Source organism: Coregonus lavaretus (genome assembly GCF_964263955.1).
Source record: "Coregonus lavaretus genome assembly, chromosome: 5".
NCBI lineage: Eukaryota > Metazoa > Chordata > Actinopteri > Salmoniformes > Salmonidae > Coregonus > Coregonus lavaretus.
This window is the reverse complement of record NC_139992.1, coordinates 62560703-62704881: the sequence shown is the minus strand read 5'-3', so window position 1 is coordinate 62704881 and position 144179 is coordinate 62560703. Positions and strand designations below refer to the sequence as shown.

The following is a 144179-nucleotide window of genomic DNA, read 5'->3' as shown; positions in this document are numbered from 1 at the left end:
AAGCTGCCAGTTGAGGACCTGTGAGGCATCTGTTTCTCAAACTAGTCCTCTTGCTCAGTTGTGCACCGGGGCCTCCCACTCCTCTTTCTATTCTGGTTAGAGCCAGTTTGCGCTGTTCTGTGAAGGGAGTAGTACACAGCGTTGTACGAGATCTTCAGTTTCTTGGCAATTTATCGCATGGAATAGCCTTCATTTCTCAGAACAAGAATAGACTGACGAGTTTCAGAAGAAAGTTATTTGTTTCTGGCCATTTTGAACCTGTAATCGAACCCACAATTGCTGATGTTCCAGATACTCAACTAGTCTCAAGAAGGACAGTTTTATTGCTTCTTTAATCAGCACAACAGTTTTCAGCTGTGCTAACATAATTGCAAAAGGGTTTTCTAATTATCAATTAGCCTTTTAAAATGATAAACTTGGATTAGTAAACACAACGTGCCATTGGAACACAGGACTGATGGTTGCTGATAATGGGCCTCTGTACGCCGTTTCCAACTACAATAGCCCTTTACAACATTAACAATGTCTACACTGTATTTCTGATCAATTAGATTTTAATGGACCAAAAAATTGCTTTTCTTTCAAAAACAAGGACATTTCTAAGTGACCCCAAACTTTTGAACGGTAGTGTATATGTAAATGAATTTGTGCAACGCATTATGTTATGCAGTTAGATTGTTTTTACCAAAGTCAAATTGATTGTATGATTGATTCACTAATGCATACATGGCTGTCTCTAAAAAATGTTGCAGTAAAAAATGTCTAATGTAATGATATAGAACTCAAAAGATGCCCAACAATGGAACAGAGCAGTTGCTGAGTTTCTGTCTGGATCAAGTGCCATTCTGTGACTTGACTGTGGCTAATATGCCTTCTTTTTTTGTCGTGGTATCGTTTTGGTATCTAGATTGTTTTGAGTATCATGATACTAAACCTGGTATCGAAGTCCAAATGTTGGTATTGTGACAACACTATGGGCTACCATTTGGAATTATAGTGTAGTGTACAATGCACTGCTAAAATACCTGGCTTGTATACAACAATATTCCACTCATTATCTGAATTTCATTGATAAACTAAGCTGATGAATTTCAAGCAGAGAGACAGGCGATACTGTATCAGTTGACAAGTCACGTCGAAAAGGTCATCTTGTACAATGTTGCATGGGGGAGAAATGGCATAGAACACAGTGCTACGTTTTTACAGTAGCGAACTGCTTTACAATACCCTATTCCTGATGATTTGTGTCACGCCCTGACATTGAGATCTCTAGTTGGGTTGGTCAGGGTGTGAAATCTAATGTATATATTTCTATGTTGGCCGGGTGTGGTTCCCAATCAGAGGCAGCTGTCGGTCGTTGTCTCTGATTGGGGTTCATACTTAGGCAGCCATGTTGCCTACCTTAGTTGTGGGATCTTGTTTCTGTTTGGCTTGTTTGATGTTTAGCCTCTTGAACTTCACGTTCTGTTGGATTTTGTTATTTTGTCGGTGTTTATTAAAATAAATGTACGCATACCACGCTGCACCTTGGTCCGATCCTTTATACAACGAACGTGACAATTTGTCCTACATATGTACTGTATAAGGTTAATGAAACTGTAAGACTGACATACAGTGCCTTCGGAAAATATTCAGACCTCTCAACATTTTCAACATTTAGTTACGTTACAGCCTTATTCTAAAATGGATTCAATAAATACAAATCTGCAGCAATCTACACACAATACCCCATAATGACAAAGAGAAAACAAGTTTTTAGAAATGTTTGCAAATGTATTACAAATAAAAAAACAGAAATACCTTATTTACAAAAGTATTCAGACCCTTTGCTATGAGACTCGAAATTGAGCTAAGGTGCATCCTGTTTCCATTGATCGTCCTTGAGATGTTTCTACAACTTGATTGGAGTCCACCTGTGGTCAATTCAATTGATTGGACATGATTTGGAAAGGCACACACCTGTATAAAAGGTCCCACAGTTGACAGTGCATGTCAGAGCAAAAACCAAGCCATGAGGTTGAAGGAATTGAGGTCCCCAGGAACGAGGCACATATTTGGGGAAGGGTACCAAAACATTTCTGTAGCATTGAAGGTCCCCAGGAACACAGTGGCCTCCATCATTATTAAATGGAAGTAGTTTGGAACCACCAAGACTTTTCCTAGAGTTGGCCGTCTGGCCAAACTGAGCAATCGGGGGAGAAGGGCCTTGGTCAGGGAGGTGACCAAGAACCCGATGGTCACTCTGACAGAGCTCTAGAGTTCCTCTGTGGAGATGGGAGAACCTTCCAGAAGGACAACCATCTCTGCAGCACTCCACCAATCAGGCCTTTATGGTAGAGTGACCAGACAGAAGACAGTCCTCAGTAAAAGGACCATGACAGCCCGCTTGGAGTTTGCCAAAAGGCACCTAAAGACTCTCAGACCATGAGAAACAAGATTCTCTGGTCTGATGAAACCAAGATTGAACTCTTTGGCCTGAATGCCAAGCGTCACGTCTGGAAGAAACCTGGCACCATCCCTACGGTGAAGCATGTTGGTGGCAGCATCATGCTGTGGGGATGTTTTTCAGCAGCAGGGACTGGGAGACTAGTCAGGATCGAGGCAAAGATGAACAGAGCAAAGTACAGAGAGATCCTTGATGAAAACCTACGCCAGAGCGCTCAGGTTCAACTTCCAACAGGACAACGACCCTAAGCACACAGCCAAGACAACGCAGGAGTGGCTTCGGGACAAGTCTCTGAATGTCCTTGAGTGGCCAAGCCAGAGCCTGGACTTGAACCCGATCTAACATCTCTGGAGAGACCTGAAAATAGCTGTGCAGCAATGCTCCCCATCCAACCAGACAGAGCTTGAGAGGATCTGCAGAGAAGAATGGGACCAACTCCCCAAATACAGGTGTGCCAAGCTTGTAGCGTCATACCCAAGAAGACTCGAGGCTGTAATCGCTGCCAAAGGTGCTTCAACAAAGTACTGAGTAAAGAGTCTGAATACTTATGTAAATGTGATATTTCAGTTTTTTTTTTTTTTATACATTTGCAAACATTTCTACAAACCAGTTTTTGCTTTGTCATTATGGGGTATTATGTGTAGATTGAGGATGAGGAAAAAACAAACAATTTATTCAATTCTACAATAAGGCTGTAACCTAAGAAAATTTGGAAAAAGTCAAGGGGTCTGAATACTTTCTGAAGGCACTGTATTTCTCAACATGCTCACAACCTGCCATTGGACACAAATTATGTATGTCAAGTTTTTGTCAAATACTGTATTGAAAAGGATATTTACCATCTACTATTCTATTTCTATTCTTTCTAACCAGCACAAAGAAAAAGGGGGGAAAAATGTGTATGTCTTGCTATTGGATTAAATAGTAGTTAAAATTACTAAATGGTGAGCCTATCATCTGATGTGTTGGTGACCCAAAAAAATGTGTCATGGTATTTCACAGAAAATTTTGATTTTGCATGAGTGACTCATTGGTGAAAGATGTGTGAAACCCCAATGAATGCAAAATCAAAGGTTCTGAACATAAGATAGGGGGCATTACAAGTGTTATCAGTTTAGAGTTTTGTACTTAAAAGTTTTGAAAATATACAACTTACATCTGAAAAACAGGTAGGCTCGTCATTGTTTTATGATTTTTCCCAGTTGTCTATCGCTAAGACATCCACACTTTCCCCCCATGGAAATATGCAGAGAACAAACTTGAAGCCCAAAAGTATAAACAATAGGGATAAAGATGTTTGGTGTAAAACATACTTTAGAAGACTCCTGAGATTCCCAGGAGGCCCCTAGGTAGTAGGCTACAGTGGCTTGCGAAAGTATTCACCCTCCTTGGCATTTTTCCTATTTTGTTGCATTACAACCTGGAATTAAAATTGATTTTTGGGGGGTTTGTATCATTTGATTTACACAACATGCCTACCACTTTGAAGATGCAAAATATGTTTTATTATGAAACAAACAAGAAATAAGACAAAAAAACTGAAAACTTCAGCGTGCATAACTATTCACCCCCCCAAAGTCAATACTTTGTAGAGCCACCTTTTGCAGCAATTACAGATGCAAGTCTCTTCGGGTATGTCTCTAAAAGCACATCTAGCCACTGGGATTTTTGCCCATTCATCAAGGCAAAACTGCTCCAGCTCCTTCAAGTTGGATGGGTTCCGCTGGTGTACAGCAATCTTTAAGTCATACCACAGATTCTCAATTGGATTGAGGTCTGGGCTTTGACTAGGCCATTCCAAGACATTTAAATGTTTCCCCTTAAACCACTCAAGTGTTGCTTTAGCAGTATGCTTAGGGTCATTGTCCTGCTGGAAGATGAACCTCTGTCCCAGTCTCAAATCTCTGGAAGACTGAAACAGGTTTCTCTCAAGAATTTCCCTGTATTTAGCGCCATCCATGATTCCTTCAATTCTGACCAGTTTCCCAGTCCCTGCCGATGAACAACATTCCCACAGCATGATGTGGCCACCACCATGATTCACTGTGGGGATGGTGTTCTCGGGGTGGATGAGAGGTGTTGGGTTAGCGCCAGACATAGCATTTTCCTTGATGTCCAAAAAGCTCAATTTTAGTCTCATCTGACCAGAGTACCTTCTTCCATATGTTTGGGGAGTCTCCCACATGCCTTTTGGCGAACACCACTCTTCCATAAAGCCCAGCTCTGTGGAGTGTATGGCTTAAAGTGGTCCTATGGACAGATACTCCAATCTTTGCAGCTCCTTCAGGGTTATCTTTGGTCTCTTTGTTGCCTCTCTGATTAATGCCCTCCTTGCCTGGTCCGTGAGTTTTGGTGGGTGGTCCTCTCTTGGCAGGTTTGTTGTGGTGCCATATTCTTTCAATTTTTTAATAATGGATTTAATGGTGCTCCGTGGGATGTTCAAAGTTTAGGATATTTTTTTATAACCCAACCCTGATCTGTACTTCTCCACAATTTTGTCCCTGACCTCTTTGGAGAGCTCCTTGGTCTTCATGGTGCCGCTTGCTTGGAGGTGCCCCTTGCTTAGTGGTGTTGCAGACTCTGGGGCCTTTCAGAACAGGTGTATATACAGTATATACTGAGATCATGTGACAGATCATGTGCAACTTAGATTGCACACAGGTGGACTTTATTTAATTAATTATGTGACTTCTGAAGGTAATTGGTTGCACCAGATCTTATTTAGGGGCTTCATAGCAAAGGGGGTGAATACATATGCACACACCACTTTTCCGTTATTTATTTTTTAGAATATATTGAAACAAGTTATTTTTTTCATTTCACTTCACCAATTTGGACTATTTTGTGTATGTCCATTACATGAAATCCAAATAAAAATCAATTTAAATTACAGGTTGTAATGCAACAAAATAGGAAAAATGCCAAGGGGGATGAATACTTTTGCAAGGCACTGTATATTGCCCCTCAACACGGGGGCCCCTCAGGGGACCGAGCACGCCCCCATTTTCTTCGAAGGGCTGTAGTGGAACAGGTTGAGAGCTTTAAGTTACTTGGTGTCCACATCACCAACAAACTATCATGGTCCAAACACACCAAGACAGTCGTGAAGAGGGCACGACAAAGCCTATTCCCCCTCAGGAGACTGAAAAGATTTGGCATGGGTCCTCAGATCCTCAAAAGGTTATACAGCTGCACCATCGAGAGCATCCTGACTGGTTGCATCACTGCCTGGTATGGCAACTGCTCGGCCTCCGACCGCAAGGCACTACAGAGGGTAGTGCGTACGGCCCAGTACATCACTGAGGCCAAGCTTCCTGCCATCCAGGACCTCTATACCAGGTGGTGTCCAGCCACCCTAGTCATAGACTGTTCTCTCTGCTACCACACGGCAAGCGGTATCGGAGCACCAAGTCTAGGTCCAAAAGGCTTCTTAACAGCTTCTACCCCCAAGCCATAAGACTCCTGAACAGCTAATCATGGCTACCCGGACTATTTGCATTGTCCCACCCCACCCCCACCCCCAACCCACCCCCTCTTTTACGCTGCTGTTACTCTGTTTATTATCTATGCATAGTCACTTTAACTCTACCCACATGTACATCTTACCTCAATTACCTCGACTAACCAGTGCCCCCGCACATATACTCTATACCGGTACCCCCTGTATATAGCCTCCCTACTGTTATTTAATTTTACTGCTGCTCATTAATTATTTTATATTTTTTACTTATCTATTTTTTACTTAACACTGCATTGTTGGTTAAGGGCTTGTAAGTAAGCATTTCACTGTAAGGTCTACACCTGTTGTATCCGGTGCATGTGGCAAATAAAATTTGATTTGATTTACTGGTGAGTAATTAAGTCAGGTAAGTTTGACCCTACACAAGAAGATTCATCTGAATGGAGCCTGCCTGAGTCGAACCCTTTCATATGCCACAAGAAATTGACATATCTTTGTGTGTGTGACCCCTTCCTCTTCCGGGTGCCCACCAAGGTCACTTAGCACAGACAAGCTGCGTATGTGTATGTGTGTCCATCAGGTTCAATGTGTTTGTGTGTTTTTGTCGGTATCCCCTTGGCAGGGTGGAGTCACGGAGAGCTGTGTGTGATTTTAGATCAAGCGCACACACAGCACACACACAGCTCTCCGTGACTCCACCCTGCCAAGGGGATACCGACAAAAACACACAAACACATTGAACCTGATGGACACACATACACATACGCAGCTTGTCTGTGCTAAGTGACCTTGGTGGGCACCCGGAAGAGGAAGGGAGGGGACACACAGCTGACAGTCTGACAGCTGGGCGCAACTATTGCCACAGTATCTCATCCAGCATACACATGCCACATATCACTTCTCATTACAGGCAGGGCAGAATAATACATCGCTAACATAGAATGACTGCACAAGTATCTGAGTGGATCGAAATGTGTACGTATAAGTGAGATATTCTATAATCCTTTATTCTAAAACTATCTAGGCTACTCATAAAAAAATGTATTGGCTTCTACTCTAATGTCAGACAGCTCATTTCCACACATTCCTATCACAATGTATGATGGTGCGCTCTTCATGGTTGTATTGACTGTCTTCGGCAGCAGCTCTGGATAGTTCTACTGTCTGAGTAACTGTAGCTAGTGTCTCTCCGCTTCTACCCATCTAAAGGACAACAAGGTATCAATTCACATTCCGGGCGAGTCTGACAGGAGGATGGGAAAACCCACAACCCTGGCGTTGCAAACGCCATGCTCTATCAATTGAGCTACATCCCTGCCGGCCATTCCCTCCCCTACCCTGGGCCAATTGTGCGCCGCCCATGAGTCTCCCGGTCGCGGCCGGCTGCGACAGAGCCTGGATTCGAACCAGGATCTCTAGTGGCACAGTTAGCACTGCGATGCAGTGCCTTAGACCACTGCGCCACTCAGGAGACATTTAATTTTTGTTATTTCACTTGCTGGTTGTGACAAACGTTTGCTGTTTCTATACTGGGCTCTGGGCTATATACTTATCATAGGCCTGTTTATTTTTGTGCATCTCTTAAACATTTAACCAATGATCTACATTCTTTTTGTTATTCATGGTCTTCCTACACATGAAAACATTGACAATCATGAATACTGGAGCAGCTTCAAAAGATACACATCTTACAACACAAATAGGCCCAACCCAGTGTAGCTTGATCTGTGCTAATTTCAAGACACATTAGTTCCTTTGACGATCCTCTCAGCCTCAAGCAATAACAAGGTCACGGTCAGGTGGAAAACGGTTCCAGAAACTGGTATGTCACACCCCCCTGAAGAGTGTTGGTAGCCATGTTTCTGTGGTCCCACTATGAAACCATATGACTCTGAGTGGCGTTGATTGAAGATGATCTCATACAGGCGTGTTCCAGTAGTCAGAGGTTTGGGTTGTCACAGTGCTAAGCCAATACAGCAGCCTGCCATGTTTACACCTATCCTCTGAGCCTCAGCCTAGACAGTCATGCAAACACTGTATGTGTTCTCAGGTACATGATGCGTTTTATTTGTTTTCTTATGGAGTCACATAAAACTGTGGATGGTAAGGATTATAATTAAACCACTGCTGCCTAAATCAAATGTATTTATAAAGCCCTTTTTACATCCGTAGATGTCACAAAGTGCTTATACATAAACCCAGCCTAAAACCCCAAACAGCAAGCAATGCAGATGTAGAAGCACAGTGGCTAGGAAAAACTCCCTAGAAAGGCAGGAATCTAGGAAAAAACCTAGTGAGTAACCAGGCTCTGAGGGGTTGCCAGTCCTCTTCTGGCTGTGCCGGGTGGAGATTATAGGAGTACATGGCCATTAAGGCCAGATCGTTCTTCAAGCTGTTCATAGATGACCAGCAGGGTCAAATAATAATCAGTGGTTGTAGAGGGCGCAACAGGTCAGCACCTCAGGAGTAAATGTCAGTTGGCTTTTCAAAGCCGAGCATTCAGAGGGAGAGAGGAAAACAGCAGGTCCGGGACAAGGTAGCGCATCTGGTGAACAGGGTTCAATAGCCACAGGCAAAACAGCAGAAACTGGATCAGCAGCACGACCTGGAGGACTGGTGGCCTACACTTCTCCAAAATGAGTCACAATAGTGAATGAAGGGAACTGTCACGCCCTGACTCTAGGACTCGTATTTGTTGAGTCAGGGTGTGTATTTTCTGTGTCGTGTTGTGCTATGTTGATTGTCTATGGTTAGATCTAGTATGTGTAGATCTATGTTGGCCTGTGTGGTTCCCAATCAGAGGCAGCTGTTGCTCGTTGTCTCTGATTGGGGACCATACTTAGGCAGCCTTTTGGCACCTGTTAGTTGTGGGATCTTGTTCCGTGTGAGGTAAGTTATTTGTCTACCTTGGACTTCACGTTTCGTTTGTTGTGTGTTCAGTACGTAAATAAATATGAATGCATATCACGCTGCGCCTTGGTCCTTCTCGTTCGTAAACGATCGTGACAGGAACAGCATGGAACTGGTTCTTTTTCTTTACAGCCATGTGGCACACAGGTCTAACCTTTAATCTAGATCGGGGTTGGATAACCGTGGGCCGCTCTTTTGAAGGCCCTCTGATTTAAAAAATGTGGATCCCATTAGCCGACGCCAATGATGACCGCTAGTTTTACTGGGGTCTGACACATAACGAAAAAGACATTACAGACAAAATACTTTACAATTGACATACATTTAAAAACATTAACATGTAGTGTGTGTGCATCTATCAGTTACATATACATGTCAGTACATGCACACAACAACTAGGTCACCTGGGGACACAACAAGTAGGTCACATGGGGGAGAGGCATTGTGCCATGAGGTGTTGCTTTATTTGTTTTTTTAAACCAGGTTTGATGTTCAAGATATGACAGATAGGAGTAGCTATAGAGTCAGCTACCATCCTCCGTAGCTTTCCATTTACATTAAGTTGTCAATGCCAGGAGGTTTGCCATTATTGATCGCTAACAATAATTTTTACACCTCTCCCACACTAACTTTACAAAATTCTAACTCGCAATGCTTTTCTTTCATTATTTGTTTTTTTATGCATGAATATGATGGCTCACTGTTCGTTGTTGGCATTTCCTGCCTAAGTTTGCCCACTTTGTCAATTAAGTAATCATTAAAGTAATTGGCAACATCAAATGGTTTGTGATGAATAAGCCATCTGATTTGATAAAAGTTGAATTTGTCTTTCTGGTGTTAACAAGCTATTGATTTCATTAACCTTATTTCTAAGACTACACACAGTGGGGAGAACAAGTATTTGATACACGGCCGATTTTGCAGGTTTTCCTACTTACAAAGCATGTAGAGGTCTGTAATTTTTATCATAGGTACACTTCAACTGTGAGAGACGGAATCTAAAATAAAAATTCAGAAAATCACATTGTATGATTTTTAAGTAATTAATTAGCATTTTATTGCATGACATAAGTATTTGATCACCTACCAACCAGTAAGAATTCCGGCTCTCCATAGACCTGTTAGTTTTTCTTTAAGAACCCTCCTGTTCTCCACTCATTACCTGTATTAACTGCACCTGTTTGAACTTGTTACCTGCATAAAAGACACCTGTCCACACACTCAATCAAACAGACTCCAACCTCTCCACAATGGCCAAGACCAGAGAGCTGTGTAAGGACATCAGGGATAAGATTGTAGACCTGCACAAGGCTGGGATGGGCTACAGGACAATACGCAAGCAGCTTGGTGAGAAGGCAACAACTGTTGGCGCAATTATTAGAAAATGGAAGAAGTTCAAGATGACGGTCAATCATCCTCGGTCTGGGGCTCCATGCAAGATCTCACCTCGTGGGGCATCAATGATCATGAGGAAGGTGAGGGATCAGCCCAGAACTACACGGCAGGACCTGGTCAATGACCTGAAGAGAGCTGGGACCACAGTCTCAAAGAAAACCATTAGTAACACACTACGCCATCATGGATTAAAATCCTACAGCGCACGCAAGGTCCCCCTGCTCAAGCCAGCGCATGTCCAGGCCCGTCTGAAGTTTGCCAATGACCATCTGGATGATCCAGAGGAGGAATGGGAGAAGGTGATGTGGTCTGATGAGACAAAAATAGAGCTTTTTGGTCTAAACTCCACTCGCCGTGTTTGGAGGAAGAAGAAGGATGAGTACAACCTCAAGAACACCATCCCAACCGTGAAGCATGGAGGTGGAAACATCATTCTTTGGGGATGCTTTTCTGCAAAGGGGACAGGACGACTGCACCGTATTGAGGGGAGGATGGATGGGGCCATGTATCGCGAGATCTTGGCCAACAACCTCCTTCCCTCAGTAAGAGCATTGAAGATGGGTCGTGGCTGTGTCTTCCAGCATGACAATGACCCGAAACACACAGTCAGGGCAACTAAGGAGTGGCTCCGTAAGAAGCATCTCAAGGTCCTGGAGTGGCCTAGCCAGTCTCCAGACCTGAACCCAATAGAACATCTTTGGAGGGAGCTGAAAGTCCGTATTGCCCAGCGACAGCCCCGAAACCTGAAGGATCTGGAGAAGGTCTGTATGGAGGAGTGGGCCAAAATCCCTGCTGCAATGTGTGCAAACCTGGTCAAGACCTACAGGAAACGTATGATCTCTGTAATTGCAAACAAAGGTTTCTGTACCAAATATTAAGTTCTGCTTTTCTGATGTATCAAATACTTATGTCATGCAATAAAATGCAAATTAATTACTTAAAAATCATACAATGTGATTTTCTGGATTTTTGTTCTAGATTCCGTCTCTCACAGTTGAAGTGTACCTATGATAAAAATGACAGACCTCTACATGCTTTGTAAGTAGGAAAACCTGCAAAATCGGCAGTGTATCAAATACTTGTTCTCCCCACTGTATATTAATATGGGCTATTTTCAGCCCTTTCCTGAGTAGCTTATCAGAGATAGACATAATATGGAAAAGAGCAAGCAAAGCAAGATAAAAAATAAATACATTCAGCAGTCCATTAATCAGTTTGTGTGTGTGTGTGCTGCGGTGTTGAAGCTACGAAAAGTGAACAATGAGCCTGTCATAGCGGATGTAAGCAATGTCCCCATGCGCTAAGGGAGCTTTCATGGCTGGGATAAGTTATTTCCTCTCCTGGCGCACAGCTTCAGCATAGTCCTCATTGAGGAAGATATACATTCCTCTCAAGTTCTTTGCTCTTTCCAGAACAGCTACCTTGTCCTTGAACCTCGGGAACTTGAGCACTATCGGCCTGGGCCTGTCACCTGGGCCGGGGGTGGGTTTTCCAGTCCTGTGGTCGCGCTCCACCTCAATCTTCCTGTGGTCCATCTTCAGTTTCTCCGAGATAATTTCCCTCACTTTGTCCTCAGACTCCGTCCAGGTCTCATGTGGAGATTCTTCAATTTTGTCCACAACCATGTTGTTCCGCCTTGATTGTCCCTCGTGATAATCTGATTTCTCTGTCATTGTTACCATGGATTCACAGACAGAACTGATGTCCTCTCTCAATTACTTACAGATTGCTGTCATCTTGCCGTTCTTCTGTTTAAACTCATCGAGCTGACCCTGGGAGATCTGCAAACTGTTCTTCAGGTCCTGGACCTCTCTGGTCAGGTCGTCCATATTAGTATATTTTTTATTAGTTGACTCCACCAGTATTTGGACAAAACACTTGAAGCTGTTTTCTTGTCGTTGTAACAACTGCTTGAACTCTTTTTGTTCATTTTAAAAGATCCTTCACCTGTGATAGAGAGACACCATTGTCCTCAACTGTACTCCCGCCGGCTTTGGTCTTTGTCATGGTAGCAACATAGGTTACGCTGTTACTCCTCACAATTCCAGACAGGGCAGGTCGCAGTGAAGATTGAAAAAAACAACAACAACAACAACAAACAGCAGGGATCTAGACAGCCACAAGTCCCGGGACAATCCGAGGTCCCAGCCAAACTGGCTAACTGCTTCGCGGGCTGCGTTCAAGCCCTCATGAAAACCCTGCTAGCTTGATTGGCAGCTACCTAGCTGCTATACCAAACAGCTACTCAGACCTGGCCTTGGTCGGCAGGATCACTGGACAGATGGTAGCGGTCCCAGCAACTGATGCCAACCACATCGCAAGATCCAAACTCAAAAGGTAGCTAGCTAGTATCCAAACGTTTTCAATAGACCTTTCCAAAACAACAAACCAAGCTCTCCCTCGTTCCGCGTTCAACAGGAAGTGACGAGAAGACAAGGTGGAATTTCCAAATTTGGTTGTGTATCAGTGTCACGCCCTGACATTGAGATCTCTAGTTGGGTTGGTCAGGGTGTGAAATCTAATTTATATATTTCTATGTTGGCCGGGTGTGGTTCCCAATCAGAGGCAGCTGTCAGTCGTTGTCTCTGATTGGGGATCATACTTAGGCAGCCATGTTGCCTACCTTAGTTGTGGTTGTGGGATCTTGTTTCTGTTTGGCTTGTTTGATGTTTAGCCTCTTGAACTTCACGTTCGGTTGGATTTTGTTATTTTGTCGGTGTTTATTAAAATAAACAACTATGTACGCATACCACGCTGCACCTTGGTCCGATCCTTTACACAACGAACGTGACAGAAGATCCCACCACAAACGGACCAAGCAGCGTGGCCAGGAAGAGCAGACATCCTGGACATGGGAGGATATTTTGGACGGTAAAGGATCATGGACGTGGGAAGAGATCCAGGCAGGTATGGATCGCCTTCCTTGGGAGCAGACGGAGGAAGCGAGGGAGAAAAAACGGCTACTCAAAAGGTCCCGATCACGAAGGAAGCCCGAGAGGCAGCCCCAATAACATATTTTTTGGGGGGCACATGGGGTGGTTGGCGACGCAGCAGGAGGCCCTGAAAGGGCTGACTGTGAAGGAGGAGAGAGCTGTTGTATTTTTTGACTTTATGTTTTTTACCCCATATGTAACTCTGTGTTGTTGTTTTTATCGCACTACTATGCTTTATCTTGGCCAGGTCGCAGTTGTAAATGAGAACTTGTTCTCAACTGGCTTACCTGGTTAAATAAAGGTGAAATAAAATAAAAAAATAAAAAAATAGAGGAGGCCACTCTGAAGATGGTGGCCCTCCAAGCAGCTAAAGACCCACAGGGAGAAGGAGTCAGTGCATGCACGGAGAGCAGAGCTGGCCAGGCAACAGGAGGAGCTGAGAGAGGAGTTAACCCTCCAGCAGCAGAGAGCTCGGTCCTTAGAGCAGAGGCTGGCGGAGCCAGGTTTAGCAGAGCCAACTCCCCGCACTCGCTTTGAGGAGCGTGTGACCGTGCAGGCACCAGGCTATGCGCCGGCTTTACGCACTGTGCCGCCATTGCGCCTTCACAGACCGGTACGGCCCGTGCCTGCTCCTCGCACCAAACCAGTGGTGCGTGTCTCCAGCCCGGTGGCCCCGTACCTGCTCCTCGCACCAAACCAGTGGTGCGTGTCTCCAGTCCGTACCTGCTCCTTGCACCAAACCAGTGGTGCGTGTCCCCAGCCTGGTACGACCTGTACCTGCTCCTCGCACCAAACCAGTGGTGCGTGTCCCCAGCCTGGTACGGCCCGTTCCAGCGCCACGCACCCGACCTCCAGCGAGGGTCCTCTGCTCCACCCCGGTGCCAGAGCAGTCCGCACCACCGTTGCCTAGTCCAGCTCCGGTCAGCTGGTCCAGTCCGGTGCCAGAGCAGTCTTCTCCACCAGTGCCTAGTCCAGCTCCGGTCAGCTGCTCCACTCCAGTGCCAGAGAAGTCCGCTCCACCGGTGCCTAGTCCAGCTCCGGTCAGCTGCTCCACTCCAGTGCCAGAGCAGTCCGCTCCACTGGAGTCCGTCATAGCCGGCCGCGACCGGGAGACCCATGGGGCGGCGCACAATTGGCCCAGCGTCGTCCAGGGTAGGGTAGGGAATGGCCGGCAGGGATGTAGCTCAGTTGGTAGAGCATGGCGTTTGCAATGCCAGGGTTGTGGGTTCGATTCCCACGGGAGGGCCAGTATGAAAAATAAAAAAATAATGTATGCACTCACTAACTGTAAGTCGCTCTGGATAAGAGCGTCTGCTAAATGACTAAAATGTAATGTAAATGAATGTATGAAAGAAAAAAAATTAAGAAAAAAAAATGTATGCACTCACTACCTAACTGTAAGTCGCTCTGGATACGAGCGTCTGCTAAATGACTAAAATGTAAATGAATGAGTAGGTGTGTCCAAACCTTTGACTGGTAGTGTAGGTTGTAATATGGCTTTTTTGGGTAGGGGGCTTGGCTTCCCCAGTGATTTTACCCACGCACCGCTACTGGCTACCTATCTGCCATCTTGTTGGGTTTTGCCAAACCGTGTTTGTGTTTAGAGGCCCTCCCCTCCTACCCATTTTTATTTCCCTTTTTTCCTTCAAGGGAGATTACTGAGACAAGCTGCCGTGACAGCATGACCTCCAGGACCACAATCCATCTCTACTTCTCTGGGCTCCCGAGTGGCGCAGCGGTCTAAGGCACTGCATCTCTGTGCTTGAGGCGTCACTACAGACCCCCTGGTTCGATTCCAGGCTGTATCACAACCGGCCGTGATTGGGAGTCCCATAGGGCGGCGCACAATTGGTCCGGGTTTGGCTGGTATAGGCCGTCATTGTAAATAAGAATTTGTTCTTAACTGACTTGCCTAGTTAAATAAAGGTTTTTTAAAAATGATGCTTATCATGGCCTCTCATGTCGCCATCAGGTGGTCAAAACACGCACCGCAGCAATAACTTGCAACGTCATCTATCTGTATGCTTGGAGGTCTGGGCAAAAAATGTTCTAACCAAAAATGATATATTTTTTGGATACTCACCCCTCCCATTGTTATCCCATCAATAAGGGCCACATATGGTTTCTGATATGTTCCTTAAATTATTAAATAAAATGTAAGTCAAAACAAGTGCTGTACAAAAAGTAACTGATAGCCAAAGGAGGGAAACCGGTGCTCCTAAGATACAAAAAATAACTGGTCTCATCAGAGAAAATTGATGTACAGTACGGTCTGTCCTTGTAAATTCATAATGAAAACCAAACATTATGCAATACACAGGCATACTGTTTGTTGTAAAACTCTCCCCTCTCTCACATAATCATGTAAGAGGCGTGATTGGGATACGTACCAATAATATTGTTCAGGATGTATTCTTCACGGAAGAAGTCCTTACCAAATGGACCTCCAACCTTCCCCGCTTCAGTCACAGCTAGGAGGAAATGACATCACAAAATGCACTCAGTAAAACACAGAGATAAGACACCCGTTTGAAAATGTAGATGACGACATATTTAGTACAAATCAAGATCCTGTGTGTGTTTGTGTACTCTCGACAGTCTGTTGTTCACCTCTAATGTCTCCACCAGCACAGAAGGCTTTCCCACCGGCTCCTTTGATAATCACAATATCAGTCTCCTTGTCCGTCTCCCATTTCAACGATGAAACATGCAATAGATTCCAAACAGTTTAGTACATTATGTGCATCAGTGTAAGTCAATGCTGACTGCCATCTAGGTTTACACATGATACACGACAAGCTATTACATTGTCCATTGGAATGCCAATGTAAAATGCCCATTTAACTCTCATTGCATTCAAGCTATAGAATAGTTGTTGCATATTGTACAATATATTTGTGTTTAAACATCCAAGCTTTTCCACGTTCCACGGCCATTAAAACAAGTTTTTCAACATGAGATTTTGAATGCAACCATAACTCACCCATTTCCCTACTGTGGCTAGAGGCCTTAACAGTAAGCGGTTTATCTAAAATGTTGCCACATTTAATTAAATACTCCTACAGATCGCTGCTGTTGTTTGCAGTAGGATAACTGATATGGTTGCCTGTCCTTGACCCCTAGTGACAGGTAGCCTAGATGGTGAGAGTTAATTAACACTGACTTTGAGCTAGGGGTTCATGAGTCGGAGCATGTTCATGTTGAGGGCGTTCAGGGCTTTGGGACGATTCAAGGTGATCACCTCAGCATTCCCCACTTTCTCCACCAGCACCTCGGCCGCGGCCTGACTTGACGTCTGCCCCCAAACACACACAGAGGCAATGTAAACACAAGCTGAACCATTTAGGTATAGCAATGGAGGTGTTTAGTAGTAGCAGTAGTGGAACACTGTAGGACGAGCTTCACTGGTTTGATTTGTTAGCTCCTGAACCAAAGGATGAGGATTTCTATCACTCTCCTACAACACATTTATACGATGTGGTGCATTTAATGTACAGTGAGGGAAAAAAGTATTTGATCCCCTGCTGATTTTGTACGTTTGCCCACTGACAAAGAAATTATCAGTCTATAATTTTAATGGTAGGTTTATTTGAACAGTGAGAGACAGAATAACAACAAAAGAATCCAGAAAAACGCATGTCAAAAATGTTATAAATTGATTTGCATTTTAATGAGGGAAATAAGTATTTGACCCCTCTGCAAAACATGACTTAGTACTTGGTGGCAAAACCTTTGTTGGCAATTTACATTGACATTTTAGTCATTTAGCAGACGCTCTTATCCAGAGCGACTTACAGTTAGTGTAATGCATACATGTTTTATTTTATTTTTTGTTTTTTTTCATACTGGGAAACGAACCCACATCCCTGCCGGCCAAACCCTCCCCTACCTTGGACGACGCTGGACCAATTGTGCGCCGCCCATGGGTCTCCCGGTCGCGGCCGGCTGCGACAGAGTTGGCCACCAGGTTTGCACACATCTCAGGAGGGATTTTGTCCCACTCCTCTTTGCAGATCTTCTCCAAGTCATTAAGGTTTCAAGGCTGACGTTTGGCAACTCGAACCTTCAGCTCCCTCCACAGGTTTTCTATGGGATTAAGGTCTGGAGACTGGCTAGGCCACTCCAGGACCTTAATGTGCTTCTTCTTGAGCCACTCCTTTGTTGCCTTGGCCGTGTGTTTTTGGTCATTGTCATACTGGAATATCCATCCACGACCCATTTCCAATGCCCTGGCCCCGTCCATCATCCCTTTGATGCGGTGAAGTTGTCCTGTCCCCTTAGCAGAAAAACACCCCCAAAGCATAATGTTTCCACCTCCATGTTTGACGGTGGGGATGGTGTTCTTGGGGTCATAGGCAGCATTCCTTCTCCTCCAAACACGGCGAGTTGAATTGATGCCAAAGAGCTCCATTTTGCAATGATCATGAGAACGGTGAGGAATCAGCCCAGAACTACACAATGGAGGATCTTGTCAACGATATCAAGGCAGCTGGGACCATAGTCACCAAGAAAACAATTGGTAACACACTACGCCGTGAAGGACTGAAATCCTGCAGCGCCTGCAAGGTCCCCCTGCTCAAGAAAGCACATATACATGCCCGTCTGAAGTTTGCCAATGAACATCTGAATGATTCAGAGGAGAACTGGGTGAAAGTGTTGTGGTCAGATGAGACCAAAATGGAGCTCTTTGGCATCAACTCAACTCGCCGTGTTTGGAGGAGGAGGAATGCTGCCTATGACCCCAAGAACACCATCCCCACCGTCAAACATGGAGGTGGAAACATTATGCTTTGGGGGTATTTTTCTGCTAAGGGGACAGGACAACTTCACCGCATCAAAGGGACGATGGACGGGGCCATGTACCGTCAAATCTTGGGTGAGAACCTCCTTCCCTCAGCCAGGGCATTGAAAATGGGTCGTGGGTGGGTATTCCAGCATGACAATGACCCAAAACACATGGCCAAGGCAACAAAGAAGTGGCTCAAGAAGAAGCACATTAAGGTCCTGGAGTGGCCTAGCCAGTCTCCAGACCTTAATCCCATAGAAAATCTGTGGAGGGAGCTGAAGGTTTGAGTTGCCAAACATCAGCCTCAAAACCTTAATGACTTGGAGAAGATCTGCAAAGAGGAGTGGAACAAAATCCCTCCTGAGATGTGTGCAAACCTGGTGGCCAACTACAAGAAACGTCTGACTTCTGTGATTGCCAACAAGGGTTTTGCCACCAAGTACTAAGTAATGTTTTGCAGAGGGGTCAAATACTTATTTTCCTCATGAAAATGCAAATCAATTTATAACATTTTTGACATGCGTTTTTCTGGATGTTTTTGTTGTAATTCTGTCTCTCACTGTTCAAATAAACCTACCATTAAAATTATAGACTGATCATGTCTTTGTCAGTGGGCAAATGTACAAAATCAGCAGGGGATCAAATACTTTTTTCCCTCACTGTATACACAAAGCAAATGTTTTACTTCATAACTATCAACTAGCTATATGTGAATTATAATAATGTAGCTAACCAGATAGTAACAGGCAGAAATGCCCTAAAACCAATCTTATCCAAGGTAGATGTAGTAGTAGCTAGCCAGTTAGCTCTATTGACTTACTATGGGCTTGTGACCTACAAAACACCATGCCAAAATTAACACATATTTATGTATTAACATATCATTATAAAATATTGTAGTCAGGCAACATATGAGATATGAATAGGCAACATTTCATTCCGAAGTCGGAGTGTATTTTCTCTCGCTTCAGCTCAAATAATGCCCACCATTGCTTTCAAGAATATTGCGTCGTTTTCTATGTGGTTGCGTCATATTTCTTTGCATACTTTCCGTTGAAGCTTGCATCTTCTTCAATGAGGTTTAACGGCGGTTGGCATCCAATAAATGTTGCATTATGCCACCTACTAGACTGGAGTATAACTCCCTTATACTTTGCTTGAAAAAATTTATAAAACAAATACCCTACCATCTAACACTACACTCACAAATAAACCAATAAAAAAAATACCATATTCCACTATTTAAATCTATTTAGTCCTACTTCAGGCCAACATCCTGAAAGGATGGGACACCACCACTTAACACACCCTGTAACACTTCTGACGTTAAGTCTCGCACACCCAAATCCCTCTCTGCAGCTGCCACCACAACCTCTATTTACTGCGATTTAAATTCCATCCCTGCACTACAGTTGATAACCATTGCTATAAATTCCAAAAATCCAATCTTACTGAAACATAGATCACTTGTTGGTTTATCCCTCTGTACTGGTACAGACCTACTACTCTCACCACTGCTCTCAGGACCCCTCCCCCTTGACCCATCTTCCTCTACTTTCTTCACTGCCTCAGGAAATGACAATTTCTGCACTACTCTAACCCTGGAAACCTTAACCTGCCTCTCTCGCATTTTTGATCCCCAGCCCCATGGGCACCCCTACAATTAACACATACCACTACTATCCCCATTGCTACACACTCCTTTGTCTCATGCCCTTCTGCACACTTCTCACACCTCCCTCCTACACACTGCTGCTACATGCCCATAAGCTTGACACCTGTAACAACGTAATGTATTCGGCACAAAAGCTCGTACAGGATAACTTATATATCCTAATATAATTTTGTCGGACAAAGACTCAACATCAAATCTCAATAGAACAGACAATGACTCTTCTATTTCACCACTCACGCCACCCTATCTGCATCGTACCAAACAACGAGCATCACAAACACTGGGAATCTTCCCCTTCAGTTGGTCAGTTTTCACATTTACCACTACCCCAGTAATCACTCCTTTCAATGGCACCCTTTTCTTGAGAGCAAAACAATTCACATCTATTGACCCCATTCTTTAATTCACCTTTATTTAACCAGGTAAGCCAGTTGAGAACAAGTTCTCATTTACAACTGCGACCTGGCCAAGATAAAGCAAAGCAGTGCGATAAAAACAACAACAACACAGAGTTACATATGGAATAAACAAAATGTACAGTCAATAACACAATAGAAAATCTATATACAGTGTGTGCAAATGTAGTAAGTTATGGAGGTAAGGCAATAAATAGGCCATAGTGCAAAATAATTACAATTTAGTATTAACACTGGAGTGATAGATGTGCAGAAGATGATGTGCAAATAGAGATACTGGGGTGTAAATGAGCAAAATAAATAGCAATGTAAATAACAATATGGGGATGAGGTAGTTGGGTGGGCTAATTACAGATGGGCTGTGTACAGGTGCAGTGATCGGTAAGCTGCTCTGACAACTGATGCTTAAAGTTAGTGAGGGAGATAAGTGTCTCCAGCATCAGAGATTTTTGCAGTTCGTTCCAGTCATTTGCAGCAGAGAACTGTTAGGAATGGCGGCCAAAGGAGGTGTTGGCTTTGGGGATGACCAGTGAGATATACCTGCTGGAACGCATACTACGGGTGGGTGTTGCTATGTTGATCAATGATCTAAGATAAGGCGGGGATTTGCCTAGAAGTGATTTATAGATGACCTGGAGCCAGTGGGTTTGGCGACGAATAATGTAGTGAGGGCCAGCCAACGAGAGCGTACAGGTCACAATGGTGTGTAGTATATGGGGCTTTGGTGACAAAACGGATGGCACTGTGATAGACTACATCCAATTTGCTGAGTAGAGTGTTGGAGGCTATTTTGTAAATGACATTGCCAAAGACAAGGATCGGTAGGATAGCCAGTTTTACGAGGGCATGTTTGGCAGCATGTGCTTTTATTTCAAGAGGAGGAGGTCGTCGGGTAAGCTTGGCGTCGGGTAAGCTTGGCTTTATACATAGCTTGGGCTTTGTCGAGTAAGGCTTAAACTATGTATTTAGATTGTAGTTAGGTATTGTAGGTAGTTATCGTGGGTTGTTGTATGTAATTATTGTAGGTTAGTATTGTATTCGGCTGTGCCCGGTGTAGCACGAAGCTAGCTAGCTAACCCACCACCGGGACTAGCTGGCGAGTAGCTATTAGCAACGGTATAGTTATTTCACGCCTGAGAGTGCCTGTAATTACGCCAGCTGGCTGCCTACAATAATTACATACAATAATTGCCTACCATTCAGCTGTTTCCTAACCTCATTGTCTGAACCGTTAACGTTAGGTAGCAAGTGGCTACTGTGCTTGAAATATTAGCTAGCTTGTTGCTACCTGGATAGCTACTAGTAAACAATAGCTGGAACGACCGTGTGAACAGACGCGAACTGGCTGAGTCAATTCAGTTGCTAGCTTTGCACTTGGCTAGCTAACAGTAGCTGCTAGGGGTAAGTCATAACCTACATTTGTTTTGTTTTTTACATATTGATAGCCCGAGTCGTTCAAGGAATTTGGGACATGGGTGACTAGTTAACGTTAGTTTGGCTCTCTCTGTGTGTTCGTGCCGTGAAAGGAGGGGTTCTTCTTTGTCTGAAAGCAATGGCTAGCTAGTTTGCTAACTATTCTAGCTAACTAACTGGCTGAATAAGTTGACGACGGACTTGCTCAAGCTGTCGGGACTAACCCACAACGTTAGACACGGACACGAACGATCTGCTTGCGTGTTGATACACTGGTGGTTTGTTGTGGCAGAGTATTGGCGCTAAACCGTGTTGCTGGAGTCCGGCATGCTAGCTGGCTGTGGCGTCATATGACTTGATGCCCGGACGATTTTCACGGAATAATACTGCACCTAGTGAGCTAGCTGAATAAACTGAGTTAGTCTATTGCTGGAAACATTGAACCGCTGTAGTTTACAACAATTATAGTTTCTGAGGTGGAAGTTGGGAGAGTTATATTTGGGAGTTGTGCTGAGGGAGGCTCCGCTCTCTCCTTTCCCAGATGTTTAGTTCATTTCATTCCGATCTCCTCTGCATTATTGTAGCCATTTGCTGCAGCCTGTCAACTATGCCTCTGCCTATCCCTGTTCTCTCCTCTCCGCACAGGCTACACAAACGCCTCACACCGCGTGGCTGCTGCCTCTCTAACCTGGTGGTCCCTGCACGCACCACCCACCTGGAGTTCCAGGTCTCAGGCAGCCTCTGGAACTGCCGTTCTGCTGCCAACAAGGCAGACTTCATCCCAGCCTATGCTACCCTCCAGTCCCTCGACTTCTTGGCGCTGACGGAAACATGGATTACCACTGAAAACACTGCTACTCCTACTGCTCTCTCCTCGTCTGACCATGTGTTCTCGCATACCCCGAGAGCATCTGGTCAGCGGGGTGGTGGCACAGGAATCCTCATCTCTCCCAAGTGGACATTCTCAATTTTTCCCCTAACCCATCTGTCTATCTCCTCATTTGAATTCCATGCTGTCACAGTCACTAGCCCATTTAAGCTTAATATCCTTGTCATCTATCGCCCTCCAGGTTCCCATGGAGAGTTCATCAATGAGCTTGGATGGCTCACCCCTCACAGTTCTGGGGGATTTCAACCTCCCTACGTCTACATTTGACTCATTTCTCTCTGCCTCCTTCTTTCCACTCCTCTCCTCTTTTGACCTCATCCTCTCACCGTCCCCCCCTACTCACAAGGCAGGCAATACGCTTGACCTCATCTTTACTAGATGCTGTTCTTCTACTAATCTCACTGCAACTCCCCTCCATGTCTCCGACCACTACTTTGTATCCTTTTCTCTCTCGCGCTCCTCCAACACTACTCACTCTGCCCCTACACAGATGGTAATGCGCCGTCGCAACCTTTGCTCTCTCTCTCCCGCTACTCTCTCCTCTTCCATCCTATCATCTCTTCCCTCTGCTCAATCCTTCTCCCTCCAATCTCCTGATTCTGCCTCCTCAACCCTCCTCTCCTCCCTTTCTGCATCCTTTGACTCTCTGTGTCCCCTATCCTCCCGGCCGGCTCGGTCCTCCCCTCCAGCTCCGTGGCTTGATGACTCATTGCGAGCTCACAGAACAGAGCTCCGGGCAGCTGAGCGGAAATGGAAGAAAACTAGACTCCCTGCGGACCTGGCATCTTTTCACTCCCTCCTCTCTACATTTTCTTCATCTGTTTCTGCTGCTAACGCCACTTTCTACCACGCTAAATTCCAAGCATCTGCCTCTAACCCTAGGAAGCTCTTTGCCACATTCTCCTCCCTGCTGAATCCCCCCCCCCCTCTCTGTGGATGACTACGTCAACCACTTTGAAAAGAAGGTTGACAACATCCGATCCTGGTTTGTTAAGTCAAATGACACTGCTGGTCCTGCTCACACTGCCCTACCCTATGCTTTGACTTCTTTCTCCCCTCTCTCTCCAGATAAAATCTTGCGACTTGTGACTGCAGGCCGCCCAACAACCTGCCCGCTTGACCCTATCCCCTCCTCTCTTCTCCAGACCATCTCCGGTGACCTTCTCCCCTACCTCACCTCGCTGATCAACTCATCCTTGACCGCTGGCTATGTCCCTTCCGTCTTCAAGAGAGCGAGAGTTGCACCCCTTCTCAAAAAACCAACACTCGATCCCTCTGATGTCAACAACTACAGACCAGTATCCCTTCTTTCTTTTCTCTCCAAAACTATTGAGCGTGCCGTCTTTAGCCAACTCTCTTGCTATCTCTCTCAGAATGACCTTCTTGATCCAAACCAGTCAGGTTTCAAGACTGGTCATTCAAGAGGACTCTGAGAGGGCGGGGCACGCGTAAACAAGATGGCGTATTGAATAGAAATCGGTACAAAACACCTCAAGATAAAAACATAATATTCAAAATCAGTAAGTTAGACTAAATATTAGCATTTCATATATTCGCAGTTAATATAATTCAATCTGGATAATAACAGAAATAAGATCATAAGGCTAGAGAAATATATCGACAAATATTACTACAACAAGCAACACCCAAACATGACTGAAGACAAGCGTGGAGAGCCGATCCCCAAAAGGAAACGCGATTCATCGACAGATACAGATGATATATGCTTTTCACCACTGGGTATGGTAAGTGTGGAAAGCGACCTGTTGAAGTCGATAAATGACAAATTGGGCATATTAGAATTGGTCAGTAAAGACGTAAAAGAGTTGAAAGCGAGTCTTCAAATGAGTGACGAAAAAGCTTTGGTAATGGAGAAAGAAACCAAAGAAATAAAAGTGACAGTCTCTAAAATGGAAACGGACGTTAGGGAATTAAAAAAGGAGAACAATCTTCTGAGAGAAGCCTTACTAGACATCCAAACTAGATTGATGAGGGAAAATCTAGTACTTACGGGTATTCAGGAAAAGGAGGGAGAAATAACAGAGAATATTATGAAGGACTTCCTGCATACAGCGTGTCACGGTCGTCTATGTCGTCCAAGTATGACCAAGGCGCAACGTGTCCAAGAAACATGACTTTATTTAGCAAAGTAACCAAACTCCAAAACAAAAGACGACTCAATGAAGTCCACGGTACACAGACCGAAAACGGAACAAAAACCCACAAAACCAAGGAGAAACCACACAGTATAAATATGGCTCCCAATCAGAGATAACGAGCCGACAGCTGACACTCGTTACCTCCGATTGGGAGTCATATGACTAATCAAGCACAAACACCAAACATAGAAATCAACAACCTAGACACCCCAACATAGAAATACACCCAAACAAATGAAAATGAACAACCCTGGCTCAAATATCAAAGTCCATGGAGCCAGAGTGTCACAGTACCCCCCCCTAAAGGTGCGAACTCCGGGCGCACCAACATAAGGACTAGGGGAGGGTCTGGGTGGGCGTCTGTCCACGGTGGCGGCTCTGGCCCCGGTCGTGATCCCCACCCCACCACAGTCACAACCTGCTTCAGTAGCCTCCTCCCAATGACCACCCTCCAACTAACCCCACCTGGACTAAAGGGCAACACCGGACTAAGGGGCAGCACCGGACTAAGGGGCAGCACCGGGATAAGGGGCAGCACCGGGATAAGGGGCAGCACCGGGCTAAGGGGCAGCACCGGACTAAGGGGCAGCACCGGGCTAAGGGACAGTACCTGACTAAGGGGCAGCACCGGACTGAGGGGCAGCTCCGGACTGAATGGCGGATCCTGGCTGGCTGGCTCTGGCGGATCCTGGCTGGCTGGCGGATCCGGGCTGGACGGCTCTGGCGGATCCTGGCTGGACGGCTCTGGCGGATCCTGGCTGGACGGCTCTGGCGGATCCTGGCTGGACGGCTCATGGCTGGCTGACGGATCTGGCTGCTCATGGCTGGCTGACGGATCTGGCTGCTCATGGCTGGCTGACGGATCTGGCTGTTCATGGCTGGCTGACGGATCTGGCTGCTCATGGCTGGCGGAAGGCTCTGGCTGATCCTGTCTGGCGGACGGCTCTGGCTGATCCTGTCTGGCGGAAGGCTCTGGCTGATCCTGTCTGGCGGAAGGCTCTGGCTGATCCTGTCTGGCGGAAGGCTCTGGCTGATCCTGTCTGGCGGAAGGCTCTGGCTGATCCTGTCTGGCGGAAGGCTCTGGCTGCTCCTGTCTGGCGGAGAGCTCTAGCGGCTCCGGTCTGGCGGACGGCTCTGAAGGCTCATGGCAGACGGGCGGCTTTGCAGAATCAGTACAGACGGGCAGTTCCTGCGGCGCTTGGCAGACGGACAGTTCAGACGGCGTTGGGCAGACGGGCAGTTCAGACGGCGTTGGGCAGACGGACAGTTCAGGCCCCGTTGGGCAGACGGGCAGTTCAGACGGCGTTGGGCAGACGGACAGTTCAGGCCCCGTTGGGCAGACGGCAGACTCTGGCTGTCTGAGGCGCATCGTAGGCCTGGTGCGTGGTGCCGGAACAGGAGGTACCGGGCTGAGGACACGCATCTCAGGGCTAGTGCGGGGAGAAGCAACAGGGCATGCTGGACCCTGGGGACGCACCGTAGGCCTGATGCGTGGTGCCGGAACTGGAGGTACCGGGCTGAGGACACGCATCTCAGGGCTAGTGCGGAGAGAAGCAACAGGGCATGCTGGACCCTGGGGACGCACCGTAGGCCTGATGCGTGGTGCCGGAACTGGAGGTACCGGGCTGAGGACACGCCTCTCAGGGCTAGTGCGGGGAGCAGGAACAGGGCATACTGGACCCTGGGGATGCACCGTAGGCCTGATGCGTGGTGCCGGAACTGGAGGTACCGGGCTGAGGACACGCATCTCAGGGCTAGTGCGGGAAGCAGGAACAGGACGCACAGGACTCGGGGAACACACAGGAGGCTTAGTGCGTGGTGTAGGCACAGGTGGTACTGGACTGGAGACAGGAGGTGGTGCCGGAAATACCGGACCGTGCAGGCGTACTGGCTCCCTTGAGCACTGAGCCTGACCAACCTTACCTGGTTGTATGCTCCCCGTCGCCTGACCAGTACAGGGAGGTGGAATAACCCGCACCGGGCTATGTAGGCGAACCGGGGACACCATGCGTAAGGCTGGTGCCATGTAAGCCGGCCCGAGGAGACGCACTGGTGACCGGATGCGTGGGGCCGGCCTCATGACATCTGGCTCAATGCTCAGTCTAGCCCGGCCGATACGTGGAGCCGGAATGTACCGAACCGGGCTATGCCTGCGTACAGGAGACACCATGCGCTCTACTGCGTAACACGGTGTCTGCCCGTACTCTCGCTCTCCACGGTCAGTCCAGGGAGTAGGCGCAGGTCTCCTACCTGACTTCGCCACACTCCCTTCTAGCCCCCCCCCAAGAAATTTTTGGGTAGTACTCTCGGGCTTCCAGCCTTGCCTCCGTGCTGCCTCCTCATATCGCCGCCTCTCGGCTTTAGCTGCCTCCCGCTCTTCACGAGGACGGCGATATTCTCCCGGTTGATCCCAAGGCCCCTCACCATCCAGAATCTCCTCCCATGTCCATGAATCCTTTATGGGAGTCCATAAATCCTGTGTAGGTAGGTCCTGTTGCCGCTTGACACGCTGCTTGGTCTTTTTGTGGTGGGTTTTTCTGTCACGATCGTCTGAAGAAGCGGACCAATACGCAGCGCGTGGAGTGAACATGATGACTTTATTTAATAAAGCAACCACAAAAACAACAAATGACGATAGTGAAGTCCTCTGTAACACTAACAGAAACATGGAACAAAAACCCACAAAACCAAGGAGAAACCACACAGTATAAATATGGCTCCCAATCAGAGATAACGAGCCGACAGCTGACACTCGTTACCTCCGATTGGGAGTCATATGACTAATCAAGCACAAACACCAAACATAGAAATCAACAACCTAGACACCCCAACATAGAAATACACCCAAACAAATGAAAATGAACAACCCTGGCTCAAATATCAAAGTCCATGGAGCCAGAGTGTCACACAGCGCTACAAATCCCACTCGAGGCTGTCGATAAAATCCAACTCGAACGTGTACATCGTTTCGGAAAAAGAGGACAGAAATATGAGCGCCCAATCGTTGCCAAATTTGCTTTTTTTAAGGACAAAGCTATGGTGAAAAGCCTGGGAAAAAGACTTGCTGGCACGAAAATAGGCATGAATGATCAGTTCCCGAAGGAGATTGTAGAAAGGCGCAAAGTTCTGTATCCAATCTTCAAGGAAAACAGATTAAAAGGGAAACGTGTTGCACTAGTGGTGGATAAATTATATATTGACAACCAAATGTTCAGAGACACAAAGACTACTCCATGGCTATTCTAAAAGTTGTAATAGAGGAGTCAAATATTGGAGCACCTGATACTAGCAATGATAGGGATTGTAATATTAAATAACATTTATAGTAAGTATAGTATTTTATAAATGGATAAAACAATATAACAAGCAGAATAATACATCTTTATATACAAATAATTAGAACATGGATTTTTTGGCGGGAGGTTGTTGTTTTGGCGGATGGTTGTTGTGGTTGGTCCTGTGTTCTCTCTGGCGTCCTTTCCCCCTTGCAGCAGATGTGGATGCGGGTGCGTTTGCACGCTCGGCCCATTTCTTCCGCAGTCAACCATGTGGTGTGCATTTTTGTGTTTGAAAAGGTGCGGCGTTAAGTGAGTGAGAGGGGAAATGGTTGCATATCCCAGAGCCGACCGGGGGTCTATGAACAGGGGTAGTGAGAGAGAGAGCTTTCAATTTTGTGTAGATGAGGGATATACATTTTTAAAAATAGTATACATCTAATCTAATTATTCATTGTCCTATCATGATGGAAAGATCCATAACCCTATAACCTGGACACCCACCTGAGCGACCCATACACCAAAGAGAAGTTCCCATCTATTTTATGGACCTGCTGTGAATATGCAGCCTAAACAGAGAAATAAATGCGGTCAGAGACCTACTTGAGCAGCACCGCCCCCTCAAGATTCTGAGCCTGCCTGGCAGGGTTGGTCCTACAAAGCCAGAGCCCCCTGATGGGAGAGCATAATATACAAGGAAATTCTCAAAGCTGCTAATGAGAACCTTGACGACCTTTTACCTAGCCGGTGGGGATTCCGGTGGGGTACGCCCACCCAGGTAGTGGCAGTGCTGGCAACACTGGCTGCAGTAACCCATGGGGAGGGGGTCACACTCGGACAATCAGAGAGGGGGTTTATCATTGTGGCCCAGGTGGCACAAAATAATCAAAGGTCTGACCGCATGGAGATGCTTGGGAAAATGGTTACAACAGGGGATCAGAGTGTTTGTGTCTCAGGTGAAGAGGGTGGATCTGATCTCCATCACCTAGGACTTGACATAGATTAAGTAGATTAATCAAATCTCACATTGTTATCAATTTCTGCTCAATCTGCATGCTTTCTCAATCAGCTTTAACTGTATGTGCACTCGTAGATCAAGTTATTTCTCGAGTTGGGCTCTGGGATATAACAGCCGTTGAGTATCGGATTTTATGGTGGATTGTGGAGGAGGGGGGTTGAGTGTGTTGGAGTATGTGAGTATGTGCGTGTGTGCTTGTCTGGCATCTGTTGTGGGGGGGGGGGGGGGGGTATGGGATGGACCGCGGGAATTATTTGCTAGGATAATAATTGCTTGTCAATGAATTAAATGTAATACAATGGCAATCCTGGTTATATGTTAGAATCCTATGCGTAAACTGCCGACATTATTACGCATATTAATTGATAATGATGGAAAATAGGATATGCATAATTAAAAAAATATTATATAGATATATATATATAGAGGTGAAAGCATTGGAAATGCTTTTGGCGGTTAACCTGCTTCTGTTTTGTGGGTGGCACTGTGTGCTGTTTTCGATGGATGGGTCCTGGCCTCTCGGGGCCTTAGGGATACGGAGGGACGTGGGTGGGATGCTGATCACTGGGATGACGGCTCAACTTGGGATGGGGAGGGGCTTTAGCGGGGGAATTAGTGGAGAACAATTGAAGGGTTACTCCGTAGCAATGCAAATATCACGGTACAGCTATATGGACACTCAATCATTACGCTATTTTTTATTGGTAAATTTACAAACATATATAATGATAAATAGACTTGAAACTTGTATCTCATTATGGTGTATGGTGAAATAAGTATAGCCAGTTATAATTGTAATGGCTTAGCTGATAATAACAAAAGAAGAACAATATTTACATGGCTCAAAGAGAAGGAATATAATATCTATTGTATACAGGAAACTCATTCAACAATTCGAGATGAAGTAGCGTGGAAAAAAGAATGGGGGGGGGAAATATACTTCTCCCATGGGCAAAGAAATTCAAAAGGGGTGATGATATTAATTAATAGTAATTTCGATCCGAATGTGCAAATTGTCCAAATAGATACGCAAGGTAGATGGATTATTTTAAATATGGTATTGGACCATAAACAGATATGGCTCATTAACCTTTACGGACCAAATAATGATGATCCACAATTCTTTGACAATATATATAATAAATTATCAAGCCTGCAAGCAACTCAAGACAATATTATTATGGTGGGGGATTATAATACTGTTTTAAATAGCTCAATGGACCGAAAAGGAAATCACACCACAAACAATCACCCACATGCTCTTAAGGAAATTGTGAATGTCATGGATACATTAGAACTAGTAGATATATGGAGGCTTAAATATGCTGATCTAGTGAGATATACATGGCGGAGACTGAATCAAGCTAGTCGTCTTGACTTCTTTCTTATCTCATTCTCGTTGGCACCAAAAGTAAAAAAAGTGTTGATAGGGGACAGAATGCGGTCGGACCATCATATAATAGATGGCGGAGACTGAATCAAGCTAGTCGTCTTGACTTCTTTCTTATCTCATTCTCGTTGGCACCAAAAGTAAAAAAAGTGTTGATAGGGGACAGAATGCGGTCGGACCATCATATAATAGGCATATACATTACTCTAACTGAATTTCCACGTGGGCGAGGTTATTGGAAATTTAATCAAAGCCTATTAGATGATAATTTATTTATAATTAGAACAAAGGAATTTATAACTGACTTTTTCCAACATAACATAGGTACAGCGAATCCCCTTATTGTATGGGACACCTTTAAATGTGCCTTTAGAGGCCATGCAATTCAGTACTCATCTCGAAAACAAAAGCAATTTAGGTCAAAAGAGTTTATACTAAGAAAGGAAATAGAAAGTCTAACAGAACAGATAGATGGCAATAAAAACTGTAACATAGAGGCTCAGAATAAATTAGAGGAAAAACAAAAAGAAATGGAAAAACTTATTCAAGAAAGATCAAGTGTAATATATTATAAAAATAAAGCAAACTGGATGGAATATGGGGAAAAATGCACAAAATTCTTTTTTAATCTTCAACATAGGAATGCTACCAAAAATAACTTAATGAAACTGGTTACAATTGACGGAGTCACCCATAATTCACCTAATGATATTTTGAAGGAAGAAACAAAGTATTTTAAGCATATGTTTTCTTTTCAGTCGCCTCCATCTCCTCTAACTGAAGCTAATTGTAGAGATTTTTTTTCTATTGATAATGTCAAATTAACAGCCACACAGAAAGACTCATGTGAAGGTGAAATTACAGAGGAGGAACTTCTGGATGCAATTAAAGACTTTAAGTCCGGGAAAACTCCAGGGTTGGATGGCATACCAATCGAGGTATACCAAACCTTTTTTGATATACTAAGAGGACCGTTATTAGCATGTTTTAACTACTCCTATGTAAATGGTAGATTATCTGACACTCAAGAAGAAGGTCTGATCTCATTATTACTGAAACAGGATACAAGTGGAAAATATAAAGATCCAGTCCATTTACAAAATTGGAGGCCACTTACACTTCAGTGTTGTGATGCAAAAATCCTAGCAAAATGTATAGCGCATAGAATTAAAAAGGTATTGTCGGATATTATTCATTCTAATCAGACAGGTTTTTTACATGGAAGATACATTGGAGATAATATAAGGCAAGTATTGGAAACAATAGAACACTATGAAAAATATGGGAAACCAGGCCTGCTATTCATAGCAGACTTCGAAAAGGCATTTGATAAAGTTCGACTGGAATTTATATATAAATGCCTGGAGCATTTCAATTTTGGAGAATCTCTTATAAAATGGGTCAAAATCATGTATAGTAACCCTAGGTGTAAAATAGTAAATAATGGCTATTTCTCAGAAAGTTTTAAACTGAGAAATAGTTTTAAACAGCTCACCTAGTCTCAACCTGCTTCCAAACAGCAGTACAGGGGAAGGGGGGGGGGGGGGGGGGGGGGGGGGGGTAATGCACCAAATGTAACTATTGAACGGCCATGCATGTCCCCATCTGTAGCCTATTGGCTGTCTTGACTGAGTCTGCTTCTGGCACCAATAACATCCCTTCTCCTTCCATAGCAGCTCCTTTATTGGTCACTAAGCAGAATGTGACAGTTTAGCACCAGCTCTATGTCTAACTATCTATACCTTTCAGTGCCAATACGACTGTGATGACAATTTGTAAGTCGCTCTGGATAAGAGCGTCTGCTAAATGACGAAAATGTAAATGTCAAGAGGAGTGAAACAAGGTTGTCCACTATCGGCATATCTATTTATTGTGGCCATCGAGATGTTAGCTATTAAAATCAGATCCAATAATAATATCAGAGGATTAGAAATACAGGGCTTAAAAACAAAGGTGTCATTGTACGCAGATGATTCATGTTTTCTTTTAGATCCACAACTAGAATCCCTCCACAGCCTCATAGAGGATCTAGATACATTTTCTAACCTCTCTGGATTAAAACCAAATTATGACAAATGTACTATATTACGTATTGGATCACTAAAAAATACAATTTTTACATTACCATGTAGTTTACCAATAAAATGGTCTGATGGTGATGTAGATATACTCGGAATACATATCCCAAAGGAAATAAATGATCTCACTTCAATAAATTTTAATAGAAAGTTAGCAAAAATAGATAAGATCTTACTACCATGGAAAGGAAAATACCTGTCAATTTGTGGAAAAATCACCCTGATTAACTCTTTAGTATTATCCCAGTTTACCTATTTGCTTATGGTCTTGCCTACGCCTAGCAAACAGTTTTTTAAATTATATGAGAAAAAAATATTCAATTTTATTTGGAACGGCAAGCCAGACAAAATTAAAAGAGCATATTTATATAATGAATATGAATTCGGAGGACAGAAATTATTAAATATTAAAGCATTAGACCTATCACTAAAATCTTCAGTCATCCAAAAGTTATACTTAAATCCGAACTGGTTCTCAAGCAAATTAGTAAGATTGTCTCACCCACTGTTCAAGAAAGGCCTTTTTCCCTTTATTCAGATTACAACCTCTCACTTTCAGTTATTTGAAAAGGAAATAATCTCCCAAATGTCACTATTTCTAAAACAAGCCATAGAAAGTTGGTTGCAATTTCAATTTAATCCTCCAGAAACGACAGAACAAATAATGCAACAAATATTGTGGTTAAATTCAAATATACTAATTGACAAAAAACCTTTATTTTTTGACAGAATGTTTAAAAAAGGTATAATCTTCGTAAATGATATCATCGGTAGGACTGGTGGAGTTATGTCGCACATGCAGCTAACAAAAACATATGGAAATGTCTGCTCTACCCAGAATTACAACCAAATAATTGCAGCCTTACCGCAAAAGTGGAAGAGGAAAGTTGAAGGGGGAGAAAGTAAGGAACTTGTCTGTCGGCCTTGCATTAAAGAACATAATTGGTTAAGGAAAACTGTGATAAATAAAAAAGTATATCAGTTTCACTTAAGGACCAAAGGATTGACAGCCGTCCCATATAGATTGCAAAATAGTTGGGAAGAGATCTTTGACGTACCGATCCCATGGCATAGTGTTTATGAACTGACACGCAAAACGACACCGGATTCAAAAATTAGAATCTTTCAATTTAAATTATTATATAAAATTCTTGCTACCAATAGAATGTTATTTATATGGGGGATACAATCTTCCCAGCTCTGCAGATTTTGCTGTGAAGAGATAGAATCATTAGATCATTTGTTTTGGTTCTGTCCATTTGTAGCTTGTTTTTGGACACAGGTCCAGGAATGGCTAAAGGATTGCAATATTTACCTGGAACTAACCTTGCAGATAGCATTACTGGGTGATCTGAAAAGTCATAGTCAATCAATCAATAATATAATAATACTTTTAGCAAAAATGTTTATTTTTAATTCACAATCTGTAGAAGCAATGAGAATAGAAAGGTTCAGAACTTTTGTAAAACATCACAGTACGGTTGAAATATATATGGCAAATAGAAATCCTATATGGATGGTGTTAAGAGATAGATGGGAGGTATTGAATAGAGTTGAAGGATGGGACTAATAACAAATAACAACAAATAATAACAAAGATAGCTAATAATGTAAGCATACTGTGTCCATAATAAGTATATAGGTTGTATGTTGGGAGCTTTTGGGAAAGAGCACAGTTAGAAAGATATGGCATTTAGAAGCAAACCGGATGGACATCATGAAAATGATCGGAGAGGTTGAGAGTAGAAGAAGTTCAGGAGCAAAAAAATAAATAATATATATATATATATATATATATATATATAGATATAGAATTACTGTAAAATTAACTCTGTCCATAAGGTGTAGATAGTAAGTATAGACCGGAAGTAGAGGCCTGGGCGTTGTTGTTCACTAATTTACTCCAAGTAGGGAAAGGATGGTGGGGTTGAAAAGTAATAAAGGGGAATATATATATAAAAAATAAAAATAAACATGGGGGATTGGAAGTGATGCAGACAATTACATTGATAGAAGATACAATCTATCTGCAATATTAAGCTGATCCATCCCCCCCCCAAAAAAAAAATAATAATAATAAAAAATAAAAATAAAAAATAATAAAAAAAAGACTGGTCATTCAACTGAGACTGCTCTTCTCTGTGTCACGGAGGCTCTCCTCACTTTGATACTGTGAACCATCAGATCCTCCTCTCCACCTTCTCCGAGCTGGGCATCTCCGGCGCGGCTCACTCTTGGATTGCATCCTACCTGACCGGTCGCTCCTACCAAGTTGCGTGGCCAGAAGCTGTCTCCGCACCACGTGCTCTCACCACTGGTGTCCCCCAGGGCTCACTTCTAGGCCCTCTCCTATTCTCGCTATACACCAAGTCACTTGGCTCTGTCATATCCTCACATGGCCTCTCCTATCATTGCTACGCTGACGACACACAACTAATCTTCTCCTTTCCCCCTTCTGATAACCAGGTGGCGAATCGCATCTCTGCATGTCTGGCAGACATATCAGTATGGATGACGGATCACCACCTCAAGCTGAACCTTGGCAAGACGGAGCTGCTCTTCCTCCCGGGGAAGGACTGCCTGTTCCATGATCTCGCCATCATGGTTGACAACTCCGTTGTGTCCTCCTCCCAGAGTGCGAAGAGCCTTGGCGTGACCCTGGACAACACCCTGTCGTTCTCCGCTAACATCAAGGCGGTGACCCGATCCTGTAGGTTCATGCTCTACAACATTCGGAGAGTACGACCCTGCCTTACACAGGAAGCGGCACAGGTCCTAATCCAGGCACTTGTCATCTCCCGTCTGGATTACTGCAACTCGCTGTTGGCTGGGCTCCCTGCCTGTGCCATTAAACCCCTACAACTCATCCAGAATGCCGCAGCCCGTCTGGTGTTCAACCTTCCCAAGTTCTCTCACGTCACCCCGCTCCTCCGCACACTCCACTGGCTTCCAGTTGAAGCTCGCATCTGTTACAAGACCATGGTGCTTGCCTATGGAGCTGTGAGGGGAACGGCACCTCCGTACCTTCAGGCTCTGATCAGTCCCTACACCCAAACGAGGGCATCCACCTCTGGCCTGCTGGCTCCTCTTCCACTGCGGAAGCATAGTTCCCGCTCAGCCCAGTCAAAACTGTTCGCTGCTCTGGCACCCCAATGGTGGAACAAGCTCCCTCACGACGCCAGGACAGCGGAGTCACTCACCACCTTCCGGAGACATTTGAAACCCCACCTCTTTAAGGAATACCTGGGATAGGATAAAGTAATCCTTCTACCCCTCCCTTACCCCAACCCCCCCCCCCCCCCAAAAAAAAAGACATTGTAAAGTGGTTATCCCACTGGCTATAAGGTGAACGCACCAATTTGTAAGTCGCTCTGGATAAGAGCGTCTGCTAAATGACGTAAATGTAAATGTAAAATGTAATGAGTGAAGGAGGCTTAGTTGCGAAATAGGAAGCCGATTCTAGATTTAACTTTGGATTGGAGATGCTTAATGTGAGTCTGGAAGGAGAGTTTACGGTCTAACCAGACACCTAGGTATTTGTAGTTGTCCACATATTCTAAGTCAGACCCGCCGAGAGTAGTGATTATAGTCGGGCGGGCGGGTGCAAGCAGCGTTCGATTGAAGAGCATGCATTTAGTTTTACTAGCGTTTAAGAGCAGTTGGAGGCTACGGAAGGAGTGTTGTATGGCATTGAAGCTCGTTTGGAGGTTTATTAACACAGTGTCTAATGAAGGGCCAGATGTATACAAAATGGTGTCGTCTGCGTAGAGGTGGATCTGAGAGTCAACAGCAGCAAGAGCGACATCATTGATATACACAGAGAATAGAGTCGGCCCGAGAATTTAACCTTGTGGCACCCCCATAGAGACTGCCAGAGGTCCAGACAACAGGCCCTCCGATTTGACACATTGAACTCTATCCGAGAAGTAGTCGGTGAAACAGGCGAGGCAGTCATTTGAGAAACCAAGGCTATTTAGTCTGCCAATAAGAATGCGGTGATTGACAGAGTCAAAAGCCTTGGCCAGGTCGATGAAGACGGCTGCACAGTACTGTCTTTTATCAATCACAGTTATTATATCATTTAGGACCTTGAGCGTGGCTGAGGTGCACCCATGACCAGCTCGGAAACCAGATTGCATAGCAGAGAAGGTATGGTGGGATTCGAAATGGTCGGTGATCAGTTTGTTAACTTGGCTTTCAAATACTTTCGAAAGGCAGGGTAGGATGGATATAGGTCTGTAACAGTTTGGATCTAGAGTGTCACCCCCTTTGAAGAGGGGGATGACCGCGGCAGCTTTCCAATCTCTGGGGATCTCAGGCGATACGAAAGAGAGGTTGAACAGGCTAGTAATATGGGTTGCGGGGGGGGGGGGGGGGGGGGGGGGGGGGGGGGCATGGGCAAGTTGCAGCGGAGGGTGCAGAGCTGGTGGCCGGGGTAGGGGTAGCCAGTTGGAAAGCATGGCCAGCCGTAGCAAAGTGCTTATTGAAATTCTCGATTATCGTCGATTTATCGGTGGTGACAGTGTTTCCTAGCCTCAGTGCAGTGGGTAGCTAGGAGGAGGTACTCTTTTTCTGCTCCCTCTGACCAGCAGAAACACAAACAATGATCACAAGACCCATTCTGGTTACCCTCACCGATTCCACAGCACCCAACTCTGTTTTCACCCACCCTGAAACCACAAATGGATCAGCCAAAAGGCAAGGGTCCACTTTTTCCAAAAACTTCACTGCTACTGTCACAGACTCATCTTTATCCTGACCCTCGGTGCAAGCATCAGGCTCAGAGAACATCACCACACCTAACACCTCCGATACTTCGCCCTCATTCACTTCCAGTTCTCCTCCTGTCTTCAACTCACTCTGCTTACACTTTCTACCATTCTTCTTTAACAAACCATCTCCCTTTTTCCCGCCATTTTTAACCGACTCAAGCTCACCCTCTTCCTCCCCCTCTCTCTTAGACCTCCTCTGCCTCTCTTTTTCCCTCCATTCCTCCTCCATATTCCAAATATAAGTCTCCTTATGATAATACTGCACTTCTCCTGACATACATCTTGTTCTTGCCTTGTCAAGGGACGCCATTTAACTGGCTGTCACAATCTCCGTACAATCAGCACGAACCCCTCAGGATGTAGCGCTCAACAGTCCATCCCACTAATAAAGCCAGAGATCGAAGCTTGCATCGATGCATGCTTCAAAATATGTCCAAACGCAGTACGCATTAGAGAAGTGCCCTCCGTGCTCCGTTTCGCATACTTTGATTTGGACTCGTACTCTGACCCTCCTGTGCTCCAATGTGCGTGCTCGGAGCACAGTAGTATGCATTTTGAGAAACACGCCATGTGTGTACATTATACGATCAAATAGTGAGAGAGAGCCTCAATCACATTTATTTATTCACTGTACACATGAATTGAGGCAAATTAGTTCCTGTTTCAGTCACGTCTTTGATCACATTCGCATGGGTCAAACAAAAACACACTAATGATTGGTTGACAATAGAGCCTCCCACAATGCAGGTGATGGCTGCTGGATGAAGTTGGTGAAGAGCAACTGCAGAAACTGACCTTTGATCACATGATTTCGTCAAGTTCATGTAGTCGACATGAATGCAACACACTTTGAAAGGCGGTGACCGACTTGATAAAAGTAATCCACTCGAACGCGTCCATTAACTACTGTAATCATGCATGGAATCTGGAGCGTTGAAGCACCAACACAACAATCTGCTGCAAACTCTTCTGACAGTGGACATCAGTGGCAGTCAGTGCCTTTAAGATGAGGGAGGACGATTTTTTTTCATGAGCATGGCCTTTATTTCTATTACAGCATATTGGATGACTGTCATTCATATTCCATTCACCCAGTTCAATGTAACAGCGATAGGTTTAGGCTACTACATGATACTCAAATTTTCCCTATACCCATCATGAGGTTGCTACAACCTAGCCTATGAATGACAGTTTACAACGTAGGTGCACACAGGTTGAGAGACACATTTGAGGTGACAGACAGTGACACATGGACATACAGTGACATTCAATACCGGCTTGCACACTCTTGCCTGCATCTAGCTGATATAGAGTGAAATCATTAGTCCAATAGTTGCAAACAATAGTTTTTATTGGACAAATTCAGGTATGTTTATCCCTGTTTTGTTCCGTTTGCTTACATTGTTGTCACCATATTAGCTAAAGTAACGTCATAGTCAGCATAGCTAATAGAACTAATGCATTAGTAAACCTGCTACAATCATGCTGTAACGTTACATGTCTTTGTGGTTATGATATTTATTTTTATTTTGACGTTATAAAATAAGCTTATACCGGGTTCCGACACCAATGCTTTCTGTTTCATAGTTGTAACAAAGGCCTTGTTTTTTTTATACATACATATATCCACATAGGCGGTCCCATGACAAAAAAACGTGCCCCCCTATGGAAATCAAATGCCCGTCCAACAGATTTGTTCTGGCGCCGGCCCTGTTCTGGAGGCAAACCTCCTAACAGTAATACTACTTCTATCTGAACATCAAATGATGTTTATTGCTGACCAGCAGATGTCACTAATGTGCATCGTGTTAAAAGCTCCAAAGTTTCTTTGGCACAATTTGGTGAAAGCCCCAAAGGCTTCAGAAAGCCTTGTTCTCCCATCACTACTTCAAACCTCTCTGCCAGAGGAAGAGGCTAAGCGAGAGGATTTACTCTGCCCAAAATCTGTCCACATTAAGCAGATCATTCATGATTAAGCAAGTGAGGAGTTTTTGTACAGAGGGCAATTAGTGTCGAATTTAGTCAAGATAAAAATGAATTGCTATTTTAATACGTGAGGCTTATTTGATCTAATATAAGTTTCGTAATGCTTAGGTTGTTAGGAGTGTACTGATATAAGTGTGATGCATGTGACATCCCGGCAACAGTTTATATTGGAGTTGTCTGCTGAAATTTGAGACGGCCTATGCATATTCATGAGGCTAGCATAGCATCTCTCTCTCCATTGAATACAGGTGGTTGACATCAACATCCCCATCAAATATTTTAAAAAGTATTCACATAATGAGATGTATCCACCAATCCAAAGACAGCCCACCGTTCTGCTCTGTGGACAACGAATCCCATTGTTAGGGCGGAGACACAAGCAAGCACCACTTTTGATTTTAGGTTCCTACAAATCAAAGTTTAGGAATTCCTGACTTTATGAGGAAACTAGGCAGGGTTACAATTATAGCGTGGCTCGGATAAACAAATACCCATGAACAAATCCGAATTTCCCCAGGCCCACAATAATTGAAATATCAAAAACATATACTGTGGGTTGTAGTTATGATCTACACCAGGGTTCTTCAATTCCGGTCCTGGAGGGCCGAAACACCTCTGTTTTTCATCCTCTCCTTCTAATCAGGGGCTAATTCAGACCTGGGACACCAGGTGAGTGCAATTAACTACCAGGTAGAAATAAAAAACAGAAGTGTTTCGGCCCTCCAGGACCGGAATTGAAGAACCCTGATCTACACAGTAATTGGACATTTATTTTTATAATTTTGGCATACACCAAGAAAAGAGACGTTTTCCTCTGTGTCCTTTAATTCTTCTACATAAAAGAAACCATCATGCATTTTTTAAATCAGACAATATTCACTATTTATTGACATCACTGTTATAGAAAATCAATCATATGAGCGGGAGAGAGATATGGTTTTGTAGCGTACATACATTAGGGATGGGGATTTGGGATTGGTTCTGGGGCTATACTAAAGCACTGGGGGAGAGAGAGGTCCAGGTCTCTTATGGCTGATAAGACGATAAGTCATGTCCCTCTGACTGCAGGCTCTAGTCGGAGTCACTGCTGCAGGAGCTGCTTGAACACTGGATGGAGGAGAAACAGAAAAGGCACACACTTAATTCAACAAAAGTTTGGGGTCACTTAGAAATGTCCTTGTTTTCGAAAGAATTGATCAGAAATACAGTGTAGACATTGTTAATGTTGTAAATGGCTATTGTAGCTGGAAACGGCTGATTTTTTATGGAATATCTACATAGGTGTACAGAGGCCCATTATCAGCAACCATCAGTCCTGTGTTGCAATGGCACGTTGGGTTTGCTAATCCAAGTTTATCATTTAAAAAGGCTAATTGATCATTAGAAAACCCTTTTGCAATTATTTCAGCACAGCTGAAAACTGTTGTGCTGATTAAAGAAGCAATAAAACTGGCCTTCTTGAGACTTTTGAACGGTAGTGTAAATTTTTTCAATTTAACAGAGATTTTACTACGTAGCACCTTCAATTAGTTTTAGACTAAAAATATGTATCTTACCCCATGACTCTGCTTCCCTTGCTTGTGACAACCACCATGCCAATGCCCATGCTTGTGCCTGTGCCTGCCTCCATGACCGTGCCCATGACCGTGCCCATGCTCATGCTCATGGCCGTGCCCATGACCATGCCCATGGCCGTGCCCTCCGCGACCGTGCCCTCCGTGTCCTCCATGACCGTGCCCTCCGTGTCCTCCACGAGGCCCATGACCGTGTCCATGATCATGGCCGTGAGGTCCGTGCCCATGCCCATGACCGTGCCCATGATCGTGCCCATGCCCATGACCTCCATGGGGACCCTGCACTGGATAGGATGGTGGCACAGGGTAGCAAGCAGAGGGGGGCTGGTAGGGAGGGCATACTGGGGGCTGGATGGTTCCAGCGGGGTACCCGCCAGGGTATCCCCCACCTGGCATTGGCGGTTCACACCCGCTTGGGTTCACATTGTAGCCAGAGGGATGCTGGTTTCCTAAACAAGGAGAGATTCATATAGAATATGAGCCAAATTACCTACACTATAAATTGTAAGAGTGGTACAGACAAAGGAAATGGGTTTGCAAACATTTACCTTGGTTGTGACCCCACATCTCGATGTTTCAGATCAAAACCCTGAAATTGAAAAAATACTTATGCATTATTATGATTATGTTTTGCTAAAATGGAACCTAGAGCTAGAGATTGATGAAGTCCTTATCAACATATCGCCACCTGTTTTGTGTCACAGGGCAGGGCTACATTCAGTCACAGGTCACATCTAACCAGTCTGACTGGTTGTGGAAAATTTGCAAACATGTTGAACAATAGTGTACTAGACAGATGGGGCTGCTGGCTGCACACTAAAACCAATGTTCCATTCCAGGGAAAGCAACAGTGGGGTGTTGGCCAACATATATATTTTTGAATCCTTTTGCAATGCTTTTTATTCATGTAGTTAACAGGTAAATACTGTCTGCACAGATACCTTTATAAACAGTTTTTCTCAGATACTTATAAAACATAATTGCTTTGACATTAATGTCAAGATACTGTATATAATATGGTATTTCAATGTAAGTTCTGATGGCATTCTTATAGATTTCCACTGGATGGAGCATTGAAAGCACTGAGGTAATCAGTAAGCACCAAAGTTACTGAATTCATTGATATTTTATGCAGGTACTAAGTATTTATCCCAGTATTTGCTGGAAAATTAAGCACTAACAAGGGTCAAATAAACAACTTTCTTGATGACTTAAGAATTAGCATTATTGCAGAAATCGCACTTTTCCAGATGGAATACAACATTTTAGCTTTGTTTTGTTTTTGGTCTTTTATTCCATCTGGAATATTACAGGAATAAACACTTAGTAAACATGTCCCTAAGTTGGTAAAAAATCACATTAAGAACAAAGAAAACAGGAAGCTAATTGTTCGCTATTTGTCTTTCTCCCCTATGATCTTACATATTTCCCTGCATTGGCAATGTTAAAGTCTCCCATAGTTCAAAGTACTGTAACACATCAATTAAAGAGCTAGCTTTATCAATCATGTTTTACATGTCTCTTTAAAAAAACATGGTTATTTTAAATTAAAGTGTCAAAATAAGGCATATTTAGAAATATTGTACTTACTGTGATGAAGTTCCAGTCAGGGTTCTCTCTGCATGGCTTCCAGAGAAATAACTCTTAATTATACTGTAGAGAGAGACACACCTTTACACCTCACTTCCTTCACCACTCCCCAAATCTCTCATCATAAACTAAACAGATATCTGTCCGTGTGTGTGTGTTTGTCGAGGGGGCGTGAGGGTGATGGCAATAGAGGGCCAGTCATTTTTATGTTTTTATGTAATTTGATGAATGTATAAAATAATTGGCCAATATTTATTTCATTTGACAAAGAATTCAGTTTCAGTTAAATAGTGCATATGGTCCATTGGGTTTTATAAAATGTATTATAATGTATTATTTATATGTACTGTATATGCGATATGTATACTGCAATTCAGCTTTTAGCTGCAATATTCTCTTCTCAGGTCTTAATAATTTTGAAAATGTATTTGATGGCAACCAAATATTTGATGAAGAACCAGAAACTACAACAGTTAGTTGAATTAGTCTAAATATATGATCATACGCGCATGGTTTGGAGGGCTCTTAGATATGAATCTTAATATAGCCTAGAATTAAATACATGAGGGAGATGGAATCACCTCAACATTAGAGTAGACCACTTTTGCGGCTTCAAAATGACTAACGAATACATTTTCATAATGAGTGAGACATAAGGTAATACAGTAACACTTGGCATCAAGTTCTTATGCATGTGTAGTAACTTTGTGATTATGACGACAGCAACATTATTGTTACTTACATAGGACTGTGGAAATTGCTTTATAATGGCATAATAATGGAGTTATTACATAAGTGGAACAAGGAACAGTCACTATTCCTCTTGTGTACAGTAGTTACAAAAACTCTTAGCTCATTGCTATGCAAATAAAATGCAAATAGCAAAGTATTATGTAATAACATGCTAATAAAATTTTGCTCAAAGTAATTACAGTTTTATTACACAGGCACAAGAATAGTTGATATCATTGATTAATTGGTTTGACTTGATAATGTACACCTGGGGAAATGGACATTCAAAGGAGAAAAAAACAAATGTTTTGTTGTCACATACACCGGATAGGTGCAGTGTGGCCCCCCTGGAGCAAATTAGGCTTACGGGCCTTGCTCAAGGGCACAGACAGATTTTTCACCTTGTCGGCTCGGGTATTTGAACCAGTGACCTTTCAGTTACTGGCCCAATGCAATAACCGCTAGGCCAGGATTTCCCAAACTAGGTCAAATAACCAACTCCTCATCAAGCTTTATTTGAATCGGCTGTGTAATGCTAGGGCAGGTCCGAGTTTTGGAAACCCTGAGCTAGGTTACCTGCTGCCCTAATGGACATTTACAGAATGGTCAGATATAAATGTATTGTGTTAATCAAATATGACTGTCAGATAGATTGGAATAGTATAGGAGATTGTGTGTGCTCTATTCATTATATTTATATCTTCAACATGCAGTTCCAAATACAGCACTGCCATTCCAATAGTTTCTGAAAAGTAGTCACTTCCTGAATTCTGTATTCAAATATATTTTTGTAAGTAGTCACTTTCTGAGATCTGTATTAAAATAGTTTTAAAAAGTTGTACTTTTTTGGGATCTGTATTCAAAGAGTTTAGTCACCTCCAAAGTAACAATTTGTTACCCCGAAAAAAGAGTTCCTTTGCACAAATCATATTTAAAACGAGTTATCCCAGGTCTGGTGGAGAAGGGGTTGAAGGAGGTGAGTACCAGCATTCTTATGAGTAGTCATGCTTCAGGAGCAAGACGAATATGATGTTGCATGGGGAGGTGAAAACAGAAATGTACCTATCAAGTACACCTTTCTTTGGAATGCCTATTGTGCAACACTTCTACTGTGTGTTATCATATGATCTCCCTTTACCATTGCTGTGATTGACAGTGCCAGAGAGGCCTTTTTGACCAGACAGCTACACCCTACCCTATCACACACATGGATGGACACGTGCGCACGCACACACAAAGTTGGAACTTACAAACACTCCCCAAAACCGCACCTTGAATTTCATGAGATACTTTGATTTGGCAATTTCGGTGAGCGAGAGCGTGTATGTGTGTGTGTATTGATGCAGGACGGGTCAAGGGCAACTGGTTGGTAGGTTTGACTCACACTGTTCTCCCACTCAAACATAATCAGCTGTTGCAAGAGAGAAATAGTCGAAGTGAAACCATACACAATTACTTTATTCTGCATTTCAAAATAAGATCTAATTACAAATCAATTACTCTAATACATTTTCAGAAACTAAGGTTGATATTAATAGGCAACATGGAAACCTTTTTATTTCAGCACAATTTACAGATTGATTTAAAGGCTCGATTTAATGTCATAATACGGGTGCCAAAATGACACCCCTATTTCTCACATAGCAGCTAAAAGGTTTGTTTCAAAGAGTTCAGTCCCACCTAAATGTAAGGCAAGAGGAATGTTAAAATAGCAGGCAAGGTAAGGTGATCCCAAGGTTGAGGTCTTTTCAGGACTCACTCAGTAGAAAAACTTGGAAAACTTTCATTCAATTCACTTTATGACCAGGGTTTGGTAGGTGACTTTAGAAATGCAATCCGTTACAGTTGCTAGTTACCTGTCCAAAATTGTAATCAGTAACGTAACTTTTGGATGACCCAAATGCAGTAACATAATCTGATTACTTAAAGTTACTTTTAGATTACTTTCCCCTTAAGAGGCATTAGAAGACAAAAATGAATATTACCAATTGAATTACATCTATTGCAGGATAAATCAATGTTAGAGTTTACAAAGTTCTAGCCATAAATGGATGCTGCATTTTACTTTATAGTTATGTAGGCTTCTTCTAACCCATTGCTTTCTACTTTAATATAGATAATAATACAAGTAGGCTACATCTTTACATTGAAAAGCAAAGTCTGTCAGATCATTCAAATTGATTTCATACCCCTTGGACAAAAACAGGACTTGGAAAAGTGCTATTTGCATGTGAAAAATGAATGTCAAATGCTGCATTTGCTATAGGCCTATTGTTTAAGTTTTTGTTGGTGACACTTTGATATCTCAATAATTTGCAGCTGTTTAGGTCCATCAAAAGTGTGTGAGTTTGAGCATGTGTCCGTTAGGCTTATGGACTTTTTTTTTTTTATCAGCACAAATTAGATTGAGCAATAAAAGCCCCCCTCATGGTGTTCTTAAATTAAACACTTTTTTGACAGTATGTGGAGGACAATACCACGGAGGAAGGGAGGAAATCCATCAAACTTTTATTCCATAGGCTGGGATCTGCACTATGCAGCTGTTGCAAGAGCACATTTTTCACTGGCTGTCCACTGGTCGCAAAAACAATAAATGATAGGCAACTTTAAACCTCTTCAATTCAACCATTATTGGGTTAAAATACACATTAATTTGTGAACAGCCATCCACAACAACCACAATCCGTAAGGCGCAAACATCTATTAAGAAAGCAGCAGTGTGATTCACATCAATGCGCTATGTAGATATCAATAATAGGCTACAACACTGCTGTCGTCCTTACCTCCAAGCGTTTATTCAAGTTGGATGTATAATCTTTGATGCCGACAGTCACACCATTGGAAGACATAGCTTGGACTGTAGCCTACAAAAGCTTATTCCTGCTCTTTTCCAGCGATCCATCAAACGCATTTGGTGGGTCATCATAGTGGTCTCTGACTTGTGGTCAGACTCTCTCAGGTGGAACAAACTTAAGCTCATTTGAATGCCATTAAGAAAAAGTAATCCTAGAAGTAATCATCTAGTTTTTCAAAAGTATCTGTAATCTGAATACAATATTTTAGCTGTTAACGGATTACAGGTAAAAACATTTTTATAATCAGTTACATTTAATGGATTACATGTAATCCGTTACTCCCCAACCCTGTTTACGACCGTTCTTTATGTAGAGATTAGAAAGGGCACTGTTCTCATCTCTGCTGACCCCTTGACCTTTAGGTGACCCCTGACCTCACAGCTTGACCTTCCCGGCCAGAGGGCTGGAGGGGTAGAGTTTTGAGAAACGTCCCAGCGTCCACACGGTGAAGACGTTCCTGTAGGAGGTGTAGCTGATGGCACAGCTCTTATTGAACACGCCCGAGATGTTTTCCTGAGGAGAGATAGGACAAAATACAGTTGTGGTCATCTATAAAGCTTCAGGGTATTCTTAACAATATGTATCTCTAATAAGAATACTCTACACTTCTTCTTGGGCTCCAAAAATACACAGTGACACAATCTGCAATACAGTACATGACAGGATGACAGACAGCCAGAGGGCCAGATTTTCAACAACAGATCATGCTAAACAATGTGACAACTTCATGCTTGAGCCTTGTATTTTTATTTTTTTATTTCACCTTTATTTAACCAGGTAACCCAGTTGAGAACAAGTTCTCATTTACAACTGCGACCTGGCCAAGATAAAGCAAAGCAGTGCGATAAAAACAACAACAACACAGAGTTACATATGGAATAAACAAAAACGTACAGTCAATAACACAATAGAAAATATAAAATGTATATACAGTGTGTGCAAATGTAGTAAGTTATGGAGGTAAGGCAATAAATAGGCCATAGTGCAAAATAATTACAATTTAGTATTAACATTGGAGTGATAGATGTGCAGAAGATGATACTGGGGTGCAAATGAGCAAAATAAATAACAATGTAAATAACAATATGGGGATGAGGTAGTTGGGTGGGCTAATTACAGATGGGCTGTGTACAGGTACAGTGATCGGTAAGCTGCTCTGACAACTGATGCTTAAAGTTAATAAGGGATATAAGCGTCTCCAGTTTCAGAGATTTTTGTAGTTCGTTCCAGTCATTTGTAGCAGAGAACTGGAAGGAATGGCGGCCAAAGGAGGTGTTGGCTTTGGGGATGACCAGTGAGATATATCTGCTGGAGCGCATATTACGGGTGGGTGTTGCTATGGTGACCAATGATCTAAGATAAGGCGGGGATTTGACTAGAAGTGATTTATAGATAACCTGGAGCCAGTGGGTTTGGCAACAAATATGTAGTGAGGGCCAGCCAATGAGAGCGTACAGATCACAATGGTGGGTAGTATATGGGGCTTTGGTGACAAAACGGATGGCACTGTGATAGACTACATCCAATTTGCTGAGTTGAGTGTTGGAAGCTATTTTGTAAATGACATCGCCGAAGTCAAGGATCGGTAGGATAGTCAGTTTTACGAGGGCATGTTTAGCAGCATGAGTGAAGGAGGCTTTGTTGCGAAACAGGAAGCCAATTCTAGATTTAACATTGGATTGGAGATGCTTAATGTGAGTCTGGAAGGAGAGTTTACGGTCTAACCAGACACCTAGGTATTTGTAGTTGTCCACATATTCTAAGTCAGACCCGCCGAGAGTAGTGATTCTAGTCGGGCAGGCGGGTGCAAGCAGTGTTCGATTGAAGAGCATGCATTTAGTTTTACTAGCGTTTAAGAGCAGTTGGAGGCCACAGAAGGAATGTTGTATGGCATTGAAGCTTGTTTGGAGGTCTAACTGTAAGTCGCTCTGGATAAGAGCGTCTGCTAAATGACTAAAATGTAAATGTAAATGTTGTTAACACAGTGTCCAATGAAGGGCCAGATGTAGACCGATGAAGACGGCTGCACAGTACTGTCTTTTATCAATCGCGGTTATTATATCGTTTAGGACCTTGGGCGTGGCTGAGGTGCACCCATGACCAGCTCGGAAACCAGATTGCATAGCGGAGAAGGTACGTGGGATTCGAAGTGGTCGGTGATCTGTTTGTTAACTTGGCCTTCAAATACTTTCGAAAGGCAGGGTAGGATGATTATAGGTCTGTAACAGTTTGGATCTAGAGTGTCACCCCCTTTGAAGAGGGGGATGACCGCGGCAGCTTTCCAATCTCTGGGGATCTCAGATGATACGAAAGAGAGGTTGAACAGGCTAGTAATAGGGGTTGCGACAATTTCGATGGCTAATTTTAGAAAGAAAGGGTCCAGATTGTCTAGCCCAGCTGATTTGTAGGGGTCCAGATTTTGCAGCTCTTTCAGGACATCAGCTATCTGAATTTGGGTGAAGGAGAAGCGGGGGGGGGGGGCATGGGCAAGTTGCAGCGGATGGTGCAGAGCTGGTGGCCGGGGTAGGGGTAGCCAGGTGGAAAGCATGGCCAGCCGTAGAAAAATACTTATTTAAATTCTCGATTATCGTAGATTTATCGGTGGTGACAGTGTTTCCTAGCCTCAGTGCAGTGGGTAGCTGGGAGGAGGTGCTTTTATTCTCCATGGACTTTACAGTGTCCCAAAACGTTTTGGAGTTAGTGCTACAGGATGCACATTTCTGTTTGAAAAAGCTAGCCTTTGCTTTCCTAACTGATTGTGTATGGAGCTAAGCACTGAGCACAGTGTGACAGGAGGCGGGGACTCACCTGTGGCCAGTCTCCATTGGGCAGCTGCTTGTCAATCAACAGCTGTATTCCTCTCTCAATCACATGTACATCTGGGTACCTGCCGCAGAGAACAGAAGAGATTGTGGGTCTACAACTTAAACATACTGAGGTTCATTGGTCCCACTTTATATCATATTGTGTTAAACCATGTAGTTACAAGGTAGTTACAAAGGTAGTTACAAGGTAGTCATATAGGTAGTTACAAGGTAGTTAAATAAGTAGTTACAAGGCAGTTACATATGTAAGTAGTTACTGATACCTGGCAGCCATGAGGCCCAGCAGGGCCCAGCAGGTGTTGTGGATCTGGGAGTTAGCACTCTGCACGTAGCGACGCTGCTCACAGGACTCAAAGTCCTCGCCCCAGCCCCCATCCTCCATCTGGTGGGCCACCAGGAAGTCACAGGCACTCTGCACCTCCTCACACACACCACTGCTGGAGAGAGACAGGGAGGGAGACAGAAAGAGACAAAGAGAGAGTGAGAGAGAGGGAAAGGGAGAGGGAGAGATGTATTTTTAAAGGTTTGAAAACGATTCCACAGACATTCGTGTTTCCTTTGAATGTGGGTGTGTGCATACACGTCTTCCTCCAGCACTAAGGATCCTTACCCATCATGGTAGGTGTGACCCATGCAGGCGAAGGCCTCCAAGCCGAACCAGACCCCATAGGTGAAGCACACTCCCCAGGATCTAGGCAACACACACCACAATAAGAAAGGACTAGGGTTGCAAAAGTGCGGTAACTTTCCCAAAATCCCCTGGTCTTACAGAAATCCTGGTTGAAGGATTCCCGGATGTCCTACTTATTCCCTCCTGATTCCGTGAAACTTCCAACTGGGATTTCTGGAAAACCAGGGAATTTTGGGAAAGTTACCAGAATTTTGCAACCCTAGAAAGGACACATAACTGAAGGGTCCATATGACACAAAAGCATTAACAACAACATGACATTCAAATCACAGGCAGAGTCCCTATATGACATTCAAATCACAGGCACTGGCATTCAAATCACATGGCATTCAAATCACAGGCACTGGCATTCAAATCACATGGCATTCAAATCACAGGCACTGGCATTCAAATCACATTGCATTCAAATCACATGGCATTCAAATCACAGGCACTGGCATTCAAATCACATGGCATTCAAATCACAGGCAGAGTCCCGACAGTCTTCAATAGCCTCCTTTTCTTGTATCCTTTCCTTTATGACCACTGATCCGGACTTGTTAGAAGGAATCAACATGGACGACACCTATCCATACAATCTCACCCATAAGTTGTCATATGTTATACATAATACGTTATAACCTTATTCTAAAATGTATTAAATAGTTTTTTCCCCTTATCAATCTACACACAATACCCCATAATGCCAAAGCAAAAACAGGTTATTAGAATTTTCTGCACATTTATAAAAAATTAAAAACGTAAATATTACATTTACATAAGTATTCAGACCCTTTACTCAGTACTTTGTTGACGCACCTTTGGCAGTGATTACAGCCTCGAGTCTTCTTGGGTATGACGCTACAAGCTTGGTACACCTGTATTTGGGGAGTTTCTCTTATTCCTCTCTGCAGATCCTCTCAAGCTCTGTCAGGTTGAATGGGGAGCATTGTTGCACAGCTATTTTCAGGTCTCTCCAGAGATGTTCGATCGGGTTCAAGTCCGGGCTCTGGCTGGGCCACTCAAGGACATTCAGAGACTTGTCCCGAAGCCACTCCTGCGTCGTCTTGGCTGTGTGATTAGTGTCGATGTCCTGTTGGAAAGTGAACCTTTGCCCTAGTCTGAGTTCCTGAGCACTCTGGAGCAGGTTTGTACTTTGCTCCGTTCATCTTTGCCTCAATCCTGACTAGTCTCCCAGTCCCTGTCGCTGAAAAACATCCCCACAGCGTGATGCTGCCACCACCATGCTTCACCGTAGGGATGGTGCCAGGTTTCCTCCAGACGTGATGCTTGGCATTCAGGCCAAAGAGTTCAATCTTGGTTTCATCAGACCAGATAATCTTGTTTCTCATAGGGCGGCAGGTAGCTTAGTGGGTAAGAGCATTGTGCCAGTAACCGAAAGGTCGCTGGTTCTAATCCCCGAGCCGACTAGGTGAAAAATCTGTCGATGTGCCCTTAAGCAAGGCACTTAACCCTAATTGCTCCTGTAAGTCGCTCTGGATAAGAGCGTCTGCTAAATGACTAAAATGTATAAAAAAATGTAAAAAAATGGTCTGAGAGTCCTTTAGGTGCCTTTTGGCAAACTCCAAGCGGGCTGTCATGTGCCTTTTACTGATGTGTGGCTTCCGTCTGGCCACTCTACATAAAGGCCTGATTCGTGGAGTGCTGCAGAGATGGTTGTCCTTCATGAAGGTTCTCCCATCTCCACAGAGGAACTCTAGAGCTTTGTTAGAGTGACCATCGGGTTCTTGGTCACCTCCCTGACCAAGGCCCTTCTCCCCCGATTGCTCAGTTTGGCTGGGCGGCCAGCTCTAGGAAGAGTCTTGGTGGTTCCAAACTTCTTCCATTTGAGAATGATGGAGGCCACGGTGTTCTTGGGGACCTTCAATGCTGCAGAAATGTTTTGGTACCATTCCCCAGATCTGTGCCTCGACACAATCCTGTCTCGGAGCTCTACGGACAATTCCTTCGACCTCATGGCTTGGTTTTTGCTCTGACATGCACTTTCAACTGTGGGACCTTATATAGACAGGTGTGTGCCTTTCCAAATCATGTCCAATCAATTTAATTTAACACAGGCGGACTCCAAACAAGTTGTAGAAACATCTCAAGGATGATCAATGGAAACAGGATTCACCGGAGCTCAATTTCGTGTCTCATAGCAAAGGGTCTGAATACTTATGTAAATAAGGTATTTCTGTTTTTTTATTTGTAATAAATTTGCTACAATTTCTAAAAACCTGTTTCCACTTTGTCATTATGGGGTATTGTGCGTAGATTGCTGAGGATTAAAAAAAATGTAATCCATTTTAGAATAAGGCTGTAACGTAACAAAATGTGGAAAAAGTCAAGTGGCCTGAATACTTTCCGAAGGCACTGTATAACTAGATGCCTACTGTTTTCCTTGGTCAGGAAAACTCCTGGAACTAATCATGAAGTAAAGGAGACGAGGAGAGGGTACTGACTGACACTCAGCCATGATATAAGTGAGACCGAACGCTACTTACCCTTCCCACGACCCATCAGGCCTCTGCACCCTCCGGCAGTACTCCAATCCTTCTCTCAGAGTGGACCTGAGTGAAAACAGTTGGAACAAGTTACAGTGAGGGAAAAAAGTATTTGATCCCCTGCTGATTTTGTACGTTTGCCCACTGACAAAGAAATGATCAGTCTATAATTTTAATGGTAGGTTTATTTGAACAGTGAGAGACAGAATAACAACAAAACAATCCAGAAAAACGCATGTCAAAATTTTTATAAATTGATTTGCATTTTAATGAGGGAAATAAGTATTTGACCCCTCTGCAAAACATGACTTAGTACTTGGTGGCAAAACCCTTGTTGGCAATCACAGAGGTCAGACGTTTCTTGTAGTTGGCCACCAGGTTTGCACACATCTCAGGAGGGATTTTGTCCCACTCCTCTTTGCAGATCTTCTCCAAGTCATAAAGGTTTCAAAGCTGACGTTTGGCAACTCGAACCTTCAGCTCCCTCCACAGGTTTTCTATGGGATTAAGGTCTGGAGACTGGCTAGGCCACTCCAGGACCTTAATGTGCTTCTTCTTGAGCCACTCCTTGTGTAGGTCTACAATCTTGTACCTGACATCCTTGGAGAGCTCTTTGGTCTTGGCCATGGTGGAGAGATTGGAATCTGATTGATTGATTGCTTCTGTGGACAGGTGTCTTTTATACAGGTAACAAACTGAGATTAGGAGCACTCCCTTTAAGAGTGTGCTCCTAATCTTTTTATTTTTTTTATTTTATTTCACCTTTATTTAACCAGGTAAGCCAGTTGAGAACAGGTTCTCATTTACAACTGCGACCTGGCCAAGATAAAGCAAAGTAGTGCAATAAAAACAACACAGAGTTACATATGGGGTAAAAAAAAAACATAAAGTCAGAAATACAACAGAAAATATATATACAGTGTGTGCAAATGTAGCAAGTTATGGAGGTAAGGCAATAAATAGGCTATAGTGCAGAATAATTACAATAGTATTAACACTGGAATGCTAGATGTGCAAGAGATTATGTGCAAATAGAGATACTAGAGATACTGGGGTGCAAAAGAGCAAAATAAATAACAATATAGGGATGAGGTAATCTCAGCTCGTTACCTGTATAAAAGACACCTGGGAGCCAGAAGTCTTTCTGATTGAGAGGGGGTCAAATACTTATTTCCCTCATTAAAATGCAAATCAATTTATAACATTTTTGACATTCGTTTTTCTGGATTTCTTTGTTGTTATTCTGTCTCTCACTGTTCAAATAAACCTACCATTAAAATTATAGACTGATCATTTCTTTGTCAGTGGGCAAACTTACAAAATCAGCAGGGGATCAAATACTTTTTTCCCTCACTGTATGCTTTTAGGCAATAGTTTGGAGAGGTTTAGGGTTCCAGGCTAGAGGTATAGCCTGTGTGTATGTACCTGATCTCCTCTGTCCGGTATTCAGGGTACATGTGCTGGAAGTGTCTCAGAGCCTGCATGACTGCTGAGGTGCACTCCACGTAGGTGTAGTCTATCATGATGTCACCTGAAAGAAAGAGAGAGAGAGAGAGAGAGGGGGGGGGAGAGAGAGGGGGAGGGGGGAGGAGAGAGAGAGGGGGAGGGGGAGGAGCGAGGGGGAGAGTGGGGAGAGAGGGGGAGAAGGAGGGGAGGGGGGGGGGGAATCAAACCCCCTGTATCTCAGTACAAAGCTTGTATTTATATCCTAAAAAAGTATTATATCCATAAATACAACCCAGGGGAGGGAGGGGGATGAGGGGAGAGAATCGGTGAGATAAAAGACTCACCAAACACCTCTGAGGGGTTGAGTAGCTCCAACAGTCTCCCTCCTCGCTTGGTCTCATAAGTGGCAAAACCGCCGTCACTGTTTCTCATGCTCAGCAACTGCAACACACAGTCAACCAGGGCAAGTGTCAGTATTGTATATTGCTTTTTTGTTGGATGATGGAATCAAACATGAACTGTGAGTCAGCATTATTATCAGCACCGTGAGATATCATCTTGAAAGAAGTTGAAAGTTGGGGAGATAGTAGAGAGGAAAATACATGAAAGATAGAGAATACACACTTGAAGGGCTGGGACTCTAGACCCCGACACATGATATATCAACTTGTGGTAAAAACTGTGATTGGTTGTACAGTAGATAGAAGTTAGTTGGTGTTGCCACTGACCACATTGACGGCGTCACACAGGCGCTCTGAGGGGACGTACTGACTGATGAAGGGACAGTGTTCCTGCAGAAGCATCACTGACTTTAGGCCCTCTGCCGTGCAGTCGGCCACGATCCAGCCACAGTCCCGCGTGCTGAAGGGGAACCCTCCCTGATACACACACAGACACAAACACAAACACACATTCATGTATGTAAGCGCAAGCGCGCATAGACACACGCATACAAATGCACGCACATGCACACAACCATGCACGACACACGGATGTGCAGGACAATCACACGCACGCACTCACTCACTCACACACACGACCATGCAGGACACACGCACATAGTCTTGCAGGACAAACACACACATACAGGACACACAGACACTTCCTCTGACTGGCAGTACTGGTTCACCTTGTTCATCTGTCTGTAGTATTTCTGATATTCGGGGGGGTTGTCAGGTATCTGATGAAAGGAGAAAACTGGTCAAACATCAGAAAGAATCCATAGAAATGCAACAGGTGTTGTATTAGTCCGTTCTCAAACCAAATGTTTTGAGAACGGAACCGAGGAATGTGTGGCCTCAAGGTGTTTGTCTGGCAGCGAGCTAATACACTAGACTCTCTCTGACCGGTGTGAGGAACTCTGACCGGTGTGAGGAACTCTGACCGGTGTGAGGAACTCTAAACCCATTTTCTGTGATGCTCTCACCTGTGTGATGGTGAGAAACTGGTGGGCGTGTTTAAGACACTCTTCTAACCTGGGGTTGTCCTGAGCCCCTGCCTGAATGACCCCAATTGAGAAAAAACACAAAAACATTAGAAATGTGAACAACAACACATCATCCTCTCAACTTTGACATCTTTACAGTTGAATGGACAGTAATGCAAGCAGAATGTAAAGCATGATGAACAAGTCAGATGGATTCTTTATAGTCTTTGTAGCGTAAAATGTTATATGAATATCTCACCTCTAGGAAGGCCTGAGCTGCGAAAGCCGTGTCCCATAGCTGTGATCCATTGGTCCCCTTTAGGAACACAACCAGACTGCATGTCAGAAAAACAGGTCAGACATTAAAAGTGCTTTTTAGTGCTTTTTTGTCTTCTTAATTTGGGTCAGGAAACCGGCCCATAATGGAAAAGATTAATGACATTATGCATATCATGACTAGCCAATACCCAACATACCTGCATTTTCATACCATCCAATCCCAACCTATGGCGAACCAGGAAATGGAAAACAAACATGTAAATAAACACGCTCACAACCTACTGCATTGTCACATACAACATTGACTCACTAACTGACTCACTAACTGACTGACCAGAGGTAGTCTGGGATCCTGGACACGTGCTCCTGGAAGGCAGCGGAGGAGGGTCCATCCACGAGCCAGCGCACCAGCATGTTGATCGTTTTGGAGATCTGAGGAGTGAAACAAGGTGTTAAATCACCAGCACTTAACACTTACACACAATTCTGGATCAACTTAAACCATAGTGTAAACTGCCACAACAGCATTAAAGATGGAATCTGCACTAGGGGAAACAGCGCCACTTATGTTATCCGCCACACGGCCATTGTTTTTGAAACTGCGTTCATTGTTTGCAGTAACTTCTTTATTGTTGTAATATTGCAAAACGATGTGGCAGTTTCACCATTAAGGATTCCAGCTTTAAGTGCAAGGATATATTATACAATACTAAAACACAAGTGCCATAAAAAAGTACTTAGATCAGTTTCTTACTGGGCCGATGCTGATGCACTTGGTGAAACGGTCGTCAGCCTGTATGTGGTCGTACAGCTCTTTGACCGCTCTTCCTCGTAGAGCGCTGCTGTGGTGGCCCTCATACACGTTCATGACCACTGAAGAACAACAGAGAATTCAAGGTTACAGTTATAATGTGGTCACAAATGACCACTCACAATAAACTATTAATACAGTATGTGCAGTGCTTACTGTAAGCCACGGTGAGCAATGTGCTGTGTGGTGTGTACATGTCACATGCCGCCACATTGTTCCTCTGAGCAGGCCAGTTGATGGTGGCATAGTCCTGGACATACAGCTCCTATAGAACAGAGAAGGATGTTACTAAGTCCATGCACTCTATTGCAGCTCCATCTTATTCTAGCTGATCTTGGGGCTGTGCCTACGCGGGCAACTTCTGCCTGGAGTGGAGCACTATGACAGAAACATGTCTCCCCCAGGTGGGGTGAAGTAACTACTGCACCTGTCTGAGGCTGAGCACCAGGGGGTCCTCCTTCGCAGCAAACCTGACAGCGTAGCAGTAGCTCATAGGGAGGTAGACCTGGCGACAGTGGCACCAGAGAGTGGATGGGTGAGCAGGGAACCAGGTAGGGAACAGCCTGAATGGAGCACAAACATGGACCAAAGAACGGGACAAGTTGAAAAATAGCTGAGGGAATCAATGTTCCAAATCAAGGTTAAAGTTCACAAGTAGTTAAGAGTGAGCTATCTATCCAATTTGAACTGTTATGCATAGGTGCTGTATAAAGGCGAATAAAATCTATGTACAATTCTGATCAAATTCTTATCAGGACATCAAGCATACCACATCTCCGGGAGGAGTGTGTTCATTCCTTCCCAGCTGTACACATTGAGGATGGCCAACCAGAATTTACCCCAGGAGGAGATGCCCACAGCGCCACCTGTACAACAGACAGACACATAGACATGATCTGACTCTACAATGGTAACACTTTCACCTCTTATTTTAGGTTAAAAGCATATAGTCACTTTTTATTTCAAGTTTAAAGCATATACAGGTGATGCTCTCCAACATTTCCTTTTATTTTTTTCTAACAGCATATTTATTTGGTTCTACCAACATACGAAACAAAGAGCTCAATTAATTGACCACATAAGTGTTTGAAAAAACAAAACAGTTAAATCAGACCTTTGCTGTGCAGGTTGTTCCTGGCCCGAACCATATCCGGGTCATCCGGTCCCACTCCCAGAATCCTCAGGGTGGTGTAGCTGAGGGCCGTGCCAAACACTGTGGACTTGTCTTCAATGTGTCTGACAAGAAATTACCAAAACACAACAATAAGAAACCTTTGACTGCGCTGATACTCACAAGCCTCATAAGCTGTGGTCGAAACATTGTTAATTAAACTACTGGAACATCTAAACAGTGTGAACGGGCATCCCTCTTATTTTCACACTGTATTTTGGGGTAGAAGTGAAGGGGAGCAGTGGTGAGAACACTCACAGGCCCCAGCCTCCGTCAGCCAGTTGGACAGAGCGCAGGTATCTCACCATCTCCTTCTTCCAGGCCTCAGGGAGAGGGATCTGGGTTATGTGACAGGTGATCAGGAGACCTGAGTATAGCACAGACAGACAGACAGACCACGGACGTCACCTCAGATGTTGTAAGTACAGATGTGAGTCTCATCGTTAACTTGAGTGTTTTTACTGTTTTCATAACCCATGTATTACATTATAACTACCATAAACAGTTGGCATAATGTACACGATAATGCACGCCATGTGCGACCCCGTCCACTGTTATTTCCCCACGGACATGACCACAATAAACCTCAATGACCGTGCTTGTTATGTGTACATACAGTGGGGAAAAAAAGTATTTAGTCAGCCACCAATTGTGCATGTTCTCCCACTTAAAAAGATGAGAGAGGCCTGTAATTTTCATCATAGGTACACGTCAACTATGACAGACAAAATGAGGAAAAAAAATCCAGAAAATCACATTGTAGGATTTTTTATGAATTTATTTGCAAATTATGGTGGAAAATAAGTATTTGGTCAATAACAAAAGTTTCTCAATACTTTGTTATATACCCTTTGTTGGCAATGACACAGGTCAAACGTTTTCTGTAAGTCTTCACAAGGTTTTCACACACTGTTGCTGGTATTTTGGCCCATTCCTCCATGCAGATCTCCTCTAGAGTAGTGATGTTTTGGGGCTGTCGCTGGGCAACACGGACTTTCAACTGGCTTAAGCAGGGGGAAATGTCTTGCACTGCAGGATTTGAGTCCCTAGCGGCGTAGTGTGTTACTGATTGTAGGCTTTGTTACTTTGGTCCCAGCTCTCTGCAGGTCATTCACTACGTCCCCCCGTGTGGTTCTGGGATATTTGCTCACCGTTCTTGTGATCATTTTGACCCCACGGGGTGAGATCTTGCGTGGAGCCCCAGATCGAGGGAGATTATCAGTGGTCTTGTATGTCTTCCATTTCCTAATAATTGCTCCCACAGTTGATTTCTTCAAACCAAGCTGCTTACCTATTGCAGATTCAGTCTTCCCAGCCTGGTGCAGGTCTACAATTTTGTTTCTGGTGCCCTTTGACAGCTCTTTGGTCTTGGCCATAGTGGAGTTTGGAGTGTGACTGTTTGAGGTTGTGGACAGGTGTCTTTTATACTGATAACAAGCTCAAACAGGTGCCATTAATACCGGTAACGAGTGGAGGACAGAGGAGCCTCTTAAAGAAGAAGTTACAGGTCTGTGAGAGCCAGAAATCTTGCTTGTTTGTAGGTAACCAAATACTTATTTTCCACCATAATTTGCAAATAAATTCATTAAAAATCCTACAATGTGATTTTCTGGATTTTTTTCTCTCAATTTGTCTGTCATAGTTGACGTGTACCTATGATGAAAATTACAGGCCTCTCTCATCTTTTTAAGTGGGAGAACTTGCACAATTGGTGGCTGACTAAATACTTTTTTTCCCCACTGTACATTATGTGTAAATATGTAAAGTTAATATTGGATGTCATTATGCAGACATTTAATTTTATGAAATGCATACTGTACGTCCATTGAAAGTGCATCTAATTGTGTGTACCTGGTAGCAGGAAGAGGGGTCCTCCGTAGTCTCCTGCCCAGTGGCCATCCTCTGCCTGGAGCTGGCTGTAGAATGCCATGCCCTTCAGGGCTGACTCCACCGCAGTGTGGGCCAAGGGAGAGCCAGGGATGAACTTACTCTGTAGAGGGGCATAGGTACTGTCAAAACAAAGCATGGGTCAAAGGTCACAACACTAATGACAAGAGCTTTATAGGAGAGATTTAGTTCCACCTTTTTTTTCTTGTGGGGCCCAACCATTCTATCATTGAATTGATACTTCAATGAGACATATGTTTATAAGAGGTTAGGATGAGAGAATATGCACTTATTCTTGCAAGGGTTTCAACCATTTGGTCTATGGCTTCAACTAATAATATATTATAATAATTTGGGGGGTGCTTATATTTTACTTGTGCTTGTATTTGACGTGCTGTTACATTTATTTTGATTTAACTAGGCAAGTCAATTAAGAACACATTCTTATTTACAATGACAGCCTACAAAGGGGAGATGTAGGCCGTCAACAAAATGTAATACAAGTGTGTAATGTAAATGTTTTTTTTGCATATCAACTACTCCTGAGACACCCACAGATAGTAGGGTCACAGCCAGGGTCACCATTTTACAGCACCCCTGGAGCAATTAGGGTTAAGTGCCTTGTTCAAGCACACAGCTACAGATTTTTCACCTTGTCGGCTCCAGTATTCGAACCAGCAACCTTGCGGTTACTGGCCTAACGCTCTAACCGTCATCCCTAATACTTATGCTTCAGATAGCCTAGGTCAGCCTGGTCTCATAGGATAGATGTAACATAGTAAATGTAAATCCGGGACACTGCAATTAGTATGATATGTTACGTTTCATATGGTTACATAAGAGATGTACACTCACTTTTCAACTATTTACTACTTTTTAGCTACTTTGCAACTACTTAGCATGTTAGCTAACCCTTCCCCTAACCTTAACCCTTTTTGCTAACCCTTCCCCTATCCTTAACCTTTTAACCTAACTCCTAAACTTAACCCTAACCTAGCTAACGTTAGCCACTTAGCCAGAATTTGTAACATACACTATATATACAAAAGTATGTGGACACCCCTTCAAATTAGTGGATTCGGCTCTTTCAGTCACACCCGTTGCTGACAGGTGTATAAAATCGAGCACACAGCCATGAAACCCCCATTGACAAACATTGGCAGTAGAATGGCCTTACTGAAGAGCTCAGTGACTTTCAATGTAGCACCGTCATAGGATGCCACCTTTCCAACAAGTCAGTTCGTCAAATTTCTGCCCTGCTAGAGCTGCCCCGGTCAACTGTAAGTGCTGTTATAGTGAAGTGGAAACGTCTAGGAGCAACAACGGCTCAGCCGCGAAGTGGTAGGCCACACAAGCTCACAGAACGGGACCGCCGAGTGCTGAAGCACGTAGCTTGTCCTTGGTTGCAACACTCACTACCGAGTACCAAACTTCCTCTGGAAGCAACGTCAGCACAATAACTGTTTGTCGGGAGCTTCATGAAATGGGTTTCCATGGCCAAGCAGCCGCACACAAGCCTACGATCATCCTGCGCAAATGCCAAGCGTTGGCTGGAGTGGCGTAAAGCTCGCCGCCATTGGACTCTGGAGCAGTGGAAACGCGCTCTCTGGAGTGATGAATCATGTTTCACCATCTGGAAGTCCGACAGACAAATCTGGGTTTGGCGGATACCAGGAGATCTCGATCTGCCGAATGCATAGTGCCAACTGTAAAGTTTGGTGGAGGAGGAATATTGGTCTGGGGCTGTTTTTCATGGTTCGGGCTAGGCCCCTTAGTTCCAGTGAATGGAAATCTTAACGCTACAGCATACAATGACATTGTAGATGATTCTGTGCTTCCAACTTTGTGGCAACAGTTTGGGGAAGGCCCTTTCCTGTTTCAGCATGACAATGGCCCGTGCACAAAGCGAGGTCCATTCAGAAATGGTTTGTCCAGATCGGTGTGGAAGATCTTGACTGGCCTGCACAGAGCCCTGATCTCAAGCCCATCAAACACCTTTGGGATGAATTGTAACACCGACTGCGAGCCAGGCCTAATCGCCCAACATCAGTGCCTGACCTCACTAATGCTCTTGTGGCTGAATGGAAGCAAGACCCCGCAGCAATGTTCCAACATGTAGTGGAAAGCCTTAACAGAAAAGTGGAAGCTTTTATTGCAGCAAAGGGGGGACCAACTCCATATTAATTAAGCAGATGTCCACATACCTTTGGTCATGTAGTGTATCATACCTTTTACAAATTTTTAACATTCTGTACGTTTGGCAAATTCGTAACATATAGTATGAATTGTAATTCGTAACATATCATACGAAATGGGTGATGGACATCCACAAATGAATACATACCATATGAAACATAACATCATACTAAATAGTCTGTCTCGGATTTACATACGGAATAATACGAAATGCTCTGAGACCAGGTTGCCTAGGTATGTCCTCTCCTTTAGTAGATACAGGTGATATGCCTTTAGTAGATACAGGTGATATGTCCTCACTCATCTTTTTTCGTTAAACTTTTTCACCCCGGACGTTTTATCCCGAGACAGAAGAGTCATTTTCCTGTGCGTTTTAGCTGCCAACTTTACTTTATTTTTCCTTTTTTCCATCGCAACTTTTTTCCCTTATTCAACTTTTTCACTCCGGACGCTTTATCTGGACATGGTTCGTCAACATCTTCAACAGCCGAAGCTAAGTAGTAACATTAACATGATGTCTTCTAATTGCAGTCGCTGTACTCATAATATACAGGAGAACGATCGCCTTACGGCGAGAATAGCTGTGCTACAAGCCCAGCTTCAGACGCAATCGTTAGGCAAGGGTAATTTCAGTGTAGGAAAGGAAGAAACAGCGTCTGTGCCACCAGTAAGTACAGACAGTAACGTTAGTATAAATCCCCCCGCACAGTCCCCGCAGCCGGACAACTTTCTCATGGCTTCTGGAGGGAAATACTGTTGGAATGCTCAACCGGTGTCGCTCATTCAGCCGACAGAAACCTTCAACCGGTTTTCCCCATTATGTAGCGAGTCGGAGTCTGAGTCTGAGTCTTCTCTTGTCTCTACTCCTCCCGTTACGGGGTCTGAGACGCCGAAGGCTCCCACCATTAGCTCTGACAAATTGAAAACCCTAGTCATTGGCGACTCCATTACCCGCAGTATTAGACTTAAAACGAATCACCCAGCGATCATACACTGTTTACCAGGGGGCAGGGCTACCGACGTTAAGGCTAATCTAAAGATGGTGCTGGCTAAAGCTAAAACTTGCGAGTGTAGAGAGTATAGAGATATTGTTATCCACGTCGGCACCAACGATGTTAGGATGAAACAGTCAGAGGTCACCAAGTGCAACATAGCTTCAGCGTGTAAATCAGCTAGAAAGATGTGTCGGCATCGAGTAATTGTCTCTGGCCCCCTCCCAGTTAGGGGAAGTGACGAGCTCTACAGCAGAGTCTCAGCACTCAATCGCTGGTTGAAAACTGTTTTCTGCCCCTCCCAAAAGATAACATTTGTGGATAATTGGCCCTCTTTCTGGGACTCACCCACAAACAGGACCAAGCCTGACCTGCTGAGGAGTGACGGACTCCATCCTAGCTGGAGGGGTGCTCTCCTCTTATCTACCAACATAGATAGGGCTCTAACTCCTCTAGCCCCACAGTGAAATAGGGTGCAGGCCAGGCAGCAGGCTGTTAGCCAACCTGCCAGCTTAGTGGAGTCTGCCAATAGCATAGTCAGTGTAGTCAGCTCAGCCATACCCATTGAGACTGTGTCTGTGCCTCGACCTAGGTTGGGCAAAACTAAACATGGCGGTGTTCACCCTAGCAATCTTATTAGGATAAAGATCTCCTCCATTCCTGCCATTATTGAAAGAGATCGTGATACCTCACATCTCAAAATAGGGTTACTTAATGTTAGATCCCTCACTTCAAAGGCAGTCATAGTCAATGAACTAATCACTGATCATAATCTTGATGTGATTGGCCTGACTGAAACATGGCTTAAGCCTGATGAATTTGCTGTGTTAAATGAGGCCTCACCTCCTGGTTACACTAGTGACCATATTCCCCGTGCATCCCGCAAAGGCGGAGGTGTTGCTAACATTTACGATAGCAAATTTCAATTTACAAAAAAAAAAATGGCGTTTTCATCTTTTGAGCTTCTAGTCATGAAATCTATGCAGCCTACTCAATCACTTTTTATAGCTACTGTTTACAGGCCTCCTGGGCCATATACAGCGTTCCTCTCTGAGTTTCCTGAATTCCTATCAGACCTTGTAGTCATAGCAGATCATATTCTAATTTTTGGTGATTTTAATATTCACATGGAGAAGTCCACAGACCCACTCCAAAAGTCTTTCGGAGCCATCATCGACTCAGTGGGTTTTGTCCAACATGTCTCTGGACCTACTCACTGCCACAGTCATACTCTGGACCTAGTTTTGTCCCATGGAATAAATGTTGTAGATCTTAATGTTTTTCCACAAAATCCTGGACTATCGGACCACCATTTTATTACGTTTGCAATCGCAACAAATAATCTGCTCAGACCCCAACCAAGGAGCATCAAAAGTCGTGCTATAAATTCTCAGACAACACAAAAATTCCTTGATGCCCTTCCAGACTCCTTCTGCCTACCCAAGGACGTCAGAGGACAAAAATCAGTTAACCACTTAACTGAGGAACTCAATTTAACCTTGCGCAATACCCTAGATGCAGTTGCACCCCTAAAAACGAAAAACATTTGTCATAAGAAACTAGCTCCCTGGTATACAGAAAATACCCGAGCTTTGAAGCAAGCTTCCAGGAAATTGGAACGGAAATGGCGCCACACCAAACTGGAAGTCTTCCGACTAGCTTGGAAAGACAGTACCGTGCAGTACCGAAGAGCCCTCACTGCTGCTCGATCATCCTACTTTTCCAACTTAATCGAGGAAAATAAGAATAATCCAAAATTTCTTTTTGATACTGTTGCAAAGCTAACTAAAAAGCAGCATTCCCCAAGAGAGGATGGCTTTCACTTCAGCAGTAATAAATTCATGAACTTCTTTGAGGAAAAGATCATGACCATTAGAAAGCAAATTACGGACTCCTCTTTGAATCTGCGTATTCCTCCAGGGCTTAGCTGTCCTGGATCTGCACAGCTCTGCGAGGGCCTGGGATCGGGAGAGACACTTAAGTGTTTTAGTACTATATCTCTTGACACAATGATGAAAATAATCATGGCCTCTAAACCTTCAAGCTGCATACTGGATCCTATTCCTACTAAACTGCTGAAGGAGCTGCTTCCTGTGCTTGGCCCTCCTATGTTGAACATAATAAACAGCTCTCTATCCACCGGATGTGTACCAAACTCACTAAAAGTGGCAGTGATAAAGCCTCTCTTGAAAAAGCCAAACCTTGACCCGGAAAATATAAAAAACTATCGGCCTATATCGAATCTTCCATTCCTCTCAAAAATTTTAGAAAAAGCTGTTGCGCAGCAACTCACTGCCTTTCTGAAGACAAACAATGTATACGAAATGCTTCAGTCTGGTTTTAGACCCCATCATAGCACTGAGACTGCACTTGTGAAGGTGGTAAATGACCTTTTAATGGCGTCAGACCGAGGCTCTGCATCTGTCCTCGTGCTACTAGACCTTAGTGCTGCCTTTGACACCATCGATCACCACATTCTTTTGGAGAGACTGGAAACCCAAATTGGTCTACACGGACAAGTTCTGGCCTGGTTTAGATCTTACCTGTCGGAAAGATATCAGTTTGTCTCTGTGAATGGTCTGTCCTCCGACAAATCAACTGTACATTTCGGTGTTCCTCAAGGTTCCGTTTTAGGACCACTATTGTTTTCACTATATATTTTACCTCTTGGGGATGTTATTCGAAAACATAATGTTAACTTTCACTGCTATGCGGATGACACACAGCTGTACATTTCAATGAAACATGGTGAAGCCCCAAAATTGCCCTCGCTAGAAGCCTGTGTTTCAGACATAAGGAAGTGGATGGCTGAAAACTTTTTACTTTTAAACTCGGACAAAACAGAGATGCTTGTTCTAGGTCCCAAGAAACAAAGAGATCTTCTGTTAAATCTGACAATTCATCTTGATGGTTGTAAAGTCGTCTCAAATAAAACTGTGAAGGACCTCGGCGTTACTCTTGACCCTGATCTCTCTTTTGACGAACATATCAAGACTGTTTCAAGGACAGCTTTTTTCCATCTACGTAACATTGCAAAAATCAGAAATTTTCTGTCCAAAAATGATGCAGAAAAATTAATCCATGCATTTGTTACTTCTAGGTTAGACTACTGCAATGCTCTATTTTCCGGCTACCCGGATAAAGCACTAAATAAACTTCAGTTAGTGCTAAATACGGCTGCTAGAATCCTGACTAGAACCAAGAAATTTGATCATATTACTCCAGTGCTAGCTTCCCTACACTGGCTTCCTGTTAAGGCAAGGGCTGATTTCAAGGTTTTACTGTTAACCTATAAAGCGTTACATGGGCTTGCTCCTACCTATCTTTCCGAGTTGGTCCTGCCGTACATACCAATACGTACGCTACGGTCACAAGACGCAGGCCTCCTAATTGTCCCTAGAATTTCTAAGCAAACAGCGGGAGGCAGGGCTTTCTCCTATAGATCTCCATTTTTATGGAACAGTCTGCCTACCCATGTGAGAGACGCAGACTCGGTCTCAACCTTTAAGTCTTTACTGAAGACTTATCTCTTCAGTAGGTCATATGATTGAGTGTAGTCTGGCCCAGGAGTGTGAAGGTGAACGGAAAGGCTCTGGAGCAACGAACAGCCCTTGCTGTCTCTGCCGGGCCGGTTCCCCTCTCCACTGGGGTTCTCTGCCTCTAACCCTGTTGCAGGGGCTGAGTCACTGGCTTGCTGGTGCTCTTTCATGCCGTCCCTGGGAGGGGTGCGTCACTTGAGTGGGTTGAGTTACTGACGTGATCTTCCTGTCTGGGTTGGCGCCCCCCCTTGGTTTGTGCTGTGGTGGAGACCTCTGTGGGCTATACTCGGCCTTGTCTCAGGATTGTAAGTTGGTGGTTGAGGATATCCCTCTAGTGGTGCGGGGGCTGTGCTTTGGCAGAGTGGGTGGGGTTATATCCTTCCTGTTTGGCCCTGTCCGGGGGTTTCTTCGGATGGGGCCACAGTGTCTCCGGACCGCTCCTGTCTCAGCCTCCAGTATTTATGCTGCAGTAGTTTATGTGTCGGGGGGCTGGGGTTAGCTGGTTATACCTGGAGTACTTCTCCTGTCTTATCCAGTGTCCTGTGTGAATTTAAGTATGCTCTCTCTAATTCTCTCGTTCTCTCTTTCTCTCTGAGAACCTGAGCCCTAGGACCATACGTCAGGACTACCGGGCATGATGACACCTTGCTGTCCCCAGTCCGCCTGGCCTTGCTGCTATTCCAGTTTCAACTGTTCTGCCTGCGGTTACGAAACCCCTACCTGTCCCAGACCTGCTGTTTTCAACTCTTAATGATCGGCTATGAAAAGCCAACTGAGAGACCTGAGCCCTAGGACCATACGTCGGGACTACCGGCCGTGGTGACTCCTTGCTGTCCCCAGTCCGCCTGGCCTTGCTGCTATTCCAGTTTCAACTGTTCTGCCTGCGGTTATGGAACCCCTACCTGTCCCAGACCTGCTGTTTTCAACTCTTAATGATCGGCTATGAAAAGCCAACTGAGATTTATTCCTGATTATTATTTGACCATGCTTGTCACTTATGAACATTTTTGAACATCTTGGCATGGTTCTGTTATAATCTTCACCCGGCACAGCCAGAAGAGGACTGGCCACCCCTCATAGCCTGGTTCCTCTCTAGGTTTCTTCCTAGGTTTTCGCCTTTCTAGGGAGTTTTTCCTAGCCACCGTGCTTCTACACCTGCATTACTAGCTGTTTGGGGTTTTAGGCTGGGTTTCTGTACAGCACTTCGAGATATTAGCTGATGTAAGAAGGGCTATATAAAATAAAATTGATTGATTGATTGATATGCCCAATGCCTAGTGAAAAATGAACATGGATGAGTATGTGTACCGTATCCAAACCAAGTGAATGGGCTTCCAGCATGGTCTGCTCCCTGTCTGATGTGTACTGGTCCTCTACATAGCGCCATGTCTGCCTGCCCTCTATGTTACTCAGCCTCCAGCGGGTCAGGTCTGTCGCTGGCTCCGTCTTGTACGGTCCCCCCCTCCTACGAAGGCATCTGAAGGGCAAGAATTGACAGCGCGCGTATGCGTATGGAATTCATGTGAGCGCGTATCCACTGGGCACACACTGGTTGAATCAACGTTTTTTCCACGTCATTTCAATAACATTACGTTGAACCAACGTGGAATAGACGTTCAATTGAAGTCTGTGCCCAGTGGGTATGGTGCTTGCGTAATTCAGCACCATAAACAGCAGCACAATTAGTATTGTACATAATGGCCATTGTTGAAATTGATACAATTGTTGACATTTATCCTGTTCCTTTCCTAATGAGCATGCGTGTCCTTTCTGATCAAGTTAATAGTTTGCTTTGTGCTTTTCACAAGATTAATCAGCTACCAATCAATTAGCAACAGTTATAACTTGCTACAAACGTCTACTTTTATAGCATACACCATTTAAGAAAACATAATTGAACATGTTCTGTACTTACGTTCCCTCTGTCATCGTTAAAACCTTATGAATTAAATCCAACGCGGCGCAATATTAATTTACTACAACTTCAGCTGATCCACAGGGTCGGCCCCCCATTTGTGATACTGTGGGAATTGAAGTTCTCTTTTCAAAATATTTCCGTTGGATAAACACTAATTTGTGCCACAGAGGACTGCACTTCCCATGATACCAAGCAGCGCCTTCCGATGAGGTTTCTGCATGGAGAGATATGAGCAGACAGACGACTGTCCAATCACAATTTAGAGGCGGAGAAATGGGTGGGGTTTCAATGTAGCGCTCCAATGAGTGCTCGAACATCTTGCTTTAGTGAAGTTACCATAAACTTTTGAAATATGACATTTATCAGAGTGTAATACTTTTATTTAGATTTATATGAAAAATATAACCTCAGCATTGAGACAAATATAGCTCAACATGAAACATAGGCATAAACATAACCAAAGTAATTCCTTTGGGTCAATCCACAAAATATCCCTAAACCAGTTAATGTGGAGAAATAAGAAACCATCCTTGAGATAAAAAAAAAAAACATTCAAGAGGACTAAGCAACTAATTACAACGACTACATAATTCTGGACATAAACTTAAGTCATGTTATGTCTGTCAAGCAACATAATGTACTGCATGTGTAGGTCACTGAGATCCACCCGTTATAGGAAGACAGGGACACATGCAACAAATCAGTTCACTATCATAATGCAAAACTACTTAACAAAACTAAAAAAGAAAAAGCAATGCATCTTTCTTCTCAATTACAAAACCAACATTTAAAAAAGTAAAAACACTGACAGTGACAATATTATGGTCTTACATTGTTCGACCACAATAACTGATTTTCAGATGGCAACAAGTCCAAAAAGCAAAAGGTAAGGCCTTTAACTAAGTGGTGTGATATGACATGAGATTCAGTCCTCGACAATGTTCAATAAGCTGTTCAGCTTCAGACCGCACGCAAGCTCCTCCTCTCGACTGGCCAATAACAGCCTATCCAGCTCCTTCAGGCGCTGCGCCATGGATACAGGCGCACCCTTGAGCCAATCTCGCTCTGCTTTCTCCAAAGGGTCTTCTGAGTCCGCCTCCTACAAAAAAAAGAAGACATTGAAGAATACTAATTAAGTCACTTAACTATTGTACTATTCATCGCAAATGCCCACAACACTTGGGTGAGAGAGACAGTGGCAGTGGTGGAAAAAGTACCCAACTGTCATACTTAAGTAAAAGTAAAGATACCTTAATAGAAAATGACTCAAAAAGTGAAAGTCACCCAGAAAAATACTACTACAGTAAAAGTAAAAGTATTTGGTTTTAAATATACTTATATATCAAAAGTACATGTAATTGCTCAAATATACTTAAGTATCAAAAGTAAAAGTATAAATCACTTCACATTCCTTATATTAAGCAGGCGGCACGATGTTCTGGTTTTCAACACAGTCAATTCTCAAAACTATAACTCGGCCACTCAGGAGTTATGGCAAGCAACACAGTGTAGATTTGGCCTTGTGTATTAGGTTAGGTGAAAGGTGAATTTGTCTCCCAGTGTCTGTTGCAAAGCAGACTGAACCAGGTTTTCCTTTAGGATTTTCCCTGTGCTTAGCTCTATTCCATTTATTTTTATCCAAAAAAACTCCCTAGTCCTTGCCGATGACAAGCATACCCATAACATGATACAGCCACCACCAAGCTTGAAAATAAACATAACTATTTGTATTGAGGACAAAGTTAATTTCTTTGCCACATTTTTTTCAGTTTTACTTTAGTCCCTTATTGCAAACAGGATGCATGTTTTGCAATAGTTTTATTCTGTACAGAATCTGTCAATTAGGTTAGTATTGTGGAGTAACTACAATGATGTTGATCCATCCTCAGTTTTCTATCACGGCCAATAAACTCTAACTGTTTTAAAGTCCCCATTGGCCTCGTGGTGAAATCCCTGAGCGGTTTCCTTCCTCTCTGGCAACTGAGTTAGGAAGGACGCATGTATCTTTAGGTGGTGTATCAATACACCCAGTCACTACAAAGTGTAATTAATAACTACACCATGCTCAAAGGGATATTCAATGTCTGCTTTTATTTTTACCCATCTACCAATAGGTGCCCTTCTTTGCGAAGCATTGGAAAACCTCCCTGGTCTTTGTGGTTGAATCGGTGTTGGAAATTCAATGCTCGACTGAGGGACCTTACAGATGTGTGGAATACAGAGATCAGGAAGTTATTCAAAAATCATGTTAAACACTATTATTGCACACATAGTCCATGTAACCTGTTACTCCTGAGCTTATTTAGGCTTGCCACAACAAAAGGGGTTGAATACTTATTGACTCATGACATTTCAGTTTTCCCCTTTAAATTAAATTGAAAAAAAAAAAAACGGTATCTCAGACTGCCCATCTTAATCTTTTATTTTTATTGGCCAGTCTGAGATATGGCTTTTTCTTTGCAACTCTGCCTAGAAGGTCTGCATCCCGGAGTCGCCTCTTCACTGTTGACGTTGAGACTGGTGTTTTGCGGGTACTATTTAATGAAGCTGCCAGTTGAGGACCTGTGAGGCGTCTGTTTCTCAAACTAGACACTAATGTATTTGTCCTCTTGCTCAGTTGTGCACCGGGGCCTCCCACTCCTCTTTCTATTCTGGTTAGAGCCAGTTTGCGCTGTTCTGTGAAGGGAGTAGTACACAGCGTCGTACGAGATCTTCAGTTCTTTTAAAATGATAAACTTGGATTAGCAAACACAACGTGCCATTGGAACACAGGACTGATAGTTGCTGATAATGGGCCTCTGTACGCCTATGTAGATATTCCATTAAAAATCAGCCATTTCCAGCTACAATAGCCATTTACAACATTAACAATGTCTACACTGATCAATTTGATGTTATTTTAATGGACAAAAACATTGCTTTTCTTTCGAAAACAAGGACATTTCTAAGTGACCCCAAACTTTTGAACGGTAGTTTATATATATCTATATACTCATTCAAGGGTTTTTCTTTATTTCTTATAATTTTTTACATTGTAGAATAATAGTGAAGACAACAAAACTATGAAATAACATATGGAATCATGTAGTAACCAAAAAAGTGTTAAATCAAAATATATTTTATATTTGAGATTCTTTAAATAGCCACCCTTTGCCTTGATGACAGCTTTGCACACTCTTGGCATTCTCTCAACCAGCTTCACCTGGAATGCATTTCCAACAGCCTTGAAGGAGTGCCCACATATGCTGAGCACTTGTTGGCTGCATTTCCTTCACTCTGCGGTCCAACACATCACAAACCATCTCAATTGGGTTGAGGTCAGGTGATTGTGGAGGCCAGGTCATCTGATGCAGCACTCCATCACTCTCCTTCTTGGTCAAATAGCCCTTACACAGCCTGGAGGTGTGTTGGGTCATTGTTCTGTTGAAAAACAAATGATAGTCCCACTAAGCGCAAACCAGATGGGATGGCGTATCGCTGCAGAATGCTGTGGTAGCCATGCTGGTTAAGTGTGCCTTGAATTCTAAATAAATCACAGACAGCGTCACCAGCAAAGCACCCCCACACCATCACACCTCCTCCTCCATGCTTCACGGTGGGAACCACACATGTGGAGATCATCTGTTCACCTACTCTGCGTCTCACAAAGACGGTTGGAACCATACATCTCAAATTTGGACTCATCAGACCAAAGGACAGATTTCCACCTGTCTAATGTCCAATTCGACCATGAAGGCCTGATTCACGCAGTCTCCTCTGAACAGTTGATGATGAGATGTGTCTGTTACTTGAACTCTGAAGAATTTATTTGGGCTGCAATTTCTGAGGCTGGTAAACTCTAATGAACTTATCCTCTGCAGCAGAGGTGACTCTGCGTCTTCCTTTCCTGTGGCGGTCCTCATGAGAGCCAGTTTCCTTATAGAGCTTGATGGTTTTTGCGACTGCACTTGAAGAAACTTTCAAAGTTCTTGAAATGTTCTGTATTGACTGACCTTCATGTCTTAAAGTAATGATGGAATTTCATTTTTCTTTGCTTATTTGAGCTGTTCTTGCCATAATGTGGACTTGGTCTTTTACCAAGTAGGGCTATCTTCTGTATACCACCCCTACCTTGTTACAACACAATTGATTGGCTCAAATGCGTTAAGGAAAGAAATTCCACAAATTAAATGCATTCCAGGTAACTAACACATGAAGCTGGTTGAGAGAATGCCAAGATTGTGCAAAGCTGTCATCAATATATTTTGATTTGGTTAACACTTATTTGGTTACTACATGATTCCATATGTGTTATTTCATAGTTTTGATGTCTTCACCATTATTCTACAATGTAGAAGACAGTAAAAATAAAGAAAAACCTTGAATGAGTAGGTGTGTCCAAACTTTTGACTGGTACTGTGTCTGTGTGTGTGCACGTGAAGACAGTCGTACCTGTGTAGCAGTGGCCGCACCACCAGAAGTACAGATGGGGGCCATGATGTTAGTCATGGAGAGCAGGCTGGAGGGCATGAAGAGGGGCATAGAGATAGAGTCCAAGGACTCCACCTCTAGCCAGCGCTGCAGCTGCTCCTCACACCTCTGGCTATGTGCCCTCTCCTCCTGGAGACCGTGGAGGACCTTGTGGGGCAGCAGGTCCCGGGGTGAGGGGGTGTGTGTGATGTCCAGAGTGTGGCAGGGAGCAGGGCGGTCCGGCCGATCCACCAGGCTCCGGAACAACTTCTGTCTGAGGGGAGGGAGAGCTGCGAGGCCTCCTGGACTGGCTCTGAAGAGGGGAGGGGAAGGAAGAGGAAGAAATGATCTATTTTTGTTTATCAATTCGCAGAAGGGAGTATAAGCCAACAGACTCAGGAGTACATTTGAGATCGAGAGAGATCGAGAGAAATACAGAGGGAGAGAGAGAGAGACACAGAGACAGAGTAGTGAACCAGTCTCCTCCTTACCCCTGTGTCTCCTGCTGCTTCTCCCTGTGTGTGAGTCTGACCGCCTCCGTCCACTCTGTGGGGGGCTGGAAGCCATTCAGTCCCTCCTTGGGGAAGTAGACCAGGACCTCCCCATCCTCCGTCACTGCATCTGGAACAGCACCACCGGAGTCTTGGGATTAAGTTTAGCTCTTTACAAATTCCAATGCAATAAAAGGCTTTTTAACTTGTTTTCCTCATACAATACTTTGTCTCAAATGCTGCTGATAGCTCAGTTTATTCTGTCTAGCATTAGGAGCTGAATTTGTCTTTGGTGCGGAAAATGTCACACAAAGAGCTAGAGTAGAGCAGATAGAGTAGATAAACCAATGGTCATCTCACCATCACAAACTGGGCTGTCAGGGTGTTGCCAGTCCTTCAGCTTGTGGTCTATGCAGAGAGCCACCACGTCGTCCCAGGGGACCTGCTGGAAGGATGGGCTTTCCTCCTCCCAGTGGTCCTGGGCTGCAGCCGTGGAACAGCGCACCCTCTCCAGTAGGTTTTCCAGGCGGGACATGAGGAGGGGCTGGCTGTGGCGCGAAGTTGGGATCTGGCTGGCGTACTGGAAGATGGCGGAACACAGCTGGGGCCAGGAGGCTGGGGGGAATTAGAGCTTTATTCATGAGATGTATTAACGAGTAGATAGGAGGGCAATATAAACAGTTGTAATTTGAGCAGTAATAAGGCATAAATGTTAGCTGTCCGTCTCTGCTCCATGACAATGGAGTAGGCAAAAGCAAAAACAGATCTGGGATAAGGCTACATAAAAGTCGCAAGTCAACCGAATCACACACGCACAACCACATGCAAGCACAACTACACAGTCACACACACAAACCAAAAGCTACCCACCTGTGTTAGCGGGCATGTCCCAGCTGGGTATCTGCAAGCTGACAACAGCCGTCCGGAGCCAGGCCAGGTGTTGAGGGGAGTTCCAACCCAGGTGAGGCACCAAGTCCCGGGTCTCAGGCAGGGCGAACTCCCCCGGGGGCCAGGAGAGGCTGGAGAGGTGCTGGGAGGACACTAGGTCAGCCAGGAATGCCAGCACAGCGTTGTAGAGTGTGATGACAGGTGCCGGGTGTTGGCGCGCCAGCCCTGCCCCCGCCCGGTCCTGCCGGTGGCCATAGAGGCGGGCACTGAACTCGCGGCCCAGCCCGGCCTCCACAAAGTGCACCAGGGTCTGGGAGGAGAGGAGGGAGGGAGCTGGGGCACGTGCCAAGAGCCAGCGCACCGCTTCACTCACCTGGGGGCAAACAACCCCATAAAACAGCACATTAGAATACTTCCAATTCAATACAACTTCGGCTGCGACGATACCAGCATCGCAATATTTTTCCCATGGCAAAAATGAAAACAAGAAACAGACCAAACTCTTTGGTCCCTTAAAAACCAGCTGTAAGTTATTGTGTGCTATAGCTTGAAGAAAAAAAAGCGAATCTTCCTAAAGAAGTTAAATCCGCTTCATGTTTTGTTTCCTTGACACGATACTAACGAGTATCACAATACTGGTATCGTCCCGACCCTAAATACAACGCTACTCATTTAATTACCTTAGGCGCAATTTAAATATTTGTATTTTGTTTCAAGAGGGCTGTCCATACCTGCTCTGAGCCCTGTAGGTCGCTGGTGGTTTCTGGGATGTGGACGAACACGTGTTCTGATATCAGACCGTCTTCAACCAACGTCTGGAGCATCAGTTCTAACCAGAAGACAAGAAGAGGCAGGCAGAGAGTTACAGATTTGGTACTTAATAAGGACTTGCTGGTGATGTCCAGCCATGTGTGCATGTGTGGTTGGGGTACCCCTTACCTTCCTCCAGTTTCTGTGTGTCATGCGGGCCTGGCACCAATATGGCGAGGGGCAGTGGGCAGTCCCAGATATTGGCCTGCTGGAGCTGTTTAAGCTGGAGCAGAGCGGAGAGCAGGGGCACGTCCTGGTCCTCGCTGCCTGGGCTGGGGGCAGGCAGCAGCATCAGCAGGGCCCCCGTGCCCTGGAGCTCATGGGCCTCCTCCATCTTGGACAGGCCCTCTTCACTCAGCGGGCCCCGAGATGCCTGGTTGGGACAACACACACAGACACAGTCAGTACAACTACATTGCTGTCTGAAGTGTCTTGATATTGGCTTGGATGGGATTGGTGTAGGCATCAGGATGTTAATCAGTCAGTGTAGAACAGGGGTGTCAAACATGCGGGCCGGATCCGGGGTCCAATCCTGCCCGCGGGAGTTGAGTAAAAAAATATATATACACAGTGCCTTCCAAAAGTATTCAGACCCGTTGACCTTTTCCACATTTTGTTAAGTTACAGCCTTATTCTAAAATTGATTTAATAGTTTTTCCCCTCATCAATCTACACACAATACCCCCATAATGACAAAGCAAAAACAGGTTTTAGACATTTCTGCTAATTTATTAAAAATAAAAAAACAGAAAAATTACATTTACATAAGTATTCAGACCCTTTACTCAGTACTTTGTTGAAGCACTTTTGGCAGCGATTACAGCATCAAGTCTTCTTGGGTATGACGCTACATGCTTGGCACACCTGTATTTGGGGAGTTTCTCCCATTTTTCTCTGCAGATCTTCTCAAGCTCTGTCAGGTTGGATGGGGAGTGTCGCTGCACAGCTATTTTCAGGTCTCTCCAGAGATGTTCGATCGGGTTCAAGTCCGGGCTCTGGCTGGGCCAATCAAGGACATTCAGAGACTTGTCCCAAAGCCACTCCTGCGTTGTCTTGGCTATGTGCTTAGGGATGTTGTCCTCTGGGAATGTGAACTTTCGCCCCGGTCCTGAGCGCTCTGGAGCAGGTTTTTATCAAGGATCTCTCTGTACTTTGCTCCGTTCATCTTTCCCTCGATCCCTACAGAATTATACTGCCACCACCATGCTTCACAGTAGGGATGGTGCCAGGTTTCCTCCAGACGTGACGCTTGCCATTCAGGCCAAAGAGTTCAATCTTGGTTTCATCACACCAGAGAATCTTGTTTCTCATGGTCTGAGAGTCTTCAGGTGCCTTTTGGCAAACTCCAAGCGGGCTGTCATGTGCCTTTTACTGAAGAGTGGCTTCCGTCTGGCCACTCTACCATAAAGGCCTTATTGGTGGAGTGCTGCAGAGATGGTTGTCCTTCTGGAAGGTTCTCCCATCTCCACAGAGGAACTCTGGAGCTCTGTCAGAGTGACCATCGGGTTCTTGGTCACCTCCCTGACCAAGGCCCTTCTCCCGCGATTGCTCAATTTGGCCGGGCGGCCAGCTCTAGGGAAGAGTCTTGGTGGTTACAAACTTCTTCCATTTAAAAATGATGGAGGCCACTGTGTTCTTGGGGACCTTCAATGCTGCAGACATTTTTGGGTACCCTTTCCCAGATCTGTGTCTCGACACAATCCTGTCTCTGAGCTCTACGGACAATTCCTTCGACCTCATGGCTTGGTTTTTGCTCTGACATGCACTGTCAACTGTGGGACCTTATATAGACTGGTGTGTGCCTTTCCAAATCATGTCTAATCAATTGAATTTACCAAAGGTGGATTCCAATAAAGTTGTAGAAACATCAAGGTCGATCAATCGAAACAGGATGCACCTGAACTATAATATAATATAATATAATAATAATATATAATACTCAATTGAGACTCATAGCAAAGGGTCTGAATACTTATGTAAATAAGGTATTTCTGTTTTTTATTTTGTATAAATGTGCTAACATTTCTAAAAACCTGTTTTCGCTTTGTCATTACGGGGTATTGTGTATAGATTGATGAGGAACAAAATGTATTTAATCAATTTTAGAATAAGGCTGTAACGTAAGAAAATGTGGAAAAAGGGAAGGGGTCTGAATACTTTCCAAATGCACTGTATAACACATTTTCAGTGCAGCCCTCCAGATCTCGTTGAAGACCGAATACGGCATCTGGGCCAAAATTAGTTTGGACACCCCTGGTGTAGAAAGTAGTTAATCAAATAATCACTAGTCTAAGGGGAAAATGTTTTGGTAATGTTGTTTTCGCTCCCACCTTGATGCTGATGTGTACTTTGTGAGTCATGTCTCCTGCTTCCCTGAGTCCGTTGGTGATGCAGAGAGTCCTCAGTGTCCCCTCCTGCTCCTTCTCTGTGACCTTTGCACTTTCACCTCCCCCAAACTTAGTCTCCAGCCAGTCTGTCAGGATCCTGCAATAAGAGCACAGAGAACACACTCAATAAACACAAGTGTCATCAAAGAGGTAAGAAGCACTTGGAAAGCATGAGACTAGCTATTGAAAACAGGTGTGTGGAGAGAAAAATCAATCAAATGTATTTACAAAGCCCTTTTTACACCAGCAGAATGTCACAAAAGTGCTTATACAGAAACCCTGCCTAAAACCCAAAAGAGCAAGCAATGCAGATGTAGAAACACGGTGGCTAGGAAAAACTATCGAAAGGCAGGAACCTAGGAAGAAACCTAGAGAGAAACTAGGCTCTGAGGGGTGGCCAGTCCTCTTCTGGCTGTGCTGGGTGGTCCATTGCATTCGGATAAAAATATACAAAAGGCTGCCCCGTTTGAACATACATGGTCCTTGGTGAACATTCTGCAAGATGGACTTTGATGCGGCCTGTGGTTATTAGCATTATTGTATCTAAAAAAGTGTTATTATAAATCTATAATTAACGATAAGCAATTATAAACAAGAAAATTCTGTATATATATATATTGGTTGTGGTTTTTATTGTTGATATTTCATTCGCATTATTGTTATTATATAAATCATTGACGCTAGCTAAGGCTTTTACATGTTTTCACTTGGAAAACCTAGACTTTAGAATGTTTGCTACAATTTTTATGATATAATCACTGTTGCTAAGGTTTCACATTTTCGTTCCTTAGAGACCTTAGAATTTGGAATGTTCGGTTGAATTGTTGTAAAAATAAAGATTCAGTTGACTTTTCGGTCTATCTGGCAAATTATTACAGAACTTCAATGGAACACATTTCATCAGCTCTTGCAAGTGTGAATCAAATTCTGACTCAAAGGTCTGACGATGTTCGCTATTGACACCATTGGAAAAATTTTGAGCCTGTGATCTTTACCACAGGCAGAGATGAGAGCAAGACAGTCTGATTTTGATGTTGTTGCCTCTCCCATGACTCATGAGTTTCACTGATCTGTTGTGGATTCCACCAAGCGCTGGGATGAGTCCCATGACATCATGATAGAGCATTACAGCAAACTGGTTGATAAGAGAGATGCACTGAATGTGGATATTTGTGGAAAGCTGAAAAGCTGAATGAGTTTCAGGACAGAAAGAAACACTCGGAAAGCATGAGACCAGCTGGTGAAAACGGTCAGGTGTGTGGAGAGAAAGGTGGTCCATGCATCCAGTGCCACTTTCAGAAGGAAGAAAGTCCTCAAGAAGAAATGGTCTCACAAGCTGCTCCTATCCTGGAGCAGATGCAGATCAAGAACCACAGGATGGAAGCTGAGGTGCGGAGGCTTCAGAGGCAGCTGTCCATCAAACTGAAGTAACTTTACAGTATTTAGCTGAGCCGGAAAATACATGACACTCTTAGACACAGCCACCAAAGTACTGTTGAGAGTACTTGTATGCTGCACTGTGAGAGGGTGTGAGGAGTTCAACGGCAATTACATCTGCCACACTGTATTTGATCTCACCTGTCGGCTATGCTGGCAACACTCTCGTGGTCGCTGGGCAACAGCAGGGTGGCCTTCCAGAAGATTCTGCCAGGTGGGTTAGGAACGCTCTCAACCACCAGCGTAGGCATGTCTAGAGGAGTCCACACCGACTCACTGAAGGGGGGACACATATTGTTTAATGTTGTGTTTGATGTAATTTTTGTTACTATGATTCAGAAATATGTACTTATCCTCCATTGTGAGAGAGTTTGAGTACAAGAATCACGAGTGAGAGAAGAACTACAATGAAGTAAGAGCAGGGATGATGGCTTACTTCAACAGCTGCTGGTAGTAGAAGTGGACTCGCATTTGATGGATTGCTTCTTGTCTCATCTTTAGCAACCTGGGGACATTACAGAAGAGTCAGAGGTGTGTAAGAGAGAGCGAAGGAAAGAGAAAAAAAGAAAGAAAGACAGAAGAGGGAGGCAAGGGCCAGAGTAGGGCAGGGTAGCTCCAGTACCTGGTGCTGGACAGGGCCATGTAGCCGGCATTACCCAGGTTGACCATGCCCCTGGCCAGGCAGTCCATAGAGGGCTGGGAGGGGGCACTGGGAGCCAGGGCTTTGAGCTTGTGGCGGGGGTCCACACAGCAGGGGGCGGCAGGGAAGCCCCGCATCTGTCTCTTCAGCTGCCTGCGTACCGCCACCACGTCACGCCACCTGACAGAGAAATACATGGGGAGAGAGGGGGTGAGAGGGAAGCTTGTGTCTTTTTGAAGAGCAAAACTTTTTGTGGAAGGTACTATGCAGCGCACAGATCCCCTCGCGCACTCAACGCCGTAGAGATATGTAGAGTTTCCTTGTAGGCCTATTTGGCGGGGAAACTGTGAAGCCAGCTGTATAGCCTATTGGCTGTTTCTGTTTATGAGTCTTTTATTAAATAATGCAAAACAAATGTGCCTGTTTGCTGCTTTTCATTAAAATCATTCATAGCTGTTCTTTATATGGCCTAAAATAAATGTGTTCATATGGGCAGAATATTATCTATAGGCTATGGCATACTGACTTTTGATCAGTTATGAAAATAGAACATTTCATGCCCAAGAAAATGATCTGGGAAAAAGGCCAACATTTGGAAATAAAAAAAAAAAAAAAAAAAAAGATGTCACATGACTAGAAAATGGAAACATTGTGATTTTAGAGACACAAAGTAACAATAGCCTATTATTAAAGGGTTAGGCTATACTGGGCTCTCACCATCATCATTATCATTATTCACATCATTCCAATTTAATCAAGTCACAATTATCAGCTTTGGTATGTGCATGACTCTAAGTCGCTTTGGATAAAAGCGTCTGCTAAATGGCATATTATTATTATTATTATTATTATTATTATCAGCCAGCAGGCTTTCCGAGTGAAGAGAGAGACATGGGTAGGCCTACCAACAGAAAAAAGTCTGAAAACAAAAATGATTATGAAATTCTAAATAGCCTTTTCTAAAATAATTTCCTGCAATTCTACATGACTGGATACATTACAATAATATTTTTCAATACCACACACAATTACCCAAATGACAAGATACTCTGATATTGACATAAAAAAAACTAACCACCCATTTCTTAAATGCAACCAATAGCATAGGCCAATGAAAAGCAGCCAGGTCACCTGTGATACAAGTCCGTTTTCAGCCAGCAATGAGTGGACACAGATTGTATGCCTACAATATGAAGAGGAAATTATAGTCCACCAAATTTCCAGTGGCACTCACTTATCCAAGGTCCTGGCGATGTCACTGACAAGCAATGGAATCCAAATTTATCCTCTACGTGCTTGAAAAAATATCCAGCCGCATGAATGCTACACCTACAGATGGGAACGACAGACCGCAAATAAGTCCTTCTGGAAGTGTACCGAATAAGATCTCTTTTTGTATTTTCAGAATTACGGAACTGCTACGATGCTGTCCTGCAAGACTTGGCGAAGACCAACAACTGAGTGGAAGGCTGGCATCAAACATTTTCGGGCGAATCTTGGTGCTACCCACCCTACCATTGGAAGTTCATCGAGGCATTGCAACAACAGCAGCAAAGAGGTGATATGAGAACGGAGCAGCAACTTGCTGTCGTTCCACCACCTACCAAAAGCAACAGAAGGATCTAAAGCTACAGGGTTCAGAAGTACACTACGACTGAACGGCTGGAGTCCTACCGGAAGAGCGTTGTCTACACTTTCAAGTTGCAGTTATGAATATTCCACAATCCATCTGAGAGAAATTAGCACCTAGCCTTTGTGACATCCCTTTCAACCCTTTCAATGACTCCAAAAACCTTACGAGACCAGAACATTAAGCACATTCTTGGATGATTTGTTCTGCATTGTCATGAAGCCTACTCTTAATTTATTAATTTTTTGGATATATATATGTTTTAGGCCTACTTATTTTTGCCCAATAATTTTGGGTATTTTGCTAAGCTTTTTTGTTGATAAATGTTTTATAGTGAATGATTGGTGTTAATGGATGGTGTTAAACCTAGATAAAAATGAAAAAATATTTTTTTTAATGAAAAGACATTGTAGAAACTAGATATTGGCTGTTCTTAGCCTTCAGCATTTATATTACCATATGAACTAATTTATATACAATATTCAGGTCATTACTGAATCAAGTTTTGTAGGCTATATGTGCTTCACAGCTTCTCCGGGAAACTCGACGTATTGTAGCCTCACACGGACGAAAGAGTAGCGGAGGAAGTAGTAAGCTTCTGCTGCAGTGTTCGCGGTAAAATATTCCACGTTGTGGTGGCGCTTCGACAGAGAAGGAGTGAACACCCAACGGAGAGAGAGGGCAGACTTTGAAAAGCAAACTTGAGCCTTGAAACTAAAACTGTTAGGAGCAGAGTTGGAGAACCTTGATATAGGGTCTACGCAAGACTGGTGGACCAACTGTCAACCCAAGCATTCATAGTTGTCATTCACATGACTTGGTTGTACCTCTTAATGTACTTCTGTATGCGCTGTAGCTCCGCCTCCAGGATGTCCTCCACCATTAGGAATATCTCTTTGTCCAGGGTCTCCTCCACCAGGCAGCTGCACACCTCATCAGAGCAGCGCGCCATACATGCTGCCTCCTCCTCCGTGGCTAACCTGACACACAGATACTTTTACTCAAAAACACTTACACTACCAGTCAAAGGTTTGGACACACATACTCATTCAAGGGTTTATCTTTATTTATACTATTTTTTTACATTGTAGAATAATAGTGAAGACATCAGAACTACGAAATAACACATATGGAATCATGTAGTAGCCAGAAAAGTGTTAAACAAATCAAAATATATTTTATATTTGAGATTCTTCAAATAGTCACCCTTTGCCTTGATGACATCTTTGCACACTCTTGGCATTCTCTCAACCAGCTTCATGAGGTAGTCACCTGGAATGCATTTCAATTAACAGGAGTGCCTTCTTAAAAGTTAATTTGTGGAATTTCTTTCCTTCTTAATGCATTTGAGCCAATCAGTTGTGTTGTGACAAGGTAGGGGGGTATACAGAAGATAGCCCTATTTGGTGGCGCAGTGGTCTAAGGCACTGCATCTGTGCTAGCTGTGCCACTAGAGATCCTGGTTCGTATCCAGGCTCTGTCGTAGCCGGCCGCGACCGGGAGACCCATGGGGCGGCGCACAATTGGCCCAGCGTCGTCCAGGGTAGGGGAGGGAATGGCTGGCAGGGATATAGCTCAGTTGGTAGAGCATGGCGTTTGCAACGGCAGGGTTGTGGGTTCGATTCCCACGGCGGGCCAGTATGAAAAATAAAAAAATAATGTATGTACTCACTAACTGTAAGTCGCTCTGGATAAGAGCGTCTGCTAAATGACAAAAATGTACATGTAAATGTAAAAGACCAAGACCAGATTATGGCAAGAACAGCAAAAAATGAGCAAAGAGAAACAACAGTCCATCATTACTTTAAGACATGAAGGTCAGTCAATACGGAACATTTCATAAACTTTGAAAGTTTCTTCAAGTGCAGTCGCAAAAAACATCAAGCCCTATGATGAAACTGGCTCTCATGAGGACCACCACAGGAATGGAAGACCCAGAGTTACCTCTGCTACAGAGGATAAGTTCATTAGAGTTACCAGCCTCAGAAATTGCAGCCAAAATAAATGCTTCACAGAGTTCAAGTAACAGACAGATCTCAACATCAACTGTTCAGAGGAGACTGTGTGAATCAGGCCTTCATGGTCAAATTGCTGCAAAGAAACCACTACTAAAGGACCCCAATAAGAAGAGACTTGCTTGGGCCAAGAAACACGAGCAATGGACATTGGACCGGTGGAAAATTGTCCTTTGGTCTGGAGTCCAAATTGGAGATTTTTGGTTCCAACCGCCGTGGCTTTGTGAGACGCGGTGTGGGTGAACGGATGATCTCCGCATGTTTATTTCCCACCGTAAAGCATGGAGGAGGTGGTGTTATGGTGTGGGGGTGCTTTGCTGGTGACACCGTCTGTAATTTATTTAGAATTCAAGGCACAATTAACCAGCACCATCTGGTTTGGGCTTAGTGGGACTATCATTTGTTTTTCAACAGGACAATGACCCAACACACCTCCAGGCTGTGTAAGGGCTATTTTACCAAGAAGGAGAGTGATGGAGTGCTGCATCAGATGACCTGGCCTCCACAATCCCCCGACCTCAACCAAATTGTGATGGTTTGGGATGAGTCGGACTGCAGAGTGAAGGAAAAGCAGCCAACAAGTGCTCAGCATATGTGGGAACTCCTTCAAGACTGTTGGAAAAGCATTCCAGGTGAAGCTGGTTGAGAGAATGCCAAGAGTGCGCAAAGCTGTCATCAAGGCAAAGTGTGGCTATTTGAAGAATCTCAAATATATTTTGATTTTTTTAACACTTTTTTGGTTACTACATGATTCCATTTGTGTTACTTAATAGTTTTGATGTCTTCACTATTATTCTGCAATGTAGAAAATAGTAAAAAATAAAGAAAAACCCTGGAATTAGTAGGTGTGTCCCAACAGTACTGCACAGGTGCATATAAACAAGGGAGAGACAGCTCCATGAATATTGGGCTAGTGGTGGATATGGAATCAGGAATGTGAGTTGAGTGTAGAGGGGCAGCTTACTGGATCTCGGAGGCGGCAGTCTCCTTGATGCACTCAGTCAAGACCTCTTGGCTGATCTCAGAACAGAGAGAGTCACTAAACTGGGCCAGGAAGACCTCGTGCTCCTGCTTTCTCCTGCCACAGAAAAGAGAGGGAGAGACATGGATAATGAGTTGGAGACATCAAATCAAATTGTATTTGTCACATGCGCCGAATACAACAGGTGTAGACCTTACCGTGAAATGCTTACTTACAAGCCCTTAACCTACAATGCAGTTCAAGAAAATAGAGTTAAGAAAATAGTTACTAAATAAACTAAAGTAAAAAATTAAATAAAATAAAAAGTAACACAATAAAATAATGAGGCTATATACAGGGGGTACCGGTACCGAGTCAATGTGCGGGGGTACAGGTTAGTCGAGGTAATTTGTACATGTAGGTAAAGTGACTATGCATAGATAATAAACAGCGATTAGCAGCAGTGTAAAAACAAAGGGGGGTGTACATTTGATTAATTGTTCATCAGTCTTATGGCTTGGGGGTAGAAGCTGTTAAGGAGCCTTTTGGACCTAGACTTTGCGCTCCGGTACTGCTTGCCGTTCGGTAGCAGAGAGAACATTATATGACTTGGGTGACTGGACTCTGACAATTTTTTGGGCCTTCCTCTGACACCGCCTTGTATATAGGTCCCGGATGTCAGGAAGCTTGGCCCCAGTGATGTACTGGGCCGTACGCACTACACTCTGTAGCGCCTTACGGTCGGATGCTGAGCAGTTGCCATACCAGACGGTGATGCAACCGGTCAAGATGCTCTCGATGGTGCAGCTGTATAACTTTATGAGGATCTGGGGACCATTGCCAAATCTTTTCAGTCTCCTGAGGGGGAAAAGGTGTTGTCGTGCCCTCTTCACGACTGTCTTGGTGTGTTTGGACCATGATAGTTTGTTGGTGATGTGGACACCAAGGAACTTGAAGTTGGATGTGGAGTTACATGTTAACAGGTCAGAACTTGGACTAAGTGATTTGTTAAACTTCTGCTTCCAATGTATGGTTAAGAAAGTGAGAGATTTATAATATAAGCCATGACTTAGTCATGCGTGCATACATTTTGCGTATTGGTTTGCAGCTAGGGTTAGGATTGAGATCAAGGTGTTTCAGAGTCTCTGACCAACCTGGCTTCCTCTATCTTGCGTTTCTCCTCGGCGAGTCTCTCTCGCTCTGCTTGGACCTCAGCTGTGGACACCTCCCGGAGCATCTGCTCCACCACCTCGCTCACCACCGCCTCCATGTGGCCACTGCTCGCACTGCAGCGAGACAGAACAACAAGGCATTGGGTATCAATGTGAAAGGGGATGTTCAATGCTACTCCCGATGTACCACAGTGTATGCAATCATCAGTCAGTCTTAAACAAACAAAGCAATAATACAGCACTCACACGAGAGCAGCTGCAGCGTAGTCGGCCCCGGCGCTGGCAACCTCCCACACCACCGCCTCCAGCACCTCCTCCACCACGCACTCCAGTTCTGCCAGAATGTCCTACAGCAGTAGGAGGTATAGAAAACATGAGTCATACAGACAGGGGGGGAACATCTCCTACCCTTCTGCTGAATTTGATACACATCTAGAGACTAGAGCTAAGACCAGAAAGGAAGCAGCAATGACCTACCAAAGGGTCTCGACCCACCATTTGGGAAATACTACCACTAAGGCAAGCTAGCGTCAAACCACTAGGGATTTCTCGCTCTCTCACCTCGTCAGAGTAGACTGGCTCAGGTTTGGGCGGGGGCGAGGGGGGTCTGACAGGCTGGGGCTGGGCGACGTCAATGAGCTGGAACAGCTGCTGTTGGAGATCTGCTGCAGGGTGAACCTGGATACTGGGTTGGGTGGGCTCCGGTTCCCCTGTCTCGTCTGTGCCCTGCAATGGCTGGGCAGGCTCGGTGACAGTGGCAAGGCCGGGGTACGGTGGGGGAAGATCCCCAAAGAGTCGTGGCTCTGCCAGCAGCCTGGCGGGTTTGTTCTGCGGCCGGGGGTCAACGTCCGGCTGGGCCTTGACTTCTGGCTTCTGCAGGGTGAAAGCTGGCACTGGGGAGAGAGTAAAAAAAACCTCAAATTCTCATAGCCAGAATGATAAAGATTACAACACAGCAATATTTTTGTAAAGAACATGGACACCCCTCATACCTGTGACATTGAATCATTAGCTCAAGACTACCAATACAAACTATTGAACATTTCAACATGGGGTAGCAACAACAGTAGACAACTCGAGACACCATGACAGGCTAAATAAACAATGTCAGTAAGGGCTGTCTTGAACATCAATCTACGGGCACAGCGGCTCTACAGGCCTCCACAGTTTAGCCATCTTGAACTGCCATGGCTCCCATACCCGTTACAGCCACCGGGCCGCTCCCGAAGATGGCAGCGGGCGAAGGTTCTGCCAGCGGACCCTCCCCCCAGTACTTGTTGTAGGCATCGAAGCTGCAAACGGGGACATGCTGGGGAGGGCTGGGCAGTGGCCCTCCGTTTACCACCTCCCCGATCAGCACAGCCCTCTTGGCCATGATGACGTCTGACTTCACTTGGGGTAGGTTCAGGTCGGGCTCCTGCCAGGCCGTGCGGCTCAGTTCCACCAAGCTGTGGGGTCAGGAGGTCAGAGGACATCAGAGAAGGAAGTCTGTTGCTTGATGACAACAATTACCCAATGAAACATTAAAAAGTGACTATACTGATTAATTTTCAGATTTTGTTTTTATATGAATACTTTTTTTTTAAAGGGGCAATCAGCAGTTGCTACATCCATTTTCGGACTCATAAATTGACAATATGTACCCATTGATTCATGAAGAATATAACTTATGAATGCCTCATGAGCTTAGTTCAACTGTCGTACCCCATCAGAACACAAAATATAAGCTGGTTTTACCAGAGGTTGCGTTAGCTTTCAGAAATCTGCATTTTCAAAACGCACAACATCAGAAACATTTTATATTGACAGTCAACAGTGGTTTTTTTGCTTCAATAGGAGTGATCAGGGGCATGCAACTATAGTTTTCCTTAACACTAAATACATTAGTGCAACACATTGAGCAGAAAATAGCTTCATTTTCTTGAGAAAAGTGCAACACTATTTGTCTAGCAGCCACACATACGTAAATTAGCTTAGAAAACCGATGCATGGCCATCCTATTTCTCATGTTCATCATAGACAAAATGTAGCCAGCTACATTTCCTAATGTTTTGCTTGAAGTTAATCTTGCATTTTACCAGAGAAAAGTACAGAGAAAGGTCGCTACAAAGTCAGAGCGCCTTCTGCTGATACAATGCCTGTTGGTGAATGTGGGAATGACGACGAGTGGAGAAGAGCAACTGAAGCACAACATTTGTCTGAAGCAGAAATTACAATAAGAAGCATTTTAGATCTATATTTACAAAACGCAGAAAGATATGTTAGGCGTTTAATCTTTTTATTTTCTGTGTGAAAAACGCAGAATTCTGCATTAACGCAACCCCCATTTAATAACATAAATGTAAAACACTATATAGCCTCAAAACATGGTTAAAACTATAATTTTGAAATCATGGATGATATCAGTTTCAGCTTTTCGCAAAACAAGGGCGGGTGTGCTCTTTGTTATTGTTTTTAGCCGCTTTAAACACTGTCCCTCTGGGCCCTTTACTGTTGTGAAGATGTTACATTCAAGCGATACAGGGAGGTGCAACCTGAACATTGGTTTTCTGTTCGCTACAGGTTTTTTCCCAGTAAATATGTTGGGTACATATATTGTATTAGACAGGTACTGGTACTGACCCGCCACTGATGTTGAGGCCGAATTGCTGGATGAAGTCTGTGGCCTCAGAGGCATCTTGGAACATGAGCATGCGCACCAGATCCTCCAGGGGGAAGATGGTGGACCTCTGAGTGCCCACTGTGTGGGCGTTATTCAGGGTCCTCAGGGCCTTGCCCCTCACCTACACACACAGGAATGCATACAAACACATAGGCATGCACACACAAATGTCCATCAATTCCCAAGGGACAACCAGTTGATGGGACGTGACGCTCATTACTACAGGTTAAACTTCCTACTACTTTTCAAAGCTAATTACAGACCCACTAAACATTCCATGGCATGTAAGGAGGTACATTACTAGGGTAGGTGACGTTTATTGCTGACCTGGTTGAAGTATCTGTGCAGTAGGCAGCCCGCCAGGTAGGAGGCAGACTTCACCAGCTTGAAGAAGCGTACAAAGTTGTTGCTGTTGAGAGCCGCGAATGCCTGCACGGCAAACTTCACCTCTGGAGAGTTGCGCACCTCGTCCCTGAACTGCTGCACCTCACTGTGTGGACCACAACAAAAGAGAGCATACTCTCAGTCAGAGGGGAGGAGAAGGGTGGTGTTTGAAACATTAAAACAAAGACATGCTTACAGTTCATTGGTAGTATGTTTACAAATTGAGAATAACTGGGGTATTGTCACAGTCGTAAGCACGAAACAGAAGAAAACGGTCCGTAACGAAGTGAGACTGGGAGGTAAAACTGACCAATAAGAGACAATTATTTTCATTTATCGTTGCAAAACCTTTTGCTACAGTGTACCCTAATGAACACGACCCAATCATTGGCGAGTGACTGACCGGAGGACGTCCCCGACGTCTAGTTTGAGAAGCACGTTGTACTGGCGGAACTCGGCCTCTTGGGGGCAGTAGACGCCCCTGGTGGCCAGGTCCTGGTACATCTCCTTCAGGCTCTGCAGGCACTTGGTCATGTTCTCGTTGTTGATCTTGGCGTCAAACGTCATCATGTGCTCCTGGCACAGGTGGTGGGCACAGTGCACATGGAAGCGGGTGCACTTCTCGATCAGCGACACCGTCAGCGGGTCACACAGGTGCTGCTGGGTGATGTCCTGGGAGGAAAAATGAGTAGGAGAGGAATAGAGTTACCATAACTCCAACAGACAAAGCCCCTCAGACCGCAGCAATATGTATCAATGAATGTGTTATGATAACTTTTTCATAAGCTTTCTTTTTGCATTTCTTTTTCTGCTCTCATCTACTCTCTCAGCACTTTCCCATTCCCAATTACTTGCCTCGTACAAGGACTTTTCTGTCATTGTGACACCGATAATAAACAATAAAAAAAACAGGAGCAGCTAGCTAGCTAACCAACACTAGCTGTGTTTACCTTACGGATGCCGCGGGTCCTGTTCCACACAAAGTCGTACCAGTCGCGGTAGTTGTCGTGGCCCTGGTCCATGATCTGGGTGACCAGGTACTCCATTGTCATGCTGAGCACGGGGAGGGGCCGCAGCTCGTAGGGGAGGGGCTCCTCCTGGTCCGCCGATGACCTGCTGTACTCCTTGATGGCCGCCACGTGGTCCACCTGGACAGGAAGGGGTTACGTCTCATTATAAAATGTATAAACCAGGTTGTTTTTATTCAACTGAGACATTTGTGGGTGGGATATACTCATGCCCAATGTCAAGCACTTGGAGTTTGAGGACATAGCTAGATAAAAAGCCTACATATCATCATCATCATCATCATTAATATGATTATCATAAGCCATCAAGTGGAACTTCTCTATTGATGAGAGGTTCATGTACTTTACACAACAGTAGCACAGGTGCAGTGTACATGCAAAAGGTGTGCCTGAGAGAATTTGTGTGTATTGAAACAGGGATAGAAGAAATGGCTTTACCCTCTCTGTATCTGGGACGACCTCAAAGCAACTGAGCTGGTTGCGGGTCTCCCTCATGTAGCGCTCCTTCTCGGGGCACATGTCCGGGCATGTCCCCACAAAGAAAGACAGCTCCAGGTCTGTCCGTTTGGGCCGCCCTGCACATTGAACAACATAACCAGTCAGTCTCTCCAGCCCAGATTATTTAATCTTTATTATTATTACTTTAATTTCATCGTTGTTATTATGCCAACAGTCAAAGAAATTGACATTCAGCACATTCCTCCATGTCAACACTTGGCTTCATACTAAAGAAATGCAGGTAAGTCAATTCAGTAGCTCGTGGCCAGTTCCAGGACTGCATGTCAGACTGACAGCTCTACTGTACCTACCAGCTCGCATGATCTTGTCCCTCTGCTCCAGGAGGCGGTACTTCTCCTCGGCTGTCTCAGCCAGCTGGCCAATCAGGTGGAGGAGGGAGGAGGGCACGGGGCGGTCAGAGCTCTGGCCCTCGGAGCTGCTGTCCTGCTGGGGCTCGCTTTCAAACTGTAGGGACTTGGCTATGGACGGCTTCTTCACTGGTGAGCTGAGAAACAAAGTGTCTTTTTTATATCTGATGTCACATCCTGATGTGCTTAGAGATTAACTCTAGTCACCCACGGCTAGCTAACACCCACAGTTATCCCCCAATTAATAAGCCTCGAGGGATTTCCTAATGTATCTATTATCTTTACAGTATAAGTCGTATGTTTCCACATGTATTTCAGGTTATAAAAGCACTTCACAGAAACTAGAAGTCTGGCCCAGCTAGCTGTGAGGGGCAGCCAAGATTACCTCCTGCTGAGGTTGACGGTGCTGCTGAGGGCAGGGACTCTGGGGAGGGGCTTCCTCAGCGGAGAGGAGGACTGGAAGCCCCCCAGGCTGGTGTCTGAAACCTGGTTGTCCCTGTTGCTTTCTTCCTCCTCTCCCTCTTGGGCTCGATCGCCTTTCTTCCCTGGGCCTGACACAAAGAACACAGAAGGAGTAATACACAGTACACACGAGCGTGCACACACACAATCAATTTCTCAAGAGAGACCGGGTTCAATCAAGGTACATGGAAATACAGGGGCAGCTGATCAAGAGCTTGACAGTGGGCTACTTGTCTGTCAGATGATTTCCCTTAGATAAGCCTATTAATTGAGTACTTAACTAGTAACAGTAATTTGGTCTGTATTATTTGACTTAACTCTGCAAAATAGGAGGATGCGGCCACAAGGACTTACTGTGTTTCTTTCTCTGCCAGAAGAGAAAGATTTCCTGTCTGTGCAGCATTTTGCCCTTCTTCTTTGCCTTTGCTGCTGATGCCTGAAAGGTATCACAGACGTTTGAAAATAAACAAAAAAAAATTCTCTCAGTTAAATTCAGCACAAACATATAATCGAATTGAGAATCCCCAAAAGCGTGTCAAGTCGCCTCTGTTGTCAGTAGAGTGTGTGTACTCACGTGGTCTTGGAAGTGGACGATAGCCAGGTTCTTATGGGGTCGGCAGTAGACCCGGCAGACTTTCCCGAAGCGGCCAAAGTGCTTTTCTATGATGTTCTTTTTGTTGAGACTGGGTGGGACGCTCTTGCACTGGAGGATGGTGGCGTCGGTGGGGGACATGCCCCCCAGGCTGTCCGTGCTCTCCCCGCGCTGCCTTCTCCTAGCTGGGGTCTTGGTCTCAGCGTCTGGGTCGGGCACTTCCAACGAACCTGGAGGAAAAGGAGAGAATAAAATCAGCATGAGAAAATCTGTGATACACATTAAACATAATACTTTAAATTCAGCAAGGCATATGATTTTGGTTAACAGCAAGTAATAGTGTTTTACTTAATTTTCATGATGAGGACTTACCAGTCTCCTCTGCTTTCTCCAGAACCTCTCTGGTGGGGGCCTGAGCCCTGGGAGGAGTAGCAGGTCTGAGACTGATCGGAGCTTGCGTGTCTGCTCTCTCCCCCTCCCCCCATCCTGGAGGCTGCTGCTCCTCCTTCATGGGGTCCCTCCTCACTGAGTTGGCTGCGGATTTCAAAACGCCACTCATGGCCCTGCAGAAGAGTCCACCCATGGGGCCGCGGGAGGACCTCAGGAGAGGCCGCTTCGAAGGGTGTCTGGGTAGGTCAGCTCTGGCTTCAGCTTGGGCGTCCTCTGACTGGGCAGGCTTCCCTGGAGCGGCTTTGGGATTCGCTGGCTCCTCCTTCCGCTTAGTTCCTTTTCCAAGTCTCCCAAACACTGTCACTTCCCTAGTGCTCTCCTCATCGCCAACTTTCTCCTCAGCTGGGGCCTCGTTTTTGAGGTCTCCAAATGTAGAGGTCTGGCCAAAGCTGACTCCTCCGAACAGGGACATCGGGGGCGCGGGCTGGGACTGGAGGACTTTGGTAGAGAAGCTGAAGGAGGAGGGGCTGCTGGGGACCGGGGCTGGTTGGGGGGCGGCGGTGCTGGAGTTGGTGCTGGAGAGAGCAGATGGCTGGGAGAATGTGAACTGCAGGCTCCTTCCGGAGCCTACGCTGCTGGTGAGAGGGTCTTTCTGGGTCAGGCTGGTAGTGGCAATGGAAGCGGAGATGGAGGGGGCCACTGCCGGCTGGGAGAAGCTGAAACCAAGCGGGCCACTCTTGGCTCCGGTCAGGAGAGAGAAGCCTGAGTTGGCCGGTCCACTGCTGTCCTTGGTGCTGAAAGAGGGCTGGGTGGTGGTGGCGCCACCGAAGGGCTGCTCGGATGCAGTGGCGGGCTGAGGATTAGCCAGCTCTGGGCTGGCGCTGAAGATGGGCTTAAACAGCACCTCGTTGGACGGTTTGAAGCTGAATTCTGATGTGCTGAAGCCTCTACTCTGGACGACACTCTGAGCAGTACCAAAGGAGGTGGTCGTGGCGCTGGGCTGCGGCTGGCCAATGGGCGACTGGCCAAAGGCCAAAGGCTGTGCCGACCCTGTGGTGGTGGTAGTGGTGGGGCCAGAGGAAGCCTGGGAGATCCCAGAGGAGAGGCTGAACGCCGGGGTCTGCTGCTGCCCGTATGCAGGTGGCTGCCCAAAGGCAGAGCTCTGTCCAAAAGCAGGCGTCTGTCCAAACCCAGAGCTCTGACTCTGTCCAGTGGCCTGTCCATACGATGGCGGGGGAGCACCACCAAACCCAGAGCTACCCTGCCCCAATGAGGACTGACCAAAGGCTGGAGGCTGACTTATTGAAGAGAATGTCGAGGTCTGCCCTGATGCCTGACCTAGTCCGCCACTTTGCCCAAAAACAGAGCTTTGTCCGAGCGAAGGCGTCTGCCCAAATGCCAGAGACTGACCAAAGACTGACGGCTGACTGAAGGCAGACGGTTGCCCGAATGTTGCGGTTTGCCCAAATGCTACATTCTGTGGAGGGTTGGTGGAGCCCTCCTGTCCGAAGGCCTGGAACATGCCACCAGTCTTGTTAGTGTTGCTGGAGGCCTGGAAAGCTCCTCCCTGCTGCCTCCCAAACAAACTGTTGGGATTCATTGTGGAAATGTCAGTATTGTCTCAATTGTACTCAAGGGCATTCACTTATTCAGTTGCGCTCACAAAAGCCGACCTAGAGGCCAGGCTGCTGCAAGGCATGTTGAGGAAAGTGTGTGTTCCTCCATTTGAAGTGTCTTCAGTGAAGCATCATCGAGTCTGAAAACATGCAAAGTAAACATCAGCATGTTGATGTTATCTAGCTAACATGTTATCTAACGTGGTTTATGGAAACATGTCTTAATGTTATCTGAAAAAGTAACTAATTATGTACACGCAATTCAGCTTCAAAGACTATGCAAACACTTTTATGGCGTACTTTACATGTAACTAGCTAGTTAGCTAACATGTTGTGCCTTGTAAAATGTTAGCTAGCTAACGTTAGTTACATCATGTAAACCTAGCTAGCTAGCTAACGTTTCGCTTGTTAGCACGCTAGCGAATTTACAAGACGTGCTACTTGAAAATGAAGGACATTTATTTGATAACGCTAAAACGTTCGGTTGCTTTAATATAATACAGACGGACTTTACCTTTATATTGTTTCAAACAAGATAGCTAGTGACCTACTTTTTCAGTATTCCCTTATGCTCATGGATTAGAAACTTGCTGACATCCGGTTCCGGTCCAACCTGTTTCGGCTCCCGGTTTCTACATTCTACCCCGGGAAGGATCCGTATGAGAAGAATGCTAGCTAGCTAGAATGTTGCAATTCTTTTTTCAAGCAATATGATATTTTTTCTATATAATAATATATTCGATTTTTATCACTACATCAGCTCTAGAGGACCTTGTAGAATAGTACATATTTGCATTCATAATCTGAAATAAGAAGGCCTTCTACAACTGGAACGACTGAGTCACCTTGATTGAACCAACGAGCATTCGCCGGCTAACAACACGCTAGCTACCTAGGCTATCTGTTTATTGTATGTAGCCATTCGCAATATTTACGACTACTTGATAAAAAAATAATTTCCCTCAGACTTTTTGTAACGTTAGTGACTGGCGTTTTGAAATGGGTGTAGTTCTACGGAATCTCCAGAACGTGGTGCCGCTGCGACGCGCGAGGCTACGGAAGGACGTGGAGACGTTGAGGCACATATTGGGCATCCAAAAATTTGATTTGGGAGTCATTTGCGTGGACAACCGCAAGATTCAACGGATCAATAACATTTATAGGAAAAAGAATATGCCCACGGATGTCCTCTCATTTCCATTCTATGAGGTTGGTATCTAAATTTCCTTCCCAGCATTCACCTGCCACTGCCAAGAGGTCTAGGCTTTTATGGCATGGGTGTTAGTGCACAGCAGGGTCATGGTTCAAGTTGCAGTGGTGGTATGGTCCCCGTCGTCTCTGGCCTCTGTTGGAAGTGTTACCCTGTTCGCAGCATTGGGGTTTGGAGTGGGACGCTTCCAGAGAGAGTGGCCGAATAGACTGTGAAGCCTCCTTGTATGTAAGTGTACTACCTCTGCCAAGAGGCCCAGGCTTTTATGGCACAGGTAGTAGTGCACTTGCCCACAGCACACCCTGTAACCACATGGTCACTGCAGTGCAAGCTTCTATCCTGCTATTCCCCCTAATCGCTGGACCTACGTGTCTTTGCAGTGTGCATACTATGTGAACATTTGGAAATTGAATTTAGGTAAAGAAACAGTGATCAAAGTTTGTTTTGTTTCTAAAGGAACTGAGGCCTGGGAAGCTGCCTTGCCCCCTTTACAGAGATGAACTGAACCTTGGAGACATTTTCTTGGGGGTTGAATACCTGATGAAACAGTGCCAGCAGGAGTCTCAGGATCTTCATGGAACTCTCACAGTGAGCAAACTACTAGTAAAACAGCCACAATGCATGCACAACACACACCCTACAACACAGTAATATCATGCAGCAACAGACATGAAATCACATTTTTTTTTATTATAACCAATTGAAGCCAGGGTCTTTTTGACGGGAGCATAAGAGTGAGGCGGGGAGGCCCACCTTGCCTTTACCATGGTGAAATACTGCAGGATAAATGGTTTGTCCAGTCACTATCATCATGTGATCACCAATCACACGCAAAAGTACAACGAAGTTTCTAGTGAAATACTATTTGCCAGCACACGCCAAATATGGTTCTGGGTCCCAAGATTGATAGACAATTGATTTTTTAAAATTTGTATTACACTACTCACCACTAGCAGTTGCATTAGTGCTTGTTCATTTGACTTTTTTGTCCCCCTTCTCCTTGGCTCAGTCAGTCACTGCTCATGGAATCTGTCACTTGTTGGGTTACAGACATGAAACTGAGGAGGAGTGGAAAGAGGTATGGATGATGATTCAAAGCGCAATGGCTTGGTCCCACTAAGTGCCATATGTCAATGATTGAAAGATCTCCTTTTAACAGTTGTATATCTGTGCTCCTAGATGCTGCAGAAGGAAAGCTACATTCTTAATGAGTTCAACAGATTCACTGGCAGACAGCTGGTGCCTCTGACCAAGAAATGTAGCCAAGACGAGTGACCACCAAGAAGAACCACCTGCAATGGAAGGACTTTGAAATGAATGGACTTAGCATTGAATGGATTTGGAAACTTGCATAGAGGACTCCTTGACCATGAATGAACTGCCTCTTTCCAAGTGATAGCCACAGACCACGTCAGCCTTCTTGTGATTGTTGATGAGCTTTTACCTATGGAACTAGACAGACTACTCTATTTTCACAATCAAACTGCACTACTGACACTGCTCATGACTTGACATTGATGACAATTAATGACATCCAAAACCATTGTTTTAATTCATTTTTATTTTAAAATGCGCTGTAGGAAGTCAAATACTGGAGCCTGAACAAGTAACTAAAAAGCTCAGTCCACTCTGCATTCCATATCAGACACTCATGTCAACATGAAACCCGTTCATTCTCACTTAATGCAAGTAGGAGACCAGAAAATAGCTAGCCAAACCCTAATCTTAGCAAAAAGTAGTCTAAAAGATGTGTATACTGGCCTTGTCAGATGGCGAGAAAAAATAATAAAAAGGTGAGATGAGACATCCGAGCTGGCCATTATAAACAGACCTTTGCTAAAATAAATAGTTAAATCTGTTATGGCCTTATTAAAAGCAAAGCCTATTCGGGATAGCTTACACATGTAATACAGGATTCTGCATTTTGTCAGAGGTTTGAGGAATACATTCTAAACAAAGTGGTTGTGCATCTTTCAAAGTAAAGCGCTTTAGAAAAAGAAATATAAACTACTGGTTCTGTACTGAGAGGCACTAGGGATCCCCTAGGAGCTTAAGCTTATAAAAAAACAAGCTACTTTATTAATGTTTAGCTTGTCAAGGTAATATTGATAAAACATTAATAAAACAGCAACAAACAGTCCATAAGTAAAGCATTGCAAGAAATTGGAGAAAAAACCCCATCCTCAACCAACTCTAGAACAGAATACAAATATAAGCAGAATTGGCAAATCCATGCCACAAAATAAATATTTCACATGTATCTGCTGCATATAGAAGAAAAAAGTACTCCAACCTTAAATTAGCTTTTATTCCAACACAGAATAATACATCTTGATTTGATAGATTATATTGGAAATTAAGTCTGAAACCATACAATCCAAGGATCACCAGCATCTAGCATCTGACACATTCTATCCAAGTTCTTAAATGCATGATATTTAATATCATACGAGTGTGCCAAGAAAAACTATTTCACAACAAGTTATCCAACAAATCACAGAAAATAAAAGTTTAGGTCTAATATCTCTCAGGGTTGAATAAACAAAGAACATAGTAAACTCTTTTCTTTCTTTATTTTGAGTGCGCTGCATGTCTCATTTCTGAATGGACCTGGAGAGAAGAATGTTGGCTGTCTGTGTGCTGACGTCTGAGCCTGACAGAAGCTACCTTGGGCTGTTGTGTTTTGTTTTAAAAAAGAGACAAAGTGCCTGAAGAGGGCAAAATGTGGACGGCGATCAGTAGTACTGGAGAAGGGTTCTCTTTCACCCCAAACCCGACATCTGATGGGGGACAGCTCTGTGCTGTCGGAGTGTGTGTGATTGATGACAGACTGGTGGCTCAGAGGGGCTGCAGGACAGTCCTCCCTGCATCAGAGACTCCTCCACTGGCCCCTATTCTCTCCAGCTCAGACAGCTCCTCAAACACATCCCTGAGGATGGGTGAACATACACAGCAGTCAAGACATCCACACCCATTATAGTGGGTTCCAGTGTACACTACTGGTCAAAAGTTTTAGAACACCTACTCATTCAAGGCTTTTTCTTTATTTTTACTATTTTCTACATTGTAGAATAATAGTGAAGACATCAAAACTATGCAATAACACATATGGAATCATGTAGTAACCAAAAAAGTGTTAAACAAATCAAAGTATTTTATATTTGAGATTCTTCAAATAGCCACCCTTTGCCTTGATGACAGCTTTGCACACTCTTGGCAAAGCTGTTTTGATGTCTTCACTAATAGTAAAAATAAAGAAAAACCCTTGAATGAGTAGGTGTTCTAAAACTGTTGACCAGTAGTGTATATGATACACACAACACCAAGTCAAGCAAAGATCTCCTACAATAAGGGAATGTACAACTTTATTTGTATTAATGTTCTACTCTTAAAATCCTCCAGCATTCTTAGAATTACTAGACTGATTTCCCCCCTTATTTTCTTTCTGACATAATAGAACGAAGAGATTTTGATATTTTTTTTTGATTTTTTCAATGCATGAGAGAGGAGGGATTTTGTTCCAGCTTCTGCTCAGTTGCCCATTGGTCTGGGCAGCCCTGCTTACTAGAGCTGGGTCTCGCTCAGCCACCACTGGATTATACTCAGAGACTGGTGTAGTGCATAGTGGCAGGAGGCTGGTGGTTTATTCCTTAGTATAAGAAAACAGGGTTGTATTCAGTAGGGGATACCGTTGCAAAGTGTTTTGCAACTGAAAACAAATATGTTCTTCAGGACAAGTTTCACTGCATTTTCTCCACTGAACACAACCCCGCACTCCATCTGAAGCTGGGAGAGGGACCTTGATGGAAGGGATGAGAAGCATACTCACTTGTGCATGTAGAAGAAGATGTATCCGCTGCGGTCGCGGTCCCTCTGCACCGTGGCCTCCTGCGTGCGCGACACGTCCAGGTCGTTGTAGGTCAGCCACGACTGCTTCTTCATGTCGTACACGTCGCTGATGTAATGGCCTGAGGGTTGGGAGATGGAATTATAGGTTAATATTAGACTACAAGAATCCAGTGTCTGGGGTTCTCATGGTATTGTAATCATATGCTGCCTCAGCTCACACAACCTTATATTTTCATGCTTTACGTTGGTTCACGGATGACTGATAATCTGTGGCTCCTGCTACACAGTAGTGCGTTTTGAGATGCACAGAAATCAGTCACTACCAAAAAATATTAATAACATTCATGTTTCAACATTCATTCAACTTGAACACATTTTTGGGTCCCACAAATAACGGTGCATCTCGTAACACAGCCATATATCTTAGCAGACTGGTCTATAGGCAGGGCAGTGCTTACCAGAGGAGGAGCTGCTCCCGATGTGACTGACTACACTGATCAGCCGGAAGGAATTAGCCAGATCTCCACTCTGGGAACAAGAAAGGAAGAGGTGTTCAGCCGGGCTGTTTCACTCCATTTCAAAACGTTTGTCCCTACTTAATCTCGGACACACAGAACTGAAATCTTGTGTAATTGCGTCAGATGCTCGATTAAGTTTGGGGGGGGGGGGGGGGGGGAGACACGCGTTAGAAAATATACTAACAAGAATAGTGCCAGTTTCAGGCAAGTCTATTGTCCAAATGTCCCCTTTAGAAATTCGAAAGATGCGAGCACCTGCGAAATCGTGATTTGTCCAAATCATCAGTGACGAGAAATCTGCGTACCAGAACAAAGTTGCTCGTTAGTCGTCGCATCCCAGTCTCTTGAAAGACGCAACTACCATTTATGTTACGTGCATCTGTCCACGAGAGTACTCCCTACTGAACAGGACCCTGGTGAAGGCTGGTTAGCGTGGGAGAGAGGAGGAGGAAAAGGAGAGGCTCTGTACCTCAGCATTCCTCTTCAGGTCCCCAGCCTCTGCTTCGCTGTACTCCATGTCCAGCACCTCCTCGTTCCCAGAGTCCTCGTCTGAACACAGCAGCTCCGGCAACGAGTTGTTGAACTCTGGGAGGGCGGGAGAAACCAGCAGAGGGGATCAAGACATGTGAAAACCACTGATGCGCGCAAACCAGGGGTTGGAACCGGTTCATGGAACAGAACCAAAAACTGAAAAAGAAATGTTCAGAGGAACTGAAACAGAACCAGGAATGAAAGTGATGTCTAGTGTTCCGGAACAGAACCGTTATTTTAAAACCTTGACTATGGGTTACTAACGTTCTTTTTAGCTCCCAAAATATTCCTAATGTCTAGTATATAATTTGGTAATTTTGTTAAGTTAAAATGCTAGTAACAGCCTAAACACATTCCAATTCACATCATGATGTTCAGCGCTTCAAGCCAAGCTCACTCCATGTCCACCATGTTGCCCTCTCCCCACCCGTGAAATTTCAGTCGCATCTCGTGCCTGCACTTATCTGTCCAATCAAACAAGTTAACAACTATTTTACCCGTTCCACGGCAAGCTGCTCTATCGGCTCTAATTCAAATAATGAGCTAAATGTAAAAACAATGTTGATTTCACAGGTTTAAAAAAAATGAATGAAAAGGACCTATTTCAGGGATGGGCAACTGGCCCTCAGATCAACCCCCCCGAACTCCACCCCAACAACGTACTGTTTGGTGCAAGTTAGAATAGTAGAATACACAAGGTGCAATTTCGAAATTTGGTTGTGAGTTAGCAGTTTTTCGCTTATGTCTGTCACTGATAGTCAGTCAATTAGCCAGTGTCAGCTAAATGTTTTTAGATCACCAAGTTAATTTAGCGGCCAGCTATCTAAACTTGTTATCACGGTTGAATTATCGGCCAGGGACCCCCCATTGATTTTGTTAGTCAGTCTCACTCAGATATCATTAAAAACATTTCTCTCCACCCTATGGCAAAATCTGTAGAATTTCAGGAAATTAGTAAAATAAAATTGCTAAATCTTCTCTCCACTCCATGAAAACGTGTAGAATTGCAGCAAACTTGCTTTAAAACTGCAACATTTTCTCTACACCCCATGGCAAAATGTGTAGAATTACACAAAATTAACTCTTAAAACTTAAAATGTCTCTCTGCTGTCAAGAGGGGGGCCACTAAAATGTTTTGCTCGCTGTGTGTGTGTGTGTGTGCGTGTGCGTGTGCGTGTGCGTGTCTGTGTGCGTGTATGGCTGGCAACTACAGCCGCTCATGATGAGTTCTGAGTTTTGGTGGCCCCCACCCCTATCAAAGTTGCCCATCCCTGACCTATATGAACTGCTACTTTCTTGTTGTTGGTTCGAACCGGTTCAGAACTTTTATTTTCTGGTCGGAACACCGGAATGGATTCCAACCCCTGGCGTAAACACACACTACTTTTATTTTGTGAAGCTGAGTATTAGCTTAAGGGGTACCAGTGTCTATGCTGTACCTTGCAGGCTGAGTTCTGTGGCTCTCTTGAGGTCGTCGTCCTCTCTCATCTCTTGGGCTTCCTGTAGGGCATACCACACATTGCAAATGTCACTGAATTGTATCGTGATGGTGCAACAAGGCAGCATTGCTGGATACAGGGTCAAGTAGATTTCGATTTTAGTCATTTAGCAGATGCTCTTATCCAGAGCGACTTACAGTTAAGTTAAGTGAGTGCATACATTTTCATACTGGCCCCCCGTGGGAAACAAACCCACAACCCTGGCGTTGCAAGCGCCATGCTCTACCAACTGAGCTACAGGGGACTACCCTAGTCCCCTGTAGACACCTAGGTGACATTATATAGTGTTGGTGGGTCAGAGCTTAAGACCAGTATTCACCAAAACAAGCTGAAGGAAGATTAGTCTACATTACAAAAACATAGGTGAACCACCAACATCAGGTTTCTCCTACAGCAAAAATGTCAGGGTAGAGCTGTATAGTAGGTCTCTATATGTCCTAGTGTGTGTTGGGAGTCTTACGTGCTCCTGCAGGCTCTGGGCCAGAGCTTGCTGCAGCTCCTGCTCCTCCCGCTCCTGCTCCAGGCTATACTGCTGCACCCAGTCCAGCTCCCCCTGCACCCCCTCGGGTGTCTGGTTTTCCTTGTTCTCGTCCATGGTCAGGTCCAGGGAGTCTAGCACATCTACACACACAGATACACTCTGTTGAGCAAGGGTTGCTGAAACGCACATTTCAAAACAGAGGCTTCTGCATTTGTTTCAAGTCCATGGTCTTCATGACTTAGTATAGGATAGTTCAAGGAAATTACAATTTCACAATGGACATCTAGTAAGTAACTACAGAGAGCTGTTTTGGTGTGTAGTGTCAAAAGATAAATTTGAGTGAACTATCTGTTTAAGGCTACACTTCCCTGTCCCTCCTGGCTGGGGTGTATGTATGTGTGTAGTGGTTACCTGCAGACGGTTTGGTGTCTGTCTCCAGCAGGTCTGGGTGGTAGTTAGTCTCCTGGGCGTCGGGGTCGGCGTCGCCGAAGCCCGTGTCGGGGCTGCTGGTTGGCTCGTCCTCAGGGGCGGGGCAGGAGAGACCAGCGTCCTGACGACTCATCTCTAGCACCACCGCCAGCATCTCCTCATCGTTGATGTCTGACGCGTCTGTATGTTGGACGCCTCGCTGGACCGAAACACACAACCAGAGCCCACCATGTCACACCGGACCTAAACGCAGTATTCTTTCAACCTGGCCCTGCATGTGTCAGTGGTTAAGTTGTAGTGACTCATTTCTCCCTTGGTCCCGCTGGTGCCCTTACCTCCTCTGCTCTGTCGTCAGGCAGACAGTCGCTGAGGCGTCGCTTGCGGCTCACTGCCTTCCGGCTCAGCTCCTCCTCGCTGTCAGAGTCCACCAGGATACTGCTGGAGCTTCCCCCCGCCTTCAGAGACACTTTCCTGGGGGAAGGAAATAAAGACAGTGGTTAGAAGAACCAAACATCTACACCAGTGGTTTTCAACCTGTGGACCGGAGGTACTGCAGGTGGTCCGACATTTTTTGATTTATTTTTAGAATGTATTTTTATAATTCTACGTTACTTTATACAATGCAAACAACAATAATAATACTAATAATATTCATAATAATCATTTAAATCGGTTATATTTACTGATAAAATGTACTCTAAATTTGACCGCCAAGATACTTTATGTTAAATTCCACGATTCCTCAAATGGTGGTCCTCAAGAGTTTGGCGGTGATTTGGTGGTCCCCGGAATGGAAAAGTTTGGGAACCGCTTATCTACACAATGTTCCCATCAAGGAAACATGGAACCTACTGTAAACATGATCGTCCATGGGTTGGAAGTGTGTGGAAGTGATACCATGGTGTTTAAGAGGGGTTGAATGAGTGGCTTACCAAAGTAGTGAGGAGGAGTTCACCGACTGGGAGGCCTTCAGTGTTCGTGACCTGTACAAAAAAACAGGGCGTGGTAGGTTAGAAAACAAAATGTCCACGTGTTGTGCTAAATGTCCAAATAATGTTGTTGAAGACCAGCCTGTGTGGTGACTTTCAAAGAAAATGTCAACAGGGCTCGATATTAACGCTTGTCCGGGACAAAAAAATTATCTGACAAGAAGAATATAGATTTCAGTTGTCCGAATGGACAAGTAAAAGCCCCCACAAAAAATCACAATATCAAACAATTACTCTGATCAGAATTAGATCAGTGTCCTCTGGATGCGATGTACAGTATTTGCTGTTCTCCCAATTTCTGCAGAGCACATTGGAGTAGGATTGTATTGCATTGACAGGCAGAGTGGTATTTCAATAATCCCGGTGGCGAGATGCGCTATTGAGATCAAAGAACAGATCTGTGTGTAGCCACGTGTGCACATTTGTTGATATTCCTTGCCAATTACTGAGTTACATGCACAGTTATAGCACATTTTTGGTCAGCAAACAGGTTTCGTACAGAAAAACCCTGGAAAAGTCATGGGTGTGCATCAGCTGCATGTGTGCCAGTGCGAGTGGGCCAGAGCAGAGAGAGGGAGACATTACAGCAGGTAAGCCTACAAAATAATGACAGACTAACTAGATAGCCAATTCAACACATCTCGGTAGTTAACTATTTAGCTATTATCATGTATTAATGCAATTGTCATGTCCGATGTCCTAAAAACTACGCACCGTCATAACTACAAATGGCAACACGCAGTTGATGAACAGATACGTTAATAAACCAATCCTTACTCCGGTTATAAGTCTCTCCAGTGCCCAATATTGGGAGCTGAGAAATAAATCTGACACCATTGGAAAGCTGGGATTCCCCCCTGTTCAACATTGGTCATGTCATTCTGACAATTTTAAAATATATTTATATAAAATATATATGCTGTCAATAGATCTCCCCTGAAGGGATGTTATCGATAAACAGTTACCTTGCTTTGAAGTAGGCTACTTTAGCCATTTGATTAAAAAATATATATGGCAAGACCTGAAAATGGTTGTCTAGCAATGATCAACAACCAATTTGACAGAGCTTGAAGAATTTTGAAAAGAATAATGGGCAAATGTTTACAATGCAGGTGTGGAACGTTTTTAGAGACTTACCCAGAAAGACTCACAGCTGTAATTGCTGCCAAATGTGCTTCTACAAAGTATTGACTCGGGGATGTGAATATTTATATAAATGAGATATTTCTGTATTTCATTTTAAATAAATGTGCAAACATTTCTAAAAACATGTTTTCACCATGTCATTATGGGGAATTGTGTATAAATTGGTGAGGAAAATAATGTATTTAATCCATTTAGAATTCCGGTTGTAACAAAATGTAGAATAAGTCAAGGGGTATGAATACTTTCTGAAGGCACTGTAATAGGCCTAATAATGATTATAATGAATTTTATTTTGTAAAGTGGTTCCTTGCATCATACAACAATTTTCAGGTACCTTTTTGGCCCAAAGTGTTACAAACCCCCCCCAAACATTTGGAGTACAAAAGTTAATGTCAAGCCCTGGTAAAATGGTATATTATGCAGCAAACGTTGGATAATTTTCACTGTGGGGTGTGTTTCTTACATGGTTCCATGTGCGCTCCAGCCCAGGCTAAGGGGGGGCTGCGTAGTGTCTGTGCAGTGGGACAGCAGCGTGAGGTAGCGGGGGATCATAACCTGCTGGCCCAGCTTACTGTTTAAGGACAGCTGGGCGTTGAAGCTGTAGCGCTTCAGGTGCAGGATAAGAACTCTGGGGAAACGACAGAAAGGAAAGGAATGGATTTAGGGTTCTGGTGAACCTCATACCACTTCCTCATTCACTTTAACATCAGGGCTAAAGATCACAGTTGTAGACACATGGGCATACCTGGGGAGTCGGCTGAATTTATGAGTCACTGTCGCCGCTTTCCTGCTGCACTTTTCACAAGAATACTCGATTTCCTCCATCTGGAATACACATAAACATACATTCAACTCATCTACTTATTATTAGGATTTGGATACTAGGTTGACTGTTTCATTGCCTTTAATGCAGGGGTGTCAAACTCAGTTTGCCCCGGGGGCCGCATTCGGTCTTCAACGAGGTCCGGAGGGCCACACTGAAAACATGTTACATTTCCTTGCTGTCAAAATATGCAAAAAAATAGTCCTCTATCCATCGTTTTTGGAATTTGATGCTCCGACTGTCTAGCTTTCATTTCTGTGATTATTAGCGAGCTACACACAGTCAAGAAACTGTGACTGTAGCTCCATTATCATTTCTTCACAGTTTCAATTTGGTTTTAGTCATTTTAAAGTGTGTATATGTATATATATAAAAAAGTTGGGGTCACCGTATTACTGCCACACAGGAGGTCATGAGTCATGAAGGCAGTCAAATTCCACGTTTAGTCACGTTAATTAGGCTTCTCCAAGCTCTGATGCTGCTGATGGTCATTAGTAGCCTACCAAACTTGATAACTGCCTGGTACTCAGCACTCTATTGTCCCTCTAATCACTAACATCAATGCAAATGTGATCGAAAATCTAACCAAACACTTCATGAGAGCCCATGAGCTCATGTTGCACAACATTTCTATAGGCTATGCAATTGCGCTAGAAAACAGAGTGATGGCTTCTTTAAAAAGAGCAGGATCCCATCAGCTTTCTATAGGCTAGGCCTACTATATTTATATCTCAACTTCCCTAATATTAAGCACATTGCTTGTCTTTACAACAGGAGTATAGCCTACCTGGCTGGCATGAAAATGAACCACGGTCAAAAGCGTCCTCCATTTGCTATTTAAATGCATAGATGACATGTATTTTTTCCCCCGCCCCTGTTTCGAGACAGGTGCTTGATAATGGTCCATTCTAAATCAAAACAAATTTCACATTTTATTTAGTATATGTGAAGACAAGATTAAATCAAGAATAGTCTGATGGGTGACAATATTAGCCTATCAATTGTGAATTATATATTAATCACTTGTGAATGACGCCCAGCGTAAGGAAAGAAACAATGCATCCCGTTTTTCTGCGACTTTTTCAAATCAGTCCCACACCTCATGTATCCTAGCCCATAGGTCTATATGTTTGGTAAAGTTTGTATCACAACTAAAGTGGCCAAATAACTAAAATTAAGCACATTAATCCGCTTTACAATGGGTGTAGAGCAGGACTGCCCAACCCTGTTCCTGGACAGCTACTGTCCTGTAGGTTTTTGCTCCAACCCTAATCTAGCACACCTGATTCTAATAATTAGCAGGTTGATAAGATTAATCAAGTTAGCCACACCTGGGGTTGGAGCGAAAACCTACAGGAGGGTAGCTCTCCAGGAACAGGGTTGGGAAACCCTGGTGTAGAGCCTAACTGGCATACATACGCAGTGAGAGTTTCAAGTTTGGGGAAGACAATTTTCACCATAAAAATGCACCTTTATAATAAAAGCATTACATGCATAATAGCATTTGCGGTCACTTTTGATAATGGTGTTTTCTGCTAATGGAACATTCCTGCTTATAGCCTACTGCCATGTGCGTATTGCTGTGCTTATGATGTGAAGAAATAGACTAATAGTTTATCAACATTTTAAGCTAAACGTTCTGATCTGTTGCGTCAGCCTCATTGCGTAAAAAATGTTTTTTGATGGTAGTGGTTGTATTAATTTGAGATCTATCGCATCTCACAACTGTCCCAGACTATGTTTGTAATATTTTATTTCTCGCACAGAATAGGTCAACTTTTGTACTATGGGGGATAGTAGATTGACATAGGCTAGTGCTTTTGCTGTTCATTAGGCATACTCATCTTGTTGGCTGACGAAAAGTAAATGTGGACAGTTCTTCCAATATCTTCACGCGCGCCCCCAATGTGTCTGTCTTCACTTGTAGCCTGTGAGAAAGACCCGATCATGTGACAGATAGCCATGCGAGTGAGAAGTGCTTCGGAGCACGCAGGGAGAAGGAAATTAAAAACATATAGCCCAACATTTGTATCACAACTAAAGTTAAATAAATAACTCTAAATGAAGCATACAGGAGTACCTGTTTCTTTGTTAACCGCTCAACACAGAATAGCCGCATGTGCGCACTCCCTCAAATCGTTTGGAGAAAATATCCTTTCTAATTTTATTCAGCTTTGTTCAATTATATTCTTCATACTATAAAATAATGCCACGGAATTCTAAACAAATCTGGTCTGCTAAATGAGTATAGCCCACAGCCATATCGCATAGCCAGATCAGGACCTAATATAAGGACAACTCAAGAGTATGCTATTCTGTTCTTCTGAAATAGACTACATTTTCTTCATATAATTTCTTTAGACATGTCTAAAATAAATAATGGATTTATTGTGAAGGTGAAGGCTATATTACATGGATTTATTATACTTTTTTAAATGTAGATGTTTTCCCAAAAGGTCTGCATAAGTGGCTTGTAGGCTATTGGTGGAAGCCAGGAGATGCTAAATGCGTTTGTTAATGAACGGTCAATTACCGTGAGACTGGCAGTTATTTGCTTGACAATCCCCGGCTGACGAAATTTCATGACCGCCACAGCCCTAGTTGATATACAGTATATTTGGACAGGAGCTAGCCTTGTGGTTTGTGGGGACATAGGATTGGTGGTTTGTGGGGACAGTGGACACACACCCTGAAGAAGAGGTCCAGAGAGTCCTGGATGGACCGGAGAGGGATGGTCTTCTTCCTGCGAGGCAGGTCAATGGACAGGTCGTTGAACTGCTCCCGCTTGGTCACCACTTCTCCACAGCTGAAACCACACACACAATAGCACAACCTTTGTTATGATTTGTTATTAATGACATTCAGTCTGTCTTTATGACAACTTCATATGCTTAGGAAAGGTAATACCACAAAGGCTAAAGGAATGGACTCTTAAAAGCTAAATCTTTGACGTCTAACACACGTCCATTATTTTATTCACCATCAGGGAAGAGATGTACCACCCAGAAATCCACAGTCTGAGAAGGGGATGACTCACTCACCCTTTGCAGGTGATGGTGTGCTGCACCTCAAACTCCATGTTGACCACCACGGGACAGGTGTAGGTGCGTGAGGTGTCCGCCTCCTCCCCAGGCCTGACTGCGGCCGCCTGCTGGGGGGGCTCGTCCCACGCCGCTGAGTCGCTCTTCCAGCTCTTGTTCACCTTCTCCATGTCCTCCTTCAGCTGGTCCAGGCACTGGCTCAGGAACTCATGGGCGTCCTGGAGGGAGGGGGGGGGGGTTAGTATACAGAGCCACAAAAGAGCCAAATTGGTTGTGGTGCAAATATTGTAGGTCTTACGTTCTGCATGTATCCAGAGAAGCGCTCGGCCGTGGAGGAGATGGCACTTTTCACTCTCCTCAGCAGGTCTTTCTTTACCTCGGGGCACGAGATGTCCTTCTTGGCCAGCAAGTGGGCAAAACGTCTGCACGCACAACAGAGAGGCGGGTCAGTGAGGGTGCAGGGCAGGTACACAAGTCAGCTGAGCAGTTTGAGAAATATCGAGTCATAGCCATGAAATCACTAAGCCACCTAAACAAAAAAAGCTTTTAAAAGGGTGCATCCCTTGTAAAAGTGGAAATATTTTCAACAGTGTTTAAGAGGAAGAGAAACAAGATGACAGTTGAGGAATTGATCGAACGAGTGACAGTTTCCTATATTCAGTTCTGGGGTTAGTTGTGTAGTTCAGTTGGTAGAGCATGATGCTTGCAACGCCAGGGTTGTAGGTTCGATTCCCACGGGGGACCAGTACAAAAATGTGTGCACTCACTAATGTAAGTCACTCTGGATAAGAGCATCTGCTAAATGACTAAAATGTAAAAGAGGGTGACTGCAGTGTAACAGTAGGCTACCTGAGCAAGGCGTTGGAGGGGACCTTCTTCCATGGGATTCCCTGCTTCAGCAGGTCATTGGAGAACGACGGCAGGCTGAAGAGAGACTGCAGGATGGCGTTCATGTAACACGTGTTGCCCAGGTTGGAGAATCTGCAGCAAAGAGGTTAGAGAAAATTTAAGTCATACTCCATTTCTGTACCACCACTACAACCACTGGAGAAAATACATGTTTTCAATTGAAAGTGTCTGTTTCGGCACATTAGGGCTGTAAGCGACAAAAAAAAGAATCTTGGTCGACCGAAATGTCTCTGTCCATATTGGACACACCCTGTGTGTTTTAATAAAATCAACTAAACTCAGCAAAAAATAAACGTCCTCTCACTGTCAACTGCGTTTATTTTCAGCAAACTTAACATGTGTAAATATTTGAATGAACATAAGATTCAACAACAGCCATAAACTGAACAAGTTCCACAGAAATGGAATAATGTGTCCCTAAACAAGGGGGGGGGGGGTCAAAATCAAAAGTAACAGTCAGTATCTGGTGTGGCCACCAGCTGCATTAAGTACTGCAGTGCATCTCCTCCTCATGGACTGCACCAGATTTGCCAGTTCTTGCTGTGAGATGTTACCCGACTCTTCTACCAAGGCACCTGCAAGTTCCCGGACATTTCTGGGGGAATGGCCCTAGCCCTCACCCGCCGATCCAACAGGTCCCAGACGTGCTAATGGGCTTGAGATCCGGGCTCTTCGCTGGCCATGGCAGAACACTGACATTCCTGTCTTGCAGGAAATCACGCACAGAACGAGCAGTATGGCTGGTGGCATTGTCATGCTGGAGGTTCATGTCAGGATGAGCCTGCAGGAAGGGTACCACATGAGGGAAGAGGATGTCTTCCCTGTAACGCACAGCGTTGAGATTGCCTGCAATGACAACAAGCTCAGTCCGATGATGCTGTGACACACCGCCCCAGACCATGACGTACCTTCCACCTCCAAATCGATCCCGCTCCAGAGTACAGGCCTCGGTGTAACGCTCATTCGACGATAAACGTGAATCCGACCATCACCCCAGGTGAGACAAAACCGCGACTCGTCAGCGAAGAGCACTTTTTTGCCAGTCCTGTCTGGTCCAGTAACGGTGGGTTTGTGCCCATAGGCGACGTTGTTGCCGGTGATGTCTGGTGAGGACCTGCCTTACAACAGGCCTACAAGCCCTCAGTCCAGCCTCTCTCAGCCTATTGCGGACAGTCTGAGCACTGATGGAGGGATTGTGCGTTCCTGGTGTAACTCGGGCAGTTGTTGTTGCCATCCTGTACCTGTCCCGCAGGTGTGATGTTCGGATGTACCGATCCTGTGCAGGTGCTGTTACCCGTGGCCTGCCACTGCGAGGACGATCAGCTGTCCATCCTGTCTCCCTGTAGCGCTTAGGTGTCTCACAGTATGGAAATTGCAATGTATTGCCCTGGCCACATCTGCAGTCCTCATGCCTCCTTGCAGCATGCCTAAGGCACGTTCACGCAGATGAGCAGGGACCCTGGGCATTTTTCTTTTGGTGTTTTTCAGAGTCAGCAGAAAGGCCTCTTTAGTGTCCTAAGTTTTCATAACTGTGACCTTAATTGCCTGGGGGGGGGGGGGGGGGGGGGGGGAATTCAAAGCTGACATATGGAATTGGTTTAAGATGGTCACACTATGGATCATTTAGCTATTTGATTTTGAATTTTAAAGGGCCCCTTTAGGTATCCTAACATTTTTCATATTTTTATATTTGATGAAATCTTGAATTTAGCCCAGAGAACTGCATTGAGTAACACATCCATAAATTGCAAAGAGAGTCAAAAAATAAATCATAAGAAACAAGGTTTTGAAGTGTTTGTCCTATATCTGGGATATATAAGAAAGCTCATGATATACAGTGCCTTCGGAAAGTATTCAGACCCCTTGATCTTTTCCAAATTTTGTTAGGTTACAGCCTTATTCTAAAATTAATTAAATTGTTGTTTCCCTCAAATCGACACACAATACCAACATGTTTCAAGCAGACCACCATAGTTCCCATGCCCAAGGACACCAAGATAACCTGCCTAAATGACTACCGACCCGTACCACTGACGTCTGTAGCCATGAAGTGCTTTGAAAGGCTGGTCATGGCTCACATCAACACCATTATCCCAGACACCCTAGACCCACTCCAATTTGCATACCACCCCAACAGATCCACAGATGATGCAATCTCTATTGCACTCCACACTGCCCTTTCCCACCTGGACAAGAGGAACACCTACTTGAGAATGCTATTCATTGACTACAGCTCAGCGTTCAACACCATAGTGCCCTCAAAGCTCATCACTAAGCTAAGGATCCTGGGACTAAACACCTCTCTCTGCAACTGGATCCTGGACTTCCTGATGTGCCGCCCCGAGGTGGTAAGGGTAGGTAACAACACATCTGCCACGCTGATCCTCAACACGGGGGCCCCTCAGGGGTGCGTGCTCAGTCCCCTCCTGTACTCCCTGTTCACCCATGACTGCATGGCCAGGCACGAATCCAACACCATCATTAAGTTTGCCGACGACACAACAGTGGTAGGCTTGATCACCGACAACGATGAGACAGCCTATAGGGGGGAGGTCAGAGACCTGGCCGTGTGGTGCCAGGATAACAACCTCTCCCTCAACGTGACCAAGACAAAGGAGATGATTGTGGACTACAGGAAAAAAAAGAGGACTGAGCACGCCCCCATTCTCATCGACGGGGCTGTAGTGGAACAGGTTGAGCGCTTCAAGTTCCTTGGTGTCCACATCACCAACGAACTATCATGGTCCTAACACACCAAGACAGTCGTGAAGAGGGCACGACAAAGCCTATTCACCCTCAGGAGACTGAAAAGATTTGGCATGGGTCCTCAGATCCTCAAAAAGTTATACAGCTGCACCAGAGAGCATCCTGACTGGTTGCATCACCGCCTGGTATGGCAAATGCTCGGCCTCCGACCGCAAGGCACTACAGAGGGTAGTGCGTACGGCCCAGTACATCACTGGGGCAAAGCTTCCTGCCATCCAGGACCTCTATACCAGGCGGTGTCAGAGGAAGGCCCTCAAAATTGTCAAATACTCCAGCCACCCTAGTCATAGACTGTTCTTGCTACCGCACGGCAAGCGGTACCGGAGCGCCAAGTCTAGGTCCAAAAGGCTTCTCAACAGCTTCTACCCCCAAGCCATAAGACTCCTGAACAGCTAATCATGGCTACCCGGACTATTTGCACCCCCACCCCATCTTTTTACGCTGCTGCTACTCTGTTAATTATTTATGCAGTCACTTTAACGCTACCCACATGTACATATTACCTCAACTAGCCGGTGCCCCCGCACATTGACTCTGCACCGGTACCCCCCTGTATATAGCCTACCTACTGTTATTTTACTTCTGCTCTTTTTTCTCAACACTTTTGTTGTTGTTGTTGTTTTATTTTACTTTTTTATTAAGAAATAAATGCATTGTTGGTTAAGGGCTTTAAGTAAGCATTTCACGGTAATGTCTACACCTGTTGTATTCGGCGCATGTGGAAAATAATGATTTGATTTGAGAGTTTTTAGGTGCCTTTAGGAAAACTCCAAGTGGGCTGTCATGTGCCTTTTACTGAGGAGTGGCTTCCATCTGGCCACTCTACCATAAAGGCCTGATTGGTGAAGTGCAGCAGAGATGGGAGAACCTTCCAGAAGGACAACCATCTCCACAGAGGAACTCTAGAGCTCTGTCAGAGTGATCATCGGGTTCTTGGTCACCTTCCTGATCAAGGCCCTTCTCCTCCGATTGCTCAGTTTGGCAGCCAGCTCTAGGAAGAGTCTTGGTGGTTCCAAACTTCTTCCATTTAAAAATGGAGGCCACTGGGTTCTTAGGGACCTTCAATGCTGCAGAATTGTTTGGTTCCCTTCCCCAGATCTCTGCCGAGACACAATCCTGTCTAGGAGCTCTACAGACAATTCCTTCGACCTCATGGCTTGGTTTTTGCTCTGACATGCACTGTCAACTGTGGGATCTTATATAGACAGGTGTGTGCGCCTTTCCAAATCATGTCCAATCAATTGAATTTACCACAGGTGGACTCTAATCAAGTTGTAGAAACATCAAGGATGATCAATGGAAACAGGATGCATCTGAGCTCAGTTTTGAGTCTCATAGCAAAGGGTCTGAATACTTACAGTACCAGTCAAAAGTTGACACACCTACTCATTCCAGGGTTTTTCTTTATTTTTTACTATTTTCTACATTGTAGAATACTAGTGAAGACATCAAAACTATGAAATAACACATATGGAATCATGTAGTAACCAAAAAAGTGTTAAACAAATCAAAATATATTTTATATTTGAGATTCTTCAAATAGCCACCCTTTGCCTTGATGACAGCTTTGCACACTCTTGGCATTCTCTCAAAATATAATAATATATTGAATGCATTAACAGAAATTACCATAACCAAACTAATTATAGGAATTAACGGTAAATGTACTACTGGTGACATATGTAATGGGGAATTGATAAGACACTAACAATCAACCGCAAACAATTCACATAATGAAGTTATGAAACAATGAATGTGTACAAATTGGCAGGAGAGAGCACATTCTGGAGAGAGACGTGCATTGTGCATCTTAGCCACACTCCCCTTCTTCTTGGACTGTGCCATCCCCTTGGCCTCGCAATTAATTAGTCTCGGCGTCCATAATGGATTACTTCACTGAGATGGGCGCGAATAAGCCATGTGTCTCGTGTGCCATAAAAAAATATATATTTGCAACTGCTCGACAGAAAAAAAATATTGGTCGACCAACAGCCTATCGACCAAACAATCGACTAATTGGGGTCAGCCATATGGCACATTCATAATGACCATTAACTGATCTAGTAAATCACACATTTCTGGTAGTTGGGGAGCACTAGAAAAGCCCCTCATTGACTACGGAGGTTAACTTTAGAATCATCAGTATAACCCTGGGATGTCTCCTTACCCTTGCAGTGGAGGCTGGGGCTGGGCCAGAGTGGATGGTCTCGGCTTGTTCCAGCCACCGTAGTCCAGCGTGGGGCGCACTTTCTTGAAGGGGGTCGAGTGATTGGGTAACATGAGACTTCTCTTAGCCGAGGTGGTCGGGGATGTACTGGATGGCCTGCGGAGGGGATGACAAATGTTGAAGAAGTCAAGGTGTGGCAGCATCTTAATGATGCATACAAATGTTCTCTTAACATCCATGGGACAACCAGGTTAAATTAAGGTGAAAAAAAAAAAATACGTACCTGTCTAGAAAGGAGTGACTCATGGAGTAGTCTTTGGTCACTGATCGGCTGCCGTAGAATGACGTGGGCTGAAGTGGCGCTGGGACCATTAAAACTGGTGGGGAAGGTAGACAGTTATCACAGGGCGACTAGAGACGGCACTGTTCTAGTCTGGAGAAGGTCATCTCAGTCTGACGAGGGCTTACCTGAGCAGCGGTTCTCCTCTGCCTGTTTCAGCTTGTCTTTGCAGCTCAGCAGAAACTTCCTGGAGGGGTCTGACATGGTCTTGTTGTTGCTGAGATACAAGAAACAGTTTAAATTCACTGGTGTACAACTCTGCCCTACAAAGGCAAAATGCAGCAACAGCAAATTTGGTCAAAAAGCTTTGATCTGTAGTAATGGCAGTTTCCCCTTTACGCCAAACCGCGCTGCTAAATCATGGCCGCCACTGTAAAAAATAAATAAAATGTATAATTTCAAGGAAGACCCCCCCCCCCGCTAGAATCCCCCAAGCCGCCATTTGACACAAGCCTAAATTGACAGGAAGAGAGGTGAAATCAACCCTTTGCTTGGTAAAGTAACATTGTCATACCTGGATGAGTCATTCTCCTTGGGGTAGTCCTCAGTCAGGTCACTGTCAGAGGTGAGGTGTCTCTTCCTCTTCTCAATCCTTAAGGGGCAAAAGATGGTTCTGATGATGATGAATATGAAGTAGACACACTTTGAAATGTCCCTTTAAGAGTGGTTATGAAACCAATGAACACACGAAGACTAAAGCCACTGTCAAATGAAGAAATGCAATCTCAGGGGAGAGGCTAGCGAGGCAGGAGAGTGCTGGAAGAGGTTGCGTTGGGATTCTCTACCGCTCACCCAGAAGTATGCACTCGTTCACAGCCCCTCGTGAATTTAAAAGCATTGGATTGGCGCAAGCATGACTTAACTGAGTTTTACCATATTCATAAAACCAGTCCAATCCTTATCAATCAATAAGGGGGGGAAAGTATGAGTGTAGAATCAGGACGCAGCCAGTGTGTGATACTTTATCTACCTGGATGGTTGGTGTGTTGGCTTGCCTACCTGTTCTCAGACAGCCCACTGCGGGAAGGTGTGGAGGTCACTCTGCTGGGGCTGCCCAGGGGCTTGCGGGGCGTCGTCTCCTCCCGGTTGTCCACACTGGGTCGTCTGGGTGTTGTCTGAAACAGAGCCAGAGTTTAAGTAAGCTTTTCAGAAAAGCAAAAACCAGGAGCAGTGTGGTTGTAAATGACAAGTACTTTCTTACAGCAACTCTTTACCTGTCGTTCTCCAGGTGGGCTAATCTCATTCTTTACGGATCGATTCCCGAGCACACTGAAGCTTGCACTTCCCTGGGAAGTCTTTAGAACTACAAGAAAACAACACTTATTGTCTAACAGAAGGACACCAGTTCCACAGTAAATCATGCAACTTCTTTGAAACAGTTAATGATCTACTATCATGTGGTCCTCTGTAGCTCAACTGGTAGAGCACGGCGCTTATAACGCCAAGGTAGTGGGTTCGATCCCCGGGACCACCCATACACAAAAATGTATGCACGCATGACTGTAAGTCGCTTTGGATAAAAGCGTCTGCTAAATGGCATATTATTATTATTTATTATTACAAGTTCCAATAGATTGTTACCTGTTGGTTTTCCCTGCTTCAGCTTCTCAAGGTATTCTTTCATTTTCTCAGCCACAGCAGTGGGAATTCTCTCAAGGGTGACTACGCTGCCATCCTTAAGAGACACCACAATTCGTTTCATAGTGTGCATGGTCTGCATCACGACTTTCTTCACATTATGGTTGAGCTGAAAGCATAGACACATATAAATCAACATATACTAGAGATGTGCATCTTTCCCTTTCAAGACGATTTGATACATGGGCTCCGATTAGGGATGTTACGTTTCACCGAGGGGCATCAATGATACAAGTGCATCGGTCCAAGAGACCCAAAACGATCCAAATGTAGCATGCATCGGTCAGAAAATCGATTCAAAAGTTAAGAATCGTCGGTTCATAAAAATGTTTTGCTCATATAACATTCTTTCCACCTTCCGAAAATACCTCATATTTTGTGACAACCGATGTGTCCTCTCCTTCAGTGATGAACTGCATGTATACTACCGGTCAAATGTTTTAGAACACCTAGTCATTCAAGGGTTTTTCTTTCATTTTTACTATTTTCTACGTTGTAGAATAATAGTGAAGACATCAAACCTACGAAATAACACATATGGAATCATGTAGTACCCAAAAAAGGTGTTAAACAAATCAAAATATATTTTATAATTGAGATTCTTCAAATAGCCACCCTTTGCCTTGTTGACAGCTTTGCACACTCTTGGCATTCTCTCAACCAGCTTCACCTGGAATGCTTTTCCAAAAGTATTCTCACATATGCTGAGCACTTGTTGGCTGCTTTTCCTTCACTCTGCATTCCGACTCATCCCAAACCATCTCAATTTGGTTGAGGTCGGGGGATTGTGGAGGCCAGGTCATCTGATGCAGCACTCCATCACTCTCCTGCCTGGTCAAATAGCCCTTACACAGCCTGGAGGTGTGTTGGGTCATTATCCTGTTGAAAAACAAATGATAGTCCCACTAAGCCCAAACCAGATGGGATGGCGTATCACTGCAGAATGCTGTGGTAGCCATGCTGGTTAAGTGTGCCTTGAATTCTAAATAAATCACAGACAGTGTCACCAGCAAAGCACCCCCACACCATCACACCTCCTCCTCCACGCTTTACGGTGGGTAATACACATGCAGAGATCATCCGTTCAAGGTTGGAACCAAAAATCTCAGATTTGGACTTCAGACCAAAGGACACATTTCCACCGGTCTAATGTCCATTGCTCGTGTTTCTTGGCTTAAACAAGTACCTTCTTATTGGTGTCCTTTAATAGTGGTTCTTTGCAGCAATTCGACCATGAATGCCTAATTCACACAGTCTCGCCTGAACAGTTGATGTTGAGATGTGTCCGTTACTTGAACTCTGTGAAGCATTTATTTGGCCTGCAATTTCTGAGGCTGGTAAATCTAGTGAACTTATCCTCTGCAGCAGAGGTAACTCTGGGTCTTCCATTCCTGTGGTGGTCCTCATGAGAGCCAGTTTAATCATAGCGCTTTATGGTTTTTGCGTCTGCACTTGAAGAAACTTTCAAAGTTCTTGAAATGTTCTTTATTGACAGACCTTAAAAGTAATGATGGACTGTTGTTTCGCTTTGCTTATTTGAGCTGTTCTTGCCATAATATGGACTTGATCTTTTACCAAATAGGGATATCTTCTGTATACCCCCCCTACCTTGTCACAACACAACTGATTGGCTCAAACGCATTAAGGAAAGAAATTCCACAAATTTACTTTTAAGGCACACCTGTTAATTGAAACGCATTCCAGGTGACTACCTCATGAAGCTGGTTGAGAGAATGCCAAGAGTGTGCAAAGCTGTCATCAAGGCAAAGGGTGGCTATTTGAAGAATCTCAAAATATAAAATATATTTTGATTTGTTTAACACTGTTTTGGTTACTACATGATTCCATGTGTTATTTCATAGTTTTGATGTCTTCACTATTATTATACAATGTAGAAAATAGTAAAAATAAAGAAAAACCCTTGAATGAGTAGGTGTTCTAAAACTTTTGACCGGTAGTGTAGCTGTGTTCAGTCATTGATCTACAAGTCATTTTGCATGCTGAACAACCCCAGGCAATATCAGTAGCCTAGTAAAATAGCAAACAGACCCACCCAACTACCTCATCCCCATATTGTTATTTATTTTGCTCATTTGCACCCCAGTATCTCTATTTGCACATCATCTCTTGCACATCTATCATTCCAGTGTTAATACTAAATTGTAATTATTTTGCACTATGGCCTATTTATTGCCTTACCTCCATAACTTGCTACATTTGCACACACTGTATATATATATTTTCTGTTGTATTTTTGACTTTGTTTTGTTTACCCCATATGTAACTCTGTGTTGTTTTTTAATCGCACTGCTTTATCTTGGCCAGGTCGCAGTTGTAAATGAGAACTTGTTCTCAACTGGGTTATCTGGTTAAATAAAATGAGGTAGGCAGCCTGTTCCTGGCTCTGTCAAGTTGGATGGGGAGCGTCGCTGCACAGCTATTTTTAGGTCTCTCCAGAGATGGTTGATCGGGTTCAAGTACGGGCTCTGGCTGGGCCACTCAGAGACTTGTCCCGAAGCCTCTCCTGCGTTGTCTTGTCTGTGTGCTTCGGGTTGTTGTCCTGTTGGAAGGTGAACCTGCGCCCCAGTCGGAGGTCCTGAGCACTCTGGAGCAGGTTTCCATTAAGGATCTCTCTGTACTTTGATCCATTCATCTCTCTCCTCAATCCTGACTAGTCTCCCAGTCCCTGCCGCTGAAAAACATCCCCACAGCATGATGCTACCACAACCATGCTTCATCGTAGCGATGGTGCCAGGTTTCCTCCAGACGTGACGCTTGGCATTCAGGCCAAAGAGTTCCATTTTAGTTTCATCAGACCAGAGAATCTTGTTTCTCATGGGTCCTTTAGGTGCCTTTTGGCAAACTCCAAGCGGGCTGTCATGTGCCGTTTACTGAGGAGTGGCTTCCGTCTGGCCACTCTACCATAAAGGCCTGATTGGTGGAGTGCTGCAGAGATGGTTGTCCTTCTGGAAGGTTCTCCCATCTCCACAGAGGAACTCTGGAGCTCTGTCAGAGTGACCATCGGGTTCTTGGTCACCTCCCTGACCAAGGCCCTTCTACCCCGATTGCTCAATTTGGCTGGGCGGCCAGCTCTAGCAAGACTCTTGGTAGTTCCAGACTTCTTCCATTTAAGAATGATGGAGGCCACTGTGTTCTTCGGGACCTTCGATGCTGCAGAAATGTTTTGGTACCCTTCCCCAGATCCCTGCCTCAACACAATCCTGTCTCGGAGCTCTATGGACAATTCCTTCGACCTCATGGCTTGGTTTTTGCTCTGACATGCACTGACAACTGTGGGATCTTATATAGACAGGCGTGTGCCTTTCCAAATCATGTCCAATCAATTGAATTTACCACAGGTGGACTCCAATTAAATTGTAGAAACATCAAGGATGATCAATGGAAACAGGATGCACCTGAGCTCAATTTCAAGTCTCATAGCAAAGGGTCTGATTACTTATGTAAATAAGGTATGTGTTGTTTATTTGTAATACATTTGCTAACATTTCAAAAAAACTTTGCGCTTTGTCATTATGGGGTAGTGTGTAGATTGATGAGGAAACATTTTTATTTAATCAATTTTAGAATAAGGCTGTAACATGACAAAATGTGGAAAAAGTCAAGGGGTGAGAATACATTCCGAATGCACTGTACATTTGAATCAGGGACCGATGTGTATCGGTGAATCGTTACATCCCTAACATATACCTTAAAAGACAGTATTAACATACTGTATCTCAGCTTTTTAAGTCCAATGTAATCATGCCATTTTGTTAGGTGAATGAGCACACATAGGGAAAACTATTACCTGGAAACTTTTGAGAGCACCACCGGCATTGAACTTCAGGCACAGGTTGACTTTGTTATCTTTCTCAAGAACCTCAAAGGTCCCCTCCTTCCATCGAGTGGTGCCCACGTCTATGCTGTTGTAGCGTATTTTGACAACGCTACCGCTGGAGAGCTTGGGCACTGCGGCTGCCATTGGTGACCGTCAGGCTCTCCAAATAAACCTAATGGAAGGGAAAAGTAGATTTTGTGCAAACAAGGACATATTATTTAAATTAGGCTTGGGCGGTATACTGTATACCGGGGTATTTGGAAATTGCCACGGGATGGCTTTTCAATACCGTCAAAACGATTTATTTGATTTTTGTAATTATACATTTTGAATATTTGTAGCTACTTAAGTAAATACCTGCAGTCAACTTCAGCAATACGATAGGAGATAAAGATTACCAGTAGTCCTCAGTCACGTTGGATTTGTTTACAAGCACACAACGACGAGAGACCGGAGCCTTGTGAGACACTTACTGTCTGATGTGCAGCACATGCCAGGTGATCTAGTTACAGTATGGAATTTTGCCAGCTAGATATCTTATAAGTTAACTGTCTAAAAGGTGCTAAATGTTCTGCAGGTGTGCATTTGGTTTGCTAATTTAGTAGCTAGTTAGCCATCTAGCTTCTTGCAAAATCAAGCTTTGCTTGGTAACAGCAGAGAATCCCAACCTGGATCAAGAGCCTTGCTGTCAAATATTTGTTTTGTGCATGCAGCAAACTGAGTAGCATTTTTAAGATACTTGTATAACTTTGAGCTGGGATGTCTGTCCTGCAAATAGATTAGGTCAGAGACAGTATAAAATGTTCGCAATGCGTTCGTTAGCATTTAGTTTGCATTCACTATGGGAATTTACATGTACATGTTAGCATGGCTAACCTTCGGATCTCAGAGGCTCAGTGGGGTTTGAAAATAGTGCCCCTTGTGTTCAGTGCCAGTATTACAGAATATCCCAGGATGTTATAAGGTTGGTATGAAGGTATGACAATCTGGATACCGCCCAAGACCACTTTAAATATATATATTTAAAACATTTTTTAGAGCACTAGTAAGAGAGCAGCAACTGAGTCGTCCAGTAACTTTTAACACATTGTTGCCGCAACAAACAGTTTCCTGTCCAATGGGTAAGTCTGGTTTGAAAGGGAACACTATGCCAAAATACATCAATTAAATAATATACAGTGCAGACAGGTGAACGTGACCTGGGCCAATTTTCCAAGCTGTAAAATGAAATGTTCTGCTTATGTCTGGTCACATGGTGTTCATTGACAAATAGGTTTGCTTGATGCAATTTCATTTTCAACCTAATCAGGGAGGGGCTCACTTGTTCCCAGAATTGCAAGTAAATTATTGGGAAGCTCTAATAGGCAGGGAAGTGTAAGTGTTGCATTATCCACAACAATCAAAGGTATTGTTCACGCATGACCCGTTGGTCTGCAGTGTATTATGGCAAGCATCCTTAGCCACTTGGTTAAACTTAGCTAGCAAGCAAGCAACATAGCTTGATAGAGGGGGAACTAACGTTAGTTAGCTATAATTTATGAACTGGCATAACGATGCTTAGCTAAGTATGCCCCCATTGCATATGACAAATAGCCATGTTCAGAGATTCAACCTTATCTAAAGGGATCTCCCCAAAGAATGTAAGAGGGGCACTGCGCCACCTTGTGGACTTACATAGTATATTCTATTAGACGAGGGACGAAAAAAACATACCAGTGGGCATAGTGGGACAAGAAAGCAAGTAAGACGGTAACAGCAAAAGCAAGCCAGCACGATGGTATGTGTTGCTATGGTGATTTCAGTAAATAAACATCACAAATCAACATCTGGTAGAAAACAACGCTACGGTATATGGCAAAAGTAAAAATATTTTAACAGAAAAAAGAATGTTGCCTGCGCTACAGACGTCTATATCGGTCCACTAGTACAGGACTAGTAATGGCCCAGTGCACCATTTTTTTTTTCTTCAGGTGGTGCTACAGCACCAATCAGCACCCCTACTTCCCCCGGCTATGCGGTTTGCAGTCTGCCTCTTACCATGTAAACGCAGCATTAGAGATGTCTACTATGAGTATGAGGGGTCTCCGCTCTAACCCACAAGAAGCTCAGATTCAAACTCCCATTACACCATATGTCCATTTCATGCACATGTGCTTCGCAAGGCTGCAGAAAGGTTTGCAGCATGGAGGTGGTCATTTTCGTTGTCTCTGGGTTAATTTTCATGTCATTTAGCAGACGCTCTTATCCAGAGCGACTTACAAATTGGTGCATTCACCTTATGATAGCAAGTGGGACAACCACTTTACAATTTTTTATTTAAGGATTTATTTAAGGATAGGATATATAAGGATTACTATATCCTATCCCAGGTATTCCTTAAAGAGGTGGGGTTTCAAGTGTCTCCGGAAGGTGGTGAGTGACTCCGCTGTCCTGGCGTCGTGAGGGAGCTTGTTCCACCATTGGGGTGCCAGAGCAGCGAACAGTTTTGACTGGGCTGAGCGGGAACTGTGCTTCCGCAGAGGTAGGGGGGCCAGCAGGCCAGAGGTGGATGAACGCAATGCCCTCGTTTGGGTGTAGGGACTGATCAGAGCCTGAAGGTACGGCGGTGCCGTTCCCCTCACAGCTCCGTAGGCAAGCACCATGGTCTTGTAGCAGATGCGAGCTTCAACTGGAAGCCAGTGGAGTGTGCGGAGGAGCGGGGTGACGTGCGAGAACTTGGGAAGGTTGAACACCTGACGGGCTGCGGCGTTCTGGATGAGTTGTAGAGGTTTAATGGCACAGGCAGGGAGCCCAGCCAACAGCGAGTTGCAGTAATCCAGACGGGAGATGACAAGTGCCTGGATTAGGACCTGTGCCGCTTCCTGTGTAAGGCAGGGTCGTACTCTGCGAATGTTGTAGAGCATGAACCTACAGGATTGGGTCACCGCCTTGATGTTAGCGGAGAACGACAGGGTGTTGTCCAGGGTCACGCCAAGACTCTTTGCACTCTGGGAGGAGGACACAACGGAGTTGTCAACCGTGATGGCGTGATCATGGAACGGGCAGTCCTTCCCCGGGAGTTAGAGCAGCTCCGTCTTGCCGAGGTTCAGCTTGAGGTGGTGATCCGTCATCCATACTGACATGTCTGCCAGACATGCAGAGATGCGATTCGCCACCTGGTTATCAGAATGGGGAAAGGAGACGATTCATTGTGTGTCGTCTGCGTAGCAATGATAGGAGAGGCCATGTGAGGATATGACAGAGCCAAGTGACTTGGTGTATAGCGAGAATAGGAGAGGGCCTAGAACTGAGGCCTGGGGGACACCAGTGGTGAGAGCACGTGGTGCGGAGACAGATTCTCGCCACGCCACCTGGTAGGAGCGACCTGTCAGGTAGGACGCAATCCAAGAGTGAGCCGCGCCGGAGATGCCCAACTCGGAGAGGGTGGAGAGGAGGATCTGATGGTTCACAGTATCAAAGGCAGCAGATAGGTCTAGAAGGACGAGAGCAGAGGAGAGAGAGTTAGCTTTAGCAGTGCGGAGAGCCTCCGTAACAAAGAGAAGAGCAGACTCAGTTGAATGACCAGTTTTGAAACCTGACTGGTTTGGATCAAGAAGGTCATTCTGAGAGAGATAGCAAGAGAGTTGGCTAAAGACAGCACGCTCAAGAGTTTGAGAGAAAAGAAAGAAGGGATACTGGTCTGTAGTTGTTGACGTCGGAGGGATCGAGTGTAGGTTTTTTGAGAAGGGGTGCAACTCTCGCTCTCTTGAAGACGGAAGGGACATAGCCAGCGGTCAAGGATGAGTTGATGAGCGAGGTGAGGTAAGGGAGAAGGTCTCCGGAAATGGTCTGGAGAAGAGAGGAGGGGATAGATTCAAGTGGGCAGGTTGTTGGGCGGCCGGCCGTCACAAGTCGCAAGATTTCATCTGGAGAGAGAGGGGAGAAAGAAGTCAAAGCATAGGGTAGGGCAGTGTGAGCAGGACCAGCGGTGTCATCAGATGTCGTCAACCTTCTTTTCAAAATGGTTGACGAAGTCATCCACAGAGAGGGAGGAGGGGTGGGGGGAGGATTCAGCAGGGAGGAGAAGGTGGCAAAGAGCTTCCTAGGGTTAGAGGCAGATGCTTGGAATTTAGAGTGGTAGAAAGTGGCTTTAGCAGCAGAAACAGAGGAAGAAAATGTAGAGAGGAGGGAGTGAAAAGATGCCAGGTCCGCAGGGAGTCTAGTTTTCCTCCATTTCCGCTCGGCTGCCCGGAGCGCTGTTCTGTGAGCTCGCAATGAGTCGTCAAGCCACGGAGCAGGAGGGGAGGACCGAGCCGGATGGGAGGATAGGGGACATAGAGAGTCAAAGGATGCAGAAAGGGAGGAGAGGAGGGTTGAGGAGGCAGAATCAGGAGATTGGAGGGAGAAGGATTGAGCAGAGGGAAGAGATGATAGGATGGAAGAGGAGAGAGTAGCGGGAGAGAGAGAGCGAAGGTTGCTACGGTGCATTACCATCTGAGTAGGGGCAGAGTGAGTAGTGTTGGAGGAGAGCGAGAGAGAAAAGGATACAAAGTAGTGGTCAAAGACTTGGAGGGGAGTTGCAGTGAGATTAGTAGAAGAACAGCATCTAGTAAAGATGAGGTCAAGCGTATTGCCTGCCTTGTGAGTAGGGGGGACGGTGAGAGGGTGAGGTCAAAAGAGGAGAGGAGTGGAAAGAAGGAGGCAGAGAGAAATGAGTCAAAGGTAGACATAGGGAGGTTAAAGTCACCCAGAATTGTGAGGGGTGAGCCATCCTCAGGAAACGACCTTATCAAGGCGTCAAGCTCATTGATTAACTCTCCAAGGGAACCTGGAGGGCGATAAATGATAAGGATGTTAAGCTTGAATGGGCTAGTGACTGTGACAGCATGGAATTCAAATGAGGAGATAGACAGATGGGTCAGGGGAGAAAGAGAGAATGTCCACTTGGGAGAGAGATGAGGATTCCTGTGCCACCACCCCGCTGACCAGATGCTCTCGGCGTATGCGAGAACACATGGTCAGACAATGAGAGAGCAGTAGGAGTAGCAGTGTTTTCTGTGGTAATCCATGTTTCCGTCAGCGCCAAGGGTTCCCTGCAGTGTTCAACCAAAGCTCTGATTGCTACCGGGACCTCCATGATAAAAATGCTGCATGGAGACAAATTGCCAATACGAATGGATTGCCTGGTCAGTTGAATGTGAAATAATTAGCTGGAAATTGGAAGCTAAGTGCTGGCAATTTCTTAGCTAAGCTACAGTATCTAGCAAAGTGGTTATGCCTTGATCACACCGACAGTATCATTGCGTTTTGGTACATCAGAAGTACATTAATTTCCAATGGAACGCTGCGTTTGCCTTGCAGCATTGCGTTGTGTGGTGCATACATTCGATTTATCGAACGTATGCATCAAACTGTTTGCGTAGATGGCCTGACAGAAATGGTAGCAAAAGGTGAATGTTGAACTTTTTTTGCACACATATCCAGATGATGCTGCGTACCATTTTGCGCAATGACGCTGTCAGTGTGATCGAGGCGTTAGCTTTGTAGTCAGATAGCTAGCTAACAGGCTTGACTATTTATGAACTTCCGTTTGTACCACCACACCACAACGTAAAACAACACCAGTTGAAAATATTGAACGAATACTGTACACAGAACGCACCACAGCCTAGTGCAGCATTCCCAACACAGCGCTGCGGACTGCGCCATTGACAATGAATGACTTCCATCGGAACGCAAAGAATTTGATGCATTTGGTGGACATGAGGCTTATGCCTCGATCACACCTATAGCGATTTTGCACAAAATGGTACGCAGTATTATTTGGAAATGTGTGCAACAAAAGTTCAACATTCACCTTCTGCTACTTCTTCTATCAAGCCGTCTACGGATACAGTTTGACGCATACATTCGATAAATCCAAGGTATGTACCACAGAACGCACTGCAACCCAATGCTGCAAGGCAAACACAGCTTCCATTGGAAATTAATGTACTTCTAGGGTGCTTTCGTAAATTCACTCTGGCTATCTACTCTGATTTCAGAGCACTCTCGTCTGAGTGTGCCAGAGCGCAGAATAACTGACGAATTTACTAATGCTCAACACCCATTGAATATGGTCGGTGTCAGTAGACGTCGGCAAAAAGTTGCCAGCAACACAGTTACAGTCACCAACGCGCTGGATAACATGAAAACTGCCTAACCAGCTCTGCTAGGGCGAGTAAAATAGTCAGAGTGAGGTGTGCTCTCATGTGTCTGGAAGTAGCTAGCTTTGGTGCTTGACTACCGTTGTAGTCAAGCACCCGCAGCCCGTCTGGTGTTCAACCTTCCCAAGTTCTCTCACGTCACCCCCCTCCTCCGCACACTCCACTGGCTTCCAATTGAAGCTCGCATCCGCTACAAGACCATGGTGCTTGCCTTTGGAGCAGTGAGGGGAACGGCACCCCTGTACCTTCAGGCTCTGATCAGTCCCTACACCCAAACGAGGACATTGCGTTCATCCACCTCTGGCCTGCTGGCTCCCCTTCCTCTGCGGAAGCACAGCTCCCCCTCAGCCCAGTCAAAACTGTTCGCTGCTCTGGCACCCCAATGGTGGAACAAGCTCCCTCACGACGCCAGGACAGCGGAGTCACTCACCACCTTCCGGAGACATTTGAAACCCCACCTCTTTAAGGAATACCTGGGATAGGCTAAAGTATTCCTTCTAACCCCACCTCTTTAAGGAATACCTGGGATAGGCTAAAGTATTCCTTCTAACCCCCCCCCCCCCCCCCAAATTGTAAAGTGGTTATCCCACTGGCTATAGGGTGAACGCACCAATTTGTGAGTCGCTCTGGCTAAGAGCGTCTGCTAAATGACGTTAATGTGCCCTTGAGCAAGGCACTTAACCCTAATTGCTCCTGTAAGTCGCTCTGGTTAAGAGCGTCTGCTAAATGACTAAAATGTAATGTAAAAATGTTGTAAGGTCAGAACGCTCGGATCAACTCTACTCCTCCGCCAGAGCGTCCAGTGTCCGCTCTGAACGGGCCAAGAGCAAAATGCTCTGAATTTACAAACGGACAATCTGACAACGCTATTAATTTACTTACGTCTAGATAACACTCTGAACACGCTCTGGCACTCCAGATTGAATTTACATACACACCCCTAGTGTACCAAAATGCATACTGTCCGTGTGATCGAGGCGTTACACAACTCTGCAAGCGTATTCATGTTCAAATACCGGCCGTAAAGGGAGTAAATATAGATAGTTACTAAGCGAAACTCCATACTGTATTTGGTGAGTAACGAACGTATTTTGACATTAATACGCTTTTAGAGCTGTCTAATTAGTTTGAATCGGAGCTCCTGTGCGAGACATCTCTAACCCACAGATACTGTCTGGGGCAGGGAGGACCGAGCCACATTACACGCGAGTCAGCTACTGTTAGCTAGATTACTGATGTGATGCACCGCTAGCCACTAGTTAGTTAGTAGCTAGCTAACGTTAACTATCCTAGTAGCTAATTAGTTAGCTAACAAACGGGGCTAACTGAATATTACGACATGAGATAGACGCCCCCAATCAACTCAGCAAAACAACATTGGATAGTTGCACATTTAGCTAGCTGTAAAAGTCTAGCCATTTCCCATGCACGAGCAAGTTACTGTTCGTAGCTAACGATAGCTGGCTACTAAAAAGGATAATGATATAGCTAGCTAACTGGCTAATTTGCTTGTTTGTCATTTGAAGATAAACATAATCGCCTATACTTAATTACAAGACAAAAAACACTTGCCTTTGAATGAAATATCCCTTAAACTAAACTTTTAAATTATATATATTTTTTAAGTCCTCAGGGAGTAGTAAGTTGGTTTCGCCGGCATTCGGTGGCCCCAGTATTATGTTGTTGACAGTGTAGTCCTCACGACGTTTTCCTCCGCTACTCGATGATGGCGGGAATGTGAAAATCTAGAGGAAATGATATACGAGAACACATATCCTCTCGCGATACCTAACCACGATGCGCTGATACCAAAGATGGTGGATACATGAAGATAGTTCTCTCAGGCCGTTTAGCATTGCAAAAAACGATCAGTTCTGGTCTACTTAACTGGGTGTGTCTAACATAGACACCAATGCAATAGCACCTGGGTCTGACTTTCATTGAACCAGAAAAATATCAGAAAGAAACAGCGAGTGGGGTGTCTCGCTTCCTCTTCCGTCTCTGATACAACAAACACATGAAATGCATAACTGTCTAGCTAGCTACTTATCTGTATCTACCTACCATGTAAACTAAGGATTATATTTTGTTTAAGGATTATAGCTATGTGGTTTGTGTTATAGCGTTAGACAGCTATAAAGCAGATATCCTTCTCAAACAGAACGCTACATGTTGGATTAAGCGCGCGGGTAAAAGTTCAAACGTTACAGTTCCGATATGACCATTGTAGCAAACTAAGACCAAATATAGTCTGTGCTAAAACTAAGCTAGCTTGTAGTTTTTTTTGTTTGTAGCTAGGTAGCTAGCTCAACGTTTACATTAGGTTCTCAATATCCTCCGGGAGATATCCAGACGCTTCAGACAATGCTGGCTACAGGCGCAGTAAGTTTTCAGTCTTGAATTAACTAGCTACAGTAACTAGCTAGCTACATTGTATGCCGTGTTAGCTATCAATATGCAAATTCATTGTATTGTGTTATGGTTATTTTCCGTCGCCACCAACCAGATCGATGCACAACTCGGGAGTCCAACCTGGCAGTACACATACTCCCGATGTTGTGTCGCAAAGCAATATAATCGGAGGTCTATCTAGTTTACACAACCCAAACACGTGATTGCAGTTAGCTAGTGCTTTGTAAAAATGAACTAGTTAGTCAGAGGGCAGCACACCGACCTTGATTTATCTGACGAATGATCCTAGAAAAGGTGAGAATTCGTTGGAATTGTATTACATGGTCAGATGTCATGTCTCAGGTTGGTTCACCCACTGTCCTTTTCCTCACAGGCTGCAACCACAGCCCTGGTGCAGGTGGATCGGGAGAAGATCTACCAGTGGATCAACGAGCTGTCTAGCCCAGAGACCAGGGAGAATGCCCTCCTGGAGCTCAGCAAGAAGAGGGAGTCTGTCCCTGACCTGGCGCCCATGCTCTGGCACTCCTGTGGCACCATTGCTGCCCTCCTGCAGGTACTAAATATATAATCTTCACTTACTGTAATACCTATTTCACATTACTGAGCCGAGCCAATCTGTAATGCACTTTCATAAGAGGAAAAATAGGTGGCCTTCCCTTATGTCTGTCTGTGTGTCTTAGTCATTGTGGTATGAGTTGTTGGCTCAGTTGGTAGAGCATGGCGCCAGGGTTGTTGTTCACAGCTTGCTGTTCACCCATGACTGCATGGCCAGGCACGACTCCAACACCATCATTAAGTTTGCCGACGACACAACAGTGGTAGGCCTGATCACCGACAACGATGAGACAGCCTATAGGGAGGAGGTCAGAGATCTGGCCGTGTGGTGCCAGGACAACAACCTCTCCCTCAACGTGACCAAGACAAAGGAGATGATTGTGGACTACAGGAAAAAAAAGAGGACTGAGCACGCCCCCATTCTCATCGACGGGGCTGTAGTGGAACAGGTTGAGAGCTTCAAGTTCCTTGGTGTCCACATCACCAACGAACTATCATGGTCCAAACACACCAAGACAGTCGTGAAGAGGGCACGACAAAGCCTATTCCCCCTCAGGAGACTAAAAAGATTTGGCATGGGTCCTCAGATCCTCAAAAAATTCTACAGCTGCACCATCGAGAGCATCCTGACTGGTTGCATCACCGCCTGGTATGGCAACTGCTTGGCCTCTGACCGCAAGGCACTACAGAGGGTAGTGCGTACGGCCCAGTACATCACTGGGGCAAAGCTCCCTGCCATCCAGGACCTCTATACCAGGCGGTGTCAGAGGAAGGCCCTCAAAATTGTCAAAGACTCCAGCCACCCTAGTCATAGACTGTTCTCTCTGCTACCGCACGGCAAGCGGTACCGGAGTGCCAAGTCTAGGTCCAAAAGACTTCTCAACAGCTTCTACCCCCAAGCCATAAGACTCCTGAACAGCTAATCATGGCTACCCGGACTATTTGCACTACCCCCCCACCCCATCCTTTTTACGCTGCTGCTACTCTGTTAAGTATTTATGCATAGTCACTTTAACTCTACCCACATGTACATATTACCTCAACTACCTCAACAAGCCGGTGCCCCCGCACATTGACTATGCAACGGTACCCCCCTGTATATATAGCCTCCCTACTGTCACTTTATTTTACTGTATATATAGCCTCCCTACTGTCACTTTATTTTACTTCTGCTCTTTTTTTCTCAACACTTTTTTGTTGTTGTTTTATTCTTACTTTTTTGTTTAAAATAAATGCACTGTTGGTTAAGGGCTGTAAGTAAGCATTTCACTGTAATGTCTGCACCTGTTGTATTCGGCGCATGTGACCAATAAAATTTGATTTGATTTGATTTGATTCCCACAGTGGACCAGTACGAAAAAAGAATGAAAATGTATGCACTCACTACTGTAAGTCTCTCTGGATAAGAGCATCTGCTAAATGACACAAATTTAAATGTAAAATGTTGTTGCATGAAGGTACCTACAGTGCCTCCTTAAAGACATGCTCCGGACCTTTGGCGACTACTAAGTATTTTTTAAACCTCCAGCATTGGGCTGGATGTGGCGACGTGTAGTTCATACATGCATAATCTATGAGCAGAATTACTGTCTTACCTCAATTAGCCAAGAAATCACTAGTTTGAAACCAACAGTTTTTTTGGAAGCTGTACTGCGCCATTTTCCCTAAATGTTCCCCTATGTGGGCCACCCCCCTAGCAATTCAGGTTCTAGCCAATGAGCTTCGGTCTCTCGCTATTTGAGTGACAGCTAGCAAGATGCACACACAGCAGAGCGAGATAGAGCATTGACGTGGTGCACATACTGTATCTGGACATGTGACGTAGTAGCAATTTTCAGGGACTACTTTTGGCTCGTGAGCACAACTTTCACATCTACTGACTAAAAAGTATACAAAAGTACTGGAGAATCACTTTAAAAGAGGAAAATACTTCACATTCAAATTTATTTGCATTCTGTTTCTTTCAGGAAATTGTGAACATCTACCCCTCCATAAACCCACCAACTCTGACAGCCCACCAATCCAACAGAGTATGCAACGCCCTCGCGCTCTTACAGTGTGTTGCCTCCCATCCAGAGACTCGGTAATGCACCATCTTTCTTTTCAACATGTAAATTATTGCGTTATATGTGTCACGATCTTACACATTCAAAATGTAACCACGTCCTCCTTCTCCAGGTCTGCATTTTTGGCGGCACACATTCCTCTTTTCCTCTACCCCTTCCTGCATACTGTGAGCAAGACACGCCCGTTTGAGTACCTGCGCCTCACCAGCTTAGGAGTCATAGGTAACATCCTTTTCTACCTGCATTTGTCTGCCTGATTCCAATGCACCCGATTGTTCATGGCGCAATCCTCTGGCTCATTAAAAACACCTGAATGCCTCCAACTGTAGTTTGCTCTTTGTGTGCCTGCAGGTGCTCTGGTCAAAACAGACGAACAGGAGGTGATCAACTTCCTGCTCACCACAGAGATCATCCCTCTATGCCTGCGCATCATGGAGTCAGGCAGCGAACTCTCCAAAACGGTAGCTACTCTATCAAGCTTCCGCCATATTGCTTACACCCATTATGTTACGTGCATAGAAACAGAAGGAAATGGATAACCTTTATTAATGACTTTATCTGCTTTCTCCCTTTCTCCTCACTGTCAGGTTGCTACTTTCATACTCCAAAAAATTCTGCTGGACGACACCGGGCTGGCGTACATATGCCAGACCTATGAACGCTTCTCTCACGTGGCAATGATTCTTGTAAGTATAATTTGTTTTCAGAAGAAGGTTTAGCTCAGCTGTATATACGGGTGGGTTGTTCAGCAATAAAATTAGGCACGTGCACAGATGGGGCTCTTCCTGTGCAGAGCACATGCCCATTTGCCCTTCCAGTCAACAAAGTGCCCTTTTCTGTGGTGGTATAATTTCCCACAAAATGTTAGTTTTTTTAAATATTTTTTTTGTTGTTCTTCTGAACCCACTGCCTGCAAATCATCATTAAATTCTCATCTATGCTTCAGAACCAAAAAGTTCAGCGTCTTGATTGTTGACCAATGACCAATCATCACCATTGGCACACATTTACATTTACGTCATTTAGCAGACGCTCTTATCCAGAGCGACTTACAAATTGGTGCATTCACCTTATAGCCAGTGGGACAACCACTTTACAATATGTTTTTTTTTTGGGGGGGGGGGGGGGGTAGAAGGATTACTTTATCCTATCCCAGGTATTCCTTAAAGAGGTGGGGTTTCAAGTGTCTCCGGAAGGTGGTGAGTGACTCCGCTGTCCTGGCGTCGTGAGGGAGCTTGTTCCACCATTGGGGTGCCAGAGCAGCGAACAGTTTTGACTGGGCTGAGCGGGAACTGTGCTTCCGCAGAGGTAGGGGGGCCAGCAGGCCAGAGGTGGATGAACGCAATGCCCTCGTTTGGGTGTAGGGACTGATCAGAGCCTGAAGGTACGGAGGTGCCGTTCCCCTCACAGCTCCGTAGGCAAGCACCATGGTCTTGTAGCAGATGCGCGCTTCAACTGGAAGCCAGTGGAGTGTGCGGAGGAGCGGGGTGACGTGAGAGAACTTGGGAAGGTTGAACACCAGACGGGCTGCGGCATTCTGGATGAGTTGTAGGGGTTTAATGGCACAGGCAGGGAGCCCAGCCAACAGTGAGTTGCAGTAATCCAGACGGGAGATGACAAGTGCCTGGATTAGGACCTGTGCCGCTTCCTGTGTAAGGCAAGGTCACAAAGGCACGCGCGCATTTCCAGATTAGTGACCAGAAAGAACTTGTTTCATTTCCTCAAGTTTTGCCTGGCAAAAACAGAGTAGGCCTACATTTATCATCCATATAAAATACAGTTTAGCAATCTACTACTGACTCATCTTTGCCAGAACAATAGGCTACCTGGCGATTTGATTGATACTTTTCTTATTTCAGATAGGCTTAGTTTGGGTGGCTACTGGCTATATGTCTAAAGATATGCAGCTGTAACATCGCACTGCCTTCAATATTATGGGATGAAGATCTGTAACATATTCTGGCGAATTAATTACGATATTTGTGAGGAATAACAGCTACCTGGTTGGCAAAGAGCACTCTGCAGGCAGAACATGCTTTTCATCAGGTCTCGCAAGTGACTTTTTCCACATTTTGTTGTTACAACCTGAATTTAAAATTTATTAAAATTAGTTTTTTTTGGTCACTGGCCTAGACACAATACCCCATCATGTCAAAATGGAATTATGTTTTCTGAAATCTTTTCAAATTATTTAAAAATGAAAAGCTGAAATGTCTTGAGTCAATAAGTATTCAACTCCTTTGTTATGGCATGCCTAAATAGGTTCAGTAGTAAATATTTGCTTAACAAGTCACATAAATTGCAGACTGAACCAGGAAAACCTGGTTCCGTCTGCTGTCCACCAGACACTGGGAGATGAATTCACCTTTCAGCAGGACAATAACCTAAAACACAAGGCCAAATCTACACTGGAGTTACTTGCCGAGTTATAGTTTCTTATAGTTTGAGTGGCCGAGTTATAGTTTTGACGTAAATCTGCTTGAAAATCTATGGCAAGACTTGAAAATGGCTGTCTAGCAATGACCAACAACCAATTTGACAGAGCTTGAAGAATTTTGAAAAGAATAATGGGCAGATATTGTACAGTCCTCTTAGAGACTGACCCAGAAAGACTCACAGCTGTAATCGCTGCCAAAGGTGATTCTAACATGTATTGACTCAGGGGTGTGAATACTTATGTAAATGAGATATTTCTGTATTTCATTTGAAATACATTTGCAACAATTGCTAAAAACATGTTTTCACTTTGTCATTATGGGGTATTGTGTGTAAAAAAAACATTGATTTAATGCATTTTGAATTCAGGCTATAACACAACAAAATGTGGAATAAGTCAAGGGGTATGAATACATTCTGAAGGCAATGTATATCCCTAGTTGATACTGGCTGCTAACATGAATGACTTTCAGCACAAATGCAGGTGTAAAATGCAGTTTATTTCTGTAGCCTATCTTAAGTTTTTAAAATGCATCACTGTTTTATGGCTGTAATGATAGGCTACATTTGCGCAGTGATTGTGTGCGCATGTTCGCGCCTGCACACGTGCATGTGCGTACACTGGGGGTTGCAAGTTTTGTGTCACTCCTTTTTGGGGGTCACGGGTCAAAAAGTTTGAAAACCACTGGGATACATAATTGTGGCAACAAATTGAGTTGGGTTGGATATTCTAATGGTAGGCTACAGTATTTCTTACAAGGTTCTAATTTGACTGGAATTGTGTTGGTCATTGTTAATAAGTGCAACATTTATTCCAGTTCAAAACAGTTTAGCAAAATACTTTACTCATCAGATTTTGCTGCTTTCCCTTGTTCTTGTAATAATTGCTCAAGGAGTCTGTGACCGCGGTTGCAGGATTTGTTTTGTTTTGTTGGGGTGCCCGTTTTTAGTTTGAGCACATGCCCCCCAAAAGGTCTGCATGGCCATGAACAAAACTGATGCGTTTGCAACCATGGAGCAAAACAGGCAGGGTTGGCTTAGAACAGGGGTTCCCAATCCTTTTTCCCCAGGGCCCCCTTTTTCACGTCATTTTTTATTTTTTATTATTGTTTATTGATAAAGGCTATATTAAATACACCACCAGATAGATTTTGCTTAAAGGGGACCTTGGAAAATGTTGTTTTGAAGCTAATTTCCTGCAATTATATGTGGTTTAACAAGACTCATGACATCTTTTAGGTAGGATATTTAATGGTAATCCCATCAATAATGGATAGGGAAAATAGTCTAGACCTGATTTCCCCTAATATTATTCCGCTACCAAATATGTTTTATTAGGATAATTAATACAGTGGTTCCCAACCTTTTTTGGGTACTGTACCCCTAAAACACTTTGACCGGCCTGAAGTACCCCCTCATGCATGTGTGACCGGCGTGATTCCTAAATGAGATGTAAATTTGACAAAAATGTGGTTAACGCACGCAGTCAAGTTTGGCAGACTTGTTTTCGATGTCAGGGAAGTAGGAGTTGAACTCACTGTTGAGTTTGGATAAATGTGAGCTTACTATCTGCACCATAGGAGCTCTGTCAACATCACCTGTACAAAGGTAGGTGTCAAGCTGCTGGAAACAACTTACATCCTCATCTTCACATTTCCTCTCCCAGAGTTTGATCTTCTTCATGAATCCACACACTTTGTCATACATGTTTAGAATGTGTGTGTCTTTACCTTGCAGAGTTTGATTCAGGTTGTTAAGTTTGCTGAACACATCAGCAAGATCAGCAAGGCGGGCTCCCCAGTCTGTGTCCTCGAACACAGCCACAAGGGGGTGTGAGTGCTCAGACAGAAAATTACTCAAAAAGCCTCTTGTAGCGTTTTCTCTCTGGGTAGCCAACGGACGTCAGTGTGAAGCAGTAGCTGCTGGTGCTCAGTCCCACTGTCATCACAGAGCCTTTCAAACAGTCGGTGATTCAGAGGCCTGGACATGATAAAGTTAATCACTTTCACTGCGTCATTCAAAACATAATGTAACTCAGGACTCGTTCTCTTTCTGGCCAATGACTCTGTGAATGATACAGTGGGATTCTTTATGTGGGCAATTAATAATTTCACTATCCCAGGCATTGTTGCAGCACGATCCGTGCTCACATGAACACAGGATTTGCAATCCAGATTGTGCTCTGAGAAAAAACTGTCAATAACGTCAAACACATCCTCACCCGTAGTTCTCCCCCGTTAGCTTCTTGAAGAATAGAATGTGCTCATTAATTTCCGAAATGACTCTATCGGAAAAACGCAATCAACTGGGCTTCCCCACTGACATCAGTCGATTCGTCCAACTGCAGAGAAAATGGACCGGAATTATTATATTTTTTTCACCAATTGTTCAACGCCCATGTCATCGATCCTACGGCACACCGTGATATTTGACAATGGAACAGTCTGAAGTGCTGCTGTCTTATCAATCATAGTTTCTGCGAGAACAACAGCAGCAGGCACTCTAGCGCGCGGAGCAATGGATCACGTGCACTTGGCGCGAGCAGAGGCTCAAACATTGAGCCAACCCGCGGGCAGAGGCCAGATAGACAGAGCGATGCGCACACGCCGAAACTAAAGTTTTAAAAAAGTAGGCCTATCAAAATAAAATAACTAGAGATTTCACACCAGTGACCTCAGTAAATGTTTTCCTGCTTATAATAATTGAAATAACTTAAATATATAATATTTTGAGGTAATATCTTTCCCAATATTGTTTTCCTTCACATTTTTGAAAATCTTCCCAAGTACCCCCTGGGGACTGCCCACATCGCTAGGGGTAGGCGTACCCCCGGTTGGGAAACACTGGGATAATTTATGATCCCTCAATTTAATTATACATATTCTCTTTTACAGAAAGTGATTAGATCAATTGATAGCGACAGTCACACATTGTATAAGATTACTTCATAAGCAAAGACCAAGGTATTTGTCTCCTACTTTAGGTCATAGCTCTGCTTCTGAATGTTGTTGAGACACACCAAAGATAATGCCATGTGCATCAGTCGCGTCTGTTTCTTTTCCCCCCTAAAAAAAACCTCCCTAGTCCTTGCTTATGACAAGCATACACATAACATGATGCAGCCACCACTATGCTTGAAAATATGAAGAGTTACAGTTCCTATAAGGAAATCAGTCGATTGAAATAAATAAATGAGGCCCTAATCTATGGATTTCACATGACTGGGAATACAGATATGCATCTGTTGGTCACAGATAACAAAATAAAATAAAAAAAGATAGGGGCATGGATCAGAAAACCAGTCAGTATCTGGTGTGACCACCATTTGCCTCATGCAGCGCAACATATTCTATGTATGTGGACACCTGCTCGTCGAAAATATCATTACAAACTCATGGGCATTAATATGGAGTTGGTCCCCCCTTTGCTGCTATAACAGCCTCCACTCTTCTGGGAAGGCTTTCCACTAGATGTTGGATCATTACTGCGGGGACTTCCTTTCAGCCACGAGCACTGGTTGGGCAATGATGTTGGGCGATTAGGCCTGGCTCGCAGTCGGCGTTCCAATTCATCCCAAACATGTTCGATGGAGTTGAGGTCAGGGCTCTGTGCAAGCCAGTCAAGTTCTTCCACACCGATCTCGACAAACCATTTCTGTATGGACCTCGCTTTGTGCACGGAGGTACCGGCACAGAGTCAATGTGCGGGGGCACAGGTTAGTCGAGGTAATTGAGGTAATATGTACATGTAGGTAGAGGTAAATGGTGCCGACAGAGAAGGCTGCCTTGCTTCTAGCTCTTAGGAAACTTTGCAGGATTATTATTTATATTATTTCTTACGTTATTAGGCCCAACAATTATTTTTGTTATTACATACAGCCGGGAAGAACTATTGGATATCAGAGCGGCGGTAACTCACCAGCACTACCAGCATTACAACCAGGAATACGACTTTCCCGAAGCAGATCCTTTGTTCGCACCCCCCAGGGCAATTGAACTGATTCCAGGGGCCGACCCAAAACAACGCCGGAGGAGAGGTACTAGGAGTGGTCTTCTAGTCCGACTTAGGAGGCGTGCACACCACCCACTACTTCTGAGTATATTACTCGCTAATGTCTCTGGATAATAAAGTTGACGAGCTCAGGGCGTGGGTTTCTTTCCAGAGAGACATCAGGGATTGAAACTCAGGATATACTGTCCGAGTCAGTCCAGCCAGTTGGGTTCTCAGTTCATCGCGCAGACAGGAATAAATATCTCTCCGGGAAGCAGAAGAGTGGAGGTGTATGTTTTATGATTAACGACTCATGGTGTAATTGTGATAACATACAGGAACTCAAGTCCTTTTGTTCACCCAACCTAGAATATCTCACAATCAAATGCCGACCGTATTATCTCCCAAGATAATTTTATTTGATTATAGTCAAGGTCGTGTACAGTCATGATCAAAAGTTTTGAGAATGACCCAAGTATTGGTCTTCACAAAGTTTGCTGCTTCAGTGTTTTTAGATATTTTTGTCAGATGTTACTATGGTATACTGAAGTATAATTACAAGCATTCCATAAGTGTCAAAGGTTTTTATTGACAATTACATGAAGTTTATGCAAAGAGTCAATATGTGCAGTGTTGACCCTTCTTTTTCAAGACCTCTGCAATCCGCCCTGGCATGCTGTCAATTAACTTCTGGGCCACATCCTGACTGATGGCAGCCCATTCTTGCATAATCAATGCTTGGAGTTTGTCAGAATTTGTGGGTTTTTGTTTGTCCACCTGCCTCTTGAGGATTGACCACAAGTTCTCAATGGGATTAAGGTCTGGGGAGTTTCCTGGCCATGGACCCAAAATGTCGATGTTTTGTTCCCCGAGCCACTTAGTTATCACTTTTGCCTTATGGCAAGGTGCTCCATCATGCTGGAAAAGGCATTGTTCGTCACCAAACTGTTCTTGGATGGTTGGGAGAAGTTGCTCTTGGAGGATGTGTTGGTACCATTCTTTATTCATGGCTGTGTCCTTAGAAAAATTGTGAGTGAGCCCACTCCCTTGGCTGAGAAGCAACCCCACACATGAATGGTCTCAGGATGCTTTACTGTTGGCATGACACAGGATTGATGGTAGCGCTCAACTTGTCTTCTCCAGACAAGCTTTTATCCGAATGCCCCAAACAATCGGAAAGGGAATTCATCAGAGACAATGACTTTACCCCAGTCCTCAGCAGTCCAATCCCTGTACCTTTTGCAGAATATCAGTCTGTCCCTGATGTTTTTCCTGGAGAGAAGTGGCTTCCTCACTGCCCTTCTTGACACCAGGCCATCCTCCAAATGTCTTCGCCTCACTGTGCGTGCAGATGCACTCACACCTGCCTGCTGCCATTCCTGAGCAAGCTCTGCACTGGTGGTGCCCCGATCCCACAGCTGAATCAACTTTAGGAGACGGTCCTGGTGCTTGTTGGACTTTCTTGGGCGCCCTGAAGCCTTCTTCACAACAATTGAACCTCTCTCCTTGAAGTTCTTGATGATCCGATAAATGGTTGATTTAGGTGCAATCTTACTAGCAGCAATATCCTTGCCTGTGAAGCCCTTTTTGTGCAAAGTAATGATGACGGCACGTGTTTCCTTGCAGGTAACCATGGTTAACAGAGGAAGAACAATGATTTCAAGCACCACCTTCTTTTTTAAGCTTCCAATCTGTTATTCTAACTCAATCAGCATGACGGAGTGATCTCCAGCCTTGTCCTCGTCAACACTCTCACCTGTGTTAACGAGAGAATCACTGACATGATATCAGCTGGTCCTTTTGTGGCACGGCTGAAATGTAGTGGAAATGTTTTTTGGGGATTAAGTTCATTTTCATGGAAAAGAGGGACTTTGCAATTCATCTGATCACTCTTCATAACATTCTGGAGTAGATGCAAATTGCCATCATCAAAACTGAGGCAGCAGACTTTGTGAAAATTAATATTTGTGTCATTCTCATGTTTTGACCACGACTGTATATCCCCCCCTTAAGCCGATAACACGACGTCCCGCAAAGAACTTCACTGGACTTTATGCAAACTGGAAAACACATATCCTGAGGCTTCATTTATTGTAGCTGGGGATTTTAACAAAGCAAATTTAAGGAAAAGGCTACCGAAGTTCTATCAAAACATCAACTGTAGTACTTGCGCTGCTATAACACTGGACCACTGCTACTCCAACTTCCGGGATGCATACAAGGCCCTCCCCCAACCCTCCTTTCGGCAAATCTGACCACGACTCCATTTTGTTCCTCCCTTCCTAGAGGCAGAAACTCAAACGACAAGTACCCGTGCTTAGGACTATTCAACGCTGGTCTGACCAATCGGAATCCACGCTTCAAGATTGTTTTGATCACGTGGACTGGGATATGTTCTGGGTAGCTTCGGAGAATAATATTGACGTATATACTGATACGGTGACTGAGTTTATCAGGAAGTGTATAGGAGATGTTGTACCCACTGTGACTGTTAAAACCTACCCTAACCAGAAACCGTGGATAGATGGCAGCATTTGCGCAAAACTGAAAGAGCAAACCACCACATTTAACCATGGCAAGGTGACTGGGAATATGGCAGAATATAAACAGTGTAGTTTTTCCCTCCGCAAGGCAATCAAACAGGAAAAACTTCAGTATAGGGACAAAGTGGAGTCGCAATTCAACGGCTCAGACACGAGACGTATGTGGCAGGGTCTACAGACAATCACGGACTACAAAAGGAAAGCCAGCCATGTCGCGGGCACCGACGTCTTACTTCCGGACAAGCTAAACACCTTCTTTGCCCGCTTTGAGGATAATACAGTGCCACCGACGCGGCCCGCTACCAAGGACTGTGGGCTCTCCTTCGCGTGTTAACCCTCGCAAGGCTGCCGGCCCAGATGGCATCCCTAGCCGCGTCCTCAGAGCATGCGCAAACCATCTGGCTGGTGTGTTTACGAACATATTCAATCTCTCCCTATCCCAGTCTGCTGTCCCCACATGCTTCAAGATGGCCACCATTGTCCCTGTACCCAAGAAAGCATAGGTAACTGAACTAAATGACTATGAAGTGCTTTGAGAGACTAGTCAAGGATCATATCACCTCTACCTTACCTGCCACCCTAGACCCACTTCAATTTGCTTACCGCTCCAATAGATCCACAGACGATGCAATCACCATCACACTGCACACTGCCCTATCCCATCTGGACAAGAGGAATACCTATGTAAGAATACTGTTTATTGACTATAGCTCAGCATTCAACACCATATTACCCTCCAAACTCATCATTAAGCTTGAGGCCCTGGGTCTCAACCCCGCCCTGTGCAACTGGGTCCTGGACTTCCTGACGGGCCGCCCCCAGGTGGTGAAGGTAGGAAACAACATCTCCACTTCGCTGATCCTCAACACTGGGGCCCCACAAGGGTGCATGCTCAGCCCCCTCCTGTACTCCCTGTTCACCCATGACTGCGTGGCCAAGCATGCCTCCAACTCAATCATCAAGTTTGCAGACGACACAACAGTAGTAGGCTTGATTAACAACAATGACGAGACAGCCTACAGGGAGGAGGTGAGGGCTCCGGGAGTGTGGCGCCAGGAAAATAACCTCCCTTTCAACGTCAACAAAACAAAGGAGATGATCGTGGACTTCAGGAACCAGCAGAGGGAACACCTCCCTATCCACATCGACGGGACCGTAGTGGAGAAGGTGGAAAGTTCCTCGGCGTACATATCACTGACAAACTGAAATGGTCCAACCACACAGACAGTGTGGTGAAGAAGGCTGAAGGAATGTGGCTTGGCACCTAAAACCCTCACAAACTTTTCCAGATGCACAATTGAGAGCATCTTGTCGGGCTGTATCACCGCCTGGTACGGCAACTGCACCACCCGCAACCGCAGGGCTCTCCAGAGGGTGGTGCGGTCTGCCCAACGCATCACCGGGGGCAAACTACCAGCCCTCCATGACACCTACAGCACCTGATGTCACAGGAAGGCCAAAAAGATCATCAAGGACAACAACCAACCGAGCCACTGCCTGTTCATCCAGCTATCATCCAGAAGGCGAGTTCAGTACAGGTGCATCAAAGCTGGGACCGAGAGACTGAAAAACAGCTTCTATCTCAAGGCCATCAGACTGTTAAATAGCCTTCAGTAGCATATTAGAGGCTGCTGCCTATATACATAGATTAGAAATCACTGGCCACTTTAATAATGTTTACATATCTTGCATTACTCATCTCATATGTATATACTGTATTATATACTATTCTACTGTATCTTAGTCTATGCCGCTCTGACATTGCTTGTCCATATATTTATTTATATATTCTTAATTCCATTGCTTTACTTAGATTTGTGTGTATTGGGTATATGTTGTGAAATTGTTAGTTACTTGTTAGATATACTGCACTGTCGGAGCTAGAAACACAAGCATTTCGCTACACCCGCAATAACATCTGTGTGTCTGACCAATAAAATTTGATTTGATGCTGAGACAGGAAAGGGCCTTCCCCAAACTGTTTACACAAAGTTGGACACACAGAATTATCTAGAATGTCATTGTATGTTGTGTCGTTAAGATTTCCCTTCACTGGAACTAAGGGGCCTAGTCCGAACCATGAAAAACAGCCCCAAACCATTATTCTTCCTCCACCAAACTTTACAGTTGGCGCTATGCATTCGGGCAGGTAGCGTTCTTCTGGCATCCACCAAACCCAGATTCGACAGTCGGACTGCCAGATGGTGAAGCATGATTCATCATTCCAGAGAACGCGTTTCCACTGCTCCAGAGTCCAATGGCGGCGAGCTTTACACCACTCCAGCCGACACTTGTGATTTCGCTTGTGTGCGGCTGCTCGGCCATGGAAACCCATTTCATGAGGCTCCCGATGGACAGTTCTTGTGCTGACGTTTCTTCCAGAGGCAGTTTGGTATTCGCTAGTAAGTGTTGCAACCGAGGACAGGCGATTTTTACGCACTTGGACACTCGGCGGTCTCGTTCTGTGAGCTTGTGTGACCTACCACTTCGCAGCTGAGCCGTTGTTGCTCCTAGACGTTTCCACTTCACAATAACAGCACTTACAGTTGACCGGGGCAGCTCTAGCAGGTTAGAAATTTGCCGAACTGACTTGTTGGAAAGGTAGCATCCTATGACGGTGCCACGTTGAAAGTCACTGAGCTCTTCGGTACGGGCCATTCTACTGCCAATGTTTGTCTATGGAGATTGCAGGCTGTGTGCTCGATTTTATACACCTGTCAGCAACGGGTGTGGCTGAAATAGCCGAAGACACTAATTTGAATGGGTGTCCATATACCTTTGGCCATGTAGTGTATCTCCTTCGCATAGATTTGATCAGGCTGGTGATTGTGGAATGTTGTCCCGGTTATTGGATATTGGCGGGAACTGGAAAACGCTGTCATACACGTCGATCCAGAGAATCTCAAACATGCTGAATGAGTGACATGTCTGATGTGTATGCAGGGCAACTAGGACATTTTCAGCTTCCAGGAATTGTGTACAAATCCTTGCGACATGGGACCGTGCATTATCATGCTGAAACATGAGGTGATGGCGGCGGATGAATGGCACGACAATGGGCCTCAGGATCTCGTCACGGTATCTCTGTGCATTGAAATCGCCATCGATAAAATACAATTGTGTTCGTTGTCCGTAGCTTGTGCCTGCCCATACCATAAGCCCACCGCCACCATGGGGCACTCTGTTCACAACGTTGACATCAGCAAACCGCTCGCCCACATGACGCCATACACGTGGTCTGTTGTTGTGAGGCCGTTTGGACGTACTGCCAAATTCTCTAAAATGACATTGGATGCGGCTTATGGTAGAGAAAGGAACATTACATTCTCTGGCAACAGCTCTTGTGGACATTCCTGCAGTCAGCATGCCATTGCACGCTCCCTCAAATTGATACATCTGTGGCATTGTGTTTTTTGACAAAACTGCACATTTTAGAGTGGCCTTTAATTGTCCTCAGCACAAGGTGCACCTGTATAATGATCATGCTGTTTAATCGTTTTTTTGATATGCCACAACTGTCAGGTGGATGGATTATCTTGGCAAAGGAGACATGCTCACTAACAGGGATGTAAACAAATTTGTGCAGAAAATTTGTGATATACGCTTTTTGTGCTTATGGAACATTTCTGAGATATTTTATTGAAACATGGGACAAACACTTGCATTCATATTTTTGTTCAGTGTATTTTGCCATAACAAAAGGGTTGAATACTTATTGACTCGAGACATTTCAGCTTTTCTAAAAATATAATTCCACTTTGACATTATGGGGTATTGTGTGAAGCCCAGTGACACAAAATGGCAATTTAATCAATTTTAAATTCAGGCTGTAACACAACAAAATGTGGAACAAGTCAACTGGTGTGAATACTTTCTGAAGGCACTATACTATTGTGTTTGTGTGTGTTTTAAGAGGGGGTATGTGTCACCCCAAACATGTTGATTCTCCTCTTTATTTTCAGGGAAAAATGGTGCTGCAGCTGTCGAAGGAACCATCTGCACGTCTGCTGAAACATGTTGTACGCTGCTACCTTCGCCTCTCTGATAATCCAAGGTAAATAAAGAGTGGTAACAGCACTTTAAAGAGATTCTCAGGTGCTTTTGTATACAAGCAAAAAATTGGTCCCTGAAAAATGCATACTACGTAACATATGTGCAGATGTGTGCACTATGTCATTGCTCTCTCTCGCTCTGCTCTTTGTGCATCTTGCTAGCTGTCACTCAAATGGTGAGGGGCTGAAGCTCATTGGCTGGAACTCGAATTGCTAGTGGCTGGCCCACGTGGGGGAAAATGGTGGGAAGATGGCTTCCCACTACTTTCAGAAAACAGTTGCTTTCAAACTAGGGATTTTGAGGCTAATTGAGGTAATTATTCTCATAGATTATGCATGTATGTATTAGGCTTACAAATTGACACATCCAGCCCAAAGTGGGAGGTTTAAAAATACATACTAGTCGCCAATGTTCCGGAGCATGTCTAATTAACACCAGCAGGTATAGGCTTATGCATTATGATGCAGTTATAATGGACTGTAAGACTTGTTATAAGCATGTATGACGCCATTATAATGTCTTAGTACCTTCTCATAATGATCTTGTCTAAAATGTGCAGAATCTTAATATATGAGATATTAGAAAGAGGAAGCTTCCCTTGTTCTCTTCGTCTCTTCATGTCCACTGAGAGGAGCTGTGCCATGAATGTCATTTAAATCAGGAGGTCACTGTGTCAGTCAGAGATACAGTGCATTCGGAAAGTATTCAGACCCCTTCCATTTTTCCACATTTTGTTACGTTACAGCCTTATTCTAAAATGGATTACATTTTTCAAAAAATCCTCATCAATCTATACACAATACCCCATAATGAAAAAGTGAAAGCAGGTTTTTAGACATTTTTGCAAATGTATTAAAAACAAGTAACAAAAATACCTTATTTACATAAGTATTCAGACCCTTTGCTATGAGACTCTAAATTGAGCTCAGGTGCATCCTGTTTCCATTGATCATCCTTGAGATGTTTCTTCAACTTGATTGGAGTCCACCTGTGCTAAATTCAATTGATTGGACATGATTTGAAAAGGCACACACCTGTCTATATAAGGTCCAACAGTTGACAGTGCATGTCAGAGAAAAAACCAAGCCATGAGGTCAAAGCAATTGTCCGTAGAGCTCCGAGACAGGATTGTGTCGAGGCACAGATCTGGGGAATTGTACCAAGAAATGTCTGCAGCATTGAAGGTCCCGAAGAACACAGTGGCCGTCATTCTTAAATTAAAGAAGTTTGGAACCACTTGGTCAGGGAGGTGACCAAGAACCCGATGGTCACTCTGACGGAGATGGGAGAACATTCCAGAAGGTCAACCATCTCTGCAGCACTCCACTAATTTGGCCTTTATGGTAGAGTGGCCAGACGGAAGCCACTCTTCAGTAAAAGGCACATGACAGCCCGCTTGGAGTTTGCCAAAAGGCACCTAAAGGACTCTCAGACCATGAGAAACAAGATTCTCTGGTCTGATGAAA

At 44.4% G+C, this 144179-nt stretch overlaps 6 protein-coding genes across 9 annotated transcripts in view; 2 read left to right on the top strand and 4 right to left on the bottom strand.

Annotated features, from left to right (window-relative positions):
• Positions 1–39753: 39753 nt before the first annotated feature.
• LOC311128988 (uncharacterized protein) lies at positions 39754–42229 on the bottom strand. The gene is made up of 4 exons (XM_084161221.1): positions 42166–42229; positions 41124–41164; positions 40558–41024; positions 39754–40108 (listed from the first exon to the last, which is right to left on the bottom strand). The coding sequence occupies exons 3-4, from the start codon at positions 40845–40847 to the stop codon at positions 39994–39996; spliced, it is 405 nt and encodes a 134-aa protein (XP_084017347.1). The 5' UTR covers positions 40848–41024; positions 41124–41164; positions 42166–42229; the 3' UTR covers positions 39754–39993.
• Positions 42230–44323: 2094 nt separating this feature from the next.
• Positions 44324–67511, bottom strand: lss (lanosterol synthase (2,3-oxidosqualene-lanosterol cyclase)). Of its 3 annotated transcripts, none has more exons than XM_084161961.1 (22): positions 67417–67510; positions 66810–66978; positions 58739–58877; positions 57146–57254; positions 56831–56952; positions 56486–56582; positions 56144–56279; positions 55873–55981; positions 55660–55778; positions 55240–55337; positions 55103–55130; positions 54886–54942; positions 54627–54698; positions 54330–54380; positions 53929–54078; positions 53545–53641; positions 53180–53285; positions 51755–51820; positions 49188–49268; positions 48841–49014; positions 48561–48639; positions 44324–46265 (listed from the first exon to the last, which is right to left on the bottom strand). In XM_084161961.1, exons 1-22 carry the CDS (start codon positions 67428–67430, stop codon positions 46128–46130), a joined length of 2211 nt encoding a protein of 736 aa, XP_084018087.1. In that variant the 5' UTR covers positions 67431–67510; the 3' UTR covers positions 44324–46127. The 3 variants fall into 3 exon arrangements, with proteins under 3 accessions (XP_084018087.1, XP_084018088.1, XP_084018089.1); XM_084161962.1 differs by having other exon boundaries at positions 48841–49011; positions 67417–67499; XM_084161963.1 differs by lacking the exon at positions 66810–66978 and having other exon boundaries at positions 67417–67511.
• Positions 67512–67783: 272 nt separating this feature from the next.
• Positions 67784–92370, bottom strand: mcm3ap (minichromosome maintenance complex component 3 associated protein). Its single transcript, XM_084162666.1, has 27 exons — positions 90666–92370; positions 90276–90523; positions 90056–90137; positions 89625–89790; positions 89183–89376; positions 88812–88948; positions 88296–88493; positions 87749–88017; positions 87289–87451; positions 86922–87082; positions 85500–85747; positions 84861–85192; positions 84546–84646; positions 84282–84413; positions 83131–83244; positions 80979–81131; positions 78504–78701; positions 78318–78386; positions 78023–78157; positions 76388–76541; positions 74187–74430; positions 73979–74076; positions 73230–73620; positions 72720–72974; positions 72360–72489; positions 71851–72181; positions 67784–68518 (listed from the first exon to the last, which is right to left on the bottom strand). The coding sequence occupies exons 1-27, from the start codon at positions 92281–92283 to the stop codon at positions 68345–68347; spliced, it is 6495 nt and encodes a 2164-aa protein (XP_084018792.1). The 5' UTR covers positions 92284–92370; the 3' UTR covers positions 67784–68344.
• A 570-nt stretch (positions 92371–92940) lies between these two features.
• ybey (ybeY metalloendoribonuclease) lies at positions 92941–96063 on the top strand. The gene is made up of 4 exons (XM_084162472.1): positions 92941–93508; positions 93966–94097; positions 94519–94587; positions 94689–96063. Exons 1-4 carry the CDS (start codon positions 93299–93301, stop codon positions 94782–94784), a joined length of 507 nt encoding a protein of 168 aa, XP_084018598.1. The 5' UTR covers positions 92941–93298; the 3' UTR covers positions 94785–96063.
• On the bottom strand, positions 95053–120383 carry LOC311129919 (ubiquitin carboxyl-terminal hydrolase 37-like). Its single transcript, XM_084162471.1, has 23 exons — positions 118444–120383; positions 114579–114744; positions 114212–114300; positions 113997–114112; positions 113512–113589; positions 113126–113214; positions 112941–113034; positions 112658–112813; positions 107665–107796; positions 107114–107237; positions 106816–107033; positions 106463–106580; positions 103697–103776; positions 103415–103579; positions 101749–101799; positions 101152–101287; positions 100799–101015; positions 100367–100527; positions 99847–99907; positions 98346–98461; positions 97817–97886; positions 97339–97477; positions 95053–96438 (listed from the first exon to the last, which is right to left on the bottom strand). The coding sequence occupies exons 1-23, from the start codon at positions 118615–118617 to the stop codon at positions 96348–96350; spliced, it is 2841 nt and encodes a 946-aa protein (XP_084018597.1). The 5' UTR covers positions 118618–120383; the 3' UTR covers positions 95053–96347.
• A 6071-nt stretch (positions 120384–126454) lies between these two features.
• Positions 126455–144179, top strand: part of LOC311129549 (CCR4-NOT transcription complex subunit 9-like) — a 26469-nt gene continuing 8744 nt past the window's right edge. Inside the window, exons 1-7 of one of the 2 annotated variants that reach the window (XM_084161857.1) lie at positions 126455–127040; positions 127444–127623; positions 129593–129708; positions 129804–129913; positions 130043–130152; positions 130279–130377; positions 142623–142714. In XM_084161857.1, coding sequence (XP_084017983.1) covers positions 127023–127040; positions 127444–127623; positions 129593–129708; positions 129804–129913; positions 130043–130152; positions 130279–130377; positions 142623–142714 — 725 coding nt within the window. In that variant the 5' untranslated portion in view covers positions 126455–127022. Of the gene's footprint in view, positions 127365–127443; positions 127624–129592; positions 129709–129803; positions 129914–130042; positions 130153–130278; positions 130378–142622; positions 142715–144179 lie in introns of both variants that reach the window. The other variant, XM_084161858.1, reaches the window with a different exon arrangement.

Bases quoted from the DNA above. Each gene is read 5' to 3' on its own strand.
- LOC311128988 (XM_084161221.1), bottom strand. From the start codon at position 40,847: ATGGAGGTCATGGGCATGGGCACGATCATGGGCACGGTCATGGGCATG. The intron at 40,109-40,557 runs GTAAGATACATA...TCCTCCATCCAG, and splicing joins AAGGGAAGCAGAGTCATGGG to TGTTCAAGCAGCTCCTGCAG.
- lss (XM_084161961.1), bottom strand. The intron at 55,338-55,659 runs GTAAGAAACTGA...TTCACTCCTCAG, and splicing joins AGTGCATCAGCATCGGCCCA to ATCTCCAAAACGATCAACAT. The intron at 48,640-48,840 runs GTATCAGTAACT...TCTCTGCGGCAG, and splicing joins CTGGGCCTCATGGCTGCCAG to GTACCCAGATGTACATGTGA.
- mcm3ap (XM_084162666.1), bottom strand. From the start codon at position 92,283: ATGAATCCCAACAGTTTGTTTGGGAGGCAGCAGGGAGGAGCTTTCCAG. The intron at 78,387-78,503 runs GTACTGGAGCTA...TAATGTCCCCAG, and splicing joins ATGGCCCTGTCCAGCACCAG to GTTGCTAAAGATGAGACAAG. The intron at 73,621-73,978 runs GTATGGACAGCC...GTTTGCCCCCAG, and splicing joins ACCTACAGGGCTCAGAGCAG to GTGAGTGAAGCGGTGCGCTG.
- ybey (XM_084162472.1), top strand. From the start codon at position 93,299: ATGGGTGTAGTTCTACGGAATCTCCAGAACGTGGTGCCGCTGCGACGC. The intron at 94,098-94,518 runs GTGAGCAAACTA...TCCTTGGCTCAG, and splicing joins ATCTTCATGGAACTCTCACA to TCAGTCACTGCTCATGGAAT. The intron at 94,588-94,688 runs GTATGGATGATG...CTGTGCTCCTAG, and splicing joins CTGAGGAGGAGTGGAAAGAG to ATGCTGCAGAAGGAAAGCTA.
- LOC311129919 (XM_084162471.1), bottom strand. From the start codon at position 118,617: ATGGCAGCCGCAGTGCCCAAGCTCTCCAGCGGTAGCGTTGTCAAAATA. The intron at 112,814-112,940 runs GTACGTATTTTT...TCCCCTCCGCAG, and splicing joins AGTCACTCCTTTCTAGACAG to GCCATCCAGTACATCCCCGA. The intron at 107,797-112,657 runs GTAAGGAGACAT...TCTTTGCTGCAG, and splicing joins CCCCAGCCTCCACTGCAAGG to ATTCTCCAACCTGGGCAACA.